The sequence below is a fragment of the Eurosta solidaginis genome, chromosome 2, assembly GCF_040869045.1.
Source record: "Eurosta solidaginis isolate ZX-2024a chromosome 2, ASM4086904v1, whole genome shotgun sequence".
Taxonomy (NCBI): domain Eukaryota; kingdom Metazoa; phylum Arthropoda; class Insecta; order Diptera; family Tephritidae; genus Eurosta; species Eurosta solidaginis.
The window spans coordinates 201,770,609-201,914,787 of record NC_090320.1 but is presented as its reverse complement, the minus strand read 5'-3'; the positions used below and the strand labels follow the sequence as shown (position 1 = coordinate 201,914,787).

At 38.8% G+C, this 144,179-nt stretch overlaps 1 protein-coding gene across 1 annotated transcript; it reads right to left on the bottom strand.

The window, feature by feature from the left end:
• Window positions 1-67,927: 67,927 nt before the first annotated feature.
• On the bottom strand, window positions 67,928-123,412 carry LOC137241793 (coiled-coil domain-containing protein 170). Its single transcript, XM_067769193.1, has 8 exons — window positions 123,320-123,412; window positions 73,946-74,056; window positions 72,614-73,429; window positions 70,084-70,467; window positions 69,816-70,031; window positions 68,838-68,972; window positions 68,602-68,772; window positions 67,928-68,530 (listed from the first exon to the last, which is right to left on the bottom strand). The coding sequence occupies exons 1-8, from the start codon at window positions 123,410-123,412 to the stop codon at window positions 67,928-67,930; spliced, it is 2,529 nt and encodes an 842-aa protein (XP_067625294.1).
• Window positions 123,413-144,179: the final 20,767 nt, after the last annotated feature.

Below are 144,179 nucleotides of genomic sequence, written 5' to 3'. Positions count from 1 at the left end.
CTCAAGTTATCGTGTTAACGGACAGACGGACAGACGGACGGACGGACATGGCTCAATCGAATTTTTTTTCGATACTGATAAATTTGATATATGGAAGTCTATATCTATCTCGATTCCTTTATACCTGTACAACCAACCGTTATGCAATCAAAGTTAATATACTCTGTGAGCTCTGCTCAACTGAGTATAAAAATCTGTGCTGAAAAAAGGTGCATAAACTGTATTTGCATAAAAAAACATACATACATATATGTATGTGTTCAAATAATAAGATTAATATTTGTCCTGTGTGGCAACATTGCATATAAAATGTCAATTTGAGTTTTACACCACAGTAGCTGTGGTAAGCAACATTCATTACTTTGTACATATTGAAGTTATCAGTTTGAATTAAACCTTTTGTACATTCACTTGCGCGTTTTATTTAAGAGCTTACTACTGATTCTCTGTAACAGTATGTACCTACTCAAACCCGTTACCAAAAGAGAGAAACTGAAATTAAAAATAACTTAATCAACAGCTTCACCAACGAACCAAAGTAATACCTGGTCGAGAGGTATTAACAAAAATCACCAAAAATATTACTCAGAGAAAGAAGCGGGATTCCCATAGTCTCAAAATCAACAACTTGACGAAGAACCAAACCGGAGAGGTGCTGACAACATTGGAATGAGAACGCAGTGAGAAAAAATAAAGTATTTATTTATTATTGTATTTACGTTAGTTATTAGAAGGTAAAGGGTATTTAATTAACTGCTGTGCGTAATTAATCAAAACACCAAAATGGAAAGCCTTGATGCAAATAGCAAATTTAAAATTATTTCTTCCAACCTGAAAAATCTCGCTAATTTTGACGGTGATAGATAGTAACGCTCTAATAAATTTTGTTGAAAGAATAGATTCGATGTCTAACATTCTTGACTCATTTGATGTCACATATAAATTAATGTTGGAAGGCCTTTTAAAAGATAAAATAACCGGGCACGCAAGAAAAACTTTACTTATGTATAACGGCCCGATTCTTAGCGTTACCGGTAAAATAGTACCCAGAACATTATGTAACCGAAAATCGTTACCAGTTGTTTTATTCGCGATTCTGGCCAAAGTGGTAACGCTGTCATCACCGAAAAACTCACCAGTGTCTGTGGTGAAATTTAAAAGTTGGGCTTCTTCGCTTTACCCATGGCGGAACGATACAAGGTGGCAGCATGGGACAGCTGAATAAAAACTTTTTTATTTAATTTGATACATCAACTTCCGGCGCAGTACGATTTTGACATTTGTCCATCGAATTTACAAAAACGAAATATATGGAATTTTTATTTATGTTTGTAGGTATGTCACCATGTTGCTACCGTATATGGCTCCGCCAGTTCCCTTCGGGGAGTCTGAAATCCCTAGAGGGCGCATCTCCAGGTGGCGGATAGGGGAATGCCTCCCAGATATGGGTGGTAGGAGAGAAATGAAATATCTCCCGCGGACCACACAGGTCGAAGAAGGACAACTTCGTTAATAAACCACCAAATCCTTGCGCCTATTTGGCAGCCAAGCAGCCGGCAGGTGGGCGCCTGTTCCCCATGTAAGGGGCGGCCCTATTTCGAACAATCCGTGAGCTCATCACTCACTGATTAAGAGTTAAATAATAGTTTGGCATGAATCAAAACGATAGCGGAAACAACTCTCCATGGTGTAACCAGCATTTTCTGCACAACCCCTCTGCTCCGGCAGCTGGCACATCGGATGTGGAGGTGCCAAATTCAAGCTTAAATATTACGATGAATGAAACCGGGACGACCGAGCAGAATCGTATGCGAAACCGTGGCAATATAAAAATGAAGCAGAAAACGAGAATATGTACGTGGAATGTGCGCACACTCCATGAGAGCGGAAAACTGGAACAACTGAGAAGGGAAATTCAGCGCTATAGACTAGACATAGTAGCCATACAGGAGTGCAGATGGACAGGACATGGCCGCATAAACGACCAAGAGACAACTTTTCTGTACTCAGGCCGAAAAGAGGGAGAGAGTCACACCAGTGGCGTGGGTATCCTAATGACAAGGAAAATAGCAGACAGCATCATTGAATGGGTGCCAATAAGCCCTAGGATTCTGATGCTGATGGTACGTACAAGGGCAAGGAAGTTGATCATAATGAATGTGTATGGGCCTACCGAGAACCAAAGTGTGGAAACAAAAAATGAGTTTTTGATACGCTAAGCAGCTGCGTAAACAGATATGTACGGGAAGGTGACATATTTATGATGGTGGGCGATCTTAACGCCAAAGTCGGATCCGAAAATGACGGGCTGGAAATATACTTGGGTAAACACAGCCCTGGTATCCGGAATGACAACGGAAGCAGGCTCATCGACTTTTGCTGCGAATATGATTTGGTAGTCGGCGGAAGCTTATTCCCACATAAACCAGCCCACAAAACGACATGGACGTCTCCCGACCAACGTACCAAGAGTCAAATTGATCACATACTGATAAACAAGAGATGGAGAACATCGTTGCTAGATGTGCGCGTTAAAAGAGGCACGGAAATTGGTAGTGATCATCAATTGGTAGTTGGTAGTTTTAGAATCAAAGTAAATGCAGTAAAGAAAAGTCGACAGAAAATGAGTAAGAAAATCGATATAGGGAAATTAGAGCAGCAGGAGTTCCGCAGTAACTTCAATGCGGCAGTGCGAGAACGTTTCGAGCACGAGTGTACAAATGATGGTACGACTGAAGCGCTGAACATGGTTAGCAATATATATCAAGAAGTTGGTAGCAGCATCCTTGGATACAAGAATAGAACAATGAAAGTATGGCTATGTAACGACACGTGGACTCTAGTTGAACAGCGACGACAAATCAAAGAATCCCTTCTCAGATGGGAAAATAATACAGATTCAGTTGAAGCAAAAGAGTTATCAGCAAACTATAAAGAAAAATGCGGACAAATAAAGAAGTCAGCTAGAAAGGATAAGAGAAAATGGGTTGACGCATTAGCAAGTCGAGCCGAGACGGCAGCTAGACTAAATAACATGAAGGAACTATATGGTATAAGCAGATAACCCACTGGGAAGCATTACAAGGGACCAAAACCAATTAAAGATACAAATGGAAACATTATCACTAACAGTGAACAACAAATGAAGGTATGGGTGGAGCACTTTAAGAATGTTTTGAATAATCCTGTAGGTGCTTATAGCGAGGACGCGGGCAACAGTGATAGTATCTTAAACTCCAGCAACCAACCCCACTTTAGTGAAGTGAACAGTTCGCCACCCACCAAAAATGAAATTACAACTGCGATCAAGTCTCTAAAGAAAGGTAAAGCACCAGGAATTGATAACATATATGCTGAATACCTCAAAGCAGATCCAGATACTGCAGCCGAAGCTCTGCTTCAAATTTTTCGTCAGATATGGGAAGAAGAATCCTACCCCCATCAATGGAACGAAGGCACTCTTGTGAAAGTGCCAAAAAAGGAGATGCTTCAGATTGTAACAATTACAGAGGTGTCACTTTACTCCCTATTCCCAGCAAAGTATTCTCTACGATTTTACTAACGATAATTCAAGAGGCCGTGGAAGCAGCGTTACGGGAAAACCAGTTTGGCTTTAGACAAAACAGATCCTGCGTTGACCTAATAAATACTGTTCGAATTATTGTTGAACAATGCTGCGAATATAGAACATCCGCCTGTTTACTACTAATTGACTTCAAAAAAGCCTTTGACAGCCTTGACAGGCAATTCATATGGGATGTATTACGAAGCCGAGGTATGCCCACTAAAATAATCAACATTATAAAGGCCATGTATGACGAGTTTAAAAGCCGTGTGAGTCACGACGGATGTCTTTCGGAACCCTTCGATGTCAAAAGCGGTGTACGGCAGGGTTGTGTACTCTCTCCGCTTTTGTTCATCGTGGCATTGGATGAAATTATGAGGCGTGCGACAACCGCTAGGCATGGAATACAGTGGACACCTTTCGGTCAGTTAGAAGACTTAGAGTATGCAGACGATGTATGTATGCTAAGTCACAGAGGCACAGACCTACAATATAATTTAGAAGCCGTGGACAGATACGCCAAAAGGGCCGGGCTAAGTATCAATACCGACAAAACAAAAATCATAAAATGCGGTTATAATGTTTCAGCAAGACCAACAATGTTCACTGTCGATGGAAACGAAATTGAATGTGTAGAATCCGCAGTTTACCTCGGCAGTATTATCTCCAATAGAAGCGGTGCGGACGAGGACGTTACATCTCGCATAAATAAAGCAAGAGCGGCTTTCGGCCAACTGACAGAAGTATGGAGGTCCAGTCATATATCACTGAAAACTAAGCTGCGCCTATTTAATTCAAATGTTAAATCAGTGCTCTTTTATGCTTGTGAGACGTGGAAAAGTTCAAGCTTAATTGAGAAGCAAGTTTTTATTAATAAATGCCTACGCCGAATCTTGAAAATTCGATGGCCCGAAACAATAACAAACGACGAATTGTGGCGAAGGACAAGCCAAACAAAGGCAGCCACAGAAATTGCAAAACGCAAGTGGTCGTGGATTGGACACTCGATTAGGAGGCCTCCAGACAATATAGCAAGGCAAGCACTGCGGTGGAACCCGCAGGGAAGCAGAAGACCCGGGCCGCCAGCGAAAATCTGGCGTAGAACTGTCGATAAGGAATTGGAAGATGCAGGTTACACGTGGAATGATGTCACGAGGATAGCACCAAATACAATAAGATTCAAATCGGTTGTTGAGGCCCTATGCTCCATTAAGAGTTAAGGAAGGAAAGAAGAAGAGAAGATGGTTCCACCATGGCTTTACCGACGATGTGTCGCTCGTAGATACGATGTTAACGAATAAACGGGACGATGTGTATATACATATGTGCATACATGCACACGTTTTTACATAGCTATATTGTAATATATACTGTGAAAGTACATGGAAACAAATATGTATAGCAAGAAGCAACACTTTTTATACTCAGTTGAGCAGAGCTCACAGAGTATATTAACTTTGATTGGATAACGGTTGGTTGTACAGGTATAAAGGAATCGAGATAGATATAGGCTTCCATATATCAAAATCATCAGTATCGAAAAAAAATTTGATTGAGCCATGTCCGTCCGTCCGTCCGTCCGTTAACACGATAACTTGAGTAAATTTTGAGGTATCTTGATGAAATTTGGTATGTAGATTTCTGGGCACTCATCTCAGACCGCTATTTAAAATGAACGATATCGGACTATAACCACGCCCACTTTTTCGATATCGAAAATTTCGAAAAACCGAAAGAATGCGATAATTCATTGCCAAAGGCAGTTAAAGCGATGAAGCTTGGTAGATGGATTGACGTTATGACGCAGAATAGAAATTTAGTAAGATTTTGGACAATGGGCGTGGCACCGCCCACTTTTACAAGAAGGTAATTTAAAAGTTTTGCAAGCTGTAATTTGGCAGTCGTTGAAGATATCATGATGAAATTTGGCAGGAACGTTACTACTATTACTATATATGTGCTAAATAAAAATTAGCAAAATTGGATGAAGAACACGCCCACTTTTTAAAAAAAAAATTTTTTTAATTCAAATTTTAACAAAAAATTTAATATCTTTACTGTATATAAGTAAATTAAGTCAAAATTCAACTCCAGTAATGATATGATGCAACAAAATACAAAAATAAAAGAAAATTTCAAAATGGGCGTGGCTCCGCCCATTTTCATTTAGTTTGTCTAGAATACTTTTAATGCCATAAGTCGAACAAAAATTTACCAATCCTTCTCAAATTTGGTAGGGGCATAGATTCTATGACGGTAACTGTTCTCTGTGAAAATGGGCGAAATCGGTGGAAGCCACGCCCAGTTTTTATACACAGTCCACCGTCTGTCCTTCCGCTCGGCCGTTAACACAATTACTTGAGCAAAAAATGACATATCTTTACTACACTTAGCCCACGTACTTATCTGAACTCACTTTATCTTGGTATAAAAAATGGCCGAAATCCGACCATAACCACGCCCACTTTGTCGATATCGAAAATTACGAAAAATGAAAAAAATGTCATAATTCTATACCAAATACGAAAAAAGGGACGAAACATGGTAACTGGATTGGTTTATTGACGCAAAATATAACTTTGGAAACAACTTTGTAAAATGGGTGTGACACCTACCATATTAAGTAGAAGAAAATGAAAAAGTTCTACAAGGCGAAATCAACAGCCCTTGGAATCTTGGCAGGAATACTGTTAGTGGTATTGCATATATAAATAAATTAGCAGTACCCGACAGATGATTTTCTGGATCACCTGGTCCACATTTTGGTCGATATCGCGAGAACGCCTTCACATATACATCTAAGCGCCACTCGCTTTTAAAACCCTCATTAATACCTTTAATTTGATATCCATATCGTACAAACATATTCTAGAGTCACCCCTGGCCCACCCTAATGGCGATATCTCGAAAAGGCGTCCACCTATAGACCTAATGCCCACTCCCTCTTAAAATGCTCAGTAACACCTTTCGTTTGATACCCATATCATACAAACACATTCTAGAGTCACCCCTGGCCCACCCTAATAGCGACATTTCGAAAAGGCGTCCACCTATAGACCTAATGCCCACTCCCTCTTAAAATGCTCAGTAACACCTTTCGTTTGATACCCATATCGTACAAACATTCTAGAGTCACCCCTGGCCCACCCTAATGACGATATCTCGAAAAGGCGTCCACCTATAGACCTAATGCCCACTCCCTCTTAAAATGCTCAGTAACACCTTTCGTTTGATACCCATATCGTACAAACATTCTAGAGTCACCCTTGGTCCACCTTTATGGCGATATCTCGAAAAGGCGTCTAAGGATTACTCCCTTTTAAAATACTCATTACCACCTTTCATTTGATACCCATATCTTACAAACACATTCTAGAGTCACCCTGGCCACCCTAATGGCGATATCTCGAAAAGGCGTCCACATATAGACCTAATTCCCACTCCCTCTTAAAATGCTCAGTAACACCTTTCGTTTGATACCCATATCGTACAAACATTCTAGAGTCACCCTTGGTCCACCTTTATGGCGATATCTCGAAAAGGCGTCCACCTATAGAACTAAGGATTACTCCCTTTTAAAATACTCATTACCACCTTTCATTTGATACCCATATCGTACAAACACATTCTAGAGTCACCCCTGGCCCACCCTAATGGCGACATTTCGAAAAGGCGTCCACCTATAGACCTAATGCCCAATCCCTCTTAAAATGCTCAGTAACACTTTTCGTTTGATACCCATATCGTACAAACATTCTAGAGTCACCCCTGGCCCACCCTAATGGCGATATCTCGAAAAGGCGTCCACCTATAGACCTAATGCCCACTCCCTCTTAAAATGCTCAGTAACACCTTTCATTTGATTCCCATATCGTACAAACACATTCTAGAGACACCCCTGGTCCACCTTTATGGCGATATATCGAAACGGCGTCCACCTATGGAACTAAGGATCACTCCTTTTCAAAATACTCATTAACAGCTTTCATTTGATACCCATATCGGTCAAACATATTCTAGAGTCACCCCTGGTCCACCTTAATGGCGATATCTCGAAAAGGCGTCCACCGATAGACCTAAGGCCCACTCCCTCTTAAAATGCTCAGTAACACCTTTCATTTCATACCCATATCGTACAAACAAATTCTAGAGTCAGCCCTGGTCCACCTTTATGGCGATATCCCTAAATGGCGTCCATCCATAGAACTATGGCCTACTCTCTCCTAAATACTCTTTAATACCTTCCATTTGATGTACATGTCATACAACCACATTCCAGGGTTACCCTAGGTTCATTTTCCTACATGGTGATTTTCCTTATTTTGTCTCCATAGCTCTCAACTGAGTATGTAATGTTCGGTTACACCCGAACTTAGCCTTCCTTACTTGTTTGCTATTATGTTTACTTATTTGCGCTCACAATTCTTTATTTTTCAGTATTGCCTTTTTCTAAACAACAGCTTTTGTGTGGTTACATCGATGTTACCACCTATTTTAGTGGGTAAAAAATTATCCGGCTACTTTCGTGGGCAGAATACCAAAAGGGTACAAAAGTTACCACATGAAGAAATTTGCCGTGGTGAAGAAAGTTGTTACCACATTAGAATCAAGCTGTTAATGGTAACTTTAATTCCTGGCCGGAAATGAGAGATATTTTGATTGAATATTAGGCGAGAAAAATTCAGCAGATGAACTTACAGACAAAATTAGATCGTGTCGTTGTGACTCTTCCATAGAAAATTTTTATAACTACTTAAATAATTATTTGTGTCGTTTAAATAACGCATTGTATTTCGCAACAACCATGGGTCGCAAGTTAGTAGTAACATGAGAATTGCTTTACACTCATTTACACATGGATTGCCAGAGCTCGTTAAGAGCATTATTATTAGTCGCAATCCAAAAAATTTGAGAGAGGCTTTTGAAATTATTAAAAACGACGGCTATTTAAAATATAACAACAATAATCCAACATTTTTCAACAATCAGGGGCAATATTCAGCTGGTAGTAGGCACGTAAATAGAAATGTACATCAACATAATAACAACAATAGATTTTGCTGTGAACAACACCTATTTAATAGTAACAGATATGTTAGCAGATATCCACAGGAACAGAGTCATGATAACAGAGACGTTCAGCAGCAACAACAGACTTATCCGAACAGATATTTACAACAGCAGCCGACTAACATATTTTTACATTGTTACGAAAGTCAGCCATTCAAACTAGAACGTACAACAATAGTAATCAGACGAGAAGGTCCAACAACAATTATATGGCGAATAATAATAATCGGTTCGACGGCAGCTTTCAACAAGCATGTAACAACGGACAAAATTACTTAAACGGTGTTGAGCCTATGGAAATAAGCGTTAATCAAACTGAACCAAATTTTCAGGAAGCCCGTCTCCACGATTACCCTATACAGTTATTAGTACACCAGTAAAAAAGCTTAAGTTTATAATAGACACTGGTGCTGAGTTCAGTATCATTAATCGAAACATATGTAATCCCAAATGGAGAGCAGGCACATCAATTTCCGCATTAAGAGTTTTAAACCGTAATATACAAACGAATATCAAATACAAAGTGCCACTTTTTGCAGAATTTAAAAAGCCAAACGTATACATTGATTTTCTTGAATTTTATTTCCACACTAATTTTGATGATATAATTGGCAATAATATTTTACTTCCATTGACTATAATACTTGATTATAATAGGAGAAGATTAATTACGCCAGAGGCAACTTTACCGATATATTTTAATGAAAGTGAAGAGATATCGTTGAGTGATCATAACAAACATCAATCAGTACAAACATTTTCTTGTGAAGAAGAAAATGAACCTGTTACAAATTTATTTTCGAATCATTTAAATAAAAAACATAGACAAGTTTTAAAGTCAGTTTTAAATTCGTTTAAATATATTTTTATAAAGATGGTGAAGATTTATCATGCTACAATTCTCAAGCAGGGCGGTCGTGGAATGGCTTAAAATAATATTCGATGGGTGCATAAGACTGAATCATGTTCCGCACTCTTGGAGAACTGCTCGTGTAGCTTTTCTACCAAAGGCGGGGAAGATCGGTCACGTGTATCCCAAAGACTATAGACCCATTAGCTTAACATCATTTCTGCTCAAAACCTTTGAGAGGCTGATAGATGTGTACATAAAGTCCAACGTGGATGGAAAGCTGCTCTCCACAACACAGCATGCGTACACCAAAGGCAAGTCGGTAGACACCGCTTTGCATAGGGTGGTAATAAGCATAGAGAAATCCCTGGAATATAAGGAGTATGCTCTAGGAGTATTCTTGGACATTGCCGGGGCTTTCAATAATGTTGCAAAATGGGCGATTATGGATGGTCTTAATTACATTAAAGTACATCCTGCCTTAATCAGATGGATCGGCTGCATGTTAAATTGCAGAAAGATTACATCACAATGGGGATTGTACGAGGCCACGAAATCAGTGGACAGGGGCACGCCGCAGGGAGGGGTGCTATCACCTCTGCTGTGGACACTGGTCATCAACCAACTGCTCAGGCAATTCGATGAGGGACCCGTAAAACTTACGGCTTACGCAGATGACGTTGCAATTGTCATAAGTGGAAAATGCCTTCCAACGATTAGTTCTTTGATGGATCGGGCGCTTCGGGATATTCATACCTGGGCATCTAATGTCGGGCTGAAAGTCAATGCGGAGAAGACGGATATGGTCTTGTTTACAAAGAGGTACAAGGTCCCAAATTGGACCAGGCCTAAGTTAGGAGCGGTGACCTTACAGGAGAAACCTTGCACAAAATATCTAGGAATCATCCTAGACAGTAAGCTGTCATGGAAGCTCAACGTGGAGGAGAGGGTCAAGAAGGCCTCAACGGCACTCTATGCATGTAAAAGAATGCTGAAGTGTACGTGGGGCCTATCGCCCTCTCTTTCTCATTGGGTTTTTACAGCGATTGTAAGCCCTATTCTATACTATGGAGTTCTTGTTTGGTGGAAAGCCACACAAAAAACAACATACCTCAAAAAATTAGAGGGGGTATGCAGACTATCGATGCTTTGCATTACGGGAGCCCTGAAAACAACCCCGACGGCTGCACTGTATGCCATTCTGCACATTCCACCTGTAGACCTGGTAGCAAAGAACAAAGCATTAACGACCGCAACCAGGCTCGGTGCTTCGGGGCAGCTTGAGCGCCGACCATATGGCCATAGTAGTATAGCGTCCTCAGTCACAAGACGAACAGACTACATGATTCCCTACCTGCACTTTGAGGGAGATCTTAAGGCCACAATAGAGGTGGACGGTTGGCGCAAGGGTGCGCAAATGGCGGACGAGGCGATACATGTGTACACCGATGGTTCCAAAATAGTGGAAGGAGTAGGGTCTGCGGTATACTGCGCTGATCCGGAATTAAGCAGATCCTACAGGCTGCCGGATTACTGTAGCGTTTTCCAAGCGGAAATATTAGCCGTAACCAAAGCAGTAGAAACCCTGGAAGATAATAGCTTAAGCTGCAACCGTGTTAACTTTTATATTGACAGTCAAGCAGCAATTAAGGCAATAATCTCGCATAGCACAGCATCTAAATGCGTGTTAGAGTGTAAGCAGTCTCTGGAGAGAATCGGGACAGGGAGAAGCATACATCTATATTGGGTCCCAGGGCATATGGGAATAGATGGGAATGAAAAAGCGGACGAATTAGCTAAAAAGGGCGCATCCCTTGAAGCTTGCTCCGTAGACGTCCCAATTAGATTGGGCGAGATTAAGCGAAGGCGAGAGGTGCACATGATCGACCAAGCAGAAAAGGCGTGGGTTCAAGCGCGAGGCTGTAAAGTGTCGAAGATTATGTGTAGGTCTTACAACCTTAGACTAACACAGTTGCTTCTATCATTAAAAAGAGAGGACTGTAGACTCATGACGGGTATTCTGACTGGACACTGCCTTCTGGCGTCACATGCCTTTAAATTAGGCTTGGTCAGTGATAGCAGGTGTAGGAAGTGCGGGTTGGAGGAGGAAACGATGGAGCACGTTCTGTGCTCGTGCCCTGCACTTGCCAGGCTAAGACTCCAGCTATTAGGAGTGATACAGCTGTCAGATCTAGAAGCAGCAAGTGGCTTAAGTCCTAGGAAGCTTCTAGTATTTGCCAAGAGGACGGAGTTATTTTATAACATAGGTCCTGGTTTTTGATAGGGGTTTTCAGTTTGGTCGTTAAAACAAACTTCTGGTAACACTACGGACTCAATCAGTCTATGTGAGGTCCTCATGGACCGGCCAGTTCAACCTACCTATCTTTCACAAACCTAGTTAAACATAAAACTGTAAGGCGAACAGATACTCCAATTTACTGTAAGCTTTACAGATATCCTATTATACATCGTGAGGAAGTACACCACCAGGTTAACGAAATGTTGAGGCAAAAAATTATAGTTCCGAGCACCAGCCCGTACAACTCGCCGTTGTGGGTGGTGCCTAAAAAACCCGATAATATCGGCAAAATGAAATGGCGGATAGTAATAGACTACCGCAAGCTTAACGAGCAGACTGTAGATGATAAATTTCCTATCCCAAACATGGAAGACATGTTTGATAAACTAGGAAAGTGTTCATATTTTAGTACTATCGATTTGGCGAAGGGCTTTCATCAGATATAGGTTCACCCTGATGATCAAGCTAAAACTGCCTTTTCTACCGCAAACGGACATTACGAATTTACACGTATGCCGTTTGGGCTAAAAACAGCTCCAGCTACCTTTCAAAGACTAATTAATACTGTACTGAAAAACTACATAAACAAAATATGTGTAGTCTATTTGGATGATGTCTTAATCTTCTCAACAAGCTTTGAAGAGCACGTTGATTCGATCAAAAAAATTTTCAGCACACTTCGCAAATTTAATTTAAAAATACAAATAGACAAATGTCATTTCGCCGCTTTTAAATAAGACAATTTCTAGGTATAACTGAATATTATTGTAGGTTTATTAAGGATTATGCCAAAGTAGCATGCCCTATTATTAAATACATAAACAGGAAAATAAACTCGACCTTTCTGACAACGAATATTTGAACGCATTTGGTAAGTTAAAACAACTAATAACTAGTGAACCTGTACTTAAATCACCAGATTTTACGAAAACATTTGTTTTAACAATTGATGTATCGCAATTTGCGATTGGCTCCGTTTTGTCCCAGGATAATCATCCAATTAGCTATGCTTCTAGGACATTATCCAATCACGAAATTCGATACTCCACTATTGAAAAGGAATTGCTCGCAGTAGTTTGTGGTAGGAAATTTATTGTTCAAACGGATCATAAGCCATTGACATGGCTCCATAATATCAAAGAACAAAACATGAAGTTACAAAGATGGAAGATACAATTAAACGAGTATGATTTTGATATTACGTATATAAAAGGAAAGGCCAATACAGTCGCGGATGCTTTGAGTAGATATTTACGTAAAGATGATGAAGCCAAATATGTAGCTGTTTTTAATAACGAAGTTAGTCCTGGTAAAGATGAGGACGAGGTAGATAGATGGTCTACTGCCGCAACTATTCACAGTGCGGTTGAAGATAATTTGAGATATATTTTTATAACTGATAAAAGTATTTTTTGCGAAGACGGTGGTTTGTTTATGAAATTTCAGGAAACTTATGTAGCAAATTCAAAAATAATAATGTAACTTTATACAGATCTTACAAAAGATTAATTGGCATAAGTGACAAAAATGAAGTATTAACTATTATTAACTTATTAAGTTATTTGAGTTAATTACGTTGATTGTTAATAATTGTAAAATTTGTCAAATTGCAAAACATGGCAGGCATCCCATAAAATTTCCTTATCAAATAAGTGAAACTCCAACACATTTTAACGATATCGTACATATCACAAGTTAAATGACAGAACATGGATTTCAATAATAAAGGCAATAATTGAAAGAATTTCGTATTTAGGTAAAATGAACAAACTGGTTTTTGACAATGAAAGATGTATGTATATTACATAGTGCAGTAGAGTTATTTTTAAATGAACAGAATATAGAAACTCACAAAACAACACCTTATTTAAGAACAGGCAACTCTGATATTGAAAGGTTGCATGGCACACGAATACTTACGAATCATGGATGTTGATAAAAAAAAATAAATCTCTCAGCCTAGATGATAAAATGTTCAAAATATTTACGTTGTATAACCGCACAATACATACAACGACTCAAAAGAGGCCAATCGATTTCATACAAAAAAATTTTGATAAAGAATATATTGAAAAATTAGGTAAATAATATAAGTGAAACAAAATTGATAAAATTAACAAAATAAATAACAAGTAAGGAAGGCTAAGTTCGGGTGTAACCGAACATTACATACTCAGTTGAGAGCTATGGAGACAAAATAAGGAAAATCACCATGTAGGAAAATGAACCTAGGGTAACCCTGGAATGTGGTTGTATAACATGTGTATCAAATGGAAGGTATTAAAGAGTATTTTAAGAGAGAGTAGGCCATAGTTCTTTGGATGGACGCCATTTAGGGATATCGCCATAAAGGTAGACCAGGGCTGACTCTAGAATGTGTTTGTACGATATGGGTATCAAATGAAAGGTGATAATGAGTATTTTAAAAGGGAATGGGCTTTAGTTCTATAGGTGAACGCCTTTTCGAGAAATCCCCATAAAGGTGGACCAGGGGTGACTCTAGAATATGTTTGTACGATATGGGTATCAAATGAAAGCTGTTAATGAGTATTTTGAAAAGGAGTGATCCTTAGTTCCCTAGGTGGACGCCGTTTCGAAATATCGCCATAAAGGTGGACCAGGGGTGTCTCTAGTTGTACGATATGGGAATCAAATGAAAGGTGTTACTAAGCATTTTAAGAGGGGGTGGGCATTAGGTCTATAGGTGGACGCCTTTTCGAAATGTCGCCATTAGGGTGGGCCAGGGGTGACTCTAGAATGTGTTTGTATGATATGGGTATCAAATGAAAGATGGTAATGAGTATTTTAAAAGGGAGTAATCCTTAGTTCTATAGGTGGACGCCTTTTCGAGATATCGCCATAAAGGTGGACCAAGGGTGACTCTAGAATGGTTGTACGATATGGGTATCAAACGAAAGGTGTTACTGAGCATTTTAAGAGGGAGTGGGCACTAGGTCTATAGGTGGACGCCTTTTCGCGATATCGTCATTAGGGTGGGCCAGGGGTGACTCTAGAATGTCTTTGTACGATATGGGTATCAAACGAAAGGTGTTACTGAGCATTTTAAGAGGGCGTGGGCATTAGGTCTATAGGTGGACGCCTTTTCGAGATATCGCCATTAGGGTGGGCCAGGGGTGACTCTAGAATGTTTGTACGATATGGGTATCAAACGAAAGGTGTTACTGAGCATTTTAAGAGGGAGTGGGCATTAGGTCGAGATATCGCCATTAGGGTGGGCCAGGGGTGACTCTAAAATGTGTTTGTACGATATGGGTATCAAATGAAAGGTGGTAATGAGTATTTTAAAAGGGAGTAATCCTTAGTTCTATAGGTGGACGCCTTTTCGAGATATCGCCATAAAGGTGGACCAAGGGTGACTCTACAATGTTTGTACGATATGGGTATCAAACGAAAGGTGTTACTGAGCATTTTAAGAGGGAGTGGGCATTAGGCCTATAGGTGGACGCCTTTTCGAGATATCGCCATTAGGGTGGGCCAGGGGTGACTCTAGAATGTTTGTACGATATGGGTATCAAACGAAAGGTGTTAATGGGCATTTTAAGAGGGAGTAGGCATTAGGTCTATAGGTGGACGCCTTTTCGAGATATCGCCATTAGGGTGGGCCAGGGTGACTCTAGAATGTGTTTGTACGATATGGGTATCAAAGGAAAGGTGGTAATGAGTATTTTAAAAGGGAGTAATCCTCAGTTCTATAGGTGGACGCCTTTTCGAGATATCGCCATAAAGGTGGACCAAGGGTGACTCTAGAATGTTTGTACGATATGGGTATCAAACGAAAGGTGTTACTGAGCATTTTAAGAGGGAGTGGACATTAGTTCTATAGGTGGACGCCTTTTCGAGATATCGCCATTAGGGTGAGCCAGAGGTGACTCTAGAATGTTTTTACGATATGGGTATCAAACGAAAGGTGTTACTGAGCATTTTAAGAGGGAGTGGGCATTAGATCTATAGGTGCACGCCTTTTCGAGATATCGCCATTAGGGTGGGCCAGGGGTGACTCTAGAATGTGTTTGTACGACATGGATATCAAATTAAAGGTATTAATGAGGGTTTTAAAAGCGAGTGGCCCTTAGATGTATATGTGAAGGCGTTCTCGCGATATCGAACAAATGTGGACCAGGTGATCCAGAAAATCATCTGTCGGGTACTGCTAATTTATTTATATACTAGCCTTTACCCGCGGCCCCGTCCGCAAGGAGAAAATAAAATATATGTGCTATTCACGTTAGCCTGCTTATCAAGTTGTCTGTTTAAAAATTTTTTCTGTCAATGTATTTTATTTTTTAATACAGTAAAAAAAAGAACTAACTGAGCTGATGGGCACGCTTACATGAATAGTACAATACACTTTTTTCGAATTAAAAAAATACATTTTGTTTCTAAGTTAAATTAATTTATATGACAGGGGTGAAAGAATTACTACTCATAGAACAAAGGAGTGAAACTGCAATTAGCTAAAACCAAAAAGAAGTTTTTAAATGAAAGCAGTGTTGCCTTTTCGGGTATTTAGTTGGTTAAAATATTACAAAAATTTTAATTATAGTTGTAATAGTTCGTTACAGAATTCATTTAAAAATAGAACGAAAAAGCTGTGATATATTAAAGATAAAACATACCGAATTTTAATTACGAATAATTTGCGGTAAATCCACGGCCATGTGTGCTGAATTACCGGTTTCGAAGACCCCTAAAATGATCCCGGAAGTATCCCTAAATGACACCAAATAGTCACGAAATGATGCCGACGGGATCCTGGACAAATCTCGAAAACTATCCAGAAATGATGCCGGCAGGGTCCCAAAATAATCCCGAAGTAGTCACGAAAAGTCCCGAAATGACGCTGACGGGATCCCGGACGGATCCCGAAAACCATCCAGATTTGATTCCTGAACGGTCCGCAAATGATCCCGATATAGTCCGAAAAAGTCCCGAAAAAACTCTGACGGGATCCCGGAAAAATCCCGAAAATCGCCCAGAAATTATCCCGGAGGAGTCCCAAAATGATTCCGAGATAGTAGTCACGAAAAAGGCCCGAAATGACCCTGACGGGATCCCGAAAACCATCCAGAAATGACTCTGGAGGGATCCCCAAATGATCCCGGAAAAGTCCACAAACCATCCAGAATTGATCCCGAAATAGTCCCGAAAGTCACGAAAAACTCAGACCCATCCCGAAAATCATGAATAAATTATCCTGGAAGGGTCCCAAAATTACCCCGAAATAACTCCGACGGGATCCCGGACAGATCCCGAAAATCATCCAGAACTGAGCTCTGAAACGTCCGCAAATAATCCAGAAATAGTCCGGAAAAAGTCCCGAAAAAACTCCGTCGGGATCCCGGACAGATCCCGAAAATCACCCAGAAATTATGCCGGAGGGGTCCCAAAATGATTCCGAAATAGTCCCGAAAAAGTCCCGAAATGACCTTGAGGGGATCCCAGACCGATACCGAAAACCATCCAGAATTGATCTCTAAAGGGTCCGCAATTTATCCCAGATAAAGTCGCGAAAAAACTACGAAGGGATCCCGAACAGATCCCGAAAATCATAGAGAAATTATCCCGGAAGGGTCCCAAAATGATCCCGAAATAGTCCCGAAAAGGCGCGAAATAACACCGACGGGATCCCGGACGGATCCCGAAAACCACCCAGAAATGATCTTTAAGGGCAACTGACCCCGAAATAGTCGTGAGAAAGTCCCGAAATTACCCCGACGGGATCCCTAAAACCATCCAGAAATTATCCCTGAAGGATCCCCAAATGATCCAAGAACAGTCTCGAAATTCCCTGACATTTTCCCGAAAAAGTAAAAAAATAAACCCGACGGGATCTCGGACGGATCCCGAAAACGATCCAGAAATGATGCCGGAAGGGACCCCAAATGATCCCGAAAAATTCCCGAAATTCCCCCGATGGGATCCCGGACGGATCCCGGATCTGATGCCGGTTGGTACCCCAAAATGATCACGAAATAGGCCAGAAATGACCCCGTCGGGATCCCGGACGGATCCCCAAAAGTATACAGAAATGATGCTGGAAGGTGAAATGATCCCCTTAAAGAAAGATGAAAAATGAAATGATCCCCTTATAGTTCCGACATGATCCTCACGGGATTCCCGACGGATCCCGGAAACTATCCAGAAATGATGCCGGAAAGGTTCCCAAGTTATTCCCAAAAAGTCCCGAAATTACCCTGACGGTATCCCGGACGGATCACGAAAACCATCCGGAAATGATGGCGAAAGGGTCCCCAAATGATCCCGCATTAGTCGCGGGTTCCGAAATGACCCTGACGGGATCCCCGAAGGATCCCGGAAACTATCCAGAAATGATGCCGGAAAGGTTCCCAAGTTATCCCCAAATAGTCCCGAAATTACCCTGACGGTATCCCGGACGGATACCGAAAACCATCTAGAAAAGTGGCCGGAAGATACCCCAAATGAACCCGAAAAAGTCCTGAAATGATCCAGACGGGATCCCGGACGAATCCCGAAAACTATCCATCTAGGTACCCCAAATGATTCCGAAATAGTCCCGAAATGACCCCGCCGGGATCACGGGCGGATCCCGAAAAAGTCCTGAAATGACTCCGACGGGATCCCGGACGGATCCCGAAAACCATCCAGAAATGATGCCGGAAGAGACCCCAAATGATCCCGCAAAAGTCCCAAAATGACCCCGACAGGATCCCGGACGGATCCCGTAAACCATCCAGAAATGATGCCGGAGGAGACCCCAAATGATCCCGCTAAAGTCCCAAAATGACCCCGACAGGGTCCCGGACGGATCCCGTAAACCATCCAGAAATGATGCCGGAAGAGACCCCAAATGATCCCGCAAAAGTCCCAAAATGACCCCGACAGGATCCCGGACGGATCCCGTAAACCATCCAGAAATGATGCCGGAAGAGACCCCAAAGGATCCCGCAAAAGTCCCAAAATGACCCCGACAGGATCCCGGACGGATCCCGTAAACCATCCAGAAATGATGCCGGAGGAGACCCCAAATGATCCCGCAAAAGTCTCAAAATGACCCCGACAGGATCCCGGACGGATCCCGAAAACCATCCAGAAATGATGCTGGAAGAGACCCCAAATGATCCCGCAAAAATCCCAAAATGACCCCGACAGGATCCCGGACGGATCCCGTAAACCATCCAGAAATGATGCCGGAAGAGACCCCAAATGATCCCGCAAAAGTCCCAAAATGACGCCGACGGGATCCCGGACGGATCCCGTAAACCATCCAGAAATGATGCCGAAAGGTTCCCCAAATGATCCTGTATTAGTCGAGAAAAAGTTCCGAAATTACCCCGAAGGGATCCCGGATGGATCCCGAAAACCATCTAGAAATGATGCCGGAAGGTTCTCCAAATGATGCCGTAATAGTCCCGAAATGACATCGACGGGATCCCGGACGGATCCCGTAAACCATCCAGAAATGATGCTGGAAGAGACCCCAAATGATCCCGCAAAAATCCCAAAATGACCCCGACAGGATCCCGGACGGATCCCGTAAACCATCCAGAAATGATGCCGGAGGAGACCCCAAATGATCCCGCTAAAGTCCCAAAATGAACCCGACAGGGTCCCGGACGGATCCGTAAACCATCCAGAAATGATGCCGGAAGAGACCCCAAATGATCCCGCAAAAGTCCCAAAATGACCCGACAGGATCCCGGACGGATCCCGTAAACCATCCAGAAATGATGCCGGAAGAGACCCCAAATGATCCCGCAAAAGTCCCAAAATGACCCCGACAGGGTCCCGGACGGATCCCGAAAACCACCCAGAAATGATGCCGGAAGAGACCCCAAATGATCCCGCAAAAGTCCCAAAATGACCCCGATAGGATCCCGGACGGATCCCGAAAACCATCCAGAAATGATGCCGGAATGGACCCCAAATGGTCCCGAAATGACACCGACGGGATCCCGGACGGATACCGAAAACCATCCAGAAATGATGCAGGCAGGTACCCAAAATTATCCCGAAATAGTCCCGAAATGACCCTGACGGGATCGCGGACGGATCTCGAAAAGCATGCAGAAATGATGCCGGAAGATACCCCTAATGATCCCGAAATAGCCCCGAAATGGTCCCGACGGGATCCCGGACGGATCCCTAAAACCATCCAGGAATGATTACGGAAAGGACCCAAACTGACCCCGAAAAAGTCCCGTAATGATCCCGGAAACCATCAAGAATTTATCTCTTGAAGGTACGCAAATGATCCCGAAAGTAGATACCTCGACGGGATCCCGGACGGATCCCGAAAACCATCCAGAAATGATGCAGGAAGGGTCCCCAAATGATCGCGAAATAGTCCCGAAATGATTCCGGAATAGTCCCGAAAATGTCCCAAAATAACCCCGACGGGATCCCGGACGGATCCCGAAAACTATACAGAAATGATCCCGGAAGGGTCCCAAAATGATCCCGAAATAGTCCCGAAAAAGTCCCGAAATTACCCCGGCGTAATCCCGGACCGATCCCGAAAACCATCCAGAAATGATCCCGGAGGGTCTCGATATGACCCTTACGGGATTACAAATAAGGTGAAGCTAATTATAAAACCATGTTAATAAGGCAGCAGGCGCATTGGAGCGAATAAAAAGTTACATAGAAACATACAGGTAAAGCTAATAAAAGCGTGCTAATAAAAACAATTGATGGAGGGCGGTTGGCGGTAGTAGAGGAGAGGACCACTGATCGTTCCTCCAAAATTGTCTAGATCTCGTTCTGTATGTACCAGATACCAAAAACTATTGATTTAGGAGAAAATTTATATTGAGTTATAACAATTTATAGATTTTACACCAGAGGGGGAGATAAAGGAAGGGGGGCGAGGGAGGGTGTCACTGCTTACTTTGTAAGCCCTCGACTTATTTGACCCCTTGAGTCTGTGATATTGGTGAAGGCCAGTATACGTAAAGTTATAATGTGTAAAAATTATTGAAAAATAATTTCTCGAAGGGGTCGTGGGACCCCCACCCCACTTTCCATGTTTGAAAAAAATTTCGCTAGTATACTACTGTCTGTGTCCCAAATTTCATCAAAATCCGTGTAGCCATTCTGGCGTGATTCAGTCGCAAAGACGAAAAAATATAATAATTAAATTAAACTGTTCCTAGGGGGCGGGGACCACGCCCCTTTTCAAAAATATATAGTTAGTAGATCCTTTTAGACTATTGGCTATATGTATGTGTGCGAAATTTCATCCACGGTCCAGCCGTTCTTGCGTGATTGAGTCACAAAGACAAACGTCTGGACAAACATCCAAACATCCAAACATCCAAACATCTTCACATCCAAACTTTGCCATTTATAATACATATATTAGATATTAGATTCAATACCACTAACAGTATTCCTGCCAAGATTCCAAGGGCTGTTGATTTCGCCTTGTAGAACTTTTTCATTTTCTTCTACTTAATATGGTAGGTGTCACACCCATTTTACAAAGTTTTTTCCAAAGTTATATTTTGCGTCAATAAACCAATCCAGTTACCATGTTTCATCCCTTTTTTCGTATTTGGTATAGAATTATGGCATTTTTTTCATTTTTCGTAATTTTCGATATCGATAAAGTGGGCGTGGTTATGGTCGGATTTCGGCCATTTTTTATACCAAGATAAAGTGAGTTCAGATAAGTACGTGGGCTAAGTTTAGTAAAGATATATCGGTTTTTGCTCAAGTTATTGTGTTAACGGCCGAGCGGAAGGACAGACGGTGGACTGTGTATAAAAACTGGGCGTGGCTTCCACCGATTTCGCCCATTTTCACAGAGAACAGTTACCGTCATAGAATCTATGCTCCTACCAAAAGGATTGGTAAATTTTTGTTCGACTTATGGCATTAAAAGTATTCTAGACAAACTAAATGAAAATGGGCGGAGCCACGCCCATTTTGAAATTTTTTTTTATTTTCCGGGAGCATTTCTGGATCCCGTCAGGGTCATTTCGGAATCATTTGGGGACCCTTCCGGCATCATTTCTGGATGGTTTTCGGAATCCGTCCAGGGTCCCGTCAAGATCATTTCGGAACTTTTTCTGGATTATTTCGGGTTCATTAGGGGAGCCTGCAGGTATTAGTTCTGGATGGTTTTCGGGATCAATCTTTGATCCCATCAGAGATCATTTGGGAACTCTTTAGGCATCATATCTGTATGATTTCTGCGATCCGTCCTTGATAATTTGGGGACCCTTCCTGGATCATTTCTCTATGGTTTTCGGACTCGGTACGGGCTCCCGACGGGGTTGTTTTGTTACTTTTTCTGGGCTATCCCAAGATCATTTGGGGACCCTCCTGATCATTTCAGGATCTGTCCAGGATCCTGTCAGGGTCATTTCGGAGCATTTTGGGATTATTCCGGGATCATTTGGTGATCCTTCCGGTATCATTTCTGGATGGCTTTCGGGATCCGTCCGGGATCCCGTCTGAGTCTTTTCAGAGTCATTCAGGGATCATTTTGCGGGATCCCGTTGGGATCATTTCGGGACTATTTTGGTATCATTTTGGGACCCTTCCGGGATCATTTAAGGACTCTTCGAAACATGTAGTTCAGCACACCTGCTTTTTTAAACTATGAGATTTTATGGCCATGGATTTGCTGCAAGTTATTCGTAAGCAGCTTTTTCGTTCTCTTTTTGATTTTCTTAAATGAATCCTGGGTGCAAATTCACGTTCGGTGAAGTGATCAGAGCTGTAAAATGATTCAATCAATACAGTTATAAATCAAGATTGATTCATTTTACAAATATTATTGTTTGATTTCAAATATATAAGCCAAGTTTGAATGCGATTTAAGTTTTTCCATTCAAAAATTCCGTTAGTGATTGCATGACTGTAAAAAAAGCATTCAGCTTGATTGTGAATGCATCGAGAGCACTCCGACTCACGATGATTGCAAAATTTGTTGACTACAATCACTTTTTCATTCAGATCCATTGAAATATCCGTTTTCAGGGTTGATACTTTCGTACTTTTGATGGCTAACATACCTGTAATCGGTTTGAAGGTGACAAATTGGTTATAAATAACTGGGCTACCACATTTCATTTAAAACATTATATTTCATTCTAAAAAGTTGTATTCGGGGAATTTTGCCGGAAATGAATGAAATTCAATTTTATATGCTTCAGTTCTGATTAAAATAAATAAGAAACACGAATAAATGAGTTAGTACATTCATAGAACATAATTGGAATAAAATATTATTTCCAATAAAATAATTTCCAATCATAAATCCAAGATGTTGTTCTCCCATTCAATAGCGACGGTAACTCTGACTCATTGTTTTGACATTTTATATTGTAAAACTGTATTTTGGTATTTTCTACAAAAATAAGCATAATTTTATTAAAAGTTAAGTAGAAATCAATTGCCACATAAATAAGGAATATAATGAAGTGCTTTTTGTAGATTATAGTGCAGTGAAAATGGAGAAAAATGCGTTTAAAAACCTGAAACGGTAGACATCAAATAGTTGTGCATAGTGTTCCTCTTTATATCAAAAACACATAAAATGTGATTGTATTATTCAAAGGCCCGGCATTTCTTGATCTTCCCCAAATAGATGTATATTCTCAGACCGCGAGACTATTTCACTTGCAGATATAAGCTTGCTTTTACTTACTTAATTGGCGCTTAACCGTATAAACGGTTATGACCGTCCAACAAGGCGCGCCAGTCGCTCTTTCGCTCCGCCAACCAGCGTCAATTGGTCGCACCAAGGGAGTTTAAATCGTTTTCCACCTGGTCCTTCCAACGCACAGTGTTTCGTGTAGAACAAGCTGCTGGACAAAATTATTTTTCTGATATTTTCAGTTTCATATGTAGTCATTTATTACAAGTATAATATTTTTTCAGCCATATGTGCCTTTTTTCTTATTTTTTTCTAAAATTTTACTTTTTTTTACTTTACTTTACTACTTACTGATCAAGGAAAAAGTTATAGCGTAAGTTTTCTTTTATAATTATGTTACCATTCATTATCGTCACTGTAATTCGATGAGTCACTTGTGGAATAGGCATGAGGATCATTACTGTGAAAGCTTGAAACAACTGGGGTATTTATTGACTCCTCAACATTATCGGAGGATAGTAAATGTAAGACTTCTGAAGTCAGGCCTTTCAATTTTTTCTTGGGTATCTCCCTTAAGCTGTTAACTAAGGGATCCGATATTATAAGTAACCTATTCATAAGATATCTATTCGTGACTACACGCGATTGCTTTTGTGTGTTATCATCCCTGAATCGTCTCAAATCTTTGTTACGGGCTTCTTGTGCTTCTTCAGAAAGTTGACCAATAGGCAAGATTGCTGATTTTATAATATCAGTACTATGCACTAAGATTTTATGAACTGTAACAGGCATAAAAAACCACGGATAGAGATCTATGTGTAGTTTTTTAGTCTCACTCGCAAATATCTCAAAACTTTGGATATTGATATTATACCCAGATGCTAATGCGCGAAGGAGAGTATCGAATCTTTTGATGAGCGTTCCATCCAATCCCGTAATCTCAGCACTAGCCTCAGAATTTTCGAAAAACCTTCGAGCAGTATTACCATCATTCTGGTTTTCACTTTTAAATTTGTTCTGGATTTCGTTGGAACGTTGCTTAACACTCTCTTTATATGCCTCATTCCAAGTTGCCATTTTTTTACTTCGAGGCGATAACTTGTGTGAAGCAAACAATCAAAACATCTTATCCAGGCATGGAGAGTAGACAAGCCAAAACCAAGATTATCTCGGTTAGGCACAAAAACCCGTGTCTTATCATTCATATCTTTTGGAGTGGCACCACAAATATAACACTTTTGTGCGGAAGAAGTTTCAGTAAAAGCATTGCAAACTTTTCGGTCAATCATTGTTAGGAGCATGTTGTGATGTACAGAAACCTCGCATTCTTCGAGAAAGTACTTTGTTGGCAACAAAGCATTTACCTCCTCTAAAACTTTGTTCATTTCAGAAACAATAAAATCTTTTGCTTCCTTAGAGAAAATAAATTTAATTGGACGACAATACATCGTAGAAGAAGGTCGAGGATTCTGCCAAACAATGTTACCCTTTTCGCCCTGTAACTGAAGAGGAACGACATGTTACCTTGTTCGTCCTTTTTTGTGAACTTTTTATAATATTAGCAACATTCCTGTTGCCGGACATCCGCGTTGATACTTCTGCCGCATAAATTAACTCATCAGCACTTCTGGATTACAGTAGGTCGTTCACTCGACGACGTTTGGTCTTTTGACTGGAAAGCAGAAAGTCCTTCTGTGGTCTTTCGGGTCCTGGGTTACTTGAAGACGAAGCTGGTTGCTCTGATGGCAAACTTAAATCCATCGTAATTGTAAACTTGAAATCTGTTCCCGAAAGCCACCCCCGAGTTTTTATTACAAAATCGCTCCCGATGTCTTCCAGAGCTGTTCCATTTCTCATCGATGTTGGACGAATATGTATATATATATTCTTTATTTCTTAACGAATGCTCAGTTACTTCTCTTAAATCAGCTTTAACTAAAATACAACTCAATAACTCCTTATTTCTCGATTCATTCGAATATTTCAACCAAATTTCAAAAAACTCCATTCTTGGTATGGTTAATACTAAATCTACAAAAAAAAAATAAAAATAGATGTGCAAAGAATTCGCAATGGTTTTTTCTTTCGACTATTAGAAAATACTTTGGACTATAACATATGTAACATTTGGCGCGGGTACACTCGGGTACATATAACTTTTCCCTTTCTAAAATTAAAAATGTAGGTAAAAAGTACCTTCTTCCTAATAACGGAATCTTAAATATAATAAAAATATTCTAATTGCGAAAAGATTGCTATTAAAAAATTCAACTTACCTTCGAGCTTAGAATCCATCACAAAAATTATGTAAAAGTGTTTAATTTAAAGTATTACGAAAAGTAATATTCAACACTATTTTTGTAAATTAATCAACGCAAATTACGGCCACTCCTGCTTACTTACTTCAATTGCTCAAGATATAATAAGCGAAAAAAACAAATGTGTGCAAAAATCCCGTTATTTTGTTGTTTTCTTTTATTTTCCATTACAATTGTTTAAGTGACTTACGTCACTTAAAGGAAACGCAACCCTGCGATCCCAAAGCCCATCACGCATCCCTGCGTGTCGTTCTATAGCGAAGCATCCCTGTTTTATTTCGAACTTCCAACAGTGTTGGAAAGGCTATAAAAGCGCTGCGAACTTCTGAATTCACTCTCCTTTGTTTCTACAACTTTCATCAATCAACACAGGTAAACTGTATCACCACGGAAAGCAATCCGATCTTCGCAGTGTTTGTGCTACCGATAGTTGTAGTGCGTTCAATTAAAATCATTGTTCAAAATTACAGAATTTCATTCTAAGTTTTTCATTTAAATAACTTTACTTAAGTTAAAAGTTAAATTAACCTAGAGTCGAAACTCTCACATTGAATTCAAATATCAAAAATAAGAAATTTCACGTGTTAATATTAATATAAGAAATTTATTTCATTAAATATTGAACTTGTGCCAATATCACACATCTCGCCTTCTTTTCTTTCATTCCTTGGAGTCCAAAGCAGGTGAAATCCCCTTTCCCTTTTGTCCTTATTGGTTATCACCAAACTTAACATGGTACTTGCAAGCCGAATTTGACGGCACCGAAACGCACCTAATAAAAAAGTGATATTGGCAACGCGAGTAGTTCAACTTCGAATTTCAACGCGCAAGGCAACACTGCTTTGCATTTTATGATAAACACAAAAAGAACAAGAAGCAGCATCTCATAAAAATTTTCAATCGTCGAACTGAACGGCAGCTGTGGCAGTGAAGTGCAAAAAACAAAAAAAAAAATACACAAAAAAAACATTTGTGAAAGTACTAAAATAAATTAATTGTGAAAAGCGTCGAAAATTAAAAGAAAGTTATAGTCGGGAGTGTCGCGATAATAAAGCAAATAAAATTTGCACAGTGAACTGCCGCTGCCCAACGAGGGAGCCTAATACAAAAAAGGCACGGCCGGTACATACACCTTTGGCTACTAAATTTTAGATTTGCCACTTCATACCGGCGGTGGAGTCACCTATAACCGCCACATAGCAAACTCTTGCGGATTCCGATCACGGGAAAAAATGAGTAGTCTCAAAAGCATCAAGTAAGTCAGTTATTTTCCACATAAAATTTCTTTCAAACCGTTACTCTAACGGAATTAACGCCATATATATGTACATGTACATATATGCATATGATCCGCTATTCACATAAAAGTGGTAAACAAAGAAAAAATTGGAAGCAGTCGTTCTCTTCCAACATATAGCGTATGCACGTATCTACGTTCATACATACACATGTACATAAATACACATTTCTAGTGGTTCAGTGTTTCTACACCTAAGCGGTAAAACACCCGTTTTTCAGCCATATTTCTTCTTCAACTCTTCTTTATTACCGCTTACGCCGGCTACTTACTACTTGTCCCTATCTTTACTTCTTCAATTGCATGGAAATTAGAAGTCCAGTTTCAAATGTGCATGGTTGTTTCACTCGTGAACTTGTGAACGAATTCCTTTCGTCATCATATTTTTCATTGTTGTCGCTTGCGTCGGCCACCAACTACTTTGCTATTTCTTGAGGTTCTTCATAGTTGTTTACATTTGATATGCACATATCGCCTTTGGACATTACTACCAAAAACGAATGCAACTAACAGGAAATGTTTTATATTTCCTTATGCATACTTCACCGTACCTACATAAAGTACATTTTAAGTCAAAAAGTAAATAATCCCCTTTCTGTAGGCGCATACATAACCCAATACACATCTAAAACACACATTTTAATCGACATAAAATAGTTCAAGCAAACAGCGCTGTTTGCATCAGTTACAAAAGCAAGCGTGGCAGAGAATTAATATAGTACAAACATCGGTACTTTAAGGCTTGGAGAATTTAATGTCACCATATTAACATCATATTGGCACAGTCCGTGGTGACAATAATTTACACTCCCTAATAGTTATACATAACTAGACCTGTATACATAAAAATAAATACCTTAAAAAATATATATAAAAAACATACATATATGACAAAATCTCTGCTGGGCATTTTAAAGGCTTATCCGCTGCTTACGCTAGCATCGAAACATCGTTTTGAGTTGACTCGGTGTTTTCACCAAATCACCAATCCGAACATTATACAAGGTGATAAAATCAAGTTCTCATTAGGGGGGTCTACAATCAAAAACCTATTATCCAAATAATCTTTCGAAATCACATTTCATGGTTATACATCCCTCACCCGTTATAGTAAACTACACACGTCAGTCCGGAATTTAATAACCGTTTTAGTCTTCAGTATTTAGTATTCACTCCCCATAACCATGGCTACTGGTTCAGTCACCACGGCAGAGTTCATATTCCGTTCGAATGATTTAATGAACTTCTGTTCCCGTTATGAAAAAGAAGACCCCGAGGAGAATACCGATACATTGCTAGAAGTTAAACTCCAGGATTTAAATACGCGTTGGGAGATGTTACAAACCCACCGACTTTAAGGAAGAAGCCACCAACAAATTCCAAGTGTGTACTGACAGCTTCTATATATGCAAATCTCAAATGATTGATCAATTAAAGGTTTTCCATGGATGCAGTTCCGATAAAAACGTCACCACTAGACCGTCCACTTCTTTGGTAGATAACTCTACTCCCTGCATCAAAGTTCCACCATGCGATACCCAAGTTTTTTATGGCAGTTATGAGGAATGGCCAAGCTTCCGCGACATGTTCACAGCGGTATACCTTAATCACCCAAAGCTTACTCCCGCACAAAAACTGTTTCATTTACGGAATAAAACCAGGGGAAAGGCAGGAACAATTGTTAAACAGTACAGGCTCTGCGACGAAAATTTTTCTCTTGCCTGGGAGGCACTTAGAGCCCGCTTTGAAAATAAACGAATATTAATCGACAACCAGTTGAAGACCCTTTTCAACATTGCCCCTGTCACGACAGAAAATAGTGAGGGTATTCAACAGATTCAGAGTAAAATCAATGACTGCCTTTCGTGCCTACAATTTCAAGGAGTTTCGGTCGCCGAATGGGATCCTATCTTAATTTATCTATGCTCCACAAAACTCCCTGAAGAAACCCTTTCTCTCTGGGAACAGTCCCTGAAGTCTAGGAAAGAACTCCCCGACTGGTCCCAAATGGACGCATTCCTTACTAGTCGTTACGAAGTGGTGGAACGATTAAATAACTACAAGGCCTCTAAATCTCGCAATTCTCTCCCTGCGAAAACTCCACCCAGGATACAATCTTATCATTCCCAAGAACAGTTTGCTGTCACCTGCAAACTTTGCAATAACAATCACACTTTAAGGTCCTGTCCCGAATTCCGAAGCCTGACAGTCCCTGACCGTATCGAGTTCGCCGAGAAAAATGGGTATTGTACCAATTGCTTGGCGTATAATCACACACTCACTCACTGTAAAAGTTTGTTCCGATGTCTGCATTGTAGACAATCTCATCACTCCATGCTTCATCCTAGTTCAACAACCAGAGCGGGTGGCAAGCCAACCGTCAAAAATCCAGAACCAAAATCAACCACAAAATCAACACCCCTGTTACACATCCAATCTACCGCATCATCAAATTCCTCTCGGCACCCGATCTTCAACCTAACCGAAGACCAGTACGAGGAATCACCAACCACATCTGCTAACAGGGACTCCTATATCCAAGCGAACTTCTCCGCGAACCACGAGAAGACGCTACTTCCCACCGCCCGTGTGCAAATCGAGCATTTGGGCACACTTTTCACCTTAAGAGCTTTAATTGACCAAGGCTCGCAGAAAACCTTCATATTAGAAAAGGTCCAAAAACGTTTAAACCTCCCTACTTATCGCGCGGATTTTTCAGTCACCGGAATGGGAGGAATTATTGTAGAAAACGCCAATAGAGTCTGCCAATTTACCCTCGTCTCCAAGAGATGTCACACCAGAATTAATACCAAAGCGATAGTACTTCACAAGTTGACCAGCTTCTTACCAACATTCTCCCTACCAGATCACAATCTTCTAGAACTAAAAGACCAAGATCTCGCCGATCCACACCCCTTCACTCCTGGTCCGATCGATATGGTGATCGGAAGCGACCTAATACCCCAAATCCTTACTCCAGGAGTTAAGCATCAAATACTAGGAAGTCTCCTCGCTCAAAACACCATTTTTGGGTGGTTTTTGAGTGGGCCCATGCAATCCACGCGCTGCACCACTGTCCACACACACGCCGTGGAAGTATCCAATGAAAATCTCAACTCCCAGCTGAAGCGCTTCTGGGAACTCGAGGAACTCCCCGAAGCCCACGTGCCCTCCGAAGAAGATGCATTTTGCGAAAAATTTTACCAAGATACCACTGTTAGGCGCAGCGATGGTCGATATGTAGTTACGTTGCGATTTAAATCCGGATTTCCATCAAATATGACTTTAGGACCTTCTCGTACCCAAGCTTTGCGACAAGCAATCAGAATGGAACATGCGCTGAGAAAAAATCCCAATCTAAAAGAAGAATACAATCGTGTACTAGAAGAGTACTTAGTTCTGGATGATATGATTCAAATCACTCCTGATGAAATACAGAAAAATTGAACATATCTATCGTATTATCTCCCGCATCACTCGGTTCTCAAACAAGAAAGTAAATCCACAAAACTTCGCGTCGTTTTTAATGCTTCTAAATCAACGGCGTCTGGTATTTCGCTCAATGATATACTCCATATCGGTCCTACCTTACAAACAGATCTTCTATTTGTCATATTGAATTGGCGCTTGTACCAGTATGTTTTTAATGGGGACATGCAAAAGACGTACCGACAAATTCTTCTTCAGGAAGATGATGAGCCCTACCAACGTATTGTGTTTCGTAGAAATAACGATAGCCAATTCTCGGACTTCGCTCTGAAGACTGTGACATTCGGCGTCAATTGCGCGCCGTATTTGGCCATTCACACTTTTCATCAATTGGCAAACGATACAAAAGATTCCCATCCTTTAGCTGGAAAGATTTTGAAGAACGAAACGTATGTCGACGATGTATTATCGGGAGGACACGATATCTCATCATGCTTAAAAGCTCAAACCGAACTTACTCAATGTTTGCTTTCAGCCGGGTTCCCACTTAGGAAAATAACGGCAAACCATCCGCAACTTCTAAACCACATTCCCGCCAAACATCTCTTAGACTCCGATTTTTTAAAGTTCGATTGCTCAAGTTCTACCAAAATGCTGGGCATCCAATGGAACGCATTGGCCGATTCGTTCTCATATTCGATAGAATCTCTGGAACCCCCTTCCAGTGCCACAAAAGACAAATTTTATCTTCAGTCTCGAAACTATTTATCCCCGCAGGATGGCTAGCGCCTATCCTCATCCAGGCAAAAATATTATTACAACAGATATGGCTAGAGGGTACTGAATGGGACGAGTGTGTCAAACCTTTATCGTTTCAAAGGTGGCAACAATTTCTATCAGATTTACCTAGCATTGAACAAATTCAAATTCCCAGATGGACGGAGTTTTCCCCCAATCGAATTATTCAAATACACGGGTTTTGTGACGCCTCAGAAAAGGCCTATTGTGCATCAGTGCACATACGATCCCAATCAAATACGACAGTTTCATCACATCTACTGTTTTCAAAGACAAAGGTGGCGCCACTCCAAACAGTAAGCCTTCCGCGATTGGAATTGTGTGGTGCCGTCTTATTATCTAAATGCATCAAGAATGTTATCAGCCAACTATCCCTCAAACCTGCAGCCATTTTCCTGTGGTCCGATTCTTCAATCGTCCTCTCGTGGCTGGAAAAACCGTCATGTACTTGGAAGGTGTATTTAGCAAACCGCACATCAGAAATCATAAAAAAATGTAGGAAATGTCAAATGGAGACACGTAGCCACTAACCATAACCCTGCAGATCTAGGAACCCGAGGTTGCAGGTCACAGGACCTAATACTAAGGACACTTTGGTGGCACGGACCAGAGTGGTTACTAAAACTCCCCGACCATTGGCCATTATCACTTCGTCAAAATGTTCCCCCTCACGAGGAACGTAAAGTGGAAGCTCTTCACATTTTAGACAACCAGCCTGACATATTAGATCGCTTCTCTTCATGGTCCAAAGCCTTACGTGTGATAGCGTACATGTTCAGATTTGTCCACCGATATAAACCAATACAGTCCACTGCTCCTACCCGTTACGAGTCCGTCGTTATCACACAAAAGGAAATCCACTGGGTCAAAACACGCCTTATTAAACTTGCTCAAGAAAGACATTACCCATAACCCACAGGCAACCAATTTCCAAAAAGAGCTCTCTTTTAACGTTAAACCCCCTACTAGACGAAAATGGACTTCTTCGTGTTGACGGCCGCTTGGCCAACGCTGACCTACCATACAATGTGAGATACCCAGTCATAATTCCGGAATCGTCGAGATTATGCTATCTTTTTCTTAACTTCCTACATAACCTCCTCATGCACGCTGAACACCAACTGATGGTTCGAATAACAAGGCAAGAATATTACATTCCTAGATTGAAATCGAAAGTAAGAAATTATATACGTTGCTGCAAAACCTGCACCATTTTTAAACAAAACACCCGTTTCCAAATTATGGCAGCTCTACCACCTGAGCGTGCTACTTTCTCCCTACCATTCACCTACACAGGTTTAGATTTTGCAGGCCCACTGGATATCTAATCCTCAACGCTCCGGAAGTCCCCACTACTTAAGGGATATGTTTGCGTTTTCATCTGCTTCTCCACCAAAGCTATTCACCTTGAGCCCTGTTCAGACTTGTCAACCAAAGCATTTCAGGCAGCATTCGCTCGTTTCGTTGGTAGACGAGGACTCCCACAGCAAGTCTTCTCAGACAATGGAAAGAACTTTGTTGGCGCCAATCGCGCTTTTCAACAAGATTTCCGTAAATTTTTGAAAGACACCTCCGATGACATACGTGCAAAGTATAGCCTGAATGGCATTTCTTGCCACCTAATGCTCCCCACATGGGAGGCCTGTGGGAGGCAGCCGTAAAGAGTTTATCATTTCAAACGGACAGTTGGAAGCCATACCCTTACCTTTGAAGAATTAGCCACTCTGCTTGCTCGAATCGAAGCAGTCCTGAACTCCCGACCTCTCCCTCCCATGTCCGATTACCCCCAGGAATTACTAGCATTAACTCCGGGACATTTTTTACGTGGAGGGTCACTCCTAGGTATACCTTCAGAATAGATGGGAAAAACTCAAAGTCTTACATCAACAGTTCAGTCTGCGCTGGAAAGAAGATTTCTCAAAGAGCTACATCACAGATACAAATGGAAGCTACCTCAAACAAACCTTTCCATTGGCGACTTCGTCGTCATTAAAAACGAGCTAACACCCCCCAACGAATAGAGATTAGGACGTGTAGAGAAGGAAGAAGAAGTATCATGGATCGGATAATCGTGTGCGAACACAAAATGGAATTTTCACACGACCGATTGTTAAGCTCTGTCCACTCCCTATTGCATCTGATACCCCACAGGCCAACTCTACACCTGATATTTAATGATCACAATCACATATATTAGTATTAAGTTTGCAAAGAATTTCTTATTTATTCATACATTTACAGGTTGTGGCCACCAACAGAAGGCACCCGAGATCCAGCCATTCACAAATGTACGGTCTGCCTCAGATACCATCCTCTTCGGTTTTGTAAGGAGTTCCGGACAATGACGGTCAACGAGCGTAAGGAGATAGTGCGGCAGTTCAAACACTGCCCAAATTGTTTGGCTCGCTCGCACGACAACACAAGGCAATGCTCAAGTCCAGAAACTTGCAAGGTATGTAATGAACTGCACCATACCCTAGTACACAAACGAGAGTTCGGAGAAAGAGAACCCGAAAGTAGAGGAACCCGCAAACAGGTGAAGCGACTCAAAGAACAGCACAAGCAACTCGATGTGGCCATTCGTACACTCGAGAAACTGAAAGCATCCCTTGCACCAGTGCAACGGGGGCGCCATGTTTAAGTGCTGACGTCATTGTTCAAAATTACACAATTTCATTCTAAGTTTTTCATTTAAATAACTTTCAAAGATACTTAAGTTAAAAGTTAAATTAACCTAGAGTCGAAACTCTCACATGGAATTCAAACATCAAAAATAAGAAATTTCACGTGTTAATATTAATATAAGAAATCAATTTCATTAAATATTGAACTTGTGCCAATATCACACATCTCGCCTTCTTTTCTTTCATTCCTTGGAGCGACCCTTATAGTCCAAAGCAGGTGAAATCCACTTTCCCTTTTGTCCTTATTGCTTATCACCAAACTTAACAACAATATTCTTGAAATAAAAACTTTGTTTTTGTCCAGCTAGCTTGTTGTACACGGAACACTGTGCAACGGAGTGGGGGCCGCCTCCTACCTCTGCTTCCATAGGCGGGTTCCGATAGAAACACTTTCTTGGCCGGAGCATTATATTTCATTCGCATAACATGGCCTAGCCAGCGCAGCCGCTGCGTTTTAATTCGCTGGACTATGTTGATGTCTGCGTATAGCTCGTACAGCTCATCATTTAATCTTCTTCGGCACTCGCCATCGCCAACGCGTAGAGGTCCATAAATCTTTCGAAGAACTTTTCTCTCGAACACTCCCAAAGCCGCTTCATCTGCTGTTGTCATGGTCCATGCTTCTGCCCCATATAGCAGGACGGGTATGATAAGTGACTTGTAGAGTATGATTTTCGTTTGCCGAGAGAGGACTTTACTTTTCAATTGCCTACCTAGTCCAAAGTAGCATTTATTGGCAAGATTGATTCTTAGCTGGATTTCAGTGCTGATGTTGTTGCTAGTGTTGATGCTGGTTCCCAAATAAACGAAGTCTTTTACTATTTCGAAATTATGGCTGCCAACAGTAGCGCGGTTGCCAAGGCGCGTATGCGCTGACTCTTTGCTCAATGACAGCAGGTACTTCGTTTTGTCTTCATTCACCATCAAACCCATCTTTACCGCTTCTTTTTCCAGTTTGGAGTAAGCAGAACTAACAAGGCGGGTGTTTAGGCCGATGATATCAATGTCATCAGCACATGCCAGTAATTGCACGCTTTTATAGAATATTGTTCCAGTGCGGTTAAGTTCTGCAGCTAGTATAATTTTCTTCAGCATCAAATTAAAGAAATCGCGTGATGGGGGGGGGGGGGGGGTCACCCTGTCAGAAACCTCGCTTAGTTTCGAACGGCTCGGAGAGATCCTTCCCAATTCTGACTGAGCTGATGGTGTTGCTCAACGTCATTTGCAAAGCCGTATAAGTTTTGCGGCGAAACCAAATTCAGACATAGCGGCATATAGGCAGCTCCTTTTCGTGCTGTCGAAGGCGGCTTTAAAATCGTCGAAGAGGTGATGTGTGTCGATTCTCTTTCACGGGGTTTTTTTTTTCAAGATTTGGCGCATTATATGCAATACTAAGAAGGCTGATTCCACGATAGTTGGTGCATTTTGCAGTATCCCCCTTCTTGTGAACTGGGAAAAGAACACTTAGGTTCCAATCGTCGGGCATGCACTCATCCGCCCATATTTTGCTAAGAAACTGCTGCATGCGCCTTTCCAACTCCTCGCCGCCGTACTTGAATATATCCGAAGGCAATCCATCAGCGCCCACGGCCTTGTTGTTTTTCAATCTGGTTATTGTATTATTGGGAGCATATATTCCATCATCATCGATTGCGAGAACGGCTTCGCCATCTCTGCGCGTGAATCGCTGCCTCCATTTAGAAGAGCAGAGAAGTGTTCCCTCCATAATCTAAGCACTCTTTGGACATCAGTTACAAGGTCGCCGTTTTCGTTCCTACAGGAGTTTGCCCCAGTCTTAAAATCTTCCGTCTGTCGCCGTATTTTTTGGTAAAATTTTCGGGCGTTATTCCTGGTTGGTAGCAGCTGAAGCTCCTCGCACTCACGCCTTTCTGCTTCTGATTTTTTCTTCCTGAAAAGGCGTCTCGCTTCCCTTTTCAACTCACGATAGTGTGTGAAACACTCCTCTTGTTGCGCTCGCTTTTAACCTAGCCCTGTAGGCAGCGTCTTTTCTTTCGATTGCACCGCGGCATTCTTCGTCGTACCAGTTGTTTTTTCGTGGCCGCCGGTAACCAATTTTTTCCTCGGCGGCAGTACTAAGTGCTTTGGAGATATGCTCCCACTGCTCCTGTATTCCTTCAGGCTGAGTTGTGCTCTCAGAGAGCAGGTGTGAGAGTCGAGTTGCGAAATCATTGACAGTCTGTTGTGATTGAAGCTTTTCGACGTCTAGCTTTCCTTGTGTTTTTTGTTCCTTGGTTTTAGCCGCGCTGAGGCGGGTGCGTATTTTTGCTGCAGCGAGATAATGGTCCGAGTCGATGTTAGGTCCTCGGATCGTACGCCCATCTAAAACACTGGAGGCATGCCGTCCGTCTATCACAACGTGATCGATCTGATTGCGAGTATTTCAATCAGGAGACAGCCATGTAACTTGATGTATCTTTTTATGCATGAACCTCGTGCTTGATAGGACCATGTTTCGAGCACCGGCAAAGTCAATCAGCCTGAGTCCGTTAGGAGAAGTTTCATTGTGTAGGCTGAACTTTCCGACTGTAGGGCCAAAAACACCTTCTTTGCCCACCCTGGCGTTAAAGTCGCCAAGCACGCCTTCTATATCATGACGGAGGCAGCGCTCGTGCGTTCTAATTGTTCATGAAAGTGTCTTTCACCTCATTGTCTTCCTCCTCTGTCAGCGCATGGGCGCAGATGAATGATATATTAAAAAATTTGCTTTTATTCGGATAGCGGCAAGATGCTCGTCCACAGGCGTGAACGCCAGAACTTGGTGACAAAGTCTCTCTCCCACCACGAATCCGACGCCGAAACTGCGCTTATTCGTATGGCCACTCCAATAGATGTCACAATTTTTGATCTTCTTTCTTCCTTGCTTCGTCCAACGCATTTCTTGGATGGCGGTGATGTCAGATTTTGCTTTGACGAGGACATTAACCAGCCGGGCATCTGCACCAATCCCATTAAGGGAGCGGACGTTCCAGATGCATGCTCTCAATTCATTGTCCTTCAAACGTTTGCCATGGTCGTCATCAATAGAGAATGTATTTATCTGGGGCTTGTTGGTATATTTCATTGGATTATGGTTTTACGTGGCGGGTCCCAAGCCCAGCGCACAACCCGCTCAGCGGGGATGAAAATATTACTTGCACGTTTATATAGCGAGCCGCTTGCTCCAAGACAGACGCCCGCTTGAAGCCGCACCTAGAGGTGTACATACGCTGCCGATGAGATCTCCCCCGCTAGCCCTTAAACCGATTATGTCGGAGTGGCCTAGCCAGGTTGTCTCCTTCTCATATTAGCTCACCGCTCAACGGATGTTTAGCAGCTACCCAGAGGATACTTGGCCGCAAGCGTCCGGCAGTAGTGAGCTGCTTGATATGGTTAACTACGCTAATCAGTGATTTTACATTTTATAATTTTGGACCTCTGTCTATTTCACCATGCACAAGAAACTTGAATTCTTTTATTAAAGGATGTTAATGATATCTTTATGAAGTAAAAGTCACATCTGGGACAGTCTTGAGTACTGTTACTAGCAAATGTGTATCGAAATTCAACAACATCTGTAAAGCATGTTTCAATGTATCTAAGTATAAGTCAAAAGTAAAAGTCATTATAAAAAAAAAAACAAGAACCCTGAAACTTAAAAAAGCCATTTTTCCGATTTACAAAGTCTTCGACATTGTGTGCATAACTTAAAATAAACCAAGATTTGATAGTTAATTTCCATTAGATCTAGGTGTGATGTCGCTGTGCATTGACTAAGCTTCTCGTTGCGGTTGGTACAAATATCATAAAAGCATCAGGGGGATAAAAACCAAGGAGAAGGGGGATTTTGTTCATATTATTATTTATAAAACCGAATTTTTTTGTTTTCTTGGAGCACCTGCAATATTTTTTAAAGTTTAAATAAATATGACCTGTATCGTTTTGAAGACTTTTTGAAAATTTGTTCATATAAAAAATTTGTTCATTTAAAAAGATGAAATTCGCATGACAACAACGTGATTTTTTTATTAATAGTGTAACTATGGCTGGGTGCGAGTTTGCCTAAATTACGACCTAAATTGAGAAAAAACCTAAATAACTGGAAAAAATCTCGGCAAAGCAGTGGAAAATAAAAAATTTTGATTTTTTCGAGTATACTTTTCAATCTAAATTCAAATGTCAAATATGAACAAACAAAAATTAAGTTTTTTAGTGAAAAAAAGAAAACACAAATAAAATGTACCTTTGGACAAACAAAATGCAGATCAGTGGATGTGTCTCATGGCCAGTGAAGTGTTAGGAGTGCAGATTGTGTATTAGATGGTGTGACGAACTCTCAGTAATAGTGGCCTAATACGATTCGCCCCAAGCAATAATCTCTTTTTCACCCAGCTATACGATTACCGTGAGTCAGCTGCTATTTCTGTTTATTCCTTGGATTATCCGTAGCCTTTGCTGCGCATACATGCATAAATGTAGCAGAATATGGAAATATGTAATTTAATGTTCGTTTTGGGTTTTGTTTAGCATAAACAAACAATTTAGATTGTCAAATAAACTCGCGCAGTTTTGACAATTTTTTCCTAAATTGTTGCAGTGCTGGGAAGTTCTAGTGGAATATTTACCTAAAATTTAGGCGAACTCGCACCCAGCCTATATTGTACCTTTAATCACGTTAGCTGGCTATAAGCCTTTTTCTTTATATTTCATGTTTGTTGAAAATGCTACTCTGTGTCTGGAAGGCGACGTTTTTTCTATTATCGTAAACAAAAAAAATATATAAAAATAAAAAAATTTCATTAAATCACATATGTAAGTACAATATTGGACTACCTACCCAATTTGAAACTTTATTGCTCATACAATATATATCGCCGTGTCTTTTCCAAGAATATGTTAGCAAGAAAATTTTGGATTTCGCCCAAATAAATAATAATAATAATTAGTTTTTCTCTTGCAAAGGGAGATGTAAAATTAGTTTTTATCCTATGCGTCAAGCGAAGAAAAGTCTCTTTTACAATAAGATTTGGACACATTGCTCAATTGGTGCACCATCAACTATATTCCACTTAATCTTAAAAAATGCAAATTTATGTAGATTACTTCAGCCAGCTTCCTATAGTCTTAACAATTATAATCTTGAACAGGTATACAGTTTCATAGACCTTGGGGGTTAATATTGTAACGAATTTCAGGGAACTACGCCTATTTTATACCTTCTACTAACGTTGGTATCGCTAAACTCTTGAATAAATAACTCCAATATTCAAAAATGCAAAATGGCCTTTATTAAAGTACTTCACAATAACACTGATACTTTACAACTAATAGCTTGCTTAAATCAAACTGAATACGAACTACTCAGCTTCTGCTGCTTTTATACTCTCTGCCCAAATTTCTAAACGTTTCTTCTTCTAGAATCCTCTACCTGGTCACTAGCCATACGAGCGTGTATTTGTAGTGTGTAACCATATGCGTGTGTATTTGTGAGCGAAGTAGTAGCTGATGATGGCATGCGGTTGTGAGAATCTCTCTACTGATTGTATGTATGTGTGTACATGATGATAAATTTGTTTACGTACATACAAGTGTGGAAGCTTGCTTTATTGTTGTTGTGGCTTTATTACTTAGTATCAGATAAGTGATGTGAGTATCACTTACTAATATTCGTCACAATATGGACAGTAAACTTAACTTCAACCTTCATATTACTGCAACTGTTAATAAGGCTAGAGGTGTTCTGGCGTTTGTAAAGCGATGGTATAAAGAATTCATCGACCCGTACGTTACTAAAGCTCTTTTTACAACATTAGTCAGGCCGATATTAGAATATTGTTCAATAATTTGGAACCCCAGCTACCAGGTTCATATTGATCGGCTAGAATCAGTCGAAAAACAATTTTTACTTTTCTCATTGAAAGATTTCCTTGCTAGTCGTAGGGAAATGCTTGGAATCGTATTTATGATTAAATTACTAAATCGCCTCTAACTAATTTTTGTTGAGCCAAGTAATAAACTTTAATTTTTAATTACTAATACGGCATTTATATTACTTAGCTGACGAGGTTTCCTCTGTAGCTGAGCAGTTTTATATTTTGACGGTTAACAAACCATTGCCTTACAACGAATTGGCATGAACAAGATTATTAGCCTGGTTTCATTGGTCGACTTGAGGGCAGTGCGCTGTCACAACGGCCATAAAAGAAAACAATATATAAAAAAAAAACTCTTTACGTTCTGAACACTTTTTGTACAAAAGAAATTTTTTGTAAAATGCTCAATTCACATGATGGGATCGTTTAAAAAGAAAGTAATAAAAAACTTGAATCCTTTAATTTGTGGTTCTATAACGTACACTAATAGCGTTTTCTTTTCTGAAATAAATTGTTGCCTAAGTAAATGGTAAAGCCTTAATAGAGTTACACCTACCCCAGAAAATCTTCAACATTTATAGTGCATGCAAAGAACATAAATGGCTACCCGTATTAGCTGATTTTCACAAACGCGCTGTCAATGATAATAAAAATTCATTAGCAATTATTTCCTTTATTTCAATTTTCTTCGCTAAAAATGTGTGCAGTTACGAAAAAAAAATTGTCACGATCAGCTGGTTTAGCAGAGTTGCACTGCCACACCGCCATTTTATGCCGGGTAAAAGTGTAACGCTTTTGCGTCGCGAGCAGGCAACAATTTTCACAAAAGAACGAAATATCCCGTAAAGGCGTTACCTGCTTTTTATAACAGAACAAAATATATTTACAACCCTTGCGCGGCGTACAAAAAGCGTAACACTTTTGCCAGAAAAGAAAATGCTATAATAATCATAATTTTCTACTTTGGTTTATATCATGAAAACAACTTCTTAGTACTGAGAATAAGTAAGTATATTTTTCTGAAAAAAAAAAAACAATGTTGGGGAAACGGTTAAGCAGAATTAATGTGTACGGTGGGGGCCGTCAGTATGCAAAAAAAAAAAAATTGTAAAAGTAATACTGCGGAAGTGCTTAGACTTCAATGGTTCAATTTAAGTGTGCATTTTATGAAACAAACTTATAAAACCCTTTCTCCACTCTTGGCAGTGAACATTTTTGTGTTCTTTTCTGGAATAAATGGTGCATGATTTTTGTAGCTCTCCCGAAAGTTTGTGTCCTCATTTAATAACATATTGTCCGAAAAAGCATAATTTCGTACAAATTTAGTGATCGTTACATTATTAAATAGTAATAATAAGAAAGGAAATTCCCATTAGAGAGGCTTGCAGAAACTTTGCCATACATGCGCTCATTTCCTACTGGTGTGCTTGGTGTGTAAAATTATTTGAATACATTTTTTATTTTTATTTGACAATTGCCTAAACATGCATGCTAACGATGTAAATTCAGAGACTTCACCTTTAATGAAAATTCTAGCATTCTCGGTACTCCACATTTCTTAAGAAGCATGAAGTGCCGTCAGAAAACCGCTTTTTAAAACTTACCTAATTCAATATTAATTTAGCATGCTCACATACGCATACATACGAATACATACAAACCTATAGTAGTAGTCATTGTGAATGAAACTAAGTGTGATATCTTATCTGTCAACTGCCTAACAGGATGTTCAGTATGGCTACTTTTTAGCGTTTTGACAGGGTGTTCAATATGGCGGCGCATATCTTCAGCGGATGATAGAAAGAGATACAGAATGAGACAGCGATAGTCTATTAAAAATCATGTGATCCAGTCACTTTGGAATTTTGACGTCTATGCAGAAGATATCACACTTAGTTTCATTCACAATGGTAGTAGTAGTATTTTTTTGAATGTAGGAATACTTTTTGAAGTTTTTGAATGTTGCTAAGTATTAAAAGCAGAACATACACATAAGTAGGGTGTTATAAAATTTCTTTGACTTATCAGATCACAATAAATCAAATGGTTCTCAAGAAATTATGGTCTTATTGTACAATGTATATCATTTTTTTCTAAATATGTGATTGTTAGTTTGAATTGAAAATATTATGCAACGCAGTTTGAAACCTATTTATCTCTGAATTAATTTTGACCCTTATGATTTGATGCATAAAAGGTTATCCCAAACAATATTGTGCACTTTCGTAGGTCAAGTTTTTGAAATCTAAAGAATATCTAAATCCCGGTATTAATTACAATACAAGATCCAAAATCCCGGGGTTCCGAAATTATAAAATATTGACATTGCCTAATATAAGATGAAGTTTTAGAATTTGTTGGCATATTCATTAAACCATTTGGCGGCACATGTTGCTATTATTCGGAAACTAGAAACAATTATCTAAAACACTAGTTTTCGAGACATCAGAAGCCTGTACGGTGAGAACGTATACATATATTTTTACTAATATCATAAAAAACATTAAAAATGCAAGACACTTTCTTTATGAAAAAAGAGCAGAAAAAACAACGTAAATAAAGAATACCAAGATCAGCAACATCCATGGTTCTTAGCGAGTAGGTACAGTTTAGAAATTTTGCAGTAAAGTAAATAGTTTACACTCAAAGCGCACTTAAATAGATTGCACGATATCTCGCCGATTTTCACAGATTTTTATATAAATGTGCCATATGTTGTTGTATGGTGGTCAAATGATGCAAAATTGTGGACATATATATTTTACTTTATTCTACCCAAGACAAAAACGTGTTTGGTTTCATCTGTCACTCTGCATCGTAATGGCATAAATTAATAGAGAAAAATAAAGATTTACATGTATCAAAATTATCACGGCAAAAAAATTATTGAAACCGATAATGCAAACTTTACAGGTGGATAGAAAACTTACTGTAGAGAACTTTTTCTTTTCCAATTTTTACCATGAGAAGGTAAGTAATTATTTTTCTAAATTTAAAAATGCTTCTGCTTACCAGAGCTGATGAAGAATGAAATCATTTGCTTTTTGAAATTATAGCTTTTCTACAATCAGTATTTCACAATTTTTTCTGCCTACGAGGTAAGTAGGTTGAACTGGCCGGTCCATGAGGACCTCACATAGACTGATTGAGTCCGTAGTGTTACCAGAAGTTTGTTTTAACGACCAAACTGAAAAACCCTATCAAAAACCAGGACCTATGTTATAAAACAACTCCGTCCTCTTGGCAAATACTAGAAGCTTCTTAGGACTTAAGCCACTTGCTGCTTCTAGATCTGACAGCTGTATCACTCCTAATAGCTGGAGTCTTAGCCTGGCAAGTGCTGGGCACGAGCACAGAACGTGCTCGATCGTTTCCTCCTCCAACCCGCACTTCCTACATCTGCTATCACTGACCAAGCCTAGTTTAAAAGCATGTGACGCCATAAGGTAGTGTCCAGTGAGAATACCCCTCATAAGTATACAGTCCTCTCTTTTTAATGATTGGAGCAACTGTTTTAGTCTAAGGTTGTAAGACCTACACATAATCTTCGACACTTTACAGCCCCGCGCTTGAACCCACGCCTTTCCCGCTTGGTCGATCATGTGCACCTCTCGCCTTCGCTTAATCTCGCCCAATCTAATTGGGACATCTACGGAGCAAGCTTCAAGGGATGCGCCCTTTTTAGCTAGTTCGTCCGCTTTTTCATTCCCATCTATTCCCATATGCCATGGGACCCAATATAGATGTATGCTTCTCCCTGTCCCGATTCTCACCAGAGACTGCTTACACTCTAACACGCATTTAGATCCTGTGCTATGCGAGATTATTGCCTTAATTGCTGCTTGACTGTCAATATAAAAGTTAACACGGTTGCAGCTTAAGCTATTCTCTTCTAGGGTTTCTACTGCTTTGGTTACGGCTAATATTTCCGCTTGGAAAACACTACAGTAATCCGGCAGCCTGTAAGATCTGCTTATTTCCGGATTAGCGCAGTATACCGCAGACCCTACCCCTTCCATTACTTTGGAACCATCGGTGTATACATGTATCGCCTCGTCCGCCATTTGCGCATGCTTGCGCCAACCGTCCACCTTTATTGTGGCCTTAAGATCCCCCTCGAAGCGCAGATTGGGAATCATGTAGTCTGTTCGTCTTGTGATTAATGACGCTATACTACTATGGCCATATGGTCGGCGCTCAAGCTGCCCCGAAGCACCGAGCCTGGTTGCGGTCGTTAACGCTTTGTTCTTTGCTAGGTCTACAGGTGGGATGTGCAAAATGGCATACAGTGCAGCCGTCGGGGTTGTTTTCAGGGCTCCCGTAATGCTAAGCATCGATAGTCTGCATACTCCCTCTAATTTTTTGAGGTATGTTGTTTTTTGTGTGGCTTTCCACCAAACAAGAACTCCATAGTATAGAATAGGGCTTACAATCGCTGTAAAAACCCAATGAGAAAGAGAGGGCGATAGGCCCCACGTACACCCCAGCATTCTTTTACATGCATAGAGCGCCGTTGAGGCCTTCTTGACCTTCTCCTCCACGTTGAGCTTCCATGACTGCTTACTGTCTAGAATGATTCCTAAATATTTTGTGCAAGGTTTCTCCTGTAAGGTCACCCCTTCTAACTTAGGCCTGGTCCAATTTGGGACCTTGTACCTCCTTGTAAACAAGGCCATATCCGTCTGACCATATCCGTCCGCATTGACTTTCAACCCGACATTAGATGCCCCAGTATGAATATCCCGAAGCGCCCGATCCATCAAAGAACTAAGCGTTGGAAGGCACTTTCCACTTATGACAATTGCAACGTCATCTGCGTAAGCCGTAAGTTTTACGGGTCTCTCATCGAATTTCCTGAGCAGTTGGTTGATGACCAGCGTCCACAGCAGAGGTGATAGCACCCCTTCCTGCGGTGTTCCCCTGTCCACTGATTTCGTGGCCTCGTACAATCCCCATTGTGATGTAATCTTTCTGCAATTTAACATGCAGCCGATCCATCTGATTAAGGCAGGATGTACTTTAATGTAATTAAGACCATCCATAATCGCCCATTTTGCAACATTATTGAAAGCCCCGGCAATGTTCAAGAAGACTCCTAGAGCATACTCCTTATATTCCAGGGATTTCTCTATGCTTATTACCACCCTATGCAATGCGGTGTCTACCGACTTGCCTTTGGTGTACGCATGCTGTGTTGTGGAGAGCAGCTTTTCATCCACGTTGGACATTATGTACACATCTATCAGCTTCTCAAAGGTTTTGAGCAGAAATGATGTTAAGCTAATGAGTTCTCCAAGAGTGCGGTACATGATTCAGTCTTATGCACCCATCGAATATTATTTTAAGCCATTCCACGACCGCCCTACTTGAGACTTGTAGCATGGCCGGGAATATACCATCTGGGCCCGGCGATTTAAACTTAGAAAACGTCTTCACTGCCCACTAGATCTTGGTATCGGTCACCAAGCCCGGCACTACTAGCTCCGTGATCGAATTGTGAGTGATGTCTGCTGGCTCTTCTAAACCGTCTGCCGATGGGAAATGTGTTTCGAGAAGCACCTCAAGGGATTCCTCACTATTACGTGACCATTCCCCGTTCTCTTTCTTTCTCGCCCTTTGCGCCCTTCCTCCTGTACTAGCCTTTTGCACTCCATCGGTGGAACCTCCGCAGCATGGGCCATGTAGCAGGACGCCAGGATAAATGCCTGCTTATTCTTTTGCTCAACGGCCACCGCTACGAGATCCTCAGTGGTGTAATTAGGCAGCATATATGAATGCAGCTGTTTCCTTACCATTACTACAGCTCGCTCCCGTCCTTCCGTTTGCGCACAGTAAACGCCAAACCCGCGAGCGCTAAGTCCAGAAACCTTTCCTCCCGATGAGAGCCACGGCTCCTGGATCAGCGCCACGTCAAACGAACCCTCCTCAAGGGTTAGGAGGAGTTCGCTCGACGCCACTTTACTGTGTTGGAGGTTTATCTGTAGGACTCGCAGCACCATTGGGCTGTTTCTCCCCCTCCAGCACCTTCGTATTGACGTCGTCGTCTTCCTCTTGCCCTTTTGGTTTAAAGTATTCGAGGCCACCTTCAGCCTCTCGTGACTGTTGTGCCGGGTGTTCCTCTGTGCGAGTCACAGCACCATTTAGCGGTTGGTCCTCTTCTAGGACGTTCGTGGTGACGTCGGGGACCTCCACCTGTCTTTTTTCCCTTAGGATTTTGAGGTACTTTTCGACTTCGCCCTCCTCTAGCGTGTTAGCGTTTTTATCCTCGGGACTTCTTTTCCTGAGTCGCATGTAAATTATGCCAGTGTCAAAGGACATTTTACCAAACTGCGTGTACAAAATATCCTCCGCCTGCTTGTTTATTTGGAAGATGTAGAACTGACCATCCTCGGTAGGCCGAGATACAGTAAGTACCTTCCAATCCTGTGTCGGTATGTTCGGATTCTGATTCTGCAGAAGTCGCAGTGTATCCTCCGACTTCATCACGCATGGTATCCATACCTTAACTTTTGGTACCGTAGGGATTTGCGCTTTATCCACCACATCAAACCGCGCGTTCGTGCCTTGCCTTTGGAGGTTTGGAACCACTTCCTCCAGCCACCGCAAGCTCGCGATGTTGTCGCACGCTATCATCTTCACACCATTATACCATCCCCCCGAATCAAAGGTTGGAAGGGGCTTACTTGGTTGTTCCCGCATCATCTTAAGCATTAAGCTAATAAGCTCCCCTTCCACAGATCTCCTCCTTTCAGTAGTCATTTGTCCGAAAGGAGTGCTACGATCAACCAGCGCCACAGTCAGTGACCGCTTTGCCACATCACTAATCTTCTCGGGAAAAGCAGGAGTCTTAGTGTAATCTCCCTTTGGCACCTCCGAGAAAGCCGGAGTCTTAGCGTTAACTCCCTTTAGCGCCTCCGAGAAAGCCGGAGTCTTAGCGTTATCTCCCTTTGGCTTATCTCCTACTTCCTTAATTGGAACTTCCCTCTGACTCGCAGATTTCGAGGTAGTTGCTACCTCGCTATTGGAGCCCATCTGTCTTCCAGCTTTGGGCCTACTTGTCTTGTCTATGCGACTGCCCTGCCTCGCGGCTCTAGGACTGGGTCCTTTCTGCCTCTTGAAAGCAGGCTTGTCACCTTCCGCCGAACGTTGCCTCTTCATTCAGCCATTCGACGCTGCTTCCTCCTCGTACCGGTTGCAGAACCGAGGGTTTCTCGCAGCAAACCTTTTGAACTGCCTTCGACCTACTTCTACCGCTTCATGGGCTCATTCCAAGCGCTCGATCTCCACTTCTGTTGGGTCGACCACTGCTCCCAAGCGTTGTACAATTCTTAGTGCTGCACGGTACTGCGAGAGAGCTCTTTTACTTCCTCTGCTCCGTACCCTTCTCCACTCTTCTACTCCGTTTTCATTTGTGTGCTTCTCCAACACGGAGTTCATTGAATCAGCACTACTCTCGCTCCCCGAGTCCGACGCATCGCTTAATTCGTATTTGTCGTCCTTGGATTACGACTCAGTCCTCCTCTTTACATCGTCCTTATTACAGTCAGGTAATGAGTCGTTCATCTTGGTCGTACGACCACCTGCCCGACAAGGCAGGCTCAGCGGGCCAGTATTATATACGGGGAAAGAACCGTCCGCCACAACAGCGCCCCTTACTGTGGTAAGGCCATTAATACTTCCCGAGGTGGCCCGGTATCGGGAAGGCTCCATTCGAATACAGCCGAATTTATCCCCTGGCTGCAAATCGTCCAATAGGCACTGTCCACATAACACCCTGGATTAGGGGGTTGGCAGTTCTTGGTCACCGACATCCCGCCGCCATCGTATGAGGCGAAACGGCGTAGATGTCAGTCCTAAACAGCTCCGCCTCATAGTCGGGCGCTATGGAGTTCGGCTAAGCCCTCACACCAACGACAAGGTGCCTACGAGAATTATGCTTTCATTTTTTTAATTGTGCAATCATGCAGAGAAATAAGGATTTCATTCAGCACCGCGTGCAATTGAAAAGAATGCATAGTCAGACTGCAGAAATAAATATACTGAAATCAATGAGTTGCACATTCCTGTCTTTCATATTGTAACGATTTTACTGCAAATCCTCTTATTTGCCTTTTTGCTAAGTTCGTATCACTAAACTGTTGAATAAATAACTCCAATATTGAATAATGGAAAAATGGCCTTATTAAAGTACTGCAATATAACACTTATACTTTGCAATTAGCTGGCTTAATAACCAAACTGATAGCTTAAATGAAACTGACTTTCAAAATAATACTGCTATTGCTCGCTAGATATCGTCTTACTCGAAAGTGCTTGCCAACTCAAATCAAACTGAATTACAGCGCCTCCACATCTGTCGCCTTTTATACTCTTTGGTTTCCTCGTTCGCATTTTCTAGAATCTACTAGCATTGTCCATGAGCTCTCAAACTTCTCAGCTATAACTAAAATTGCACAGTTTTATACATCTTCTAGGCGCTTCCAGAATCTAATAGTCCAGTAGCTATCAAACTTCTCAGCTGTAACTACAATTGCACAATTTTATAGTTTTTCTCATTGCATACTTATAGGAGTATCTCAGATATATGCATGTGTTAGTGCATTGACTCTCCGCTGCTCGTATACGTACATGGTACATATATGTAGACGCAGTTATTGTTTCGTTTATGTAGATACATAATGATTGAATTATTGATGTGCATTCACGTCACTGCTTAGCATTGGCTTAAAGACGGCAACACTCCTTAGTTTTGCTAATATTCGTAACAATATTAAATTTTTTATTGGAGTTGCTGATATAGTGACTTTTTTACTTGAGCATATTTAATTAACCCTCGGAGCATATTTGGTGATTCATTTTGTTAAGTTTTCTTAACAAATTTTGCTCGATTTTTTCGAAGGAGCCCTTTAAAGTCGCTGTCACAGCTTTAAAAAGATAAAGCTAAATTGGAAATAAATCCTTATCAAAATTTGTTTTTGGAAATTGTCATAGACAAAGTGCAAAGCCACCCAAATAACACAAATCGCAAACGTAAGATTGTGCAGCTCTGAACCCTAAATATCCCACTCATAATTTTTTTTATTTTAACCTTAATTTTGAAAAATAGCGGTTGAATACTATTTTGCTTTCACAAATGCAATATATTCCTTCAGTAAGCAGAAACATTTTTAAATTTAGAAAAATGATACTTTCCTTCTCGTGGTAAAAATTGGAAAAGAAAAAGTTGCCTGCAGTAAGTTTTCTACCCACCTGTAAAGTTTGCATTATCGGTTTCAATATTTTTTTTTTCCGTGATAATTTTGATACATGTAAATCTTTAGTTATCTCAATTAGTTTATGCCATTACGATGCAGAGTGACAGATGAGACCAACAACCTTATCATCTTGGGTAGAATAAAGTAAAATAGATATATCCAAAATGTTACATCATTTGCGCACCATACAACAACATATGGCACATTTATATACAAATCTGTGAAAATCGGCGTCATATCGAGCAATCTATTTAAGTGCGCTTTGGGTGTAAACTATTTACTTTACCTCAAAATTTCTAAATTGTACCTACTCGCTAAGAACCCTGGATCTTACTTATCTTGGTATTCTTTATTGACGTTGTTTGTTTTAAGTGCTCTTTTTTCATAAAAAAAGTTTCTTGCACTTTTAATGTTTTTTATGTTATTAGTAAAAATATATGTATACGTGCTCACCGTACAGGTTTCTGAGGTCTTGAGAAATAGTGTTTTAGATAATTTTTTCTAGTTTCCGAATAATAACAAAATGTGCCGCCAAATGGGTTAATGAATATGCCAAAAAATTCCAAAACTTCACCTTATATTAGGGATGTCAATATTTTATAATTTCGGAACCCCGGGATTTTCGGGATCTTGTATTGTAATTAATACCGGTTTAAATATTCTTTAGATTTCAAAAACTTAACCTACGAAAGTCCACAATAATATTTGGGATAAACTGTTATGCATCAAATCATAAGGGTTAAAATCAATTCAGAAATAAATAGGCTTCAAACTTCGTTGCATAATATTTTCAATTCAAACTAACAAACACATATTTTGGAAAAAAAAAAATAATATACTGTAACGAATTTGTGCAATTCCGCTTATTTGCAACCTTCCACTAACGTTCGTATCGCTAAACTGTTGAATAAATAACTCCAATATTCAATAATGCAAAATGGTCTTTATTAGACTACTTTGAAAATACTTCACAACAACACTTATACTTCGCAACTGATAGCGTGCTTAAATCAAACTGATTGCTCATGCCTCAGCTTGTGCTGCTTTTATACTTTTCGGTTTCCTCGTTCGCATATTTCTAAGCGTTTCTCCTTCTAGAATTTACTAGTTCGCTGAAGATAGCATACTCGTGTGAATATCTCAGAAATATGCATGTGAATTTGTAGTTTATAGTCTCTCGCATAGCCATATGCGTGTGTATATGTGAGTATTACTGATGATTGCATACTTTTGTAAGTATCTTAGATATATGAATGTGTTTGTGCATATCTCTCCGCTGCTTGTATAGACATAATGATTGATTTGTTTATGTACATACAAATGACTGCTTAGTATCGGCTTAGGGATGATAGTATTCCTTAGTGTTGCTAATATTCGTCACAATACATTGTATAATAAGACCATAATTTCTTGAGAACCATTTAATCTATTGTGATCTGATAAATCAAAGAAATTTCATAACATCCTACTTATGTGTATGTTCTGCTTTTAATACTAAGCAACATTCAAAAACTTCAAAAAAGTACTACTACTAGAGGTTTGTATGTATTCGTATGTATATGAATGTGCGCATGCTAAATTAATATTGAATTAGGTTAGCTTCAAAAAGCGGTTTTCTGGCGGCACTTCATGTTTCTTAAGAAATTTGGAGTCCCGAAAATGCTAAAGTTTGTATTAAAGGTGAAGTCTCTGAATTTACATCGTTGGAATGCATGTTTAGGCAATTCTCAAATAAAAATAAAAAATGTATTCAGATAATTTTACACACCAAGCGCACCAGTAGGAAATGAGCGCATGTTTGGCAAAGTCTCTGCAAGCCTATGTAATGGGGATTTCCTTTCTTTCTTATTGCTACTATTTAATAATGTAACGATCACTAAATTTGTACAAAATGTTGCTTTTTCGGACAATATTTTATTAAATGAGGACGAAAACTTTCGGGAGAGCTGCGAAAATCGTGCAATATTTATTCCAGAAAGGAACACAAACATGTCCACTGCCAAGAGTGGGGAAAGGGTGTTATAAATTTGTTTCACATACTTCACCCTTAAATTGAACAACTGAAGTCTAAGCACTGCCGCAGTATTACTTTAGCAAAATTTTTTTTTTGCATACTGACGGACCCACCGTATACATTATTCTGCTTAACCGCTTCCCCAATATTTTTTTCAGAAAAAGTATACACACTTATTCTCTGTACTAAGAAGTTGTTTTCATGATATAAACCAAAGTAGAAAATTATGATCTTAATGTACGTTTTAGCACCACCAATTAAAGGTCTTAAAGGATTCAAGTTTTTATTACTATCATTTTCAAAATTCATTATCAAGTAAATGTAGCATTTTAGAAAAATTTTCTTTTGAACAAAAAGTGTTCAGAACGGAAAGAGTTTTTGTTTTTTTTTTTATATTTTTTTATGGAAGTTGAGACAGCGCACTGCCCTCAAGTCGTCCAATGAAACCAGGCTAATCCTGTTCATGCCGAGTCGTTGTAAGGCAATGGTTTGTTAACCGTCAAAATATAAAACTGCTCAGCTACAGAGGAAACCTCATCAGCTAAGTAAAATAAATGTCGTATTAGTAATTAATATACATACATATAATGGACAGAATTAGTAGAAAATGAATTCAATATGCTAATGAATATAGTTAGCTACTATTAACAGAGGAAAGAACAAAATTTTTAATACAAACAAGTCAGGAAGGCTAAGTTCGGGTGTAACCGAACATTACGTACTCAGCTGAGAGCTATGGAGACAAAATAAGGGAAAATCACCATGTAGGAAAATGAACCTAGGGTAACCCTGGAATGTGTTTGTATGACATGTGTATCAAATGGAATAAAGAGTATTTTAAGATGGAGTAGGCCATAGTTCTATGGGTGGACGCCATTTAGGGATATCGCCATAAAGGTGGGCCAGTGGTGACTCTATAAATTGTTTGTACGATATGGGTATTAAATTAAAATCAAATGAAAAGTGTTAATGAGTATTTTAAAAGGGAGTGAGCCTTAGTTCTATAGGTGGACGCCTTTTCGAGATATCGCTATAAAGGTGTACCAGGGGTGACTGTAGAATTTGTTTGTACGATATGGGTATCAAATTAAAGGTATTAATGAGGGTTTTTAAAGGGAGTGGTGGTAGTTGTATATGTGAAGGCGTTTTCGCGATATCGACCAAGATGTGGACCAGTGTGACCCAGACCATCGTTTGTCGGGTACCGCTAATTTATTTATATATGTAATACCACGAACAGTATTCCTGACAAGATTCCAAGGGCTTTTGATTTCGCCCTGCAGAACTTTTTCATTCTCTTCTACTTAATATGGTAGGTGTCACACCCCTTTTACAAAGTTTTTTTCCAAAGTTATATTTTGCGTCAATAAACCAATCCAATTACCATGTTTCATCCCTTTTTTCGTATTTGGTATAGAATTATGGCATTTTTTTTAACACGCTTTTATTAGCTTGTCCTGTATGTAACGGAATCTTTGAGCTTAATTTTCACCGGTTTCTAGAAGTCTGAATAATTTAAAACTTTGCATACGTATCTAGGCTCGATGACAATGCATTAATGTGATGGTGTGGTGACATAAGGTCAACGGCCATAAGGTCAACTTCGCCTTATTACCACTTTGATTGGCCATAAATTTGACTGAAACTTTGCACACGTATCAAGGCTCGATGACAATGCATTAATGCGATGGTGTGGTAACATAAGATCAACGGCCATAAAGTCAATTGGCCTTATTACCACTTTGAATGGCCACAAGTTTGATTGAAACTTTGCACCCGTATCAAGGCTCAATGACAATGCAATAATGTGATCGTGGGTTGACATAAGATTAACGGACATAAGATCAGTTGAACTTACGACCACCCCAAATGGCCATAGATTGGAAACCTTGCACATAATGCGAAAAACGCATTCCTTTTTAACACGCTTTTATTAGCTTGGCCTGTATGTAACGGAATCTTTGAGCTTAATTTTCACCGGTTTCTAGAAGTCTGATTAATTTGAAACTTTGCATACGTATCAAGGACCGATGACAATGCATTAGTATGATGATGTGATGAGATAAGGTCAACGGCCATAAGGTCAGTTGCCACTTTGAATGGCCATACGTTTGTTTGAAATTCTCGATGACAATGCATCAATGTAATGGTGTGGTGACATTAGGTCAACGGCCATAAAGTTAAATGGCCTTATTACCACTTGGCATGTCCATTAGTTTGATTGGCACACGTATCAAGGCTCGATGACAATGCGCTAATGTGATGGTCGGGTGACATAAGGTCAACGGCCATAAGGTCAGTTGGCCTTATTACCACCTCGAATGGCCATTAGTTTGATTGAAACTTTGCACACGTTTCAAGGCTCGATGCATTGTCATTAATGTGATGGTGGGGTGACATAAGGTTAACGGACATAAGGTCAATTGAACTTATGACCACCCCAAATGGCCATAGATTTGAAACCTTGCACATAATGCGAAAAACGCGTTCCTTTATTAATGATGGAAGTGGATGCATGGCACATCTACGAAAGAGCATACTGGAGCCCTTTTTTACACGCTTTTATTAGCTTAGCCTGTATCTATCTATGTATCTATGTATCCATGTATGTATGTAACGGAATCTGGAGTGGAGCCGAGAGCCCCGGTAATGCAGAGCTCCAAACTCCGTTGCAACTTTTGAAGCATTTTAAGATAGGTACTTTTAGCTAGTGCAGGCCACTAGACCAAGGCACCATAAAGAAGAATCGGGTGCACAATGGCTGTGTAAATCCAGTAGGTCACCGTAGGGGAAAATCCCCAGGAGGTGCCAATTGCCCTCTTGCAGGTGTACAGCTCCGTTGCTGCCTTCTTGGATCGCTCCACTATATGGTCACTCCATAATAGCTTCCTATGCAGAATGACTCCCAAATACTTGACTTGATCGCTAAACGCTAAGAACGTACCCCCAATTCTTGGCGGTGTAAGATTTGGTACTTTGTACCTCCCCGTGAAGAGAACAAGCTCAGTTTTATCCGGGTTGACTTCCAAACCTGTGGCGGGTTGTACTCCTGGAGCAGCTCCAGGATGTCAGCTGGGTCCGTTGGCGTCACTGGAACCCAGGCTCTAGACCTTGGTCGTCAGGGGATATCACGCGCCTCCACTACCTTGAGGCGCGCGCCCGGATATACCACCCCTATCAGCGTGACGGCGGCCCTATAGAGGTTTGCCGACCTGGCGTCGTCACAGGCAATTAGCTTGACATTGCCCTGGAAGCACCCTGCATCGGTGTAAGACGGCGGTGGACCAGGGTTGTCTTTCTTAACTTTAACGGCCACCGTAGCGAGCGCGGCCTCGATCCACTTCCACTGTTGTTTCGGGATCCTGCCATCTTCGCTGCTCTCGTCTATAATGCCAATGATATGCCGACCCTTGGCAATTTCGGCGAAAGACCGCGTCCAGCCTCCCTGCGTCTTGGCCCTTTTCGATGCCGTGGGGTTGGATTCATCCATGGACCGCTGGCGTTTCGAGGTTTCATCACTCTCGGCTAAAACTTTTAAAATTACTTGAACTAAAAAATTTTAAATAAATAATAGTTTAAAAAAACTAAAAAAAAACACACTATTATAGCTAACCGAACTAAAAAATAGAAAATAATTTTCAATTAAAAAGAGTTTATATAACAGTAGTAGGCGGTCAAACAATCATTTATAGTTAATCACCTCAAAATAAAATTATAATAAAATTAAGTTATTAACAGAATAATTTAGTTCACAGTAAAAAGCGGGGGGTGCTTGATGTTGAATGTTACAATCATTCTATTGGCAACTAACTGAGAGGAAAGATATGAAATGAAGTCAAATGCACCCCACGCTTTTTAATCTGAATTAAATTATTCTGTTAATAACTTAAATTTTATTATAATTTTATTTTGTTGCACCATATCATTACTGGAGTTGAATGTTGACATAATTTACTTATATACTGTAAAGATATTAAATTTTGTTTTTAAATTTGACTTTAAAAATTTTTTTTTAAAGTGGGCGTGGTCGTTCTCCGATTTTGCAAATTTTTATTAAGCATACATATAGTAATAGGAGTAACGTTCCTGCCAAATTTCATCATGATATCTTCAACGACTGCCAAATTACAGTTTGCAAAACTTCTAAATTACCTTCTTTTAAAAGTGGGCGGTGACACGCCCATTGTCCAAAATTTTACTAATTATCTATTCTGTGCCATAAGTTCAACTCACCTACCAAGTTTCATCGCTTTATCCGTCTTTGGTAATGAATTATCGCACTTTATCGAATTTTCGAAATATTCGATATCGAAAAAGTGGGCGTGGTTATAGTCCGATATCGTTCATTTTAAATAGCAATCTGAAATGAGTGCCCAGGAACCTACATTCCAAATTTCATCACGATACCTCAAAATTTACTCAAGTTATCGTGTTAACGGACGGGCGGACATCGCTCAATCAAATTTTTTTCGATACTGATGATTTTGATATATGGAAGTCTATATCTATATCAATTCCTTTATACCTGTACAACCAACCGTTATCCAATCAAAATTAATATACTCTGTGAGCTCTGCTTAACTGAGTCTAAAAAGCGAGTACGAAACATCAAATGTACTAGAGTTGGAGTTGTAATTCAGACACAAATAGCGGAAGGGCTAATTTTATTGAAAATTCGTTCTACAATATTTTAATATAACTATCTTATTAACCTCGAGCCGCTTAATAAGATAGTTATTTGAAGAATAAGGTCGCCAACAAATACAATTTACAATATTTTAAGTAGAGAGGTATGATGTCTTGAAGGCCGGGAAGGGACTTTAAAGTTGTTTACTTCGCTCAACAGGAATGAGTTAGAGACCTAACCATTTAGTAATTTAATCATAAATACAATTCCAAGCATTTCCCTATGACTAGCAAGGAAATCTCTTAAGGAGAAAAGCAAGAATTGTTTTTGGACTGATTCTAGCCGATCAGTATGAACCTGGTAGCTCGGATTCCAGATTATTGCACCATATTGTAATATCGGCCTGACTAATGTTGTAAAAAGAGCTTTAGTAACGTACGCGTAGCTGAATTCTTTAGACTATTGCTTTACAAACGCCAGAACACCTCTAGCCTTTTTAACAGTTGCAGTAATATGAAGGTTGAAGTTATGTTTACTGTCCATATCAATCCCAAGGTCTATAAAACTGTATACATACCTGTTCGAAATTATAATTGTTAAGAGTGTAGGAAGCTGGCTGAAGTAATCTATGTACATAAATTAGCATTTTTTAAGATTAAGTGGCATATATGTAGTTGATCGTGCACCAATTGAGCAATGTGTCCAAATCTGATTGTAAAAGAGACCTTTCTTCGCTTGACGCATAGGTTAAATAAGATTTACATCTTCCTTCGCAAGAGAAAAACTAAATATTATTATTAACTTATTTATTTCGGCGAAATCCAAAATTTTGTTGCTAACGTATTCTTGGAAAAGACATGGCGATATATATTGTATAAGCAATAAAGTTTCCAATTGGGTGGTAGTCGAATATTGTGCTTATGTCATTAATAACATTTTTTTTTATACTCAGTTGAGCAGAGCTCACAGAGTATATTAACTTTGATTGGATAACGGTTGGTTGTACAGGTATAAAGGAATCGAGATAGATATGGACTTCCATATATCGAAATCATCAGTATCGAAAAAAAATTTGATTGAGCCATGTCCGTCCGTCCGTTAACACGATAACTTGAGTAAATTTTGAGGTATCTTGACGAAATTTGGTATGTAGGTTCCTGGGCACTCATCTCAGATCGCTATTTAAAATGAACTATATCGGACTATAACCACGCCCACTTTTCCGATATCGAAAATTTCGGAAAAACGATAAAGTGCTATAATTCATTACCAAAGACAGATAAAGCGATGAAACTTGGTAGGTGGGTTGAACTTATGACGCATAATTGAAAATAAGTAAAATTTTGGACAATGGGCGTGGCACCGCCCACTTTTAAAAGAAGGTGATTTAGAAGTTTTGCAAGCTGTAATTTGGCAGTCGTTGAAGATATCATGATGAAATTTGGCAGGAACGTTACTTGTATTACTATATGTATGCTTAATAAAAATTCGAAAAATCGGAGAACGACCACGCCCACTTAAAAAAAATTTTTTTTAAAGTGAAATTTTTACAAAAAATGTATTATCTTTACAGTATATAAGTAAATTATGTCAACATTCAACTCCAGTAATGATATGGTGCAACAAAATACAAAAATAAAACAAAATTTCAAAATGAGCGTGGCTCCGCCCTTTTTCATTTGATTTATCTAGGTTACATTTAATGTCATAAGTCGAACAAATATTTACCAATCCTTGTGAAATTTGGTAGGCGCTTAGATTCTAGGACGATAACTGTTTCTGTGAAAAAGGGAGAAATCGGTTGAAGCCACGCCCAGTTTTTATACACAGTGCATCGTCTGTCCTTTCGCTCGGCCGTTAACACGATAACTTGAGCAAAAATCGATATCGCTTTACTAAACTCAGTTCACATAATTATCTGAACACACTTTGTATTCGTATAAAAAATTACCGAAATCCGACTATGACCACGCCGCCTTTTTCGATTTCGAAAATTACGAAAAATTAAAAAAATGCTATAATTCTATACCAAATACGAAAAAGGGATGAAACATGGTAATTGCATTGGCTTATTGACGCAAAATATAACTTTAGAAAAAAACTTTGTAAAATGGGTGTGACACCTACCATATTAAGTAGAATAAAATGAAATAAAAAACCCTTGAAATCTTGGCAGGAGTACTGTTCGTGGTATTATATATATAAATAAATTAGCGGTACCCGACAGATGATGTTCTTGGTCACCCTGGTCCACATTTTGGTCGAAATCTCGAAAACGCCTTCACATATACAACTACCACAACTCCCTTTTAAAATTCTTTCTAATGCCTTTAATTTGACACCCATATTGTACAAACACATTACAGAGTCACCCCTGGTCCACCTTTATAGCGATATATCGAAAAGGCGTCCACCTATAGAACTAAGGCCCACTCCCTTTTAAAGTACTCATTATCACCTTTCGTTTGATACTCATAATGTACAGACGCATTCTAGTATGACCCCTGGTCCACCTTTATGGCGATATCCCCAAAAGGCGTCCACCTATAGAGCTAAGGCCCACTCCCTTTTAAAATACTCATTAACACCTTTGATACCCATGTCGTACAAACAAATTCTAGAGTCACCCCTGGTCCACCTTTATGGCGATATCTCGAAAAGCCGTCCGCCTATAGGACTAAGGCCCACTCCCTTTTAAAATACTCATTAACACCTTTCATTTGATACCCATATCGTACAAACAAATTCTAGAGTCACCCCTGGTCCACCTTTATGGCGATATCTCGAAAAGCCGTCCGCCTATAGGACTAAGGCCCACTCCCTTTTAAAATACTCATTAACACCTTTCATTTGATACCCATATCGTACAAACAAATTCTAGAGTCACCCCTGGTCCACCTTTATGGCGATATCTCGAAAAGCCGTCCGCCTATAGGACTAAGGCCCACTCCCTTTTAAAATACTCATTAACACCTTTCATTTCATACCCATATCGTACAAACAACACATTCCAGGGTTACCCTAGGTTCATTTTCCTACATGGTGATTTTCCCTTATTTTGTCTCCATAGCTCTCAACTGAGTATGTAATGCTCGGTTACACCCGAACTTAGCCTTCCTTACTTGTTTTTATATATTTTTTGTTTATAACAATAGAAAAAACATCGCCTTCCAGACACATTGTAGCATTTTCAACAAACATGAAATATAAAGAAAATGGCTTTTAGCCAGCTAACGTGATTAAAAGTACAATATAGTTACACTATTAATAAAAAATCACGTTGCTGCCATGCGAATTTCATCTTTTTATATAAACAAATTTTCAAAAAGCCTTCAAACCGATTCAGGTAAAATTTTTCATTAAAAATATTGGTAAATTTTGATACCATTAGCTGCCAAAACTTTCAAAACCCCAAGAACACAAAAAAAATTGTTTTTTACAAATTATAATCTGTACAAAGTCCCCCTTTCTCCTTGATTTTGATCCCCCTTATGCCTTACTTGTACCAAACGCAACGGGAAGCTTAGTAAATGCACAGAGATATCACACCCCTAGATTTAGTGGAAATTAACTATCATATTTTCGTTTATTTTAGGTTATGCACACAATGCCAAAGACTTTGTAAATCGGAAAATGGCTTTTTTAAGTTTCAGAGTAGCTTGGTTTTTTTTTTCGGTTTTTTTTTTTTTATAATGACTTACTTTTGACTTATACTTCGATACATTGAAACATGCTTTACAGATATTGTTGAATTTCGATACATATTTGCTAGTAACAGTATTCAAGACTGTCCCAGATGTGACTTTTCTGCATAAAGATATCATTAACATGCTTTAATAAAAGAATTCAAGTTTCTTGTGCATGGTGAAATAGACAGAGGTCCAAAATTATAAAATGTAAAATCACTGATTAGCGTAGTTAACCATATCAACAAATGCTGAAATAAATGTATCGCAAAGGCAAGCTTATATCTGCAAGTGAAATAATCTCGCGGTCTGAGAATATATATTTAGGTAAGATCAAGAAATGCCAGACCTTTGAATAATACAATTACATTTTATGTGTCTTTGATATAAAGAGGAACACTGTGCACAACTATTTGACGTCTACCCTTTCAGGATTTTAAACGCATTTTTCTCCACCTTCATTGCGCTATAATCTACAAGAAGCACTTTATTATATTCCATATTTACATGGCAATTGATTTCTACTTAACTTTTAAAAAAAATTATGCTTAGTTTTGTAGAAAATACCAAAATACTGTTTTACAATATAAAATGTCAAAACATTGAGTCAGAGTTACCGTCGCTATTGAATGCGAGAACCACATTTATAATTGGAAATTATTTTATTGGAAATAATATTTTATTCCAATTATGTTTTATGAATGTAATAACTCATTTATTCGTGTTTCTTATTTATTTCAATCAGAATTGAAGTATGTAAAATTGAATTCCATTCATTTCGGGCAAAATTCCCCGAATAAAACTTTTTAGAATCAAACATAATGTTTTAAATGAAATATGGCAGCATGGTTACTTGTAATTATTTTGACACCTTCAAACGAATCACAGGTATGTTAGCCATCAAAAGTACGAAAGTATCAACCCTGAAAACGGATATTTCAATGGATTTGAATGAAAAAGTGATTGCAGTCAACAAATTTTGCAATCATCGTAAGTGCGAGTGCTCTCGATGCATTCACAATCAATCTGAATGCTTTTTTTACAGAAATTAAATCGCGTTCAAACTTGGCTTATATATTTGAAATCGAACAATCATATTTGTAAAATGAATCAATCTTGATTTATAACTGTATTGATTGAATCATTTTACAGCTCTGCTGATTACTAAAAGAGTATATTGCATTTGTGGAAGCAACATATTATTCAACCGCTATTTTGCAAAATAAAAGGTCAAATAAAAAATGTTTGATTTTTATGTTTAGAGCGGGGTGTCGGGTTCAGAGCTGTAAAATCTTACGTTTGCGATTTGGGTGGTTTTGCACTTTGTCTATGACAATTTCCAAAAAAATTTTTTGATAAGCATTGATTTTCCATTTAGCTGTGAAAGCGAATTTTAAGGGCTCCTTCGAAAAAAGCAAGCAAAATTTGTTAAAAATACTTAACAAAATGAATCACCAAATATGCTCCGAGGGTTAATTAAATATGCCCAAGTAAAAAAATCACTATATCGGCAACTCCAATAAAAAATTTAATGTGAAAGACAGGAATGTTCAACTTGCCGGAATGATACTTTTTTCAATATAACTCGACATTTTTAAAATTGTCATGCTTAATACTCTTGATCAACTTGTTTTAACTCTTCTCACGCTAAATATCTTCATAAAAACTTTTTCAACCAAGCTATTGGTTGTGAAGTATCAGTGTTATTGTGAAGTACTTTAATAAAGGCCATTTTGTATTATTGAATATTAGAGTTATTTATTCAACAGTTTAGCGATACGAACGTCAGTAGAAGATGTAAAATAAGTGGAGTTTCCCTAAATTCGTTACAATATTTATTTCTGGAGTCTGATTTAGCATTCTTTTCAATTGCATGCGGTGCTGAATGAAATCCTTATTTCTCTGCATGATTGCAGAATTAAAAAAATTAAAGCATAATTCTCGTATGAAGAAAAAATTGTGAGATACTGATTGTAGAAAAGCTCTAATTTCAAAAAGCAAACGATTTCATTCTTCATCAGCTTTGGAAGTGATATAATGAAAAAAAAGCTCATACTTCCACTTTTTGTAATATTTTAACCAACTAAATACCCGAAAAAGCAACTCTTATTTTCAACTAAAAATATCTCTTTGGTTTTATCTAATTGTATTTTCACTCCTTTGTTCTATGAATAGTAGTTCCTTCACCCCTGTCATATCAATTAATTTAACTTAAAAACAAAATAAATTTTTTTATTTCGAAAAAACTATTATTGTACTATTGACGTAAGCGTGCTTTTCAGGTTATCAGCTCATTTAGTTATTTTTTACTCTATTCCAAAAATAAAATAAATTGACAAAAATTATTATTAAACAGATAAATTGATAGGCAGGTACGCAGGTAGGCAGGCTAACGTGAATAGCCCATATATTTTATTTACTCCTTGCGGACGTGGTCGCGGGTAAAGGCTAGTCTATCTATATAAAACTCAAATTCTGTGTGTGTGTGTTTGTGGTTCCCTATGGATACGTATTTCCCACACTTCAATGACCACCACATTTTGGCTATAGGTTCCTTCGATCAACACGAAGGTTTTAGGCTAAAAATAATTTTAATATATAAAAGGGTAGTGGCACCTCCCATACAAATGTAATATTTAGTACTGCATAACTCTGAAGGTACATATGTATGCCAAGTGTTTAATCTGACGACGTTAAAATATTTTGTTAACTACTGTTTAGCCTTCATTTTCCGCCACGACTGAAGCAAAGAGGTTTCGTAAAAATACCTTACATATGTAAGCTTTGCAGCTATGCAAGTTCCCTGACCTATTGGTCGACAGATGACGCCCTCTTTAAACTTTGTGCTACACTGTAGGCTGCAGCATTATCACCGTTACCGTAAATTCGTTTATCGCATTTTGTGCTTTTATATATATGCTAAGATGCGCTCAACGTTATTCTATGCGTTACAATAACATCGCCGCAATCATGCAATAGGTATGTTGCGTTTTTTAATATAAAGGATTTTCATACTTATCAAGTGAAGTTAATTTTGCCTGCCCATTTTACAAAATTTCGCGAAGCACAGTTATAAATATTCTCAGAATACAAGACAAATACTTGCTAACATATTTTTTGTCCTATGCACTTGTTAAATTGCAGTTTTTAACTATAAAAAATGTTAGAAAAATACCAACAAGTGCGAAAAATTATTTCACTTACGAAATGTGAAAGCACCCTTAGCCAAAGCAAATGTCGAATTCTTCTTCTTATGCTTTGCTGGCAACAAAAGTTGGAAGTTAAAGCCCCGACACATAAGCAGATTTTCATATCAGATGCTTTCTACTCAATCTTATGAATTATGAGTAGATTGCACGTATTTTTATGGAGAACGGTAGATTGAGCACCACTGGCGCCATATGACATAGCCAACTCCCAAAGTTTTTTTACAAGCGAAGCATAAGAAGAAGAATTCGACATTTGCTTTGGCTAAGAGTGTTGGCACACTTTGCAAATGAAATTATTTTTCTCACTCGTTGGTAACTTTTATAACATTTTTCGCAAGTAAAAACTGCAATATAACAAATGAATACGACACATAACATGCTAGCAAGTATTCTTGTTGTATAGGGAGAATGTGCTTCGCGAAATTTTGTATGTGAATGGGCAAGGCGAAATAAACTTCAATTGCCAAGTCTGACGTTCCTTCTTATTTACATCTTGTTTGATTGTGGCGATGTTGTTGGAATGCTTAAGCTTGGGTTAAACGCATCTATGAAAATCTGCTTATGTGGCGGGCTTTAACTTCCAACTTTTGTTGGCAGCAAAGCTTAAGAAGAAGAGTTCGACATTTGCTTTGTCTAATGGTGCTTTCACATTTCGCAAATGAAATAATTTTTTGCACTTGTTGGTATTTTTCTAACATTTTTTATAGTTAAAAACTGCAATTTAACAAGTGCATAGTACAAAAATATGTTAGCAAATATTTGTCTTGTATTCTGAGAATGTGTATACCTGTGCTTCGCGAAATTGTGTAATATGGGCAGGCAAAATTAACTTCACTATAAACGAAACTTCGCTATAAACGAATTTACGGTGAAAGAGATAATGCTGCAGCCTACAGTGTAGACACAAAGTTTAAAGAGGTCGTCCTCTGTCGGCCAATATGTCAGGAACTTGGATAGCTGCAAAGCTTACAAATGTAAGGTATTTTTACGAAACCTCTTTCCTACAGTCGTGGCGGAAAAAGAATGCTAAAAAGAAGTTAACAAAATCTTTTAACGGCGGCAGGCACTTAAACGTCCAAAAGGAATAACAGCCAAACTCAACAATGCAGTCAAACTTTGGTGTCAAAATAACCTAAGTTCTGAAAAATTCCATTTCTAAGGAAGGTGCCACGCCCCTTTTTTACCTTATTCACATTTTACTGGAGGTGTTAGGGATTGGCCTCATATAACTTCTCACTGAATTACAATGTTCTTGCATATGTACCTTCAGAGTTATGCAGTACTAAATATTACATTTGTATGGGAGGGGCCACTACCCTTTTATATATTGAAATTATTTTTAGCCTAAAACCTTCGTGTTGATCGAAGGAACCTATAACCAAAATTTGGTGGTGATTGAAGTGTGGGAAATACGTTTCCATAGGGAACCACAAACACACACACAGATAATTTGAGTTTTATATAGATAGACTAGCCTTTACCCGCGGCCACGTCCGCAAGGAGTAAATAAAGTATATGGGCTATTCACGTTAGCCTGCCTACCTGCGTACCTGCCTATCAAGTTATCTGTTTAATAATAATTTTTGTAAATTTATTTTATTTTTGGAATAGAGTAAAAAATAACTAAATGAGCTGATAACCTGAAAAGCACGCTTACGTACAGTTTTTTCCATTTGTTTTTAAGTTAAATTAATTGATATGACAGGGGTGAAGGAATTACTATTCATAGAACAAAGGAGTGAAACTACAATTAGATAAAACCAAAGAGAGATTTTTAGTTGAAAACAAGAGTTGCTTTTTCGGGTATTTAGTTGGTTAAAATATTACAAAAAGTGGAATTATAGTTACAGGGGGCTTGTATGAGCTTTTTTTTCATTATATCACTTCCAAAGCTGATGAAGAATGAAATCGTTTGCTTTTTGAAATTAGAGCTTTTCTACAATCAGTATCTCACAATTTTTTCTTCATACGAGAATTATGCTTTAATTTTTTTAATTCTGCAATCATGCAGAGAAATAAGGATTTCATTCAGCACCGCATGCAATTGAAAAGAATGCTAAATCAGACTCCAGAAATAAATATTGTAACGAATTTAGGGAAACTCCACTTATTTTACATCTTCTACTGACGTTCGTATCGCTAAACTGTTGAATAAATAACTCTAATATTCAACAATGCAAAATGGCCTTTATTAAAGTACTTCACAATAACACTGGTACTTAACAACCAATAGCTTGCTTAAATGAAACTGATTCCATGATTGCTCAGCTTGCGCTCTTTTATACTCTTCGATTTCCTCGTTCGCATACTTCTAGGCGTTTCTAGAATTTACCAGCTATAAAATTACCAGCTACAGATGCACGTTTATAGCTTCTCATATGCGCGTGTATATGTGAGTGATACTTGCACTAATGATTGCCTACTTTTGTGAGCATCTCAGATAAGATATATGCATGTGTTTGTGCGTTTCTCTCCGCTTCGTGTACGCACATATGTATGTGTAGCTATATAACAATGATTGATTTGTTTATGTAAATAAAAGTGACTGCTTAGTATCGACTTAGAGATAATAGTATCTCTTAGTGTTGCTAATATTCATCACACTGCCCTCCACCTAAGTCTGATCGTCCCAATTAGACAAATTTCGTGATCTAAACGTCGCCAGCCTTTCCAGATGAACCACTTTCATTATGGTTCGTGGTTTACCAATGGTTTTTATGCGGTAAACCACATCGTTGATCCGTTTTACAACTTTGTATGGGCCTTCCCAGTTACACTGCAATTTCGGGGACAAACCTTTTTTTCGTTGTGGGTTCTATAACAGCACCAAATCTCCTTCCTGGAAACCTTCCGAATTAATTGCTTTATCGTATCTGGCTTTCATTTTGTCACTCATAATCGATGTTCGTTGCCTTATCAGATCGTGTGTTTCTATCAGCTCTTCTTCCAAAACACCAGTGGATTTCTTGATATTTTTCTCCGCATCGGCATCTATCCCAAACTTCAAATCAGTTGGAAGTCGAAGATCATTGCCAATAATTACTTTTGCAGGGGTTTGGCCTGTTGTCTCATGCACTGCTGATCGGTATGCGGGTATCCCACTCTTTACGGAACTTGTCCACTACTTTTCTTAAATGCTCCTCCAATGTTCTATTGAATCGTTCCACCATACCATCGGACTGAGGATCCAATGCAGTTGAACGTGTTTTTCGAATGCCCAATGATTTAGACATTTCCTGGAACACAGATGATTCGTAATTCCTGCCTTGGTCGGAATGTAACTCCATTGGTACACCATACCTGGCAACCCAATTGTTTATAAACACTTCTACTACTGTTTCCGCTTCTTGATTTGGGATTGGGTATACCTCTGGCCATTTGCTGATATAATCCAGTACATATTTGTTTCCCCAGTTGATAGTAGGAAATGGACCTTCGACATCCATTGTGATCCTTTCAAATGGCGCACTTGAGTTATATTGCTTCATCTGGCCATGACTTCGGGTTTTGGGTCCTTTCGCTCTGCTGCAAACCTCGCAGTTCGCAATCCACTCAATGACCGACTGATAGCAACCAACCCAATAGAATCTCTGTTTAATCTTCTCGAGCGTCTTCGTGATTCCAAGATGACCTCCGCTTGTACCACTATGCTGCTCGCTGAGCACGTCAGGAATCCTCTTTCTGGGAACAACTATCAGTTTCTTCTTGCATTGACCATCCTCACTCTCCCATACTCGATGTAAGCAACCAGATATCAATTCTAAACTGTTCCACTGTGCCCAATATGACTTCGCAATCGGACTCTCTGCTGACATCTCCTCTCTGTTTGGCCTTTCGTTTCGTTCGAGCCCTTGCATAACATGCCACAGATCTGTATCTTCTAGCTGACACTTCCTTAGTTGTTCCTTGTCCCATTCATCCGTAAACGTTATAGTCATTAGCCGGACAACTATAATGTCTTTTTTAGCGTCGGCCTTTGAACAGTGCTTGCATTCCAAACTACATAGTCTTCGTGACATTGCATCGGCATTCCCATGGGTACTACCTTTCCGATGCTCAATGGAAAAGTCATAGCTTTGTAGCCGCTCGATCCACCGTGCCAATTGGTCTTCCGGATTACGGAACTGCAGAAGCCATTTCAACGCTGCGTGATCTGTCCTGACGCGGAATCGCTGGCCGTAGAGGTGTTTGTGAAAATTTTTAATTCACTCTACCAATGCCAACATCTCTCTCCGTATAACGCAGTAGTTCCTTTCTGGTTTTCCAATTGAACGGCTATAATATGCCACTACCTGCTCCTGTCCATCAACCAGTTGTGACAAAACGCCTCCTATAGCATATCCGCTCGCATCTGTATCTAGAATAAACGTTGCTCCTGGAATCGGATATGCCAACATTGGGGCAGTGCACAAACGCTCTTTCAATGTTTGGAAATCTACTTCTTGCCCCTTGTTCCATTCAAAAGCTTTATTTTTTCTTGTTAGCTCGTCGAGGCTATGGGCTACGCTGGCAAAATTTGGTACAAATCGCTGGTAATATGTGCACAGCCCAAGGAAACTTCTCAATTCATGCAGATTCTGTGGTCTTGGCCAATCCTTCACTGCTTTTATCTTTTCATTCGCGGTGCAGATGCCCTCCGTCGTTACTTTATGACCCAAGTAACTAACTTGCTTCTTGAACAAAGAACATTTTTTGGGATTAAATTTCAGACCAGCACAGATAGATATTATGGGGCATTCAATTGAGGGAGCCAGCTGTCGCCCCTTGCGGCTGACTCGCTTTAGTTTAACGATTGATTGGTCTTGGAGATTTGCTCATCTCCTTTAGCTGTCCCACATTGTTGGAACTGTTAGGGTTGGTGTTGCAATAACGCGCAATGGCCCTGGCTTTCCACACTTAAAGCATTTGACTGCATCATTATTTTTCTGCTGCGTACCCTTCAATGTTTCCAAAATTGTGCCTATACACTCTGGTCTTTCTACTTCCACACGATGAGCCTTGTATGCTGGTTTACTCAATAGGGAGGCAGGTTCCTGAGTCAATGCATGTGATACAAAAATTACAGAATATGTATTTCCTCAAGCGTCCGTAAAGTAGATAGTGATGAAAACTTCGATGCATAAAGAATCGAACGATTTTTTTTTTAAATCGATTCTACATTTCAAAAAAAGGATCGATTAAAATTCGAATCGAAATCCAGCTCTAGTTCAATGGACCCCACCGAATTGAGAAATATGATAGATAAACAAAGGTTTAATTTTAGAAATGCACCTGAGGTAATAGAGGGTAAAAACTGAACACCAATACATATGTTAAAAAATTATTATGTTAATCCATTAAAGTTTGTATTTATTTAAAATCAAATTCATCATATCCAGCACTCAAAAAACCGCCGCTACTATTACAGTGATGACGATGCACATCCGAGTCGAAGCATTTATCATGCACACGTTTGCTACCACCACCACTGGTACTGCGACGATCTGCACAAACGGTAGTGTATTCAGCGTCTTCCTCTAAGGAGCGTTCAGCACAACGATCCACTGCATCACCTCGCCTTTTACTACGATGTCGGTGTTGTTGATGTTCAGCGGTAGTATGATGATGAGCATGTGCATGCGTCGTTCTCGAATGCTCTTCATAAATTGCGGAGCTCAATAATGGCTCAACATTACTTGGAGGACGACAATGGGGGGTGGGTGGTATAGGATCATCATAACGTGGACAGGGATGCTCGCCCACAGGTGAAGCCGTCTCATAACGTTTCGAAAGCAGCGTAAATTCTTGATGTGCAGAACAGAGTGCTTGCAAACGATGCAACAAATCCGACTCAGGTAAGTCACGTAGATGCAGAGTCCGTGCTACAGATGTGCGAAAAGATTGTAAGTGAGAAAGACGATGATTGGCTTCGGAGAGTTGATTTTGCATGCGCGTAATATCTGCGCGAAGAGACTATAGAATATGAAAGGGTTGTATTAGTTTAGTAGAGTTGCTATTTTAAACTTAGCTTGCAGTGTACTTACTTTAATTAATGCTTCATCACGGCAACGTCTATTTTGCGATGATTCACTGGTGGATTTTAAACGGTCTTTAACAGCACTAAATTGTGCCATTAGGCGAGTTTTCTCTTCTTCCAAATCGCAGATTTGTCCTGTAAGCTCATCAATTTTACGTGCACGCTCCAAGGCGGTGATCTGTAGTTGCAAGGAAAGTAAAAAATAACCGATATAATTTGGTAGCTATTTGACTTTCGCCCAACCTTGTACTCCACGGCCTCAGCTAACTGCGCTTTAACCTCAGCTATTTGCGTGCGTGCATCTACTAGCTGCGCAGTAAGCTTTTCAATTTGTTTGTTGGCTTTTTTGGAACGGCACACCGCTTCGTCTCGCTCACCCTGTGTAAATGAAGGAAGAAATAAAAAGTATTGTTTTATCATTCTTTCTCTACCGTTTACTTGTGTATTTCATAGAAAAAGTTTGAAGGAATAAGATATACTTATATCGGAAGGCGCTTTCTATATCTCACTCGTCTGCCTGTTAGAAGTACTACCTACTGACGTCCTTCACAGGAACAAGAACACGTGTCGGTACCGTTACCCTGTCGTAAAATTGGGAATCATTCCCAAGAAAAGGACCGCTCTAAAGTGGTAGTTCGATGTATCGGTAAAGGATTATCAATAATGGCTGTCCGAATTAGAACCGGTTTAGATCTATCCAAAAAAAAAACGAGCTCACAACCATAGAGCGGGTTAACAACGAGTTTTGAAGTAATGCACTGATTACTTTTGTCCCCGCATTGTCATCTCCAAGTTAAATTAAAAAGTTGAACCCACTGGTAGGGTTTTGAGCGAGGACTGGTAGCGTTGTCAAATGATCAGATCTACGTGGCGGTATGGGGAGGATTTCACCTGGGTTGGAGCCGTAAGAAATCATCGAATCGAAGAAGCTTTTACTATTAGGACTTTCTCGCCTGATAATGAAACAAACTACAGCAGGCTAGAAGCTTTTCATGAACCCCTAACCTCTAAGGAGCCTCTATACATATACAAAATCAATTTGTGTGTAAGAAAACCACACCAGGCTGAAGAAACATATTTTTTACCTATCCCAAATGACAATTAAAAAGGGCGGGCTCACAAAATATGGTTTTTCCAAAAATTGAGAAATCTCTAAGAATATCTACGTATACTTAAAATTGGTATAATAAAACCCACATTGGTTTTTGTGTATGTATATACCTGAAGCATACACTTGCCACGGGCCCCCTCCTCAATTATAGCCAATTTACGGCGTAGCAGCTCCAGATGTAAGTCACGACGTTGTAATTGTTCACGCAAAACACGTACGCGCCTTTGTAAATTGTATAAGCTGCTGCTTTCTTTCAACGGAATATCGTGACACGAGCGTTCCCGACGCAATTTGCCATGCACATGCGTATGATGATCACAACAACCCTAGATCATCAAAATGCAATTAGAAAAAATTACAAATAAATTTCAATTCCACCTTATCCGGTGACAGTTCAAGGCGAGAGTAATGATGTTGACGATGAGCCCCATTATCGTCTTCATGCCCATGGTGATCATAATGTGCTGCAATTTGTTCGGCACGTTCCAAAAGTGACTCAGCTAAGATGTTAGTATCGGTGCCAAGCGCAGGCGGTGAGCTGCATTCCGACCAATTGAGGGCGCGTGCTAATCGTTTCAGGTATTCTGAAAGTCCCAAGTGGTCACTACGTAAAGTGCGTATTTCGGCTTGACACTTTTCAAGACGTTCCTCTAATTCGAACTTTTGTGCCTCCTCAGTTCGTAAACGACATTGTGTGGTTTCTTGTGTTTCTTTCAATTTTGATTGTTCAGTGTTTAATTGATCGCGAAGGGAATGAATTTGCTGGAAGCAGATAATTAATAACAAGTAAGGAAGGCTAAGTTCGGGTGTAACCGAACATCACATACTCAGCAGAGAGCTTTGGATACAAAATAAGGGAAAATCACCATTTAGGAAAATGAACATAGGGTAACCCTGGGATGTGTTTGTATGACATAGGTATCAAATGGAAGATATTAAGGAGTATTTTAAAAGGGAATGGGCTATAGTTCTATAGGTGGACGCCTTTTCGAGATATCACCATAAAGGTGGACCAGGAGTGACTCTAGAATGTGTTTGCACGATATGGGTATCAAGTGAAAGGTGTTAATGAGTATTTTAAAATGGAGTGGGCCTTAGCTCTGTAGGTGGCCCCCTTTTCGAGATATCGCCATAAAGGTGGACCAGGGGTGACTCTAGAATGCGTTTTTACGATATGGGTACCAAATTAAAGGTATTAATGATGGTTTTAAAAGGGAGAACATCATCTGTCGGATTTCCCTAATTTATTTATATATGTAATACCAGGTGGCGGCCACCGTGGTGTGATGGTAGCGTGCTCCGCCTATCACACAGTATGCCCTGGGTTCAACTCCCGGGCAAAGCAACATCAAAATTTTAGAAATAAGGTTTTTCAATTAGAAGAAAATTTTTTAAGCGGGGTTGCCCCTCGGCAGTGACTGGCAAGCGCTCCGGGTGTATTTCTGCCATGAAAAGCTCTCAGTGAAAACTCATCTGCCTTGCAGATGCCGTTCGGAGTCGGCAAAAAACATGTAGGTCCCGTCCGGCCAATTTGTAGGGAAAATCAAGAGGAGCACGACGCAAATTGGAAGAGAAGCTCGGCCTTGGATCTCTTCGGAGGTTATCGCGCCTTACATTTATTTTATTTTTATAATACCAGGAACAGTATTCCTTCCATGATTCCAAGGCCTTTTGATTTCGTCCTGCAGAACTTTTTCATTTTCTTCTACTTAATATGGTAGGTGTCACACCCATTTTACAAAGTTTTTCTAAAGTTATATTTTGCGTCAAAACACCAATCCAATTACCATGTTTCATCCCTTTTTCGTATTTGGTATAGAATTATGGCATTTTTTTCATTTTTCGATATCGAAAAAGTGGCGTGGTCATAGTCTGATTTCGCCCATTTTTAGTACTAAGATAAATTGAGTTCAGATAAGTATGTGAACTAAGTTTAGCAAAGATATATCGATTTTTGCTCAAGTTATCGTGTTAACTGCCGAGCGGAAGGACAGATGGTTGACTGTGTATAAAAACTGGGCGTGGCTTCAACCGATTTCGCCCTTTTTCACAGAAAACAGTTATCGTCCTAGAATCTAAGCGCCTACCAAATTTCACAAGGATTGGTAAATATTTGTTCGACTTATGGCATTAAATGTATCCTAGACAAATCAAATGAAAAAGGGCGGAGCCACGCCCATTTTGAAATTTTCTTTTTTTGTATTTTGCTGCACCATACCATTACTGGAGTTGAATGTTGACATAATTTACTTATATACTGTAAAGATATTAAATTTTTTGTTAAAATTTGACTTAAAATTTGTTTTTTAAAGAGTGGGCGTTCTCATCATGCGATTTTGCCAATTCTTGTTTAGAGCACATACAGCAATAAAGTAAAAGTAAAAGTAACGTTCCTGCCAAATTTCATCATGATATCTTCAACGCCTGCCAAATGACAGCTTACAAAACTTTTAAATTACCTTCTTTTAAAAGTTGGTGTCGCCACGCCGATTGTCCAAAATTTTGCTAATTTTCTATTCCGCGTCATAAGGTCAAACCACCTACCAAGTTTCATCGCTTTGTCAGTTTTCGGTAATGAATTATTCCACTTTTTCGGTTTTTCGAAATTGGTTACAGTCCGATTTCGTTCTTTTTAAATAGCGATCTAAGATGAGTGCCCAGGAACTTACATACCAAATTTCATCAAGATACCTCAAAATTTACTTAAGTTATCGTGTTTACGGACGGACGGACATGGCTAAATGGATTTCGTTTTTCGCCCAGATCATTTTCATATATAGAAGTCTATATCTATTTCGATTAGTTTATGCCGTTACAGGGTACCATTATGCGAACAAAATTAATATACTCTGTGAGCTCTGTTCAGCTGAGTATAAAAATCGTTATAAAGTCATTGACTGTAACTTACGATATGCATTGCTTGTTTTTCCGTCAATACTTCGCGCAATTTTTCTTTGATCAGCGTTTCGCATGGCTCAGACACATTGAGTTGATTGGCTAGACAGCGTAGGAATTGCAGTCGATCACTTTGCGTACGATCCAGATTATTTTGCAATCGATGACAACGCGATTCGAAGCCACGCAATTCCTCTTTTAACTTTTCTCCACTGATCTCAGCCTCTGTTACTCGATCGCGTAGCAGTTGCAGATCGCGTTCATATTGCCTACAGCGTCCTTCCAATTCGTGATTATGGTTGGTTATTCCTTCTAATTGTGCGCTCAAACGTTGCTTTTCAATGTTGGCTAGCGACTTCAAGTTCAACAGTTCATTCTCACAGCTACTCAATGTATCGCAAGTAGAGTTCACCTTAGCTTTGTTGCGTTGCAATTCGATCATAACCTCTTCAGCCCGTGTTAGGACGCATTCTGGTGTGAGATGTGCATTCTCACACAAGTCGACCCCCAAACAGGTAGCAAGACGTCGCACCAAATCATTGAGTTGCTTGCGAGCTTGCTCTTTGTGCTGCTCTTCGGCTGCAACATGGTTTTCGAGATGTTGGACTTTGCATTGCAGCTCTTTGTTACGTTCGTCAGAAGCATGTTTTTCGCGCTGTATTGTTTGTATTGTCGCATCGCAGCGTGTTTGTATCGATTGTTCGCGGTTCTCGGCGCTCTGCAATCGACTTTGTAAACTGGTTATCAGGGCCGATTGGCGAGCAGTTTGCGCACGCAAGTTCTCACATTCAGACTCGCGTGCAGCCAATGTGGCGCGTGTATCTCCGAGCTGGTAAAAAATACACATATTTATATATGTATATGTACATATATTTATAGAGTAATTGTAAATGCCTGTGTCAATTTTCCAAATACCAAAAGTGAAAAATAAAAAACAATGAAAATTTATAAAAAAACGTTAAAATGTTCAAACAAAACTAACCTCTCATCCGAATTAACAGTTATCCAGATACCGATTAAAATTTAACATGCAAATGCAACAAATGAATCTATATGGATAACATTGTTGTTCCATTTGCATGTTAAATTTCTATCCGTATCTGGATCACGCTTCATTGGAACGCAACATAAGTGATGTGTATGTTCTAGATAAATAAAACAAGAAAAACATAAGCCGTTCTTGTTCTAACTCTATTTTTTGAAAAGATAAGTTACATACTGCCATTAAAGTTGATATATTGAAAATAAAATTACTTGTTTCCCTCTATTTTTTACATTGACGCTTCTCAATATTTCTATGTTCTTTGGTAAATATTTACGTTTAAATATAGGCATTTCAGCTTACTTCAGTCGAAAGACGATCTCGCTTGTAAGAAAGTGCTGCCACTTCGCTGCGTAGAGTTGTGACCAGATCAATTCCATGGTGGTGCTCCTGTGTAGTGACGTTAGTATCCAGCTTAAAAGAAACTTAGTTGAATTTTTAATTTACAAAACAATTTGATTTACTTGAGAGTCTACACCATTTGCAATTGTAACTGAGAAGGATGGATCAGGTGAAAGAGAGGATAATTTGAAAATTAAACATAGAAGTAAAACTTTTTTATTTCATATAAAGCATAAAATAACCCCACGCATTATTAAAGCTTTTTAAATTATTTCCGATTTTTCGCTCGAACTTCAGACTTTTTAAGCATTGTCGTCGATAAGTCCCAGCTCTTGTACAGTGGTGGGAAATGGTGAATGAGATCAGCAAGATAAAGATCACACCATACACCAGACATAAACCACTATATGATCGAAAAGCACGTAAGTTATAAGTACTGATATGAGTGTATATCGGTTACTGATGAGAAACAAATCAATTAAAAACTTTCAACCGAATAGTGCGTACTCTACCAAAAATTAAGTTCAAACATATTTGGACTGTGTGCATAAAAATATGCCAAGAAAATCCAATGTTAGCTTATTACCATGTGGGCATCTCTTAAGTGAGCAGTGCAATGAGCCCAAGGCCGAATTAACAGGTAGGCAGTTGTCTGAGGCCCCCGATTTCAGGGGATCCCCGAAAAATGAAAAAGACTTCTAAAATTGTCTTACAAACATAAAATTCTGGAGAGTGAAAGAAAAATATAATCAGAACTGAAAATAAATTTTACTCAAATAACTAAAGCACAATTGACCGCATTCAAAAGGCGACGACCGACAAACTAGACAAGGTTCTAAAAAGGTCATTTCCGACGCATTTGAAAAACTGTATGAGCGTGCAAAGAAGTGTATCGAAATGAAATGAGAGTATATTGAATAATAAAAAAGTGTATAACGTTTGTTCAGTTAGAAGGTCATACTGGTGAAAGTTTAACGAATCAAACTTTAAAGTTTCTTACTCAAGACTGTGATATTCAAAATTGTAGATGATAATAATATGACAACGCATTAAACATGTCCGGGAAGTATAAAGGTGTGCAAGCAAGAATATTGAATTTGAATGAGAATGCGATCTATGTTCCCTGTTCCGCGCATTCCCTTAATTTGTTTGGAGAGTATGCTGTGAAGTGCTGTTTTTATGCAGTAATTTTTTCGCCATTATGCAGACATTATATAATTTTTTTCCGCTTCCACCTATCGTTGGGGCGTCTTAAAAAATAAAATAAACAATGAGAAAACTTTGAAGATATTGTCACACGCTGGGAAGCACATTCGAATGCGACGAATGCAGTTTACGATTCATTTGATATCATATTAGGGGCTCTAGAAATCATTGCTGATGATGAATTACAAAATATTGATACTCGATATGAGGCGACGTGTATCGCGAATAAAATGCAAAAATTCGAATTTGGTTTCATGTTGATTTTATGGAACTCTATTTTGACTGCTATGCGTCCTGTAAGTCATTGCAAAGTGAAAAAGCAGATTTGCAAATGAGTGGTTTTATGTACCGATTGTTAGAAGAGAGTTTAGTTTCATTCCGTGAAAAGTTCAATGATTTCGAGGAAAAAAAACAAAATAATTGTTACCTGGTGTAGGTTATACAAAAATCGTAAAACGTACTCTTCGTAGAAAAAACCAACCTAATGACGGAAGTGCTCCAGAAGTCCAGAAGTAGAATTTTCGCCTCGCGATGATTTTAGGACAAAAGGTTTCCTAGAAATCATCGACAATCTTCACTGTGAAATCAAACGACGTGCGGAAGTGTATATGGAAGTTTCAGAGAGATTTGCATTTCTCATCAACTTTTCTCTAAGAGATGGAGACCTCCACGAATCTATAAATATCTTAGTTCGTTTATTCTAGAGATTTGGAAGAATTTTTTATTGAAATGAAACAATTCCAAAGTTACGTGAACTCCAGATACACTGACGCACAAAAAACTCATAGTCATTTGTATAAGATTCTAATGGAAGATCAATTAGCCGATGTATTTCCCAGCACAGAAATAGCTCTTCGGATTTTTTTAACATTAATGATCACAAATTGTTCTGCCGAACGATACTTCTCGCAATTAAAAATAATCAAAGTTGCTGAAAGAGCTACAACGTGACAATAGCGACTCGAGATGCTAGGTATACTTTGCATTGAGTCAGATTTATTGAACAAAATCGATATTGATGATATAATTGATGAATTTGCCGAAAACAAATGTAGAAAACAACATATTTAAAATGTAGATAGTAATTTTATTGATATTATTACGTTGTGACAAAAAAATGTTTATGATAGATATAAGTTTGTATTTTTTAATCGAAAAAAGAAGGGAACGGACGTCAAAAAAGGGCCCCGAAATTCATGGTTGCGTAGGGCCCCGTTAAGGGTTAATATGGTCCTGAATGAACCCATCCACCAAATTAATTTGTCGCTGAGTTATTGAAGGAACATATACATATGTACATATGTACATGAGTTCGAATTACACATGTACATATGTATGTATAATCAAGTTTTGACTTAATGAATACAATTAACATATTCATTGCTTTGTTCAATATCACATACGCGATTAAGATGGTGAGTGAAAATCATAACCAAGTCTTGCCACATGTGAATAGAATTGAGTAAAACTGGTGGCGGATCTAGGAGTAAATGACAAAACGGCATAGAATAAGCCAAAATCCGGGAGAGCTGGGCATAACTCTCAATGTGGCACAAAGTCAAAAATACTACTGCAAGAAAACGCAGCCGCTTTGGTATCATGGGTAGAGCAAAATTTCAGTATAGCAATAGTTGCAATACAAACACGTATTCAAGGTATATACATATTGTGGTGAATTTCAGCTGTAAGTAAAGGCATAACAACAAAAACATTAAAGCAAGCTTTACTTGTGTACATGAGCACATCAATTATTATTTATACACATACATAGAAGTCGACGAAGAGATATCCCATACACAGGCATGTAGTCATCAGCCGAAGTAGTTTCTCATACATACACACGCATATGGCTATAAGCTACAAATATATATGTATATAGCTGGTAATCAAGCATTAGATACAACAGTTCGCGAAATTACTAGACCTTAGGAGAAATGGGTGAACGAGGAAACCGAGAGTATAAAAGCAGCGCAAGTTGGGTAATAACTATTCAGCTTTGATTTAAACACGCTATTGGTTGTGAAGTATAATTGTGAAGTAAATCTAAATAAAGACCAGTTTGCAATACTGAATATTGGAGTGACTTATTGAACAGTTTACGATTCGAACGTTAGCAGAAGGTGCATAAATATCAGAAATCCCCAGAATTCGTTACAATATCATATGCATGGCGCACACCCATCGATAATTACCTGGAGCGCCAATTGTTCACATAAAAATCGACACATTCGGAACCTGTATAAGGAACAACGAGGTTAAAAACAGAAGCGCGCAGTTTCCGCTAGAGCCCTGAGATAATATATTCAAGTTGAAAAGGAGGTCGTGTTTATTGACGAAGAAGATTTTAATTTGTTTTCGCGATAAGTTGGAGAGGCATTCAACTGGAAAATAAACAATTGGCTTTCTAATGATCTGGATACCGCGCTTGAGATTTGTTTAATTTGTTATATTTTTGCTTGCTTTGCATTGTCGTTGCTATTTTTACATATAACTGGAAAGCCAGAAATTGCAAATACGATATACATATGTACATTCTTGTTTTGGAATAGCATGTTGTTTGATAGAAATAATGTGTTCCTAGAGTGGATCCGACAATTCTTAAAAATTTACGTTAAGTCCATAATAAGCCGGATGGCTAATTATAGATTTTAAACAATGCCTCTATTTAGATATTTAAATTTTATTATTTTCTAGCTTATGACGGTGGATTTTACCCCACGTTTCTATAAAAATATGCAAGCTACGCGTAACTGGCCATGGGTAAAACATGAGTTGGTAAGATTGACTTCTGCTACAGCTAACGACTGTTGTAATCATATTTGTAACAGGATTCCCCTCGCGTAGGTGAGGTTGACAATTGAGTTGCAGAAGCTCTGAAGCTATAAAGGTTTGTATTGCGCTCATCAATCCCATGATTCGCATCTAATGATCTTCCTTGAGCTTCATTGATAGGGATAGGAAATTTGAGGCATTTAAAATTGAAAAGACAAATCTGTCGGTATCAATGGAATCCTTGGTTTTAAACTTTTTTGTTTTCGAAATTTTCCGATAAAATGAATTGCTTCAATGATATCCGTAAAAGTTTTGTGATAAAAATCCTTGTCCTACCACTACATACGCGCGGAGAATCGAAATAACGAAGCATAAATATTATGATATTATGGGCTCTTTTTTAAGGATCAATCGATGAGCAGAAATTTCTGATGGCTCAAAAGAGCTAATAAACTCAATCGGATATGCACAGCTTGGGACTCTTCCACGACTGCGTTAATAGAGTGATAAGTTGTCTTGGTTCTAGTGATATTAACATCCCCATTTTAAGGTGCCTAAAATACCTTTTTTCAAAGCAATTTATAGTTTGTAAATAAAAAAAAAAAATAAATGTAAGGCGCGGTAACCTCCGAAGAGATCTAAGGGCGCGGTTCTTTTCCAATTTGCGTCGGTCTTCTTTTGATTTTCCTTACAAATTGGCCGGACGGGACTTACATATTTTATGCCGACTCCGAACGGCTTCTGCAAGGCAGATGGGTTTGCACTGAGAGCTTTTCATGGCAGCAATACACCCGGAACGCTTGCCAAACACTGCCGAGGGGCGACCCCGCTTAGAAAAATTTGCTTCCAATTGAAAACTTTATTTCTAAAATTTTGATGTTGCTTTGCCCGGGGTGCGAACCCAGGGGATACGGTGTGGTAGGCGGAGCACGCTACCATCGCACCACGGTGGTTTTATAGTTTGCAAATAAATAGGTAAAATATTTGGGAAAACATTAGATGTTAAAGCTTCAGGTGATGTCATAATTTCTCAAAAACTTGCAGGAAAAGAAATCAAATTTGAAATAGGAATTTTGCCATAATTAATTTCAAGAAGTTGTTTAGCAAAAGCTGCTGCTGAAGTGTTTCCGCCAAATCGCCCTCTCATATTTCTAAAGAAAGTAAAGTTTTGTACGTAAAGCCATCTATAGACGAAAAAGCACGCATTTACTTCAACTGCGGCTCTTCCAGCAAGTAACAGGAAAGCACCACCTTTGGATTGATAATTACACTTTAAAATTACATCAATTGATACCAAATTAAACAGAAATGCTTTTTTCCGGTTCCTCCATGCGTATCCAAAACTAACCCAAAAGATAACTTAAAAGAATACTAAAGGAATAACTGCCAAACCCAATCCTGCAAACAAACTTTACGTGTTGAAATAACCTAAGTTTTTAAGGCAGCCATAGTTCTCAAAGTCCTATTTTTCTTGTTTTTTTTTCTATTCCATATATTACTGGTGCTGTTAGGACTTAACGTCATATAGCTCCCTACCAATTTTCATTATTCCATTTCTATGGGAAGTGCCACGCCCCTTCTTACTCACCCCTTATTTTCTTAGTAGTGTTCGGGATTGATCCAATTTAATTCTTTACGAGATTTAAATGTTCTTGCATGAATACTTCCAGAGTTATGCCGTATTCGAACATTCCGTTTGTATGGTAGGTGCCACCCTCTTTTTATACCTTTCATGAAAATGAAATGGTATATTAATTTCGTCACGAAACCGAAAATTGTAAGTCCTTAAAGGAAAATAGATAGACCCACCATTAAGTATACCGAAATAATCAGGTTGAAGAGCTGAGTTGTTTTAGCCATGTCCGTCTGTCCGTCTGTCTGTTTGTATGCAAACTAGTCCCTCAATTTTTGAGATATCTTGATAAAATTTGGTGAGCAGGTGTATTTGGGTGTCCGATTAGACATTTGTCGGAACCGACCGGATCGGACCACTATAGCATATATCCTCCATACAACCGATTTTTCAGAAAAAGAGGATTTTTGTAATATCTTACCCAATTTAACAGATTGAAGCTTCAAACTTCACCATATACTTTCGTATATTGAACATATTGTTGCCTGAAAAAATTTATGAGATCGGTCGTATATATAGTATATATCCCCCACAACCGATTGTTCAGATAAGGAACTTTTCGTAATTACTGCCCTATTTTAAGAGCTAGAGGCTTCAAATTTCAGCGAATGCTTACGGATATAGCATATATTGTTGTCTGAAAAAAACATAAAGATCGGTGGTATATATAGTATATATATGGTGGTATATATAGTATATATATATAGTATATATATATATTTTCGCAAATTTTAGCCCCATTTTAACAGCTAGAAGCTTCAAATTTCACCGAATATTTACCTATATAGCATATATTGTTGTCTGAAAAAATCATAGAGATCGGTTGTATATATAGTATATATCTCATACAACCGATTGTTCAGATAAGAAACTTTTCGCAATTTCTACCCCATTTTAACAGCTATAAACTTCAAATTTCACCGATTGCTTACGTATATAGCATATATTGTTGTCTGAAAAAATGATAGAGATCGGTTGTATATATAGTATATATCTCATACAACCGATTGTTCAGATAAGAGACTTTTCGCAATTTCTACCCCATTTTAACAGCTATAAGCTTCAAATTTCACTGATTGCTTACGTATATAGCATATATTGTTGTCTGAAAAAATCATAGAGATCGTTTCTATATATAGTATATATCTCATACAACCGATTGTTCAGATAAGAAACTTTTCGCAATTTCTACCCCATTTTAACAGCTAGAAGCTTCAAATTTCACCAACTGCTTACGTGTATAGCATATATTGATGTCTGAAAAAATCATTGAGATCGGTGATATACATAGTATATATCTCATACAACCGATTGTTCAGATAAGAAACTTTGCGCAATTTCTGCCCCGTTTTAACAGTTAGAAGCTTCAAATTTCACAAAATGCTTTCGTATATAGCATATATTGTTGTCTGAAAAAATCATAGAGATCGGTGGTATATATATTATATACTTCATATAAACTGTCATATTGACCCCTTTTTTACGGCTAGAAGCTTCAAGATTCATCAAATTTCATCAAATAGTTACGTTTACGTCATATATTTTTGAAATACGTGATTCGTAGCCATAGTTTTTACATGCAGACCACAAAAAACGTGAAGCTTTGCATCCTCACACAGATTACCTACCTATTTTTTATTTTATATTTATCTTAAAAATCGTTTGGATATGTTCAAATTTCACCAAATGCTTACGTGTATAGCATATATTGTTGTCTGAGAAAATCATAGATACCGGTGGTATATATAGTATATATCCCATACAACCGATTGTTCAGATAAAAAACTTTGCGCAATTTCTTCCCCATTTTAACAGTTATAAGCTTTAAATTTCACCGATTGCTTACGTATATAGTATGTATTGTTGTGTCAAAAAATCATAGAGATCGGTGATATATATTATATATATATGATGGTATATATAGTATATATATATTTTTTTTACGATTTCGGCCCCATTTTAACAGCTAGAAGCTTCAAATTTCACCAACTGCTTACGTGTATAGCATATATTGATGTCTGAAAAAATCATTGTTCAGATAAGAAACTTTGCGCAATTTCTGCCCCGTTTTAACAGTTAGAAGCTTCAAATTTCACAAAATGCTTACGTATATAACATATATTGTTGTCTGAAAAAATCATAGAGATCGGTCGTATATACATTATATACTTCATATAAACTGTCATTTTGACCCCTTTTTTACGGCTAGAATCTTCAAAATTCATCAAATTTCATCAAATAGTTACGTTTTCGTCATATATTTTTGAAATACGTGATTCGTAGTCATAGTTTTTACACGCAGACCACAAAAAACCTGAAACTTTGCATCCTCACACAAAGTACCTACCTGTTTTTTATTTTATATTTATCTTAAAAATCGTTAAGGTATGTAGATCTGTTCACTACATATTTCTTATCTTATACATCCGATTATTCGGAGATTACGAACGGGATAAGATTATTGTTCAGCCCCATTCATGAAAGGTATGAAGTCTTCGGCACAGCCGAAGACAGTCCCGTTCTTACTTGTTTTATATTGAAGTTATGTTTAGCCTATTACCATCTTTGGAAGGTTTCTAGTGGGTTATTCAAATTTAGTTGTGATCCGCCGGTTTTAGGACGCAACCCGATTTATACCTACATACAAAAATTCATAATTTTAACTTCATATATATGGGGTATTCCATCCCATTTCGACCAATTTTGAACCCGACCCCTTTAGAATTGGCTGAAAGTTTTTCTTCTTTTTCTAGCTTACGAAAGACGTTTTTCAGAAGTTTTTCAAATTTTTTCATCCAACTCAAAAAACGTTATGAATTTTTAAAAAAACACCGTTTTTGTTTTCAAAATGCTATAACTTTTTCAAAAATTGACCGCTTGGGATCTTTTTTTTTTAATTTGTTTTTAAATGTACTTTTCGGAAAAAATTCAAAAAAAATTTTAAAGTTTTTTTTTGTAATTTTTCAGTTTTTCGAGATTTTTCGAATTTAGCCCTTTTTTTCTCATAAAAAACTTCAATCAATTCTGCAATCATCCCCACTAATCCCGGAGTGGGCCGAGAATTTTTTTTTGTATTTTTTCCGAAAAGTACATTTAAAAACAAAAAAAAAAAGATCCCAAACGGTAAATTTTTGAAAAAGTTATAGCATTTTGAAAACAAAAACGGTGTTTTTTTAAAAATTCATAACTTTTTTTTAGTTGGATGAAAAAATTTGAAAGCTTCTGAAAAACGTCTTTCGTAAGCTAGAAAAAGAAGAAAAACTTTCAGCCAAATGGGATGGAATACCCCATATATAGATAGAAGATGCGGATAGACTGAAGTTAACAAAAAATTGTAACGGCGGAAGATTATTAAAAATCCAAAAGGAATAACAGCCAAACAACTCTGTAGTCAAACTTTAGCTGTTATAATAACCTAAGTTTGTACGGCAGCCATAGTTCTGAAAAATCCTATTTGTAGGGAAGTTGCCACGCCCCCTTTTCCCCAATTCTACATTTTACTGGAGGTGTTATGACTTAACCTCATATAGCTCCTTTCCACTTTTCATTATCTTAACATTACTACATCCAGAGATATGCAGTATGATAAACTCCATTTATATGGGAAGTGCCACGCCCCCTCTCCTCCACCACACATTTTCTTGGGGTGTTAGGGATTAACCTCATATAACTCCTTACTAAATTTCAGTATTCTAGCTTGACTACATTCAGAGTTATGTAGTACCAAATATTAATTTTGCATGGGAGGAGCCACGCCCCTTTTATATATCGATATTATTTTTAGCCTATGACCATCCTTGGAATGTTTCTCGTGGATTGTGCAAATTTGGTTTCGATCGGTCGATCCGATTAGGACGAAACTCGATCTATACCTACATACATAAATACATAATTTGAATTTTATATATATAGACTAGCGTACCTTCGCCCGCTTCGCTAGGCGATAAATTCAATGATTTGCTGAAAGAGAAAAAAATTAATACGAAACAAAGCAAATTCTTTGATACAATTTCATTCGAACTTTATTGTAACACTTTTTGGTAGACAACGTTTCTGGTTTTTTCATCTTTCGCGTAAATGAATAATGACGATGGTTTGCCTATTCGTAAGCAAGCTACATACAATTGTCCATGAGAAAAAATTGGGTATTCTTAATTAATACCGCACATTTGTAGAGACTGTCTTTTTGCCTTATTAATTGTCATGGCGAAGGCAAGGCGAATAGGGAACTGCAAACGTTTGAAATCGAATGGTAAAACCGTCGGAATCAGTGGAATTCTGGGTATCAAAACGTCTTCTCCTTTGTACTTCCCTTTCAAAATTGTTGCTTCGATAACGTTACCCATTAGCTTCTTCACAGCGAGACTGGTACCGTTGCATAGTTGTGGCACATTAATGTTGCGCAGCATAATAATCGGTGCTCCAATTTTTAATCGTAAATTATGAGGTGGTAGGCCTGGCAAATCGAGTGAGGTTAAGAATTCAGTGGATAATTTACGACATCGTCTTGTTCATTAATAGTGTCCATTGACTTATATGCAACTGTGTCACCAGGTATTTGATCCAGAATAGCTGCATTTATATCATTGATATCCTTTTTTTTCCAGCTAAAATTGCTCTTTCGCTGAGCCAATCATAGTTTTTGTAATGTTGAACTATGTTTGGAAATACACTCTGTATCAATGCCTCTTTAAACTGTGCAAAAGTGAAGAAATCGTCAGGCATTGTAGTTGAACACGTACGTTTGTAGTAAGTGTAAGCGTGTTTACATGTCTCCATAAATACAATGATTTTAAGCATGCATTGATTTCATCTGCAGCCGTGGATTTTGGGATCACAGGTAATGTTTGCCTGAAATCTCCAGCCAATAAAATCATGGCACCTCCAAAAACTGTTTGGCTTCCTCGTAGATTTTTCAAAGTTCTATCAAGTGCTTCCAATGATTTCTTGTGTGCCGTAGTACGATGAGCTTTTACACTTTAAGAACTTTTTCCATTCCAGATGTTTTCGAAATATTACATGTTGGTGTTTCATTTACCTGCATATTCGAAGGCAACTTCAATGCAGAAGGTGCTGTGCGACCTCCTTCCAGTAATGTAGCCCAATTCCGGAAGAAATGAGTACCAATTCAACGTTATTATCTGATCGAATTGTTGCTAATATCAATGATATCAAAGAGGTCCTGCCTGTTCCCCCCGGAGCATCCAAGAAAAACATACAACCAGTTCCATGTCTAACATTATTCATGATTGTATCATAAACATGTTGCTGCTGGTCATGCAATTTCGTTAAATTTGATGTTACAAATGTGTTTAGTTCATTACAATCATAATGGTATTCACGCTCCAGTTCTCAATTGAACATATCATGCAGTAGACGATTTGCTGCTGACATGCCCAATTGTACTAACGATTTGTTTCACATCGAAAAGCAAATGTCGTCAATCCTTATCAATGCTTCATTGTTGTTGTTGTTGTAGCAATGCTCGCCCCACCTAATAGCCGCGACCGATCACAAATTGCCATCAATATCCTCTAACGGGAGTCCAAGGAAACTTGCCGTTTCAACAGGGGTGGACCATAAGGAAAGGGGTGTTAGAGGCGTTGGTTCCACATTACAATTAAAGAGATGGTTGGTGCTTCATTGTAAATTTCCAATGTGAATTCCAACTCATAATTTGCAGTCTTTCGACGCATTTGGTTTAAAATATCATCTGCCATATAATCTTTGAAATTATTCTATAATTCCAATGGATTAGATGGGGAGCACATTGCAATTATTATCGAAAATAATGTTCGTATTTGATGTGGACTGGCTATTACAGCTGAAACGGCAAGCGTATCTTCCCAATGCTTGTCATCCTCCAACAAATTTAGCTGTTGACATGCTTCACGATATGTAGGGCACAATTTACCATTAATTGTTCTTAACGCTTGGAATGATGTTGGGCCACGAACATTAATTAACAACAATCGCAAGTAAAAACACTCAGCATAATTTGGATGAACTGCATAAATGCGTCCTAATGCATCTGTTGAAAACACATTAGGATGACCTTGAACTGGTTTACCTTGTTTTCGCCTTTGAAATGTTTTCCTGGACTTATCCCATGTGAAATATTGTGGCACCTCGGCATATAGCAAATTCGTCCAATTGACATAAATGAAAAAAGGCAGTCAAAGTTGTAGACGGTGCACTTGTTGCTCTAAGCGCTGCATTTTCAGGAGTAAAATAAACGCGTTGGCCATTTTCAAGGTGAACCGCTAAATGAACGACTGTTAGATGTCTTTCGTGTATTGGGAATGAAAAAATTCGCCATATCGCTTCGTTACTGCTTATATAACGCCCCATTTGACATTTTTAATCTCGTCGTTGTCATTTTGGACTGCACCGAATACAGCCATATCGCTTCCTTTATTTACATATTTGCAAATGTATTTAATTGATTGAACGGAATTACATTATTCCACGTTAATATGCGCTTTGAATGTTTTGGACAACAATGGACAATATGGAACAATCTAACGATTGTCAACTTCAACATTTTGATTTCCCATCTTAATTATCGTTGATTTACCATTGTCATCAGTGGATCGACGACAATATGCCGGATATCCATCGTCACCTGTGACCGTATCCCAAATTAATGCTCGTGCGTATCGCTTCGAACACCAATCATACACGGAGAGTTCACATTCAATGCACCGCAAGGTCCATGTATCATATTTTTTGTGACGACTTCGAACAAATCTGGACCAATCGTTTGATCCGGTATTTCAGCTGATATCACACTATCAATTTGATCCGGTTTAATTTTATCAACCAACCAAATCAAAATGTGTGCGTGCGGTAATCCCCGCTTTTGCCATTCAACGGAATACATATAACAGCGCACTTCTCCAAACACTCTATATTTGACAATAAAGTCCATAAGTGATTTTAGTTTTAGTTTGAAAATACGTGCAGTTATGTCGTGTCGATCAAGGAAACAAATGGTCTTTGATTTCACTCCTTTACGGATTTCATGTAAAAGTACTAAACAGATCCGGCCGTCCATAAGCGCGAACATACACCATGGCATCCTGTGCATATTCATGCATGTGTCGCGGGATACCAGTATATGCTGCTGGTAATATGATAATTCTACCGATGTCATTCACATTTTCATCGTTATTCACTGCATCTCGTAAGTGAATGTATTCCTCTATACCATAACGTAGTCTGGTTGAATTTGATATAGTACCCATAATGTAAAAACACATCCTAAGGTTGTTTGGGCAATATCTCGAGACCCTAGTCACCCAGATGTATGAAAAAGTACCCTCTGCTAAAGAACTCATCAACAGCTTTCATTTGATATCCATATTGTATAAACACATTCTTGGGGTACCCGGGTCCACACTTTGGCCTATATCTCGAAACCCTAGTCACCTAGGGGTACGAAAAGTACCCTGTATTAAAGTACTCATAAGAGGCTTCCACTTGATACCCATATTATACAAACACATCGTAGGGTTATCCGGGTCCACGTTTTGACCTATATCTCAAGACCCTAGAAATTTATAGAAAATTTTTTTTGCTAAAAACCTTCCCCTTTTTGATCCCTATAATATGAAAAAAGAACGAATAAAATTGGCCTCGTATCGGCCCCAAAACATGGACAGGAACGAACATCATTTCATTTATATATATATAGATATAGATTTCGAGAGCTCAAGCTTATGGAGTAAAGTGAATAGACCAAAAAGCTCCGAAATGAAAAAAAAAACTTGGAGCTCAGCCTAAGTATGCTATAGTTACTAGGTGTATATCCTTGTACGACATCATATGTTGTTTGTGGTATCATAAGGAAAAACTTAACATGCTTTGTGGCATTTTTAAAAGAGAAAAATGAAATAAAATATGAAAATGGTGTATGGTTACCTTTTGCCCACATTTGCCACAATTTCTACAAAGTACAATATTGTTGCGAATTTAGTGCAATTCCTCTTATTTTAAACCTTCTGCTAACGTTCGAATCACTAAACTGTTGAATAAATAACTCCAATATTCGATAATGCAAAATGGTCTTTATTAGACTACTTTCAAAATAACACTTCTATAGCGTCTTAAATCAAACTGATTGTCGTGCCTCTACTGTTGCTGCCTTTTACACTCTGTGATTTCTCGTTCGCATACTTCTAGGCGCTTCCATTTATAGAATTTACTAGTTAGTTATCAGCTGTAAAATTACTACGTTTATAGCTTCTCATATGCGCTAGTATATGTGAATGATACTTGCACAATTTATTGCCTACTTTTGAGCGCATCTCAGATAAGATATATGCATGTGTTTCTGCGTTTTCTCTCCGCTGCGTGTACGTACATATGTGTAGACATAATGATTGATTCGTTTATGTAGATACAAGTGACTGCCTGCTTTATTGTTGTTGTGGCTTTATTTACTTAGCATCAGACTAGTGATGTGAGTATCACTTAGTGTCACTAATATTCGTCACAATATTATATAAAGAACAGATAGACTATAATATTTTTGCACATTGTATTTCCCTTGATGGGGCTATCAAAGAACGCCTTTAAAGGTTATTTTAATTTGAAGAAGGCTTCGATAAATCCATAACTGCATCGGCTTTATGTTCAGTTGTGAAACTACGATAGGCAAATGCTTTGGATCTTACATATGTATAGAGACGCAAAGGTAGCCGAATGGAGTGCCAAAGTGACAGTACTTTCGCAACTGCTTGCGTAAACAATATAACCCAATATTTCGATTTTTCAGACACAAAAAAGTTATAATCTTGTACATATGCTTAATAACATATTTTAAAATTTGCAAGAAATCCCAGATGAAGCTGTTGCATCAGAAAGTTTATTAACTACGCCCGAAAATGAATATTGTAATTCTATTGCAGATCCAAACATTAGTATTTCTCCTTTATAAGTATACGGAGTTGAACAAATGCTACATAATATTCAATACCCTCATCAGCATTACTGGAGATATTATTTTCTGCAGCAACGATATTAAATTCAGCTCAGAGGGGAACTCTTTCTGAAGGAAATCTGAATAGCTCTTTATGAAAGTATAATGTAAATTTTGTTAATTTTTTTTATAAGCTTTACAACAATTTTGTTGTTATTGTATGATCACCACATGAAATATTTGTAGATATGTTTAAATATTGAACGGTTTTATATTTTTATCAAAGCTTATTATTTTTCATTTTGATCCCTCAAAATTGAGTATTGCCATCAAACCAACCGCTACATTACATTTACATAAAAATAGCTTTGTGTGACTCAAGGAAAATATTCCCACTAGCAAGTTGCTACACATGGTTCTGGTCTCTGCTATTACCATTTTGCACTGGTGGAGCTTAATGTCCTTTAGCATAACCCTTGAAATTTAATCCACTAAGCCCACTTGCAGAACGGCAATTTATTTTCTTAGTTCGGAGTTATTTAAAAAAATTTGTCATATCAAATTAACTCTGAGTTAAAAAGATAATTTGCCGTTCTGCAAGTGGGCCTAAGGGCCATTTTCACCATCTCCAGTTAAGTTAGATTTTACCTGGATCATATCAATCTATCAAATAGCTTCATTTGACATTTTCGTTTTCACCAACACAAGGTGACCAACACTTAAAACGATAATTGTGAAAGACCTAACTCAGACACGAAGTTTCAGTTAGCACAGAGAAAACGAAAATTTCTTTAACTTATAGATAACAGACCAACTGAAGATGGTGAAAACGGATGCATTATACATATATCAATAACACCCACACCTTCGTTTTGGTTAAAAAAATGTCAAGCCATAAATGAAGGTTGTTTTGAGCAAACCAAAAATTAATCTTTAATTAACATTTTAATGGACTTCCGATTGAATTAATCTTTTTTTATCATCACATCCATACAAGGTGATGGCGAAGCGAATTCAAACCAAATTGCAGCGCAGAAAAATGTCGATTAATTGACATATTGCTGAACCAAGGCGTTACTTGGAAATTTACAACAAGCAGCAATCAGCTGATGGGATAACACACCCAGCGGGTTAGGGGGATTAGAATATACCCGCAGTAGGTATGCCTGTCGTAAGAGGCGACTAAAATACCAAAATGATTCAAGGGGTTGTGTAGCGCAACCCTCTCAAGGGGTTGCCAGCGCAATATATAGCTTCCCCAACCCAATTGTCAACCTCACGTACCCGTGGCGAATCCCGTTTCATTAACAGCCGAGGCTCTGGCCACCCCAAGATCCTCATGGTCGAAATGGTCGGGCTAGTACCTTAACGGTGCTCTGTTTCCGGAACATATCGGGGATATCCTGGTTATTAAGCACCTTCTGCTAACGTTTGAAGCGCTGCAGTGTCGAATAACCAACTCCAATATTCAGTATTGTAGCTGGTCTTTATTTAGATTACTTTGGGAGTACTTCACAATTATACTTCACTTCACAACTAATAGCGCGTTTAAATCAATCTGATTAGTTATTCCTCAGCTTGCGCTGCTTTTATAATCTCTGTAACTTCGTCGGCATATTTCTCTTAAGGTCTAAACGTTTCACCTTCTAGAACTGTTGTATCTCCTGCTTGGTAATTTAAATATATGCGAGTAACAACTCCTGCACTTAGCTCATGACTATATATGTTTATGTGAGATAATTTCTTTGCTGTAAGCCGCTGATTATGTTTGTGAAATATTCTTCGTCGCCTTGTTTGTGTACAGCTACATAGGTGTGGCTGCTGTTTTTGTTGTTGTGATTTTTTACTAACAGCATAGTGATGCTAATATTCGCCACACACTATTTATTACCAGCCTCATTACCTTTGACGCTGTCGTGTCTAAAACGATCGTTGTTTGTCTGTTTGTAGCACGATTATCACTACGGCTAGCAAAACGATACCAGCCGACTCTTAAGGGCCAATTATACTTGCATAGCATAGCAGGACACAGCAACATTGCAATTACAAACAATATCCTTTCAATGGGATTTGTCTGTGCAGTGCATTGCATGGAAGTCTGTTGAATTTGATTTCCATGTATGACTCTCACTTTTCGTGCTGTCAACATAGTTATTGCAAATAATGAAAAGTTGAATATCACCCCGCTTAGAAATTTTAAAAATCTTGCTTCTTTGTCAGGGCGTGATCCCAGGATCTTAGGCGGAGCACGCTACAACCATACTTCGGCGGCTGCCGCGAAAACCTTTTCTCTTAACTACTGCAAATAAGGTGCCCTTAATGCTCTACATACATATATCTCAAAATTATCACTGTTTATCTGTTTAAAAATTTAACTTGAATTAGTACCGCAATTAACAACTGATCACTCAAATTAGCACAGACACAAAAACATTACTAATGGACATGTTACGAATATTTTAAGTAAATTAAAGTTAAGTTTTTAAACAGGTGATCGCTTAAAATTGGCACACACACACATACATCACTAATGACATTTATGACACCTTATTTGCAGTAATTAAAAAAAATGTTTGCTTATATCCAAGTATTTAGTTATTTTTTCTAAATTTATATCTATTTAATATTGATACAAAGATTGATGTATATTGATGCAATGAAACTCTGCTCTTCCTGCTGGTCTTCATTACACTCCATTCGACTTCCTTCTTTTACTGCCACTCTATTCGCAACATAAACTCAAGTTAAGCTGCCAAACTATATAGTCAACAATGGTCGCTGCCTTTGATTTATTAATATAAATACATAAAGATCAGACGTAATTGTATGGCTGCCAACTGTCCCGCTCCGCATCTGATTAGAACCAGCTTAAAAATTTAGTGCGTAGCTGTCGTTTTGCGTGATTGTCTCCTCCATCGGAACTTACTTATATAAAACGATTTAAGTTCACTTGGTGCTTCCAAGGATAAACCGGTACGGTTCGGTGGTTCAGAGGCACCATGAAACGGTATAAATTTTGTCTAAGTTGTTCGAACTAGAGGTTTGCGGCGATCACTTTATCGGCGGCGGCGGCGGCGTAGGCTCTATTATATACCGGCGGCGGCGGCGTGGGCCGCGCGCCGGCATACGCCGGTGTTCTTACTTTAAAAAGCTTGATTTTTCTATTTAAAAAAAAAGTATTTAGGAAAGGTTTTATTTGGATGTATTTAAGGACATCAAAGTTTTGGGCATTTCGGAAAGATCCGGGGTTTTTGCCTTAAAAACTCGCAGATCGTTCAAAAATTCTCAGTAGTAGCTCTTTGCGGAGGGATTGTCCCTCGTTCACTTACTCCAGGGGGGCTTCGAACCTAACCCCGGTCTTTGGAATTGGTACTGCTGCGTCTGCTGAAAAGAAATAGAGATACGTAAAATGGTCACACTTTTGTCTGTATATCACGTGCAAAGCGTAGTTTCACCTGGGGTTAACTCCTAATAATCGTCGCGACCACAATTTCTTTAAATAATTTGTGGCTCCTTGGCGGTCACGCACAAAGGCGACTTACGGTTGCTATTCATGGTCTATTAATACTCATGCCTCTCGTGGTACAGGGCGCATCCAGTTTTTTCGACCTACAATTCCCGATGTGCGAACAGTAGCAATCCCGACCACCAGTCGCTACCACGCCTCCTGACCCTCACACGATATGCCAGCACAGAAGCTATAGGACTGCGACTTCGAACACATATGTACCTTCGTCGACGTCACTTTCCTAGAAGCTCCAGGTGTAGTTCCGAAGACTTTCTAACGGATGTTTTTGTCGCGCTATGCTGCCGAGCTACACCAGAGAAACACCTTGAAACGTTAGGGAGTAACTATTCGGCCAAGGATGCCGCCCTCGAAATCATAAGCAGTCTAAGTGGATGGCATTGCGTAACTCATGGGTGAAAATCGTATAATTCTCAGCGCATCTACATAACTAAAAAATTACAAGGTCTCTGGATACAATTTTTAAAATGTAGATCAAATTTTGCAGACGTCTGTGTTCACAAAATTGATTTCAATAGTATCGTTAAATGAAAACGAAATTTTAGAATGGATGATCGCGTAGCTTCAGTTTTCAGACTAGTTCGACTGTCCACTACGTTATGGTAGTAGCACACACAGTCTTTAGTTCGACTGTCTTGGGAAAGCTTTTGCCTCACCACTTTGAGTGTTCTTGCGAAGGACACAGCCTCACCTGGTAAATATATGTGCCTACGTATTCACATTTGTAAAAGGAGCCGTAACGCGTAGGTTATATTTAAACTTGGTTGGTAGGCTATTAACAATGTTATTGACTCCAAGACCTAGTTTTGCATAAGGGCCGCCAACTTTAGGAAATGTCAAACCGGGAGACTTGTGTCTTGAAGGATGAAGTGTGAAAGTCAAAATTTACATTTCAGACGCTACAGTATAGTTTCACAAATAAACAACAGGTGTTTAAATGTAAGCCCAAGTGATCTTTCAGACCCTTCTCATACGTACATATATCCTCAACTTAAGTATGAGGTAAGAATCATTTCAAAGGAGTGTTTATGCCCCTAGAACCTACTAAAGGATTTTGCAACTGATTTCGCTTATTCCTTCAGCCAATCGCAATATAATTTTTTTTTTAAAATCGGCACCTTTTTTTGGTAATTTGCTTTTTTAACAACTTGAGGTCACTTTGAAAACATATTCGCCTTGGGCCATTTTATTTGCATTGTTAATTACCAATTTTTTGAAAAAATAAGCAAAGTGAGCATATAAATTTATTATAAAACTTTTCTTTTAGTGTTTTGTTTTAATAACTTGGTGAATTGGGTGATGCAAAGTCCGTGTTAAGCTGACATCGAAAGCGCCTGTTTTTTTTTAATAACTTATGAACAGTTATACTATTTTTACACAGACGGCTTATTGAATAATAAAGGCAATTTTCTACATTAAGACGCTTATTGAGCTCAATCTTCCCTACAAAATTCGAATCTATAATTATTTCATTAGTAGCTAATCGAATACCTAATGAAGTCAAAAGCACAATGCAACTCTGTTGGCAGCCTTCCGCTTGTTAGTTTTTGGTGCGTTCAGTGCTTAAAAATGTCATTTGTCAAAGTAAATGTCATTGTCTACATGGCGGAACGATACAAGGTGGCCGCATCGAACAGCTGATTATAACCTTTTTTATATATGTCACCATGCTGCCACCTTGTATCGTTCCGCCATGATTGTCTGTCAAATAGCATTGTCATTTTATTCGCTTGACATTTCATCCTTCATACTAATCGAGCTGTTACTTCTGTGTGAAAGCAAAAAATTTACGATTTCATTAGAAGGTGAAATGAGATCATTAAGTTTCTGTGTGAAAACAGTATTAGAAAGAGTTAAATTTCGCAATTAGTTTGGCGGCGGCGGCAGCGTTTATCGGCGGCGTATATCTCTAGTTCAAACCACTTAACCGAGCCGCTTGTATTTCTGAGGTGGCTTGAAGCTTGAGTTAGTAACAGTTTTGCATGTTATTAAGGTGTATGCAAACTATTCATTACTAGTCCTTTATACCGTCTTATTATTTCTTAGCAGATGTTAATTTCCAGTCTACAGGTGGTGTTGGATTTGCAGAGGAAAAAAGATACTTAACTACCAAGTTTTGTGCTCCCCCCTTGTGAACATGCTGGTCGCATAGATCCTTATTAACGAGAGCTTATTTTAACATGCGGTTTACATCGTCAACATATGCTAGACTAGGTTGGAAAAAGGTTCCTCTTGGCACAATTCAACAGTGTGCAATATATGGCAAGGGCTTGAGGCTGATCGACTTTGCTGTGGCTGGAAATATGTTCACCTGTAGTACCAGGATCTAGTATAAAAATATTCACCAAGTCACTTGAATGTCTCATTATCAAACACCATGAAATTAAATTGATCAAAATGTGGTACTACCAAGTGTACCGGTGTTTCGACCATTTGCCCTTAAACGTTAAAATGTCAGGTTTCAAGATTTTAGTGGACGATATTCAATGTACCAGTTTAGTTTATGATATAGCTATAACTGGGCTAAAATTTGTACAAACAAATTGTACTTAATCGTTTGTGGAAATAAAGTTTCCTTACTAATTACAGGGTACAGTTTTTGATTTGCTTATTAGAAAATTAAAGATATGTAGCAGGTGACCACGCTCCTCGTTCGCAGTAATTGACTCAGGGACTATAGACGGTAAAACATCGTCGCCATACTACAAAGAATTGGAGATTTGCAGGAATGTCAACTTTAAAATATTGTAACGAATTTACTTCCAAATCCTCTTATTCCAAATCTTCTGCTAACGTTCGAATCACTAAACTATTGAATAAATAACTCCAATATTTAATAATGCAAAATGGCCTTTATTAAAGTATTTCACAATAAATAACTCTACTATTGCCCGACAGATAGCGTGCTTAATAGAAACTGAGTTATTGCGCCTCGACTGTTGTTGCCTTTTATACTCTCTGATTTCCTCGTTCGCATCTTCTAGGCGCTTCCAATTCCAGAATCTACTAGTTGAGCATAATCTATCAAAATTCTCAGCTGTAACTACAATTGCACGATTTTATAGCTTCTCTCATTGCATACTTTCGGGAGTATCTCAGATATATGCATGTGGTCGTGCGTTGCTTCTCAGCTGCGTGTACGTACATATGTGTAGACATAGTGATTGATTCGTTTATGTAGATACAAGTGACTGTCTGCTTTATTGTTGTTGTGACTTCATTTACTTAGCATCAGACTAGGGATGTGAGTATCACTTATTGTTGCTAACATTTGTAATGGTCGCTATCAAAATTAATGTCAAACATTTTCATCGCCTACAGTTCGCGATAAAAACTTGTCGCAGGCGATAAAATGAAATTCTAGTTCGACTAATGGATGGCGCTGCTGTTGGTATTTGATCTAACTTATATCGCACTGAACGTACTATAAACCACAGCTAACTTCAATAGAGACTTTCCAAAAGAAAAAAATATATATATTGAGCGGCAATTTCCGAATCTATAAAAAGGCTGACCACATGACAGTTACCCTCTTTGGACAACCGACAAGTCATCGCCGAGTACCAGACTCGATTGCCGCCCAATTCGGACTTTAAAGTCCAACTTACGAATTCCCAGGTATGTATACATGGAAGTTAAATAGAAAAGTGCCAGGTTGTTGCATTTACTTATGCACATCCTTTTTGTTATAGTGCCATAGAAATTCCATTGGAGGGAAGAACCACACCCGACACCAAAATCTTACATCCACGACAGGTGTGGGTGTGGATACATTTTTATTACGAGTTGAAAAGTCAGAACACTAAGCAGCCTATAACGGGGCAGCAACAGCCTTTTGCTTTTGTTCTGTACAGGCACCAACCGCATATATGTACCAATGTACAGGCACAACTGCACCTAGGTGTTGTACTTTACCCATTCAGGCCGTTGCCACCCAACAAGGTGCAAGACAAATCCCATCTCAGTAGTCAGAGGCAAGCGGACGGGATAGGCGGTACCAGCAACAATTCGAACTAAACAAGAGTAGGGAAGAATAAGTGGAAACAGTCAGGAAAAGATTTGAAAAGTAAAAGCGATAGAGTGCGGAAAGTCTGAACGAAATATATATAGCCAAAGATATTTGGGCAACAAAAAGAGTTAAAATAACAACTACCGGACCTTAGAAAACAAAGAGTTGTTACAAAAAGAGAAAGGGAAAAGGAAAGAAATAAGTCGAGGATTAGTTAATTTAAAGGCGTGAATTAAATGCGAAGTGTATTATGCCAATGTATACTCGTAATAAGTTAAAAACATCCGAAGATGTTGAGTAGCTAAAAGAAAACTAAACACTTCTACAAGCTAGTGCATTATAAATAATTAATGTAAAAGTCATTGCCAGTCATATTGTGTTCGTTGTTGTTGCAAATACCAACCCCACCGCTTAGAAAAGCAAACGCAAAAATCTCAATTAAATCACAATCAGATTCAATCAAGTAAATGTTCGTATACTTCGCTGCGGACAATCAAAGAAGATATACCGATATAGATAGAAAACTACGTTTTCTATAGAACTGTTAAGTTAGGATTTTTATGTAACGAAAGAAAACGAAATTTGCTGTTAAGTACAACCAGCTGATTCAAGCTCCTACCTACCGCAACATCGCATAACAACTACAGCGATGGAAGGCCTTTCAACGCTGCAGCTGAACGCGAATTTGTAAGCACGTAAGTAATATATTTTCTATCTAATTCTTTCGTTACCATTTGTATTCAGCCGATCCATATCGCCGTAAATATGTACGTATGCCGGCAACCATTTTCCTTGGCTAAAGTTCATTTTCCATAGTGTTTGAAATTTTAAATTTTCAGTAATGCTGATTGGCATTTTCATAAATCGTGTATTTTCGCTATAAGCTCACTCGCACTCGTTCGGAATAGGTAGTTGGTGTCCATACCTACATACCTACATAATTACAAACGTACATTTGTCGATTTGGTGACAGCTAAACATTTACATAAAATCCGTGAAAACATTAATTGAAAAACCAACCGAAAAGATAAAATTCCACCTAGAGTTAATAAACGCATTAAGCGATAAAACTTGGTAGGTGAGTTGAGCTTATGACGCAGAATAGAAAACTAGTAAAATTTTGGACAATGGGCGTGGCACCGCCCACTTTTAAATGAAGGTAATTTAGAAGTTTTGCAAGCTGTAATTTGGCAGTCGTTGAAGACATCATGATCAAATTTGGCAGGAACGTTACTCTTGTTACTTTATAAATATTAGCAAAATCGAAGAACGACCACGCCCACTTTTAAAAAAAAATTTTTTTTCATTCAAATTTTAAAAGAAAAGTTAATATCTTTACAGCATATAAGTAAATTATGCCAAAATTCAACTCCAGTAATGATATGGTGCAGCAAAATACAAAAATAAAAGAAAATTTCAAAATGGGCGTGGCTGCGCCCTTTTTCATTTAATTTGTCTAGAATGCTTTTAATGCCATACGTCGAACAAAAATTAACCAATCCTTATGAAATTTGGTAGAGGCTTAGCTCCGAGGACGATAACTGTTTTCTGTGAAAAAGGGCGAAATCGGTTGAAGCCACGCCCAGTTTTTCTACACAGTCGATCGTCTGTCCTTCCGCTCGGCCGTTAACACGATAACTTGAGCAAAAATCGATATATCCTTACTAAACTCAGTTCACGTACTTATCTGAACTCACTTTGTATTGGTGTAAAAAATGGCCGAAATCCGACTATGACCACGCCCATTTTTTCGATATCGAAAATGAAAAAAATGCCATAATTATATACCATATACAAAAAAAGGAATGAAACATGGTAATTTTATTGGTCTATTGACGCAAAATATAACTTTAGAAAAAAACTTGGTAAAATGGGTGTGACACCTACCATATAACGTAGAAGAAAATGAAAAAGTTTTGCAGGGCGATATCAAAAGCCCTTGGAATCTTGGAAGGAATACTGTTCGTGGTATTACATATATAAGTAAATTAGCGGTACCCGACAGATGATGTTCTGGATCACCCTGGTCCACATTTTGGTAGATATCTCGAAAACGCCTTCTCATATACAACTAAGGGCCACTCCCTTTTAAAACCCTCATTAATACCTTTAATTTGATACCCATATCGTACAAACACATTCTAGAGTCACCCCTGGTCCACGTTTATGGCGATATCTCGAAAAGGCATCCACATATAGAACTAAGGCCCACTCCTTTTTAAAATACTCATTAACACCATTCATTTGATATCCATATCGTACAAACAAATTCTAGAGTCACCCCTGGTCCACCTTCATGTCGATATCTCGAAAAGGCGTCCACCTATAGAACTAAGGCCCACGCCTTTTTAAAATACTCATTAACACCTTTCATTTGATACCCATATCGTACAAACATATTCTAAAGTCTCCCCTGGTCTACCTTTATGGCGATATCTCGAAAAGGCGTCCACCTATAGAACTAAGGCCCACTCCCTTTTAAAATACTCATTAACACCTTTCATTTGATACCCATATCGTACAAACATATTCTAAAGTCTCCCCTGGTCTACCTTTATGGCGATATCTCGAAAAGACGAACACCTATAGAACGAAGGCCCACTCCCTTTTAAAATACTCATTAACACCTTTCATTTGATACCCATATCATACAAACGCATTATAGAGTCACCCCTGGTCCACCTTTATGGCGATATCTCGAAAAGGCGTTCACCTATAGAACTAAGACCCACGCCCTTTTAAAATACTCATTAACACCTTTGATTTGATACCCATATCGTACAAACAAATTCTAGAGTCACCCCTGGCCCACCTTTATGGCGATATATCGAAAGGGCATCCACCTATATATCTAAGGCCCACTCCCTTTTAAAATACTCATTAACACCTTTCATTTGATACCCATATCGTACAAACATATTCTAAAGTCTCCCCTGGTCTACCTTTATGGCGATATCTCGAAAAGACGAACACCTATAGAACGAAGGCCCACTCCCTTTTAAAATACTCATTAACACCTTTCATTTTATACCCATATCATACAAACGCATTATAGAGTCACCCCTGGTCCACCTTTATGGCGATATCTCGAAAAGGCGTTCACCTATAGAACTAAGACCCACGCCCTTTTAAAATACTCATTAACACCTTTGATTTGATACCCATATCGTACAAACAAATTCTAGAGTCACCCCTGGCCCACCTTTATGGCGATATATCGAAAGGGCATCCACCTATATATCTAAGGCCCACTCCCTTTTAAAATACTCATTAACACCTTTCATTTGATACCCATATCGTACAAACATATTCTAAAGTCTCCCCTGGTCTACCTTTATGGCGATATCTCGAAAAGACGAACACCTATAGAACGAAGGCCCACTCCCTTTTAAAATACTCATTAACACCTTTCATTTGATACCCATATCATACAAACGCATTATAGAGTCACCCCTGGTCCACCTTTATGGCGATATCTCAAAAAGGCATCCACCTATAGAACTAAGACCCACGCCCTTTTAAAATACTCATTAACACCTTTCGTTTGATACCCATATCATACAAACGCATTATAGAGTCACCCCTGGTCCACCTTTATGGCGATATCTCAAAAAGGCATCCACCTATAGAACTAAGACCCACGCCCTTTTAAAACCCTCATTAATACCTTTAATTTGATATCCATATCGTACAAAAACATTCTAGTGTCACCCGTGGCCCACCTTTATGGCGATATCTCAAAAAGGCATCCACCTATAGAACTAAGGCCCACTCCCTTTTAAAATACTCATTAACACCTTTCATTTGATACCCATATCGTACAAACATATTCTAAAGTCTCCCCTGGTCTACCTTTATGGCGATATCTCGAAAAGACGAACACCTATAGAACGAAGGCCCACTCCCTTTTAAAATACTCATTAACACCTTTCATTTGATACCCATATCATACAAACGCATTATAGAGTCACCCCTGGTCCACCTTTATGGCGATATCTCAAAAAGGCATCCACCTATAGAACTAAGACCCACGCCCTTTTAAAATACTCATTAACACCTTTCATTTGATACCCATATCATACAAACGCATTATAGAGTCACCCCTGGTCCACCTTTATGGCGATATCTCAAAAAGGCATCCACCTATAGAACTAAGACCCACGCCCTTTTAAAACCCTCATTAATACCTTTAATTTGATATCCATATCGTACAAAAACATTCTAGTGTCACCCGTGGCCCACCTTTATGGCGATATCTCAAAAAGGCATCCACCTATAGAACTAAGGCCCACTCCCTTTTAAAATACTCATTAACACCTTTCATTTGATACCCATATCGTACAAACATATTCTAAAGTCTCCCCTGGTCTACCTTTATGGCGATATCTCGAAAAGACGAACACCTATAGAACGAAGGCCCACTCCCTTTTAAAATACTCATTAACACCTTTCATTTGATACCCATATCATACAAACGCATTATAGAGTCACCCCTGGTCCACCTTTATGGCGATATCTCGAAAAGGCGTTCACCTATAGAACTAAGACCCACGCCCTTTTAAAATACTCATTAACACCTTTGATTTGATACCCATATCGTACAAACAAATTCTAGAGTCACCCCTGGCCCACCTTTATGGCGATATATCGAAAGGGCATCCACCTATATATCTAAGGCCCACTCCCTTTTAAAATACTCATTAACACCTTTCATTTGATACCCATATCGTACAAACATATTCTAAAGTCTCCCCTGGTCTACCTTTATGGCGATATCTCGAAAAGACGAACACCTATAGAACGAAGGCCCACTCCCTTTTAAAATACTCATTAACACCTTTCATTTGATACCCATATCATACAAACGCATTATAGAGTCACCCCTGGTCCACCTTTATGGCGATATCTCAAAAAGGCATCCACCTATAGAACTAAGACCCACGCCCTTTTAAAATACTCATTAACACCTTTCATTTGATACCCATATCATACAAACGCATTATAGAGTCACCCCTGGTCCACCTTTATGGCGATATCTCAAAAAGGCATCCACCTATAGAACTAAGACCCACGCCCTTTTAAAATACTCATTAACACCTTTCATTTGATACCCATATCATACAAACGCATTATAGAGTCACCCCTGGCCCACCTTTATGGCGATATATCGAAAGGGCATCCACCTATATATCTAAGGCCCACTCCCTTTTAAAATACTCATTAACACCTTTCATTTGATACCCATATCATACAAACGCATTATAGAGTCACCCCTGGTCCACCTTTATGGCGATATCTCAAAAAGGCATCCACCTATAGAACTAAGACCCACGCCCTTTTAAAATACTCATTAACACCTTTCATTTGATACCCATATCATACAAACGCATTATAGAGTCACCCCTGGTCCACCTTTATGGCGATATCTCAAAAAGGCATCCACCTATAGAACTAAGACCCACGCCCTTTTAAAATACTCATTAACACCTTTCATTTGATACCCATATCATACAAACGCATTATAGAGTCACCCCTGGTCCACCTTTATGGCGATATCTCAAAAAGGCATCCACCTATAGAACTAAGACCCACGCCCTTTTAAAATACTCATTAACACCTTTCATTTGATACCCATATCATACAAACGCATTATAGAGTCACCCCTGGCCCACCTTTATGGCGATATATCGAAAGGGCATCCACCTATATATCTAAGGCCCACTCCCTTTTAAAATACTCATTAACACCTTTCATTTGATACCCATATCGTACAAACATATTCTAAAGTCTCCCCTGGTCTACCTTTATGGCGATATCTCAAAAAGGCATCCACCTATAGAACTAAGACCCACGCCCTTTTAAAATACTCATTAACACCTTTCATTTGATACCCATATCATACAAACGCATTATAGAGTCACCCCTGGCCCACCTTTATGGCGATATATCGAAAGGGCATCCACCTATATATCTAAGGCCCACTCCCTTTTAAAATACTCATTAACACCTTTCATTTGATACCCATATCATACAAACGCATTATAGAGTCACCCCTGGTCCACCTTTATGGCGATATCTCAAAAAGGCATCCACCTATAGAACTAAGACCCACGCCCTTTTAAAATACTCATTAACACCTTTCATTTGATACCCATATCATACAAACGCATTATAGAGTCACCCCTGGCCCACCTTTATGGCGATATATCGAAAGGGCATCCACCTATATATCTAAGGCCCACTCCCTTTTAAAATACTCATTAACACCTTTCATTTGATACCCATATCGTACAAACATATTCTAAAGTCTCCCCTGGTCTACCTTTATGGCGATATCTCGAAAAGACGAACACCTATAGAACGAAGGCCCACTCCCTTTTAAAATACTCATTAACACCTTTCATTTGATACCCATATCATACAAACGCATTATAGAGTCACCCCTGGTCCACCTTTATGGCGATATCTCAAAAAGGCATCCACCTATAGAACTAAGACCCACGCCCTTTTAAAATACTCATTAACACCTTTCATTTGATACCCATATCATACAAACGCATTATAGAGTCACCCCTGGTCCACCTTTATGGCGATATCTCAAAAAGGCATCCACCTATAGAACTAAGACCCACGCCCTTTTAAAACCCTCATTAATACCTTTAATTTGATATCCATATCGTACAAAAACATTCTAGTGTCACCCGTGGCCCACCTTTATGGCGATATCTCAAAAAGGCATCCACCTATAGAACTAAGGCCCACTCCCTTTTAAAATACTCATTAACACCTTTCATTTGATACCCATATCGTACAAACATATTCTAAAGTCTCCCCTGGTCTACCTTTATGGCGATATCTCGAAAAGACGAACACCTATAGAACGAAGGCCCACGCCCTTTTAAAATACTCATTAACACCTTTCATTTGATACCCATATCATACAAACGCATTATAGAGTCACCCCTGGTCCACCTTTATGGCGATATCTCAAAAAGGCATCCACCTATAGAACTAAGACCCACGCCCTTTTAAAATACTCATTAACACCTTTCATTTGATACCCATATCATACAAACGCATTATAGAGTCACCCCTGGCCCACCTTTATGGCGATATATCGAAAGGGCATCCACCTATATATCTAAGGCCCACTCCCTTTTAAAATACTCATTAACACCTTTCATTTGATACCCATATCATACAAACGCATTATAGAGTCACCCCTGGTCCACCTTTATGGCGATATCTCAAAAAGGCATCCACCTATAGAACTAAGACCCACGCCCTTTTAAAATACTCATTAACACCTTTCATTTGATACCCATATCATACAAACGCATTATAGAGTCACCCCTGGTCCACCTTTATGGCGATATCTCAAAAAGGCATCCACCTATAGAACTAAGACCCACGCCCTTTTAAAATACTCATTAACACCTTTCATTTGATACCCATATCATACAAACGCATTATAGAGTCACCCCTGGTCCACCTTTATGGCGATATCTCAAAAAGGCATCCACCTATAGAACTAAGACCCACGCCCTTTTAAAATACTCATTAACACCTTTCATTTGATACCCATATCATACAAACGCATTATAGAGTCACCCCTGGTCCACCTTTATGGCGATATCTCAAAAAGGCATCCACCTATAGAACTAAGACCCACGCCCTTTTAAAATACTCATTAACACCTTTCATTTGATACCCATATCATACAAACGCATTATAGAGTCACCCCTGGCCCACCTTTATGGCGATATATCGAAAGGGCATCCACCTATATATCTAAGGCCCACTCCCTTTTAAAATACTCATTAACACCTTTCATTTGATACCCATATCGTACAAACATATTCTAAAGTCTCCCCTGGTCTACCTTTATGGCGATATCTCGAAAAGACGAACACCTATAGAACGAAGGCCCACTCCCTTTTAAAATACTCATTAACACCTTTCATTTGATACCCATATCATACAAACGCATTATAGAGTCACCCCTGGTCCACCTTTATGGCGATATCTCAAAAAGGCATCCACCTATAGAACTAAGACCCACGCCCTTTTAAAATACTCATTAACACCTTTCATTTGATACCCATATCATACAAACGCATTATAGAGTCACCCCTGGTCCACCTTTATGGCGATATCTCAAAAAGGCATCCACCTATAGAACTAAGACCCACGCCCTTTTAAAACCCTCATTAATACCTTTAATTTGATATCCATATCGTACAAAAACATTCTAGTGTCACCCGTGGCCCACCTTTATGGCGATATCTCAAAAAGGCATCCACCTATAGAACTAAGGCCCACTCCCTTTTAAAATACTCATTAACACCTTTCATTTGATACCCATATCGTACAAACATATTCTAAAGTCTCCCCTGGTCTACCTTTATGGCGATATCTCGAAAAGACGAACACCTATAGAACGAAGGCCCACTCCCTTTTAAAATACTCATTAACACCTTTCATTTGATACCCATATCATACAAACGCATTATAGAGTCACCCCTGGTCCACCTTTATGGCGATATCTCGAAAAGGCGTTCACCTATAGAACTAAGACCCACGCCCTTTTAAAATACTCATTAACACCTTTGATTTGATACCCATATCGTACAAACAAATTCTAGAGTCACCCCTGGCCCACCTTTATGGCGATATATCGAAAGGGCATCCACCTATATATCTAAGGCCCACTCCCTTTTAAAATACTCATTAACACCTTTCATTTGATACCCATATCGTACAAACATATTCTAAAGTCTCCCCTGGTCTACCTTTATGGCGATATCTCGAAAAGACGAACACCTATAGAACGAAGGCCCACTCCCTTTTAAAATACTCATTAACACCTTTCATTTGATACCCATATCATACAAACGCATTATAGAGTCACCCCTGGTCCACCTTTATGGCGATATCTCAAAAAGGCATCCACCTATAGAACTAAGACCCACGCCCTTTTAAAATACTCATTAACACCTTTGATTTGATACCCATATCGTATAAACAAATTCTAGAGTCACCCCTGGTCCACCTTTATGTCGATATCTCGAAAAGGCGTTCACCTATAGAACTAAGACACGCCCTTTTAAAATACTCATTAACACCTTTCATTTGATACCCATATCGTACAAACAAATTCTAGAGTAACCCCTGGTCCACCTTTATGGCGATATCTCGAAAAGGCATCCACATCTCGAAAACGCCTTCTCATATACAACTAAGGGCCACTCCCTTTTAAAACCCTCATTAATACCTTTCATTTGATACCCATATCATACAAACGCATTATAGAGTCACCCCTGGTCCACCTTTATGGCGATATCTCGAAAAGGCATCCACCTATAGAACTAAGGCCCACACCCTTTTAAAATACTCATTAGCACCTTTCATTTGATACCCATATTGTACAAACGCATTCTAGAGTCAACCCAGGTCCACTTTTATAACGATATTCCGAAATGCGTCCACCTATAGAACTTAGGCCCACTCCCTTTTAAAATACTCATTAACACCTTTCATTTGATACCCATATCGTACAAACATATTCTAAAGTCTCCCCTGGTCTACCTTTATGGCGATATCTCGAAAAGACGAACACCTATAGAACGAAGGCCCACTCCCTTTTAAAATACTCATTAACACCTTTCATTTGATACCCATATCATACAAACGCATTATAGAGTCACCCCTGGTCCACCTTTATGGCGATATCTCGAAAAGGCGTTCACCTATAGAACTAAGACCCACGCCCTTTTAAAATACTCATTAACACCTTTGATTTGATACCCATATCGTACAAACAAATTCTAGAGTCACCCCTGGTCCACCTTTATGGCGATATCTCGAAAAGGCGTTCACCTATAGAACTAAGACACGCCCTTTTAAAATACTCATTAACACCTTTCATTTGATACCCATATCGTACAAACAAATTCTAGAGTAACCCCTGGTCCACCTTTATGGCGATATCTCGAAAAGGCATCCACATCTCGAAAACGCCTTCTCATATACAACTAAGGGCCACTCCCTTTTAAAACCCTCATTAATACCTTTAATTTGATACCCATATCGTACAAACACATTCTAGAGTCACCCCTGGTCCACGTTTATGGCGATATCTCGAAAAGGCATCCACATATAGAACTAAGGCCCACTCCTTTTTAAAATACTCATTAACACCATTCATTTGATATCCATATCGTACAAACAAATTCTAGAGTCACCCCTGGTCCACCTTCATGTCGATATCTCGAAAAGGCGTCCACCTATAGAACTAAGGCCCACGCCTTTTTAAAATACTCATTAACACCTTTCATTTGATACCCATATCGTACAAAAACATTCTAGAGTCAGCCCTGGCCCACCTTTATGGCGATATCTCAAAAAGGCATCCACCTATAGAACTAAGGCCCACACCCTTTTAAAATACTCATTAGCACCTTTCATTTGATACCCATATTGTACAAACGCATTCTAGAGTCAACCCAGGTCCACTTTTATAACGATATTCCGAAATGCGTCCACCTATAGAACTTAGGCCCACTCCCTTTTAAAATACTCATTAACACCTTTCATTTGATACCCATATCGTACAAACAAATTCTATAGTCACCCCTGGTCCACGTTTATGGCGATATCTCGAAAAGGCGTCCACATATAGAACTAAGGCCCACGCCCTCTTAAAATACTCATTAACACCTTTCATTTGGTACTCATATCGTACAAACAAATTCTAGAGTCACACCCCTGGTCCATCTTTACGGCGATATCTCGAAAAGGCGTACATCTATAGAACTTAGGCCCACGCTCTTTTAAAATACTCATTAATACCTTTTATTTGATACCCATATCGTACAAACAAATTCTCGAGTCAGGCCTGGTCCACCTTTATGGCGATATCCCTAAATGGCGTCCATCTATAGATCTATGGCCCACTTCCTCTTAAAATACTCTTTAATACCTTCCATTTGATACGCATGTCATACAAACACATTCCAGGGTTACCCTAGGTTCCTTTTACAACATGGTGATTTCCCTTACTTTGTCTCCACAGCTCTCAACTGAGTATGTAATGTTCGGTTACACCCGAATTTAGCCTTCCTTACTTGTTTTTGTGTGCCTTTGATCCAATTGATCTATTTGGAATTGCATTTGCTTTTTTATACTCAGTTGAGCAGAGCTCACAGAGTATATTAAGTTTGATTGGATAACGGTTGGTTGTACATATATAAAGGAATCGAGATAGATATAGACTTCCATATATCAAAATAATCAGGATCGAAAAAAAATTTGATTGAGCCATGTCCGTCCGTCCGTCCGTCCGTCCACGATAACTTGAGTAAATTTTGAGGTATCTTGATGAAATTTGGTATGTAGGTTCCTGAGCACTCATCTCAGATCGCTATTTAAAATGAACGATATCGGACTATAACCACGCCCACTTTTTCGATATCGAAAATTTCGAAAAACGGAAAAAGTGCGATAATTCATTACAAAAGACAGATAAAGCGACGAAACTTGGTAGATGAGTTGAACTTATGACGCAGAATAGCAAATTAGTAAAATTTTGGACAATGGGCGTGGCACCGCCCACTTTTAAAAGAAGGTAATTTAAAATTTTGCAAGCTGTAATTTGGCAGTTGTTGAAGATATCATGATGAAATTTGGCAGGAACGTTACTCCTATTACTATATCTACGCTTAATAAAAATTAGCAAAATCGGAGAAGGACCACGCCCACTTTTGAAAAAATGTTTTTTTTAAAGTAAAATTTTAACAAAAAATTTAATATCTTTACAGTATATAGGTAAATTATGTCAACATTCAACTCCAGTAATGATGTGGTGCAACAAAATACAAAAATAAAAGAAAATTTCAAAATGGGCGTGGCTCCGCCCTTTTTCATTTAATTTGACTAGGATACTTTTAACGCCATAAGTCGACCAAAAATTAACCAATCCTTTTGAAATTTGGTAGGGGCATAGATTTTATGACGTTAACTGTTTTCTGTGAATCGGTTGATGCCACGCCCAGTTTTTATACACAGTCGTCCGTCTGTCCCTCCGCGTGGCCGTTAACACGATAACTTGAGCAAAAATCGACATATCTTTAATGAACTTAGTTCACGTGCTTACTTGAACTCACTTTATCTTGGTATGAAAAATGAACGAAATCCGACTATGACCACGCCCACTTCTTCGATATCGAAAATTACGAAAAATTAAAAAAATGCCATAATTCTATACCAAATACGAAAAAAGGGATGAAACATGGTAAGGTAATTGGATTGTTTTATTGACGCGAAATATAACTTTAGAAAAAACTTTATAAAATGGTTGTGACACCTACCATATTATGTAGAAGAAAATGAAAAGGTCTGCAGGGCGAAATAAAAAACCCTTAAAATCTTGGCAGGTATTACATATATAAATAAATTAGCGGTATCCAACAGATAATGTTCTGGGTCACCCTGGTCCACGCCCACTTCTTCGATATCGAAAATTACGAAAAATTAAAAAAATGCCATAATTCTATACCAAATACGAAAAAAGGGATGAAACATGGTAAGGTAATTGGATTGTTTTATTGACGCGAAATATAACTTTAGAAAAAACTTTATAAAATGGTTGTGACACCTACCATATTATGTAGAAGAAAATGAAAAGGTCTGCAGGGCGAAATAAAAAACCCTTAAAATCTTGGCAGGTATTACATATATAAATAAATTAGCGGTATCCAACAGATAATGTTCTGGGTCACCCTGGTCCACATTTTGGTCGATATCTGGAAAACGCCTTCACATATACAACTACCACCACTCCCTTTTAAAACTCTCATTAATACCTTTAGTTTGATACCCATATCGTACAAACTCATTCTAGAGTCACCCCTGGTCCACCTTTATGGCGATATCTCGAAACGGCATCCACCTATGGAACTAAGGATTACTCCCTTTTAAAAAACTCATTAACACCTTTCTTTTGATACCCATATTGTACAAACAAATTCTAAGGTCACCCTTGGTCCACCTTTATGGCGATATCTCGAAAATGCGACCACCTATGGAACTAAGGATTACTCCCTTTTAAAATACTCATTAACACCTTTCGTTTTATGCCCATATTGTACAAACAAATTCTAGGGTCACCCCTGATCCACCTTTATGGCGATATCTCGAAACGGCGTCCACCTATGGAACTAAGGATTACTCCCTTTTAAAATACTCATTAACACCTTTCATTTGATACACATATCGCACAAACGCATTCTAGAGTCACCTCTGGTCCACCTTTATGGCAATATCTCGAAAAGGCGACCACCTATACAACAACCACCACTCCCTTTTAAAAGCCTCATTAATACCTTTAATTTGATACCCATATCGTACAAACACATTCTAGAGTCACCCCTGGTCCACTTTTATGGCGATATTTCGAAACGGCATCCACCTATAGAACTAAGGCCCCCTCCCTTTTAGAATACTCATCAACACCATTCGTTTGATGCCCATATTGTACAAACAAATTCTAGGGCCACCCCTGGTCCACCTTTATGGCGATATCTCGAAACGGCGTCCACCTATGGAACTAAGGATTAATCCCTTTTAAAAGCCTCATTAATACCTTTAATTTGATACCCATATCGTACAAACGCATTCTAGAGTCAATCCTGATCCACCTTTATGGCTATATCCCTAAATGGCGTCCACCTATAGAACTATGGCCCACTCCCTCATAAAATACTCTTTAATGCCCTTCATTTGATACGCATGTCATACAAACACATTCCAGGGTTTCCCTCGGTTCATTTTCCTACATGGTTATTTTCCCTTATGTTGTCACCATAGCTTTCAACTGAGTATGTAATGTTCGGTTACACCCGAACTTAACCTTCCTTACTTGTTATTCATAAATCTCTCTGAGTAGGAAACCCAAATCAATAGAGATATAAGAGTTTAAACTTTAACATTTTTATTAGCCCCGTGTAAAACCAATAAGTATGTAGGCGAGAATTTGTTGTTATTAAGAACCAATTCATATAGTTTGAAGTTTATTGATGTTGAAATTACGAGGGTTACTCGTCAAAGAAGTTGGTTTAGCTACCATTAGAATTAGAAATTGTTTAATAAAACCCAAATATGAATTTATAAAGTTTTCAAGAAAACAAACTATCATGTGTTAAGTCTTTCTTCTAATTCCTGGTAGGCATGGCAACATAAAAGGTAAGAGAAATTAATGTGGGTATCTTCCAATGCAAGTTTAGAGTGAAAATCATGGTAGGGTAGGGTGCAGAACGCAAGAGTCGAATGTCGCCATAGACCTTGCGCCCTAATACACACTCGTAAGGGGAAGTTTCAAATATTCTTAAATATATTTTTTAAGTTACTTCATCAAGACTTGATATTTTTTTTGTTTAATTCGAGGAGGTTTCTCCCTTTTTCGTTTCTGCCCGGAGTTCTATAAATTAAAGTTTGTGTAATTGAGGTTGAGTATCGGCAAAAACCCACCCCACGCCGAAAGAGCAAAGGCACGAGAGGGCTCCATCCGCCGAGACCCCTTCAACCTTTTGTAGTCGAGAATGCTAGGAGTCTAGTTCAGTTTTTTTGACACTAGCTTGCATTCACCTACATTCAACTAAATGCTCCTGTGATCTCACCTTGCCACATCCCGTTGTGCTATGTCCCATCGGTACCTAAACACGTTACCTCACCTACATCTTTGGCTTCCCATTAAGGAGCCAGCGAGCACAAAGATCACATTGCATTCGAATTAACATTACACATTCGTAACGATATAATAAATCTTTTTACGCACAAACAGTGAAACATGGAATGCTTCTGACGGGACAGAAGCATACGATTTTTCCACTCGGCTATCAAATTTGCTTTCTGAAAGTAATCGTCGACCTAGCAAGCAGTAGGCGCACATTTCGTACAGCCGCTGCGAATATTATGTAGGTGGAAAGGTCAGAAAGGAGGTCTGATACTAGCTGATAATGCACAAAAACTCTATCAAAAAATCTTCCAGATGTCGCAGGGTTTCAAAAGCACTGCAAACTCTAGTGACAGTTGTGGAAAACTAATAGCCGACGTACAGAACGTACTTGAGTTGAAGCAAAAACACTTCTAGTTTCTAAACCCGATACCTCAATTCCTGACGACGGAATATACTGTCTACCACCTATAACGAGGTGGACGTCGTAATATTCCAGATTAAAAAATTAGTAAAGCATCAGAAAAAGACGAACTATTGGCCGAAATGTTGAGAATCAGCCTGTAAGGTTGCATTTGGGATATTGTGCGAAAGACCGAAGCCCAAAGACCAAGCTGCTTGTAGCTCATCACTGTAGCTTCAGATCCTGTAAATCTACTATCTATCATATCTTGACGATATACCCAATCCTGCAGAAGAGTCGCGTTAGAGAATCTGTGAACTTCAAACCAGTTTGGGCAGCGCAAAAAAATTGCTTGTAAGCTGCTTTGTCTGCATGTTTTGCTTTGCAAAATGATGTGCAATATCACTCGGCCCGTAAAGGTTGGAAAAGACCTCTAAAAGAATAAAATATATACAATTGGCGCGATTTACCTCCGAGGAGAATTAGGCCGAGCTTCTCTTACAATTTTCATTGTGCTCCTTTTAACATATATTTTATACCGATCCGAACGGCAGTTGCGAGGGAGATTAATTTTCACTGCCAAGATTGTCATAAGTGTTTGCCAAACCACTACCGAGGGACGACACCGCTTAGACAATTTTTTTTCTGATTGAAAAAACTTTTTCATTCTTTACTTTTTGATTTTGCTCTGCCCGGAACTTGAACCCAGGGCCTGCGGTGTGGTAGGCGGAGCACGCTACTACCACACCACGATGTTGGAAAGGACCTCTCGGAGCCGTCAATTAATGAGAATAAGTGAAGACGGTCCGGTCCAAAAGTATTTCTATCGACACGTTCACTGCGTTTGTGGAAACCGATTGGGGTTTAAATTTTTATTTTCTTTTGAATTGGAAACTAGCCATGAGGTTATATGTTTCTGTTATACCAAATGATGGTGGTGATGTGGCGAAATATGCCCCAAATGATCATGATGCACGGCACTTAGATGATGATGATGATGTAAATGTTGAAGTTTTTTATCACTTGACATATTTATTTGCAACACTTATATAAACTGGTATAAAAAACTTGAACACAATTTAGTTACAGTAAGGAAGACGTGCCTTAAAACGTCTATTCGCGGAAGCAAATCGCGTTCGACTAACTAAATACTAACCGATTATTTAGTTTACCAAGAAATTTTAATGAAGATGAGCTTCATTTAACCTATGAAAAGTTGAAACGTTAAATGCGTTGCAGATAGCAACATAACAATGCATACCGACAGATGTTGTTGTTATTGGCAATAAAAATCAAACTTATGGAATTTATTGTAACATAACGCAAGGCGTTTCACCACAGTCATGACTGCAATTCGTAGTTACTGAGGGGAGAGCCTAACAGGAGGTGATATAGTGGAAAAAATTGGTACAATGGCAACGGTTGTTGTTGTTATTAGGTCATTCACATGACGGCATAGTAATTTGTACCATCAAAAATATGAAATAGGAGCGGGTCATACAAATTCAATAACAAAGCGAACATAAAAAGTTGGAAATCGTTACACCATTGTAATATTTTTATGTGTGTGTGTGGCTAAATTTGTATGTATATGTGTATATGCTTATTTAAATACCGTTAATGCTCGCGCTTTTCTATGATCCTCCGCTGTTTATGTGCAAACTTAGCTACGTTCCGGAAACGGAAATTTGTCGAACACCAATTGAGCACAGTCAACAGGGTCGGTATGTACAGTGTATCCATTTGACGTTGTTGTGATCAAATAATATGCGAGTTCATAACAAAATTTCAGAAAAATCTCTGCCCTTTATATTTTGGCGAATATTAGCATTTCGATACATCACTAAGCTGCTACTAAATAAATAAGCAAGCAGCCACACATATATACATGTAAACATTAAAGCACGGTTGCCACAACATGTTTCCATTTGGGACAAAAATTCATCGAAAATAAGGAACAAATCTCAAAGAAAAACCAAATTTTTTTATTATATAAATTAGTTGATTTACAAGCAACTTGGCAATTCCCAAATGTGACGAATTCGTTATAAAATCTTTAATTTCAGGTTGTGGTAAAGTACAATTTCATACACTTTCATTTTGATAAAAAGCCTTATATAAATATTTGTTTTAACGAAAAACCTTAGAGGAAAACCCGTACCGCAAGCCAAACTAGTTTTATTTTTAAACCAAATATCTCCAGAGCTCAGCTGTATAAATTTTAGTATAAAGTCAGTCCTAAGAGTTAAACAAAAATTGTTTCCAATAGCTGGGTATTTACATTTTTTTTATAATAAGCAAAATTAATTCTATATTCTTCTGTTTACCAAAACACCCTCACTCTTCATTTATCCCATTCAGATTCAGTAAGTGACAAATTTGAAATGTAAACTTTTTTTCCATATAATTTGTTTAAGAGAAAAATGTACATTTCAAGACTCACATTTATTGAATCTAGCCTCAGTCCTCAGATTAACCATTGAAAAGTCTTAAAAGTTTCAACTATGTAGTAATGGAATTTTGGTCATATTTAACTAGATACTGCTCTCCAACGGGAATTTAGCACAAGCGTTTATATCCACGTTGAGCATTTGTATATTTATCGCTTAAAAAAATTGTTTCTGCCGTATTTCTAATAAAAGATATATATGTGTGTGAGATGGCAGCTCTGAATCATACTAATAACACCCCTGTACGAAGTAGAGAAGAGGAACAAGAGCAAAGATAAAAAGTCAGTCGTCATCGTAACCACTCAGCAGCAGCAGTCGTAATTTTGCAGTAATTTTTGCTAACCCTTAATTTTCATTTCACTTTCATTTTCTAATAATTTTTCTTAACGTACTTAATTACTATTTAATAATAAATGAAGCATATTCAAGCTTACATATATATATGCCGAATGTTGACATCACAATGCTGTTAGTAAATAATCGCAACAACAAAACACAGCACGCAGCGGCACTTATGTACAAGGCAACGAAGAGATATCTTACATACATACATGTACTCATCAGCCGAAGTAATTACTCGCATATACACACGCATATGGCTAGTAGAAAAGAATAAACTACAAACATACATGCATATGGCTGGTAACGAAGCATGAAATACAACTATTCGCGAAATTACTAGACATTAGGAGACATGGATGAATCAGAAAACCGAGAGTATAAAAGCAGCACAAGCTGAGGAATCAGTAATCAGTTCGATTTAAACACGCTATTAGTTGTGAAGTGAAGTATAATTGTGAAGTACCCCAAAGTAGTCTAAATAAGGTCAGTTTGCAATACTGAATACTGGAGTGATTTATTCAACAGTTTAGCGATTCGAACGTTAACAGAAGGCGCAAAAATGACCAGGATTTTCCTAAATTCGTTACAATATATAGCTTCTTAAATATGAAATATTTTAATATCACCATTGGCAGACAAACTTTTTCTGATTGAAGTCTTTAGTGGAGGCCGGAATATATATAAACTTTTAATTCTGTAACTGATATTGAATTTGACAGTTGTATAGCAGAAACGCCATTAACTTCAAAAAACACAAAGAAAATATAGCCGCATCATAGTGTGAGGCGTACGCAAGAAGACACTTTCCAGAGTGAGTCAACGATTTCAATAAATGCCTAGTATCTTGCTCTGCTTAACACCACAATATTCTTGGACTTCCTTAAACTCATTAATTGGCTTTGGGCTGTGTGAGAATGCTTACATAGGATTTCTTAGTAAAAACCATGGTGAATTCATACAAGTGGCGAATGTTTGAAAAAAAGCGTTCACAATAGTAAACAGCCTGTATCAGTGTTAAATCGCTGTTCGATTACTAAACAATTTGCTCAACAGCGTTTTTCAACCATTTTTGTAAACGACTGGTACATTGCATTATTTACATATTTTAAAATGTTTTCTTAACTCGCTGCTCCTATTTTCTCTATTGACTAGGTTTTAGAAATCAAAAAAGTAAAATGTAGTCTGATTTTCTGTATACAAATTTAAAAAGCAAAAGCTGATTTGAAACACAAATGGACAACTCGTGGCACTTCAATTTATAAACTGCGAGCAAAAAACAAGCCTTTCTTTCATTTTCTGGCCGTTTGCGACAGCCGTTCTCCTTGTCAGCAATTATTTGACAGATATCTATGGCAATGGAGGAATAGAAAGATTTTTCACTTGTATGAATTCACAATAGTAAGAACTTTTTAAGAGTCACTTTTTGTTTGATATGTCGATATAATGCTTCACAAACTCTCAATACCTATTGGTATGCTTGCACGCATAACTTGAGCATAAGTTAAGGGAGAGGCAAGTGCACTTAATATAAAACAAGTCAGTCTCAAGTTTTGATTTATAGTGTTTTTTTTCTACACGAAAATGTCGCCACTTTCAGGGGCAAACATTTTTAACCCCAGTGAGAAAACGTACGTCTGTGAGACGTTAAGTTAATTTATTCAATTGAAGTATAAAAAAATGTATTTTATTTAAATTTTTTTGCTATAAGCTGAGGTGCTCCGAAAAAGACTGATTTTTGTCCCAAGACAAGTCAAACTTAATTTTTAATATATTAAAAAACAATATTTTTCTTTAAAAAACATTTAAAACAAGTGAATATATATCAAATAAATGATTAAAAAAAACCAAAAAAATGTAAGTTTTGTTTTATATCTTTAGGGTCCTTAAACTTGAACACGTCTCTCAGACATACGTTATCTTTCTAGGGTAAAAAATAACGTTATCTTTCTAGGGTTAAGATTCTCACTTTGCCCTGTGAAATTGTAGCTCACTTAAAATGTTCAGTGCCACCCTGCATGACTTGAAAAGAACAAAAATTGCCAAAATGAAATGCCAAAATTTTGCATGCTTTATACGAGCTGCTTTATCGTAGGTTATTTATGTTTGTTAGAAATTGATAGATAGTATACTGTGTTCAATTGTCAATGTGATTCATCAGCTGATTGACAGGGCTGTTCTCTGCACCGTCAATGGCAGCGAGGGCAAGTAATGTTACATTTTTTGCCATTTTTAGGGGTAGATTTTTGAGAAAAGATAATGATGCCCTCTATTGAGTCTACGCTGATTTTACAACAGAACTCAACTTTTTGAAGAATTGGAGTGAAGACGACATTTTCATGTAGAAAAGAAAACACTATTAGTTTTCAATTTAAGATTGGCTTAATCAGCGGCAACCCCGTCAAACTTGTTTGAGGCGCGCGTGAATTTCCAACAACTTTTTTAAAACTTAAATATTGACAAAAAAAAGTGTTTGATAACCAATTGAAATATCTAGCCAGATTTCTGATTGGTCGCTTGTATCATCAACAATTAACGAAAATTGGTTTGTTTCAGGATCCAACACGTTTCTTAACTATTAGCTAGGTGAAGTTCCATTGTTCTGCTACATTTTATTGACACGAAAATCTTGGTTACAGCCTAATAAGGACCAAAATTGCAGAAAAGGGACCAGCGGGCCAAATGGGGTTGGAGAGGACCATTTTTGGTCCAATTGGACCAAAGTAGTAACCGTGCATCAAAGAATGCAGCTACACATACGTGTAAGCAGCGAAGAGAATATTTCACATACATAAATGTAGTCAGCAGCTAAGAGCAGAAGTTATTACTCACACACATACATGCTATAACAAGAATACAAAAGTGAATACCAGATACATAAAGGAGAAATAAATAAGCAGCTGTTCGTGAAAATTCAAGACCTTAGGAGAAATGGGCACACGAGCTAACCGAGAGTATAAAAGCAGCGCAAGCTGAGGAAAAAGGAACCAGTTTGATTTTAATACGCTATTAGTGAAATACGCGATTATTGTAATTGCGAAGTACTACTACCACAGTAGAGTTGTAAATAAAGAAAGTTTTTCTGTACTGAATAATAGAGTTATTTATTCGACAGTTCGCAATTCGAACGTTAGTAGAATCAATAAATAATAATCAGAATTTCCCAAAATTCGTTACAATATTTTATTACACTTGGTTTCACTGTGTCTTTGCATTATAGACATTTATATATATATTTATATATATATATATGTATATGTAAGACGTGATAATCTCCGAAGAGATTTTAGGCCGAGCTTCGCTTCTAATTTGCGTCGTGCTCCTTTTAATTTTCCTACAAATTGGCGGGACGGGATCTGATCTTTATGCCGTCTCCGAACGGCATCTGCAAGGTAGATGAGTTTTCGCTGAAAGCCTTTCATGGCAGAAATACACTCGGAGTGCTTGCCAAACACTTCTGAGGGGCGACCCCGCTTAGAAAAATTTTGAAAAACCTTGTTTGATGTTGCTTTGCCCGGGGCGTGAACCCAGGATCTTTGGTGTGGTAGGCGGAGCACGCTACCATCACACGACGGCAGCCGCCATTTGTTTGGGGAAAAATTATGCTTAAACTTAGCGCTTTTACCACAGGCATTGAAACATTTTGTAATTGATACAATAACAGCATTGGCAAAACTTGCGTGAAGCGCATAAGTTAAGTTTTTTGTTTGTTTATTGAAAGTTCTTATCAATAAGCAGTTAATCTGAGCTAAAAATTTGACGATGAAAGAGCTTTTTTGCAATAATAATGTGTGTAGTAGAAAATATTAAATAATTCCTTAATTCCTTTTTTTTGAAATAAATACTAACGACAAATTTTCTCGGTAAGCCTGAGACTTGCAACTTTGATCCTGTTTTACAACCTAATGACAATGTAGTATACAAGGAAGAAATTCAGTTAAGTGGCTCACGCATCCAGATATTTAGAACATCCGAATTCAAGAATTTCGGGGTCGATTTGAGTACCTTGCATTGAGCTAGAAGCTGTCAGTTGTCATATTTATTCAGAGCCATGTCTTTGAGTATTCCAGCATTCTAACCATCTAATCCCGGCGCACAGACTATTGGGTTCCTACAACTCCCCACCGCGCAATCTTCACCTCAGTCGCTCTCTCTAGAGAGGGGCAGTTTACTCGATAGCTTGTTCATGAAGCAACCCAACGGGAATTCTTTAGGTAAGGCTTTCTGTAAGGAGCTTGGTGTAAGCCGTAAGTTTAAGCAGACCGATGCCTTTTCATCTATCCACCTGCTCAGCTGCACCCTTTTTTTAATCATTCTCGCAGCGTTTCCATACTTAAACTGGTAAACATTCTGTATCCTTGATAATCTTCTTGGCCTGCTGAATACATCCACTTAGCGGTGGAACAAATTCCGCTCTTTGTCTTACGATTGTAAACATATGATGGCCATTTCTTGCTAAATACTTGTTCTTTTTTATTTCTTTTGGGTTCTTCTGAAATACACTTCAGTTTGAATATACGTTGAAATACGTTTGAGTTTTTCTGAAATAATGCAGGAAAAGTTGTAGTGCTGCTACTGTTCGGCAAGTTTAGATGTATCCTACACAGAAAGCCAAGGATTATCTAAGTAGCTATAGCTATAACTCAATTCACCCCTTTCTGTTCCTGTGGTGAGAAAGAAAGTAGAGCTTACGATTTGTTCTTCGAACAAAAGCTAGAACTTCGAGACTCGAGAAGACCTTACTCGCGGGAAATTTCTTTTCGAACAAATTCGATGAATCGTAAGCTTTACTACACTGAACCAAAAAAGTGCGTATATTTTAAGAAATGTTCATTGAAAACCTCTCCAAAAACTGTGCTCATAGAATTTATGAATATAAATACAAGCAATAAATTTACAAGCAGCTTGATGAATATGGTTCTTATATTATAAGAACGAAGTTTTGTCATAAATATAATTTTAAGAATTTTTTCTTAAGTCACACGCAAATTTCCCAAATTATATGTAATTTTTCTTAAATTTTATGAAAAAATCGGAGTGAATTTCTATGAAACTTTTTCTTAAGAAAACATGTACGTTTTTGGTTCAGTGTAGAAACTTCATTAGTCAACTCCTCTTCCGTTCCATCGCTTTCCTTCACCTTCCAATTTTCTAACGCGGGGTAACTTATATCTCTTCTTATTTTGTTTTGTTGATTTTTCGACAGGGTGGATACTTAAATGATGTATATTGGAACGATTTTCCGTCACCCCTTGTCAAATTAAGTTTCGAGACGAACCGGTTTCGGTGGTGTGCCATCATCAGTGTCGATTTTCGTTCTCCGAACAACGGGACAACGCCGAAACCGGTTTGTCTCGAAAACAAATTTGACAAGGGATGACCGAAAATAGTTCCAATATACATATATACCTCTTCCTTATCCTCTCGCTCCTACCCCGTCTTGCTTTTCTCCACCCACTATGTCGGATCACTTGTAAAATTTATTTTATAAATAAACTGTATATAATAATAATTGTTTATTTCGCCCCACACACTTTTCCAGAAGTGCATACTACGGTATCCATACCACATATATGTATATCAGTCTCCAAGACTCAGGAAAATACTCTCCAGATCGGCAAATACGGCCCCAGGATGCTTACAAAGGCCTGATGGTTCGCGGGTCGAAACTGGGGAGGAAACCCTGGACCTACTGCTGAATACACACTTTCCACGTGCAACTAGGAACGAACCAGGGGATACACAAAGCTCGACACAAGAAACTGTGCAACCTATACTGCAAAACCTCATTAAAAGAGATAAGATATTTTGGGCCATCCAATCTTTTGAACCATTCAAAACTCCAATGCCAGACAGAGTTACATCTATACAACTGCAGAAATCACTGGAATGCAGCACTAGCTGGCTATACGCTATAATAGGAGGCGTTGTGGCACTGAACCACATCCCACGTATATGGAAAAGTTCTAAAGTGGTATTTATTTCCAAGGCAGGCAAAGCGTGCCACGCGAAACCTAAATACTTCAAACCCATCAGCCTATCTTCGTCTCAAATAAAGGTGATGGAGAGGCTGGCGGAAACATATATCAGAGAGGCAGTGAATGACCAACTCTCCGAAGCGCAACACGCCTATATGAAGGGTAAATCAACGGAAACGGAATTGCACGAAATTACATCGTGCATAGATAGATCGTTCTACTTCAAGGAATACTGCCTGGCAGTCTTCCTAGACATAGAAGGAGCGTTCAATAACATCAAACTTGACTCAATCACTAAGGTACTGACTGATCTGGGCACCGAATCTCAGTTGGTGGAGCTTGTGCACCAATTGCTGATATTCAGGGTAGTACAGGCAGACCTTGTAGGGGTATCGGTGAGCAGGTTCGTCAGTAGGGGAATTTCCCAAGGTGCTATCCCCTCTATTGTGGGTTTTGGCGGTGAATCAGCTGCTAAGGGACATGGAGGAGGGGAGGGGCTGTAAAGCTATAACTTATGCTGACGACTTTGCTTGGTGATAATTGCGAAATTTCCACAAACTCTCTGCGATATGATGCAGGTGGAACTAAGAAGGGTAGAAATATGGGCCGCTGATAATGGTCTGAGCGTGAATCCAAATAAAACGGAGGTGGTGCTCTTTACGAGGAGGTATAAGATACCAACTCTCTCAACTCCGGTGCTTGCGAACACAGTGCTAAGGATGAGTGAGTCCGCCAACTATCTAGGGCTCAAACTTGATAAGAAACTGAACTGGACACAAAACACCACGGAGCGTGTCCGTAAGGCCACGGCTGCCCTCTACACATGTAAATGGGCAATTGGACGGAAATTGGGTATCTCCCCTATGATAGTGCATTGGATATACACGGCCATAGTTAGACCAATATTGCTATACGGGGTGGCGTTTTGGTGGCCCGCCCTCAATAAATCCTCGACGGTTCATGCTTTTCAAAAGGTGCAAAGATCTGCACTATTGTGCAAAAGCGGAGCCATCTGCACAACTCCAACGGAGGCTATGAACGTAATACTGAACCTACTACCCATAGATATAGTAGGCATTAAATATGCAGCATGTGCAGCTATTAGGCTGAGGAAACTGACCACATGGTCTCACTGCATCCATAATAATATTTTACACAAATTCGGCTTACCAGAATGGAAAGATTTCTGCAAACTACATACCAACTTTAACAAGGGATACGAGATATTAATCCCTGAGAGGGAACAGTGGGTTAATTGTACATACTGGCCCACTGACAGCATTCAGATCTACACAGATTGATCTAAACTGGAAAACAGGGTCGGAGGGGGTGTCTATTCGGAACGATTGGACATACAAAGATCGTTTCGCCCTTCGGATCACTGCAGCGTATTTCAAGCCGAGCTTGTAGCCATACAAGATGCTGTGGACTGCCTAAGGCAGAAGGTAGTCTCTCAGAGGCACATTTATATTTTCTCAGTCAGTCAAGCAGCGCCGAAAGCATTGTCACAATTAATTCTGAAACTGTAGTATGCTGCCGTAGACCACTTAACGTGATGGCTGAACAGTTTACTCTGCATCTGATATGGGTTCCGGGGCATAGGGCCATACCAGGTAATGAGATGGCAGATGAGCTTGCAAGAGAGGGTACCTCCCTTTCACTTTCGCCATCCTGGAAGAGGTTGGGCTTGCCGCTCTCCACCCGCAAGCACAAGATAAAGGAAGCTCTTCTGATGGAAGCAGGAGCTAGATGGAAGCATCATGATGGATGCCATATGGCAAAACTCACATGGCCGCAATGGAATGAGACGAGATCGCGTGAGCTTCTCACCCTCCGTAAGAGGGATTTTTCCTTAGATGTAGGTCTTCTCACTGGTCACATGTGTGTTGGACCGCATACGGAAGGATTGGCGCTCCATTTAATGATTATTGTAGAAGCTGCGGCAACGAAGAAGAGCCTGGAACTGTTAGGCATCTACTTTGCGAAGGACCAGTGCTCGGTAGAAAAAGGAAACATTTCGTGGGCAAGATGTCTCTTGTAGATCTGACTGATATATCTGAGGTCAATACACGAGGCTTAGTTAGCTTCACAAACTCAATGAAGTGGTTTGATTAAGAGAGTAGGAACAAATCCGTGTGGTTTCACAATAGGCCTATAAAGGCCTAAGTGTGCCGCTCCGATTCGGACGGCAGCCACTTGAACCTAACCTGATGGTAACCACAGCTTTCAAGACTGTAATCTTTTCCACTTGTTATTTGCACAATTAACCAATGTTGAGTTTTTATATCCTTAATAAGACTCATGGGTAAAACAAATTACTCTCCAACTTTATCTTACGATGCGCCGGCACTCCAATTCACGAAACACTATATTGGATAGCAAGGTTAATTAATATCCATTAGGTGCTGCGAGAATCGGAAGAACCACTTGCCTATCAGAGATGATGGTTACTCCTTTACCGGCACTGCCATAGTCAGTGGTTTAAGTCAGAGTGGCTACTTCTAAAGCTTTAGGCCCCTTAGACACTATCTAATCATCTTTGTCATCGTCAGTCATATTTAGGCTAGTGAATGTAGTTGGTACACAATTTTTTGATTCTGAGTATGGAGTTTTTCAGCTCGCTAGCACTTGGTTATTAATATTATTAGGCCTCGATGCACTGCGACCTTTATCTAGATCTACTGTGCTTGACCTATCAGACTATTACAGTATGTGGAAGGTTTTATATATTTAAGTACCTCTTCAGGCTTTTTACTCTTTATCACGAGAGTATTAAGGGTCATGCCACCTATATGGAAGAGTCCCTGCCTTGTCAGAGCGACGCATTCGCAGAGAATGTAAACATGTGTTTCATCCTGCATCTCACAAAAGCGGCAGCGGATAAACTTAACTTACGTAGGTGATGTCGCAGACTACAGTGTCCCGTAAATACCACCCAGTGAAAGTTCGTAAGTCCTCTCTGCTTAGATTAACCAGCTTGGCTGATACTCTCGTTGCTGGGAGCATAAATTCAGTGTTGCTTCCGAACTGCTTTGGTTTCCATTTACTTATTGTTTCTCTAGTGTAATGTGTACTTTTTTGAGTCCACTGTAGTCCCATGGTCATAGGATGCTGCTATAACACCCTGCTTGGTTACGTAGTCTGCCTGTTCATTACTTTCATGTCGCTGATGCTGGGGAACCTAACCTAACAAAATCTGTTTTTCGGCTTCCAGATCATTTAGGATTCCAATGCATTAACTCACTAGCTTAGAAGTAGTTGCACACGACTGCAAGACACATAAGGCAAAGTTCTATTGCACTTGTTAACAACAAACTTTATCTTTTACATTTTGCGCGCTTTAGCTCATATCTATTTAAACGCACCTTGTCGTTCATATCCTTACACAAAATCTCAAATATACGCCAATCCTCTTCAGTGTTACCAGATGTCTGCCGAATAGGAGTATCGCGTGACATTTTTATTCACAATTGAGTTGAGATAAGTTACATACAAATGTATTTGAGTAGAAATATATATAACTGCGTCTTTTAATTTGGTATATATATTTATTAATATTTTTTATATAAACTAAGCACCAACGTCTGTAATCTTAAAATATTTATTTTATTTTATTTTGCTTATTGTAATTTTTAGCTTTGGTGATGAAAGGTGCTTCTTGTTCCTGATTTCTAACAACTTTCGAAAATTGCTTAACAACAGTACTAAACATACATATGTATGACACACCTGGACCTAAAATGCGATTAACTCTAATATACATGATTTTCAGAAAAGTCGAAAAGCTCTCGTCCTCCTTCATATGCGCTAAAGGAATACTCAGATTTTACCAAGCCTTTACTCGGCCAGTAGTGGAGTTATCATTGAATCGAATATATAGTTCGGTCTACACTGGAGTAAGGAACTCGGTGGTATGTGTTAAGTCAAAAATGTCAATTAATGAGTTAACTTCTTTTTTAACTGCATAGTTGTGCGAATTGTATATTTCTTGTTAGCATTCCTTCTTAAATTTGTTTAAAGGAACAACAAATGGGGTGTTGCCAACGAAACTGAAACTTCTAAAATTCCTGTGATTCTTGCGTCTAACAAAGTACATAACAAAATAAGGTTATGTTGCCAAGTAAGTGCATAATAATGTTTTCTTGCTTATTTCATTCGGCCTCTAACTCCTGTAAGAGTATAAAAATTAAGACTTTTCTCCTTTTATACATATTTATACATATATACACTCAGAGAAAAAATAATGTAATATTAACCAAATTAGGGGTTGAGACAAGAGATTTCACAGGTAAATCACATCCAAAGGATTTATTTGTCAAAACAACAGATGCTTATCGGTTGCCCACAGCTCAACTGTTTCACTGTTGACTTTTCAAAGTTTCTGCTCAATCAACTTTTATTAATTCGTTGGTTCACCAGTTCATCTGGTAATTGTTAACAGTTTAGACGGTTATTTTGCCACATTTTTTTTGTGCAAATAAAAGTGTAACCTGTTCATTTAACTACCAAAATGCAGTTGATTTAAGAGAAATGTGTTTTTTGGAAAGTCAAAACTGGTTCTTTTTATCAAAAGTTTAGTTTCCAAAATGATTAAAAACATGGGATGGATACATTTGTTAACTCTTATTTCACTCATTTATTTTACATATTTTTAATATGTATATTTAAAAATAATATTTAACTGTGCTTAAAATAACAAATTACACACTGGGTACCTATTGCACAAAATACTTGTATTAATTTAAAAATTTCGTTTTACATTTTAAATACTTAAAGCATAAATAAATAATGAGTTTTTGAATTTATTGATCGACGTAATAATCGAGGGCGTCCTTTCCTCGAGGATAATGTTCCAGAACATTTTGAATGTCTACCTACATTATAGAATATAAATTAATAATGCCACTGATCTAAGCATACTTATGTAGGCATGTTCATTATTACCTCAAGCGAACCATGCGAAGTTTATGATGCACTCAAAGGTGTAGAGCTGAATGAAGCATCCTCGTTCTCCTTAATCCATTGGTTAACTTTTTGAATCGCAGACGTCATATCTTTATCTTCGCCAAACTGCAAGATAGAAAAAAACTGAAAATCAGAGTGCATCGACAGTTGAGATAATGATAGAAATGATGTACGTCTTGTCATTTGTTAAAATAAAGTTGGAAAAGTATAAAGAATACGGTGTTATTTAAAAAAGAATTCATACCCCACGTTTTTTCCACAATTTCACTTTTTCACGCAATTTCGCTTCAGTGCCTACTACATCAACTGACGGAAAAATTTGTCCAAGTCGATTTCAGTTAAGTACATACCTCAACTCTTCAATTCCAACGCTCGCGTCTATAAACAAGTATATACATATGTACATGATTAGAAAAGGTTCAATAAATAATTTTATTGCAAATTAAATATGCATTTTCACTTGATCCCCTTTAGTTTGCTATGAAAATATATTGTTGCGCGAGAGGTATTAAATTATGCATTTTGACCCCGGTATCAATAATCCGAAAGCAGAATGAAAACAAATTGTTTTGACTAGAGATATTTGCAAAAAACTGTTGCAAGTTTTCATCCACATATATTTCATCAATTTGTTGTAATCGCAGGCACAGTCACTGCAACTTTTCTTTTGCAAATATCTCCCTTATTTATATATAAATCACAAGTATTACGAACACTCAATAAACTATATATTTTTCCTGTATAGATATTGCAAACTTTAATATTAAATTTGCAATTAGGAACTTACTTCTTAGTATAAGATAAATTTGGTCCAATTCCCATTCCGTTAGCAAACTTAAAAGCTTTTCGTCTGCCTGCACTTCTTCGCTTTCACATATAAATATATTACAATTATTATCGGATACGTCCATATTATTATTAAAAAGTTATAAATTATCCGCGATCCGAAAACACTTGATACAATTTCACAATTCACTTGATTTTTTCACAAAAAAGCATGGCTTGCTACGCATAAGTTGAAATTAACAGAAATGCGGTTGGTTCAACATGATTCATTTTCAAATCAGCTGCAAATTCTGTTAGTTGGTACCAACCAGATAAAGGGAAATACCAGATGTACGGTTTATTTAATAGTGGCAATTGGTAATTTTATGGAGGGATTTGTGTATCTAACAGTGGTAATTAGAAAATTAACTGCGATTTCTGTTAGTAATCAACAGATTTATTTGTTGAATTACCAGTCACACCCAACAGCTTAAATTAACAATTTTTGGGTTCAAGTCTACAAGGAGACAGTTAGTACAACAGTGTCAGTTGTCATGCGAAATATAATTTCTGGCAATAATTTATTATAATAAGCTGAACAGGTTTATTTGTTATAGAAACAGTGTTCCTTTACCCCATAAAACCGTTAGATTAACAAAAAATTTGTTGTTTTAGCGGTTTTTAAAAACAACAGCAGAGAACTGTTAATATTACAGTATTTTTTCTCTGAGTGTACATCTACAGGGCTAGATCAACCCCATCAAGCGCCGCACAAAAAAAACCCTAATTCTTCGAAAAAGAAAATTGCAAGTAATAACGAATCACATAGTACCGCCCATGGGCGATATATATATGTACCTGTAATCGAAAATTACATATATATATATGCTCTGAGCTTCTATTGCTAATACTGATGGGCTGGAAAGTTTTTCATGCACCAAGGTTTAAGTAAAATTTTCAGAACGAATTTCCCTCGCTAAGGCGGACACTCTCTTGGCCGGACGCGGGCATTTATATGCTATAAAATTGGATGAAAAGCCTCTACTAAGCGGACGCGAACATCTCGCAGAGTTTGCCAAATAACTTCCAAAGGGTGAACACAACTAGAAAATTTGTTTTGTTACTGCTCTGTTACTTTGCTGGGAGTTAAATCCAGGACCCTTCGTGCAGTAGGCGGAGCATGCTACCACCACACTATGGCGGCTGTGGTCAGCAAATCTACGAAAAGCTCGTTAAACATCGAACCGTTCGAAAAACATCGAATCGGTTGCGTACATATTGTGACGAATATTGGCATTTCGAAACGTCACTATGCTGCTAGTAAATAAATGTACAACAACAGCAAAGAAACAAATAAATACGTGTAAGTATCGAAGCAAGCAGCCGCACAAATATGTAAACCGCACAGCTAAGAGCAAATAGAATATTTCACATACATACATTTAGTCAGCAGGTAGGGGTGAAGATGAAATAGAAACAGGCTACCATTGTGTAATCATCAGCTAAGAGCGAAGATGACATTACTCAAACATAAGCATGTATATAGCTAAATTGCCAACTATTCGCAAGCTGTTTGTGAAAAGTGTAGACCCTAGGAAAAATAGTAGAACTGAGAGTGTGAAAGCAGCGCAAGCTAAGGAATAATGAATAAGTTTCATTTTAACACACTATAACTGAAGCACGGGAAGGATATTGGAAGGACTGTGCGCCAACCCTTGTCAAATTAAGTTCGGAGGGAAACCGTTTTCGGCGTTGTGCCATCTCCTGTATAAAATTCGACAAGGTATAGCGAAAACTCGTTCCAATATACATCAAAGTTGTTGCTCTGTTAACAGTGCTTCGTCCCATTTAATGTACACGACCACTCACAAATTCCATCAAAGTCCTCTAACGGGAGCTCAAATAAACTGGCTGCTTCAACAGGGGTGTACCATAGGGAGCTTGGTGTTGGAGGCATAGGTTCCACATTACAAAAAGATGGTTGGTGTCATGTGGGGACACATCGCATGCGGGACATACATTACGTATATCAGGGTTGATTCTGGACAATTAAAAGTTTAACTTGTTACAGTATCCAGAACGAAGTTGGGCCAGGGTAGTGTGCTTTCTTCTATTGCAAGGGTGGGATATTGCATATTAATAACAGGGTTCACTGGGCGCGTCCTGGCAAAAGTTATATAACCGAGTCTGTGTGGATTTGGCTTAGGGCCTGCTTATGCTTGTCTGGATCAAACGGCTGTGTTAGCAAGCGCCGGATCTCGCCATAGTGCTTATGGAGATGTTCCCTTAACCCCCGTGGAGGGGGAAGGCTAGATCAAGCAGTTGTTTGCTAGGATGTCCTGCTTTATGACAATTTAGCAAAAGCTGTCTGTTCAGCATTTTGTTGTGCTCTTTAATGTTGGGTTCTTTGCCCCTCTACGTAGGTGGTGTTCGGGGGTCATTAGGAGGTATCCGGTGGAAGTTCTGATAGCAGCATTTTGGCAGGCCTGCAGCCTTTTCCAGTATGTGTTTTTAAGACTAGGCGACCAAACTGGTAACGCGTAGGTCATGAGCGGGTGGCCAATTGCTTTGCACGTGGTTAGCAAGGTTTCCTTATCTTTTCCCCAGGTGCTGCCGGCAAGCGACTTGATGGTTTTGTTGCAGCTTTGTACTTTAGATCCAATTTCGGCGGCATGCGTTTTGAAGGTCAGAGTATTATCGAACGTTACCCCTAAGATCTTTGGGTGACTGACAGTCGGTAGTGTGACACCATCGACGTGAACGTCAAATATTTGCGACATCTGTTCCCCCCACGTCGTAAACATACTGGCCGTAGATTTTGTCAGTGATAATGTGAGGTTTCGCGAGGTAAAGAAACTAGAAAAATCGGGAACGTAGCTGTTTATTTTACAAACTAATCCATCAATTGAGGGGCTAGGTCCTGTTGCCATAATCGTGCGGTAGTCGGCATAGGATATGATTGTAACTCCTTCTGGTGGGGGAGGTAGTTTTGATATTTAGAAATTAATTAATTAAAGTTTAATTTTCCTAGGTTTTGAGATTTCGTTCCTTAATTGAACCGACTCCTGCCGTCCACTCAGTTAATTAGCGGTCTATCTTTTTAGACAAAGGGGAAGGTGTGAGCTCATTATGTCTTGTAGCAGCGTGCCCTAGTTGCCAAAAGCTTTTGACAGGTCAAGTGCCACGGGCACCGTCCTCTAACGTAGTTTTTCTTGATTTAGTCCGTAATTAATCTGGGTGTTTATGGCATTTAGCATAGTGGTGGTGCTGTGCATTTTGCGAAAGCCATGACGGTGCGTGGCTATGCGAAGTTGCCGTGAAATGAGAGAGCAAAATGGTTTCCAATGTCTTCGCTACTGGCGAAAGGAGTGATATCGGTCGATATGACTCGTCTTTGTTTGCTGGTTTGCCAATAATGACAAAGGACTTCAGCGACAGGTTGAAAACATGCGTTAGGTAGTCTATTCCCTCAACGCCAAGGTGTCGTCTGGGCCTATTGATTGTGAGGGCTTGGCCTTGTGAATTGCTGCCTCAACCTCTGCGGGGGTGAAGGTAATGGGTGGCACATCGTGTTTATATTTATGTACCCGTCTGTTTGCACGACGTCTGGCTTTGTCCACAGAAGAATTCATTATAAATTGTCAGCAAAAGGTACTCGCGCATTTCTTCGAATCAGATAAAATTTTGTCGCCGAAGGCTCTGGATACTTTATCGTTTTGTTTAGTTGGATTGGAAAGGGATTTGACGGTTGACCACAATTTACCAACACCCGCAGAGAGGTTGCAGTTCTTTAGATGCTCGTCCCATTTGGTGCGTTTGTGTTCATTTACCAGCCGCATAATGTTGAAGTTGAGACAACTAATATGGAGGTCTCTAGGGTCGAGATGTCTCGCCAGTTCACGCTATCTTGCTTAGTTTGTAGCTTCGACCGGGAAATGCAGTATGCATTCCGGTATTCTACCGGCTGGCATAAAGCGTGCAGAAGCTGAAGCGATAAACTTGCGGAACCACGCTCGCCTTGCCGGACATCAGTCGGGAGGGGAAAGCAGCAAAAGATTGGTTTGTGAAGGTTGTGTAGCCTTCCCAGTTAGCCTTTTGAAAATTAATTAAAGCCCGCTTTTCAGAGGTGATGAAATATTCAGGTCGCTGTATTGAAAGGAGTATAGGCTGGTGGTCAGATGTTAAAGTAAGCATCGGCTGCCATTTAACGCAGTTTATGAGCCCTGCGCTGGCGATTGAGATATCAGGTGAACTGTGACAATTACCTGCAATTCTGGTAGAGGCATCGCCGTTTATCGTGCAGAAAGTCGCGGACAGCACACTCGACCAAGCCTATATCGTTCAAGGCGCCTTTACCCATTTTTGAATCCCAGACTGACTAATGTCCCCCCGATGCACTTCAGAATTCTGCAACTCAATGGTAACGGGTTAACCGGAAAAATCGCAGAGATAATTGACTACATGAATAACAAGTAAGGAAGGTTAAGTTCGGGTATAACCGAACATTACATACTCAGTTGAGAGCTATGGTGACAACATATGGGAAAATAACCATGTAGGAAAATGAACCGAGGGAAACCCTGGAATGTGTTTGTATGACATGTGTATCAAATGAAAGGCATTAAAGAGTATTTTATGAGCGAGTGGGCCATAGTTCTATAGGTGGACGCCATTTAGGGATATAGCCATAAAGGTTGATCATTTTGAAATTTTCTTTTATTTTTGTATTTTGTTGCACTATATCATTACTGGATTTGAATGTTGACATAATTTACTTATATACTGTAAAGATATTAAATTTTTTGTTAAAATTTTACTTTAAAAAAAATTTTTTTTAAAAGAGGGTGTGGTCCTTCTCCGATTTTTCTAATTTTTATTAAGCGTACATACAGTAATAGGAGTAACGTTCCTGCCAAATTTCATCATGATATCTTCAACGACTGCCAAATTACAGCTTGCAAAAATTTTAAATTACCTTCTTTTAAAAGTGGGCGGTGCCACGCCCATTGTCCAAAATTTTACTAATTTTCTATTCTGCGTCATAAGTTCAACTCATCTACCAAGTTTCGTCGCTTTATCTGTCTTTTGTAATGAATTATCGCAATTTTTCTGTTTTTCGAAATTTTCGATATCGAAAAAGTGGGCGTGGTTATAGTCCGATATCGTTCATTTTAAATAGCGATCTGAGATGAGTGCTCAGGAACCTACATACCAAATTTCATCAAGATACCTCAAAATTTACTCAAGTTATCGTGTTAACGGACGGACGGACGGACGGACGGACATGGCTCAATCAAATTTTTTTTCGATCCCGATTATTTCGATATATGGAAGTCTATATCTATATCGATTCCTTTATATATGTACAACCAACCGTTATCCAATCAAACTTAATATACTCTGTGAGCTCTGCTCAACTGAGTATAAAACAAGTAAGGAAGGCTAAGTTCGGGTGTAACCGAACATTACATACTCAGTTGAGAGCTATGGAGACAAAATAAGGAAAATCACCATGTAGGAAAATGAACCTAGGGTAACCTTGGAATGTGGTTGTATGACATGTGTATCAAATGGAAGGTATTAAAGAGTATTTTAAGAGAGAGTAGGCCATAGTTCTATGGATGGACGCCATTTAGGGATATCGCCATAAAGGTGGACCAGGGCTGACTCTAGAATTTGTTTGTACGATATGGGTATCAAATGAAAGGTGTTACTGAGCATTTTAAGAGGGAGTGGGCCTTAGGTCTATCGGTGGACGCCTTTTCGAGATATCGCCATTAAGGTGGACCAGGGGTGACTCTAGAATGTGTTTGTACGATATGGGTATCAAATGAAAGGCGGTAATGAGTATTTTAAAAGGGAATGGGCTTTAGTTCTTTAGGTGAACGCCTTTTCGAGAAATCGTCATAAAGGTGGACCAGGGGTGACTCAAGAATATGTTTGTACGATATGGGTATCAAATGAAAGCTTTTAATGAGTATTTTGAAAAGGAGTGATCCCTAGTTCCATAGGTGGACGCCGTTTCGAGATATCGCCATAAAGGTGGACCAGGGGTGTCTCTAGAATGTGTTTGTACGATATGGGAATCAAATGAAAGGTGTTACTGAGCATTTTAAGAGGCAGTGGGCATTAGGTCTATAGGTGGACGCCTTTTCGAGATATTGCCATTAGGGTGGGCCAGGGGTGACTCTAGAATGTTTGTACGATGTGGGTATCAAACGAAAGGTGTTATTGATCATTTTAAGAGGGAGTGGGCATTAGGTCTATAAGTGGACGCCTTTTCGAGATATCGTCAATAGGGTGGGCCAGGGGTGACTCTAGAATGTGCTCGTACGATATGGGTATCAAACGAAAGGTGTTACTGAGCATTTTAAGAGGGAGTGGGCATTAGGTCTATAGGTGGACGTCTTTTCGAGATATCGCCATTAGTGTGGGCCAGGGGTGACTCTATAATGTTTGTACGATATGGGTATCAAACGAAAGGTGTTACTGAGCATTTTAAGAGGGAGTGGGCATTAGGTCTATAGGTGGACGCCTTTTCGAGATATCGCCATTAGGGTGGGCCAGGGGTGACTCTAGAATGTGTTTGTACGATATGGGTATCAAATGAAAGGTGGTAATGAGTATTTTAAAAGGGAGTAATCCTTAGTTCTATAGGTGGACGCCTTTTCGAGATATCGCCATTAGGGTGGGCCAGGGTGACGCTAGAATGTGTTTGTACGATATGGGTATCAAACGAAAGGTGTTACTGAGCATTTTAAGAGGGAGTGGGCATTAGGTATATAGGTGGACGCCTTTTCGAGATATCGCCATTAGGGTGGGCCAGGGGTGACTCTAGAATGTGTTTGTACGATATGGGTATCAAAAGAAAGGTGGTAATGAGTATTTTAAAAGGGAGTAATCCTTAGTTCTATAGGTGGACGCCTTTTCGAGATATCGCCATAAAGGTGGACCAAGGGTGACTCTAGAATGTTTGTACGATATGGGTGAGTAAGGGAGTAATCCTTAGTTCTATAGGTGGACGCCTTTTCGAGATATCGCCATTAGGGTGGGCCAGGGTGACGCTAGAATGTGTTTGTACGATATGGGTATCAAACGAAAGGTGTTACTGGGAATTTTAAGAGGGAGTGGGCATTAGGTCTATAGGTGGACGCCTTTTCGAGATATCGCCATTAGGGTGGGCCAGGGGTGATGCTAGAATGTGTTTGTACGATATGGGTATCAAACGAAAGGTGTTACTGAGCATTTTAAGAGGGAGTGGGCATTAGGTCTATAGGTGGACGCCTTTTCGAGATATCGCCATTAGGGTGGGCCAGGGATGACTCTAGAATGTTTGTACGATATGGGTATCAAACGAAATGTGTTACTGAGCATTTTAAGAGGGAGTGGGCATTAGGTCTATAGGTGGAGGCCTTTTCGAGACATCGCCAATAGGGTGGGCCAGGGGTGACTCTAGAATGTTTGTACGATATGGGTATCAAACGAAAGGTGTTACTGAGCATTTTAAGAGGGAGTGGACATTAGGTCTATAGGTGGACGCCTTTTCGAGATATCGCCATTAGGGTGGGCCAGAGGTGACTCTAGAATGTTTGTACGATATGGGTATCAAACGAAAGGTGTTACTGAGCATTTTAAGAGGGAGTGGGCATTAGGTCTATAGGTGGACGCCTTTTCGAGATATCGCCATTAGGGTGGGCCAGGGGTGACTCTAGAATGTGTTTGTACGATATGGATATCAAATTAAAGGTATTAATGAGGCTTTTAAAAGCGAGTGGCCCTTAGATGTATATGTGAAAGTGTTCTCGAGATATCGACCAAAATGTGGACCAGGTGATCCAGAAAATCATCTGTCGGGTACTGCTAATTTATTTATATATGCAATACCACTAACAGTATTCCTGCCAAGATTCCAAGGGCTGTTGATTTCGCCTTGTAGAACTTTTTCATTTTCTTCTACTTAATATGGTAGGTGTCACACCCATTTTACAAAGTTTTTTCCAAAGTTATATTTTGCGTCAATAAACCAATCCAGTTACCATGTTTCATCCCTTTTTTCGTATTTGGTATAGAATTATGGCATTTTTTTCATTTTTCGTAGTTTTCGATATCGATAAAGTGGGCGTGGTTATGGTCGGATTTCGGCCATTTTTTATACCAAGATAAAGTGAGTTCAGATAAGTAGGTGGGCTAAGTTTTGTAAAGATATATCGGTTTTTGCTCAAGTTATTGTGTTAACGGCCGAGCGGAAGGACAGACGGTGGACTGTGTATAAAAACTGGGCGTGGCTTCCACCGATTTCGCCCATTTTCACAGAGAACTGTTACCTTCACAGAATCTATGTCCCTACCAAATTTGAGAAGGATTGGTAAATTTTTGTTCGACTTATGGCATTAAAAGTATTCTAGACAAACTAAATGAAAATGGGCGGAGCCACGCCCATTTTGAAATTTTCTTTTATTTTTGTATTTTGTTGCATCATATCATTACAGGAGTTGAATTTTGACTTAATTTACTTATATACAGTAAAGATATTAAATTTTTTGTTAAAATTTGAATTTAAAAAAAAATTTTTTTAAAAAGTGGGCGTGTTCTTCATCCAATTTTGCTAATTTTTATTTAGCACATATATAGTAATAGGAGTAGCGTTTCTGCCAAATTTCATCATGATATCTTCAACGACTGCCAAATTAAAGCTTGCAAAACTTTTAAATTACCTTCTTGTAAAAGTGGGCGGTGCCACGCCCATTGTACAAAATCTTACTAATTTTCTATTCTGCGTCATAACTTCAACCCATCTGCCAAGTTTTATCGCTTTAACCGCCTTTGGCAATGAATTATCGCATTTTTTCGGTTTTTCGAAATTTTCGATATCGAAAAAGTGGGCGTAATTATAGTCCGATATTGTTCATTTTAAATAGCGATCTGAGATGAGTGCCCAGGAACCTACATACCAAATTTCATCAAGATACTTCAAAATTTACTCAAGTTATCGTGTTAACGGACGGACGGACGGACGGACGGACATGGCTCAATAAAATTTTTTTTCGATCCCGATTATTTCGATATATGGAAGTCTATATCTATCTCAATTCCTTTATATATGTACAACCAACCGTTATCCAATCAAACTTAATATACTCTGTGAGCTCTGCTCAACTGAGTATAAAAAAAATAATATCCGTATAGCCGCAATACAAGAAACAAAACTGACTGCCAGATCGGACCTCCGAACTTGCGATGGCTACAAAATTCATAGGCAAGATCGCACAAGGGGTAATGGTGGTTGCCTTGAATTATCACCCATCACACCATGCAATATAATCTACTAGCAGACCCGCCTTAATTTGGTCTATCTGCATACATTTTAATAAGCTTTTTCCGTCCAACTCTGCCCTCCTCACTTTTTCTTAATCCTTTTATTCACTCCTCCCCCGTATTTTTCGCTTTATATATCTCTACCTTCGTTTCACTCTATGTCTTGCTTAGTCTCTTTCTCCTTCCTTCTTTACTCTTCTCTCGAGTTCTTCTCATTATTCTTCATCCCTTATTGCCAGTCGAAGAGGGCCGTATGTATTTTGTTCCAATCCCATTCCGAGTCCCAGTCCCACTCCGAGTCTAAGTCCCAGTCCTAGTCCTAATCCCAGTACCAGTCCGTCTGTGGTCTCTAAAAACACATCCTAGTGTTGCCCTGATCTACGTTTTGGCCAATATCTCGAGACCCTAGTCACAAATAAGAACGAAAGTTACCCTGTACTAAAGCACTCATCAGCAGCTTTCATTTGTTATCCATATTCTTTAAACACATTCTAGGGATACCAGGTCCACATTTTGATCTCAACACCCTAGCCATAACGGGATAAAAATTATTCTATGTCCGTCTTCTGGATCTAGGCTACTTCTCCACCAATTTTCAGCCATATCGGTTCATTCGTTCTTGAGTTATAAATAGTGTAACTAACACCATTTTCTTTTACATATTATTATTGAATTGTAATTATTGAATTATTTACGAATAACATTAGAAACTTCAAAAATTACAGTATTTCTCCACTATTTAATGGATATTATTATACATATAAACCTTCCTCTTCAATCAATCTATCTATTAAAAAACCGCATCAAAATCCGTTGCGTAGTTTTAAAGGTTTAGCATTCAAAGGGACAAAGGGACAGAAAAACCGACTTTCTTTTATACTATGTAGTGATTTCAACCTAAAATCAGCCGCATGGATAATACCTTAGAAAGTCAACACATAACCATTCGGTAAGGCGATGTTGACCTAGAAATAATTAACATCTATTTTCCTACTGGCAACTGGTGCCCAAGTGGCTATCGCCCTGATGTCAGTACGCTACTCTGTGGCGAAAGCCACCTTATCCTTGGCGATTTCAAAGCTCACCATGACCTCTGGAATTCCAGCTTGCCAGTCGGCAGCAAGGCAGGGTGTTAGCAGAGCAATTACCTTAGATAAATTGAATGTGTCCACTGTGTTACGAGGAATTTATTCGACTACCAAACAGAAAAACCCCTTCGAGACCCAGGATTGATGTTCCTAATAGCTGCTTATATGCGGTGTGGTGGTAGCGTGCTCCATGGTGGGATAAATGAAAAAATGTAGGAAAAAATGAAAAAAGCCTGGCCTAAATCTCTTAAGTCGCGTTGGGAAATTTTTGGTTTTTTGTACGTGAAAATTTTACTTGACTCCGTTTTTGATACTTTTCACTGCTACACTTGGTTGCACACCTTTCTTGCCTTTTTGTCATCATCTGTGCCCATATCATCGAGACATTATAATGATTGTAAGTTCCTCCCAGTCCTTGATAGCGCTTATTTGTTATCTAATACACTTCTGGATGCTTTGCTATGCAAGATTATCGCCTCTATGACCGCTTGGTTGTCAGTTGTTATATCGGCTGCAGTTCGTTTCCACTATAACTGAAGCTGCGGTCACGTCTACTACATCCGCCTGAAGGGCACTTTAGTGATCTGGCAGCTTGTAGGATCTGCTTGTTATCGGATCGGCACCCTATACCCCCCTATTGGCATGCACGTTAGACGAAAAATTTACCCTTTTCGCAATTTTTTTTCACAGGCTCGAAAATTAGTTTTTTGGGTATGCGTAGTAGAACTTTTTATCCTGAGCTCAAATCCTATCGAAAAATCAATGGCGCAATATCGGTTAACTTTCGTCCATACAAATTGACTCAGGTTAATGTACGTGTATCGAAATTTCCGACATTTCTGCGCCCTCATGCTTCCAATTCTGCTGAGGCTTTAAGATCTCCATCGAAACACGTATTGTTTAAAGTAGTGTAATAGAAACATTTCTCTTTTAAATTCAATACGGCGGTGACCCTTAGTTTTTATAAATGGATCAACATTGCTCTTTTATAAATGTTAACTGCTTGTAAGAAAGAAAACTGTGGAGGTAGAGCCAAATTAAAAAAAAAAGTTAGTCGCGATAATCTCCGAAGAGATTTAAGACCGAGCTTCTTTTCCAGTTTGCGTCGTACTCCTTTTAATTTTTCCTACAAATTGGTGGGATGGAACATACTTGTTTTATCCGCTGCCTTTTCATCCATTTATATAGAGAAGGTTTTTGGAAGTTATTTATCTCCTTTCCCATCTTGTGACATTGTCCCGGTGTGTATGAAGTCTCAAATTTACAGCTCAATCGCAGGTCTTTTGAAAATTAATCGCAAAATTCCTTAAATTACGAGTCTTTTGTTCACCGAGAAACTATTTAAAAGCTGAACCCAAGACTCCAAATCTCGTATTCATATTTTAACTGTATCGACGAATTTGTTTTCTCTTTTTGTTGCATTGTCACGGTGTCGTGAGCTAAGTGTACGGTTGAAGGATTCTAGTTCAAAGAGAAGTTATTTAAAAGCGATCGCAAAAGTTCTGATAAATTGTACAGGTTTTCAAATATCTTTCTCGCTGCCCCATCTAGAAGAATTATCCTAAATATTGCATTTTAATACTGTTTTAGGATATGTTCATAGAATCAGATCTCTAGGTTATCGGGATGTTACTTAAAGCTCTTACTTTGGTACACAAGCTTATCTGGACTCAGAATAAATAAATAAATAAAGAATAGCAATAAATAAATAAATAAAGAATAGATTGAAAATGAGCGAAATCGGATGATAGCCACGCCCACTTTTCATATATATCACATTTTGGAAAACACAAAAAACGTGATTATTTAGTAAATAATACACCTAGAATGTTGAAATTTGACGTGTGAACTGATATTGACACTCTTGATAAAAATTTGAAAAAGTGTTTTAAAATAGGCGTGCACCGATAATACCAACGATAAAATCAATTTTACAAATACTATTAATCATAAATCAAAAATCGTTAAACCTATCGTAACAATTTCGGCAGAGAGGTTGCCTTTACTATACGGAATGCTTTGAAGAAAAATTAACGAAATCGGGTAAGAACCACGCCCACTTTTATATAAAAGATTTTTAAAAGGGTCGTGGATGAATAAAATAAGGTATATCTTTGCAAAAAAGAGCTTTATATCAATGGTATTTCATTTCCCAAGTGGATTTATAACAATAAATAGGGAAAAATTAAAATTTGAAAAAATAGGCGTGGCACCGCCCCTTTTATGAATAAGCAATTTTCTATGTTTCGGGAGCCATAACTCGAAGAAAAATTAGTTCAGAATAGAACCATATTTATATGTATTATTGCGCAGTCTTGTGACACTATTAAGCACACAAAACAAACAACAACAGCATTTCAAGTGTCCAGCTGGTAATGTAATGTTCGGTTTGACCCGAACTTAGGCGTCTTTACTTGTTATATATAAAATATGCGATCTTCGCTGAAGCCACTCCTGTGCAGTCATTAGCCGTATTTCTTTTTACATGAATATACATTTACATTTGCAACTAAAAAAAAGCTCACAGTTTTTGGCAGCACTGCCCCGCAAATGTCAAAAAAAATTGAACTACATTACTTATATTTTCTCTGTTGATATTTACTTAACTGCTTCCATAGGCGAGTTCCGATAGAAACACTTTCTTGGCCGGAGCGTCATCTTTCTATCGCATAACATGGCCTAGCCAGCGCAGCCGCTGGGTTTTAGTTCGCTGGACTATGTTAATGGCTGCGTAGAGCTCGTACAGCTCATCGTTAAATCTTCTTCGGTACTCACCATCGCCAACGCTTTCGTTTGCCGAGTGAGGACTTTACTTTTTAATTGCCTATCTAGTCCAAAGTAGCATTTATTGACTAGAGTGATTTTGACTGGATTTCAGGGCTGATGTTGTTGTTAGAGTCAATGCCATGTTCCCAAATAAACGAAGTCTTTTACTATTTCGAGATTATGACTGCCAACAGTAGCGTTGTTGCCAAGGCGCATATGCGCTGACTCCTTGCTCGATGACAGCAGGTAGGTACTTCGTTTTGTCCTCATTCACCATCAAACCCATCTTTATCGCTTCTTTTTCCACAAAGTTGACAAAAACTACATAATAAAACTTGAAAATATTTATTTTATAAACAAACACCTATTTTATAAGTGTGGATAAAGTTTTGCACTTAGGAGTCCACACAATGTTAAGTGTAGATGTATATGAACCTAAGAACCAGCTACTATGTGACTAAAGCGCCTAGAAGTATACTTAATACTTGAATGTTACAATTGCCAACGTAAATCTGACGTTTACAGTTATTTATTCCGACGTATGAAGTTAACTTCAAAAAGTGTGCCCTAAAGTCTGCAGTACGTGTCCAGATGTTCTTGCCCTCACCCTTTTGGTGTGATGCTTCTCAGGACCTTTGACTTATGGCATCCAATCTTTAACGGCTGCCCATGTTTCGCATATCTAAGGTCCGCTCCTGTGCACACATTTACAAGCGCTATTTCTACTTGATAATAATACTTCAAGTGAAGTATTTACACGCAAGCTTAAGCTAAAACACACATACATAGGCAAAAATACCTCTATGTTGTAGATAAAAAGTACCTCACTGGGAGCTAAATATACTCACATAGATTTAGTATGCATTCCCCTTTAATTGCTTTAGCGACATTTTATTATAAACATGTAAAATTTTCTAATGACATTTTCGAAGCAATTTACTTATTGAATTTATTAGAGCAACTTCATAAATTATACTGCACTTTACTATTTTCAAATTTATTTAGTTGGCATGAAATGCTGATTTGTTAGAAAGTTGGATACATTGGTTACTTGGAAGAAAAGTAGTATATATGTACATACTCATGAAACAAGTCACGGTCAAAAAAAGGTAAAAATAACAGGTGGAGCAGCCCAGGGTTCGGCACTAGGTCCCGATCTCTGGAATATAACTTACGACAGTCTTCTTCGATTGGACATGCCAGAAAACACCTTCCTCGTTGCTTTTGCAGACGACGTGGCAGCTGTGATAACAGCACCAAGCTGCGAGTTGGCACAGCTAAATTAAAAATTAAACCAGGTCATGCGTAATGTAAATAGGTGGATCACGGTCTCCAGCTAGCAACAGCAAAAACGGAGATCTTCATACCCACAAAAAACGGATTCCCACTACCAGGAATATGACTGTTGGGGACCGGCCAATAGAAACTCTAACTTGAATGAAATATGTGGGAGGTTAGAGAGTAAACTCACCTCGGATCACATACGAGAGCCTGTGAAAGAGCTGCGCGCACAATATCGAATTTGAGTAGATTAATGGCAAACATTGGCGGCCACCGTGGTGTGATGGTAGCGTGCTCCGCATACCAGCAGCATCAAAATTTCTGAAATAAGGTTTTCCAATTAGAAGACAATTTTCCTAAGCGGGGTCGCCCCTCGGCAATGTTTGGCAAGCGCTCCGAGTGTATTTCTGCCATGAAAAGCTCTCAGTGAAAACTCATCTGCCTTGCAGATGCCGTTCGGAGTCGGCATAAAACATGTAGGTCCCGTCCGGCCAATTTTTAGGGAAAATCAAGAGGAGCATGACGCAAGTTGGAAGAGAAGCTGGGCTTTAGATCTCTTCGGAGGTTATCGCGCTTTACATTTATTTATTTTATATGGCAAACATAGGTGGTCCGAAGCCATGCACAAATAAGCTGCTTGCATCAGGCTCGGATTCTATACTGTTAAGCGGTGCAAAAATCTGCGCGAACGCAATGAAATACCGGAAGAACGGAGTCGCTCAGACCTCAATCCAACGCAAGGGCGCTGCTGAAGCTGAACTGGTCGTTGCGGGAATTATGCCAGCATATCTTCTCGCTTAGGAAATAGAAGCAACCGAGTAGAGCAACAGCATTGTAGGAAAGTGGACTAGAAAATAAATCCCTGAACTGAATCCATGGTTGAAGTGACCACACAGAGAGGTAGACTTTTACCTTACCCAGTTTCTAATCGGACACGGTTACTTCACCTTCTTCGAATGAGCGCAGCAGGGTAGAAGAGATACTTGGCGACCTATCCCCGGGCAGTGCTATCAATAACATGACTTGCCGAAGAGAAAGATGGGATAAAACAGTGCACAAAGCATTTCCTCCTTCCACGACACGAAAGACAAAAAAATAAAAAAAGTATATATGTATATACCATATTTTGAAGGAACTTTTTTTGTGTATCTTACGTTGTCCATATTTGGAGCCATATCGAAGTCGGTCAACATCAACCAGTTGAACGATGTAACATGGTTTAGGCTGAATTTTCCGACTGTGGGACCAAATATTGGGATGTGTGACGTTCGTTTCCAGTGGTGAACGACAACACTTGGTAGCGTAGCCGTTTTTCTACCTGAAAACCAACGTACGGTACGATTTGCATTTCCATCGTTTCGTTATGACCACTGTGGACACGTCGCCGAGTCCGACTTACCTGATGCCTACCTCTACTGCAATTTTTGTATGGCAGTGATGTCAGCCCTTGTCCTCACGTGTACATAAGGAAGCCGAGCATCAGTAAATCCATTTAAAAGGGTTCGAACATTTCAAGTACTTTGAATTGCTCCCTTACAGCAAGCATGACTTACCGCGGGTATATTTTAAGCCCCACCAAAAATCTCTTTCGTACGAAAATATTTCGAAGTCATCCTTAAGTTTAGTTTGTTAAAAGATTTTATTCAAAAACTAGCAGAGCCGTCAGACGTTGTTCTGCCCTAAATTTGGTCTATCTGCATACATTTTAATAAGCTTTTTCCATCTAGCCCTGCCCTCCCCCCTCTTCACTTTTTCTTATTCCTTTTATTCTCTCCTCCCTCCGACTTTTTCGCTTCATCTATCTCTATCTTCGTCTCACTCTATCTCTTTGTCAGTCTCCTTCCCTCTTTTCTCTTCTCTGAAGTTTTTTCCATTCTTCTTCATCCCTTATTGCCAATCCCAGAGGGTGGTATGTATTTTGTTCCAGTCCCATTCCGAGTCCCAATCCCACTCCGAGTGTCAGTCCTTGTCCTAATCCCAGTCCCAGACCGTCTCTGGTCTACTTCCTTCCCGATCGTAAATACTAATATAGGCAAATTTATATACCAAATTTCAGGCAAATCGAATAGGACGTATGTAAATAAGTACGTGGGTATTATTAATTCATGTGTTTATTTCGGCTTCGCATGCATATTTATCACATTTATCAGTTTGATGCGACTAAATCGAATACCACAATGAAAATTACTTTAAAGCTCTCAGCAACAGCTTTCATTTGATATCCATATTACATACACATTCTAGGGGTATCCGGGTCCAGGTTTTGGCCTTTATCTCGAGACCATAGTCACCCAGGGGTATAAAGATTACTCTGTACTAAAGCACACATCAACAGCTTCACTTTGATACCCATAATGTAAAACCACATCATAGTGTTACCCTGGTCCACGGTTTGGCCTATATTTCGAGACCATAGTCACCAATAGGTATGAAAACTTCCCTGTACTAAAGCTCTCATCAACAGCTTTCATTTGTTATCCATATTCTATAAACACATTCTAGGAGCACCCGCGTCCACGTTTTGGCCTATATCTCGAGACCCTTGTCACCCAGGGGTATAAAGATTACTCTGTACTTAAGCACACATCAACAGCTTCAATTTGATACCCATAATGTAAAACCAAATCCTAGTGTTACCCTGGTCCACGTTTTGGCCAATATTTCGATACCATAATCACCAATAGGTATGAAAACTTCCCTGTAATAAAGCCCTCATCAACAGCTTTCATTTGTTATCCATATTCTATAAACACATTCTAGGAGCACCCGCGTCCACGTTTTGGCCTATATATCGAGACCCTTGTCACCAAGGGGTATAAAGATTAATCTGTACTAAACACACATCAACAGCTACAATTTGATACCCATAATGTAAAAACGCATCCTAGTGTTAGCCTGATCAACGTTTTGGTCTATATCTCGAGACCCTAGTCACAAATACATAGGTATGAAAATTATCATGTACTAAAGCACTCATCAACAACTTTCATTTGTTATCCATGTTGTTTTACCACTTTCTAGGGGTATCCAGGTCCACGTTTTGGCCTCAATCTCGAGACCCAATAGGTATGAAAACTTCCCTGTACTAAAGCTCTCATCAACAGCTTTCATTTGTTATCCATATTCTATAAACACATTCTAGGGGTACCCGCGTCAACGTTTTGGCCTATATCTCGAGACCCTAGTCACCCACGGGTACGAAACATACCCCGTATCAAAGTACTCATAAACAGCTTCCATTTGATACCCATATTGGACAAACATATCCCAGGATTACCCAAGTCAACGTTTTGATTTCAAAACTCTAGCCAGAACATGATAAAAAGTATCCTATGTCTGTCTCCTGGTTCGAAGCTACCCCTCCACTAATTTTCAGCCAAATCTGTTCATCCGTTCTTGAGTTATAAATAGTGTAACTAACACCACTTTCTTTTATATATATACATCACATTAGAAACTTCAAAAATAACAGCATTTCTCCACTATTTAATGGATGTTATTATACATATACTTCCTCTTCAATCACTCTATCTACTAAAAAAAAGCGCATCAAAATCCGTTGCGTAGTTTTAAAGGTTTGAGCATGCAAAAGGACATAGGGTCAGAAAAAGCGACTCTGTTTGATACTACGTAGTGATAGTGACACATGTAAAAATACCAAAAAATAAAACTTTTGTTTAAGAATTTTAAGGAAATGTTCAATATTTTTAACGAAAGAATATTTTTCGAGAGATGTATGCATTCTTAACCCTTTATTATTATTTGTGTATGTACATACATATGTATGTCAAGCTGATATAAAAACACATACATACCTATAAACCTTCGGCCGAAGTTAAATAACGCAGCGAATGCTATGTGTATATAAGTATGTGTCGCAACATGTCTCACTCAAAAGTAATTGCTCGCACAGTTGACACCAAACAATCACACACACGAATTTTTTGGTAAAAATTTTACTTTGGTTTAAACAATTTGGCTGATATAAGAAAGGAATCAAGTATTTTTTTTGATGCAGAACGAAGATAAATATTTTAAAGTTTTA

Excerpts from the sequence above, each read along its gene's own strand:
- LOC137241793 (XM_067769193.1), bottom strand. The coding sequence starts at position 123,412 with ATGTCACGCGATACTCCTATTCGGCAGACATCTGGTAACACTGAAGAG. Across the intron at positions 68,973-69,815 it reads GTGGCAAGTGTATGCTTCAG|GGTGAGCGAGACGAAGCGGT; the intron begins GTATATACATAC and ends TCATTTACACAG. Across the intron at positions 68,531-68,601 it reads GTGATGAAGCATTAATTAAA|TCTCTTCGCGCAGATATTAC; the intron begins GTAAGTACACTG and ends CATATTCTATAG.